The sequence below is a fragment of the Scyliorhinus canicula genome, chromosome 17 (assembly GCF_902713615.1).
Source record: "Scyliorhinus canicula chromosome 17, sScyCan1.1, whole genome shotgun sequence".
NCBI classification, from domain to species: domain Eukaryota; kingdom Metazoa; phylum Chordata; class Chondrichthyes; order Carcharhiniformes; family Scyliorhinidae; genus Scyliorhinus; species Scyliorhinus canicula.
In genome coordinates, this window is record NC_052162.1 from 103367228 (window position 1) to 103511406 (window position 144179).

General features: G+C 46.8%; 2 protein-coding genes and 2 non-coding genes across 4 annotated transcripts; all 4 read left to right on the top strand.

The window, feature by feature from the left end:
• Nucleotides 1-13613: 13613 nt before the first annotated feature.
• On the top strand, nucleotides 13614-82526 carry LOC119951493 (zinc finger protein 850-like). Its single transcript, XM_038774703.1, has 9 exons — nucleotides 13614-13747; nucleotides 18620-19616; nucleotides 51502-51558; nucleotides 56698-56988; nucleotides 57907-58069; nucleotides 63747-63958; nucleotides 74700-74882; nucleotides 79533-79626; nucleotides 81071-82526. The coding sequence occupies exons 2-9, from the start codon at nucleotides 18695-18697 to the stop codon at nucleotides 82398-82400; spliced, it is 3252 nt and encodes a 1083-aa protein (XP_038630631.1). The 5' UTR covers nucleotides 13614-13747; nucleotides 18620-18694; the 3' UTR covers nucleotides 82401-82526.
• Nucleotides 58577-62897, top strand: LOC119951424. The gene is made up of 2 exons (XM_038774598.1): nucleotides 58577-61787; nucleotides 62478-62897. Exons 1-2 carry the CDS (start codon nucleotides 58611-58613, stop codon nucleotides 62877-62879), a joined length of 3579 nt encoding a protein of 1192 aa, XP_038630526.1. The 5' UTR covers nucleotides 58577-58610; the 3' UTR covers nucleotides 62880-62897.
• A 23986-nt stretch (nucleotides 82527-106512) lies between the features above and the next one.
• Nucleotides 106513-106594, top strand: trnal-aag. Its single transcript has one exon. It is a non-coding gene; the product is annotated as a tRNA-Leu (tRNA).
• Nucleotides 106595-118629: 12035 nt separating this feature from the next.
• trnai-uau lies at nucleotides 118630-118724 on the top strand. The gene is made up of 2 exons: nucleotides 118630-118667; nucleotides 118689-118724. It is a non-coding gene; the product is annotated as a tRNA-Ile (tRNA).
• Nucleotides 118725-144179: the final 25455 nt, after the last annotated feature.

Sequence of the window (144179 nt, forward strand, 5' to 3'; positions counted from 1 at the left end):
AGCCAACAAGATGGCAGTGAGGTGAGCAGCACACCGTTTCACAGATGCAAAGTTGGAGACCCTCCTGGACGTGGTGGAGGAGAGGCTGGCGACCCTGTACCCATGCCCAGGCAGTGCACGGCCTCCTCAGGGTGGCCAGAGTGAGTCAGCTGCGCTGTGCCTGTAGCACTAAGCCTGACCCACACAGTCTGGCACGGTCTACCCCCAGCCAGAGGGCAGCCGAACCTCCACCCTGAGCCACATACCGGCAACCATACCGGCTGCCATTTTTGGGTGCCCTGGCCACTGAGTCCACCAGCTACCCACGCCCTGGGCTCCATGCTTAGGACTGTCTAACACTGTTTCTCTCCCCAGAAGTGGAGACGCAGGTCATAGGGCAGGAATCACAGCAGGCCACCTCCACTCCTGATATACCTCCTGGGGACCCATCTAAACATAGCGTTAGGGCCCATAAAGCTATACACCAGTTAAGTTGGCACAAGTGTATTGCACAGTTTAAATATAAGGGCTAGGGTACCTATAAACTTTCCATTCTCAACATCGAATTCAACAACTTCAGATGATTATCTCTACCCCACCTCGACCCATTTGTTTTCATCCCATTACATTTTAACTATCTTTTACCATATTTTACCATCTTTTATTTCTTTCTTTCTTGTCTTTCTTAATGGATATGTATATATTATATATATATATATTTCTTAATATATATTAAACCCACCCCCCCATCTTATCCACCTTTCCTTACCCGTCCTCCTCTTTGCTTACCACTTACAAATGTGAGGTTATCCATTTTGGTAGGAATAACAGCAAAAGGGATTATCATTTAAATGATATTAAAACATGCTGCTGTGCAGAGAGACCTCGGTGTGCTAGTGCACGAGTTTCAAAAAGTTGGTTTACAGGTGCAACAGGTGATTAAGAAGGCAAATGGAATTTTGTCCTTCACTGCTAGAGGGATGGCGTTTATGCTGCAATTGTGTAAGGCGTTAATGAGGCCACACCTGGAGTATTGTGTTCAATTTTGGTCTCCTTACTTGAGAAAGGACGTACTGGCACTGGAGCATGTGCCACCACCGTCACAGACTTCATCAGCAAATGTGTGGACGACTGCGTGCGAAAACCATGGCTCAACCGCGAGATTGACTCCCTACTGAAGGACAGATCTGAGGCGTTCAAGGCAGACGACCCTGTCCTATACAAGAAATCCAGGTACGACCTCCGCAAAGCCATCCGAGATGCCAAGAGAGAATATCAAACTAAGCTAGAGTCACAGACAGACTCTCAACGGTTGTGGCAAGGACTAAACAACATAACGGGCTACAAAGCAAAGCCGAGCAGTATCTCTGGCAGTAGCGCACCCCTCCCCGATGAACTTAATGCATTCTATGCTCAGTTTGAGCAGGTAACCAACAATCTGCTGTCGAGGGCCCCAGCAGCCCATAATTCACCCATACCCACCATCACAGTTTCCTAAGTCAGATCTTCCTTCCTGAAAGTGAACCCACGGAAGGCGATGGGCCCAGACTGGATCCCTGGTCGTGCACTCAGAGCCTGCGTATACCAGCTGGCAGAGGTATTCACAGACATCTTTAACCTATCCCTACTCCACTCCGAGGTCCCCACCTGCTTCAAGAAGACCACCATCATACCAAAGAAGAACCAGGCAACATGCCTCAATGACTACCGCCCGGTGGCCCTAACGTCTGTTGTAATGAAGTGCTTTGAGAGGCTAATCATGAAGCGCATCACCTCCATACTCCCGGAACGCCTTGAACCACTTCAATTCGCATACCGTCGCAACCGGTCCACATCAGACGCCATTTCCCTGGCCCTACACTCATCTCTAGAGCATCTCGAAAACAAGGACTCCTACATCAGACTCCTATTTATTGACTACAGCTCCGCCTTCAACACCATAATCCCAGCCAAGTTCATATCAAAGCTCCAAAACCTTGGCTCTCCACTCTGCAACTGGATCCTTGACTTTCTGACCAACAGACCACAGTCAATAAGAATGAACACCAACACCTCCTCCACAATAGTCCTCAATACCGGTGCCCCGCAAGGCTGCGTACTTAGCCCCCTACTCTACTCCCTGTACACACACGACTGCGTGGCAAAATTTGGTTCCAACTCCATCTACAAGTTTGCTGACGATACGACCACAGTGGGCCGGATCTCGAATAACGATGAGTCTGAATACAGGAGGGAGATAGAGAACCTAGTGGAGTGGTGTAACGACAACAATCTCTCCCTCAATGCCAGCAAAACTAAAGAGCTGGTCATCAACTTCAGGAAGCAAAGTACTGTACACACCCCTGTCAGCATCAACGGGGCCGAGGTGGAGATGGTTAGCAGTTTCAAATTCCTAGGGGTGCATATCACCAAAAATCTGGCCTGCTCCACTCACGTTGACGCTATCACCAAGAAAGCACAACAGCGCCTATACTTCCTCAGGAAACTAAGGAAATTCGGCATGTCCACATTAACCCTTACCAACTTTTACAGATGCACTATAGAAAGCATCCTATCGGGCTGCATCACAGCCTGGTATGGCAACTGCTCGGCCCAGGACCGCAAGGTACTTCAGAGAGTTGTGAATACCGCCCAGTCCATCACACGAACCTGCCTCCCATCCATTGATTCCATCTACACCTCCTGCTGCCTGGGAAAAGCGGGCAGCATAATCAAGGATCCCTCCCACCCGGCTTACTCACTTTTCCAACTTCTTCAATCGGGCAGGAGATTCAGAAGTCTGAGAACACGCACGAACAGACTCAAAAACAGCTTCTTCCCCACTGTCACCAGACTCCTAAATGACCCTCTTATTGATTGACCTCATTAATTTATGCTTCAACCGATGCCAATGCTTATGTAGTTACATTGTATATCTTGTGTTGTTTTTCTTGGATTTTGTTTAATTCCCTTTTCTTCCATGTACTGAATGATCTGTTGAGCTGCTTGCAGAAAAATACTTTCCACTGTCCCTCGGTATACGAGACAATAAACAAATTTAATCCAATCCAGAGGAGATTCACTAGGTTAATCCCAGAATTGAAGGGGTTGGATTACGGGGAGAGGTTGAGTAGACTGGGACTGTACTCGTTGAAATTTACAAGGATGAGGGGGATCTTATAGAAACATATAAAATTATGAAGGGAATAGATAAGAGAGATGCGGGCAGGTTGTTTCCACTGGCAGGTGAAAGCAGAACTAGGGGGCACAGCCTCAAAATAAGGGGAAGTAGATTTAGGACTGAGTTTAGGAGGAACTTCTTCACCCAAAGGGTTGTGAATCTATAGAATTTCTTGCCCAGTGAAGCAGTCGAGGCTCCTTCATTAAATGTTTTTAAGATAGAGATAGATCGTTTTTTGAAGAATAAAGGGATTAAGGGTTATGGTGTTCAGGCCGAAAAGCAGTTAATAACGCCAGTTGCAAGTGGTCTTCAAAATGGCCACAAACATGTTAAAAAAATGCGGCCTCACTGCGCATGCGTGTCCGATCATCAGCGCACATGCGCAAAACCATGCGCATGCGCGCCGATGATCGAGCATGCATGTGCAGTGCAGCCGCTTTTTTCTTAAACGGTTGGAGCTTTTTGTTTTACAAGCTCGGGGGGGTTTTATTCTATTTATTCATTTATTTTATTCATTTTTTTTGCAAGTTCAGGGGGTTTTATTTGATAAAATTTTACAGGAAAAAAATGTAGAACTTTGGACAGATGGAGACTCCGTACTTTCCGACACTGGAAGACTTTTCCTTCATCGAACAGGTTCCATTGGAGGAGCATGTACGAGGGCCAAAGGGACCCAAAACCATTTCCTCCATTTTTGTCAGCAGCAAACAAGGTAAGAGAAAATGGTGGGTCGCGCAGTCTGCCGGCGTAGGCCGCAAAGGTCGGCTGGCGTGGGTCACGAAGGTCATCTGTGTTGGGTCCTGAAGGTTGGCCGGTTGGCACAAATGTGTCCCGGAAAAAAAGTTTTAAAAACACTGCCCTAGTCGGTGAACCTGGAGGCGATCAGAGCATCCTGTGCACCTTAGCCCTGGAGCACACGTCATCCAGCCTTCCATGCATACCTGGGCCCCATGTCATGGCTTCCTTCGCCCTCCCCCGCATCCTCTTCATCTTACAAGGTCTGGCCTCCAGCTTGTCGCTGCTCTGCTGCGTGATGTTGTGGAGGAGACATCAGGCCTCCAGAATGGGGGCGGCCCTTTCAGCATCATATTGGAGGGCACCTCTAGAGCGGTCCAGGCACATGAACTGCATCTTCAAGAGGCCGAAGCACTGCTCGATCACACCCCTGGTCGCTGCATGGGCGTCATTGTGGCCTGTGTCGCCGTCAGTCTGTGGCCTCCGGATAGGCGTGAACAGCCTCGATCGCAGTGGATAACCTCTGTCACCCAGGAGCCAACCCCAGCTGGGGTTGGGGTGTCAGGAATCAAGGAGCATGCCAGGATGAATGCATCTTGCATACTGCCCAGTTATCGGATGCTGATATGAATGATGCGCATCTGATGGTCACATAACAACTGCACGGTCATCGAGTGGAAACCTTTTCGGTTTGTGTAGAGTGGCCTGTCATTTGCAGCTACCCGTAGGGGGACATGCATCCTGTTGATCACCCCCTGGACCCGGGACATCCTGTCATTGGTGGCAAACCCCACTGCCCAGGCATCCTGCTGGGTTAGGTCCACATTGAAATGGATGTATTGTGCTGACTGAGCATACAGGGCCTCTGTGATGGCAAGGATGCGCCTGTGCAATGAGCTTTGTGAAATTCCAGACAGGTCCCCACTCAGCGCCTGGAAGGTGCCCGTGGGGGTGAGACCCACGCAGACACGGGGAGAATGTGCAAACTCCACAGTGACCCAGGGCCGGGATCGAACCCGGGCCCTCAGTGCCGTAGCCAGCATTGCTAACCACTGGATGACTCAAATTACTTTTAAGTCATCCATACTGTAACACTAGCTCCCTTCTCTCTCCACAGATGCTGTCAGACATAGAACATAGAACATTACAGCGCAGTACGGGCCCTTCGGCCCTCGATGTTGCGCCGACCTGTGAAACCATATGAAGCCTATCTGACCTACACTATTCCATTTTCATCCATATGTCTATCCAGTGACCACTTAAATGCCCTTAAAGTTGGCGAGTCTACTACTGCTGCAGGCAGGGCGTTCCACACCCCTACTACTCTGAGTAAAGAAACTGCCTCTGACATCTGTCCTATATCTGCCACCCCTCAATTTAAAGCTATGTCCCCTCGTGTTGGTCATCACCATCCGAGGAAAGAGACTCTCACTGTCCACCCTATTCTAACCCTCTGACTATCTTATATGTCTCTATTAAGTCACCTCTCAGCCTTCTCCTCTCTAACAAAAACAACCTCAAGTCCCTGAGCCTTTCCTCGTAAGACCTTCCCTCCATACCAGGCAACATCCTAGTAAATCTCCTCTGAACCCTTTCCAAAGCTTCCACATCTTTCCTATAATGTGGTGACCAGAACTGCACGCAGTACTCCAGGAGCGGCCGCACCAGAGTTATGTACAGCTGCAGCATGACCTTGTGGCTCCGAAACTCAATCCCCCTACTGATAAAGGCTAGCACACCATACGCCTTCTTAACAGCCCTATTAACCATGGTGGCAACTTTCAGGGATGCCGAGATCTCTCTGTTCATCTACACTACCAAGAATCTTGACATTAGCCCATTCCTGTTACTCCTTCCAAAGTGAACCACCTCACACTTTTCCGCATTAAACTCCATCTGCCACCTCTCAGCCCAGCTCTGCAGCTTATCTATGTCCCTCTGTATCCTATAACATCCTTCAGCACTATCCACAACTCCACCGACCTTCGTGTCATCTGCAAATTTACTAACCCATCCTTCTACACCCTCTTCCAGGTCATTTATAAAAATGACAAACAGCAGTGGCCCCAAAACAGATCCTTGCGGTACACCACTAGTAACTGAACTCCAGGATGAATATTTGCCATCAACCACCACCCTCTGTCTTCTTTCAGCTAGCCAATTACTGATCCAAACCGCTAAATCACCTTCAATCCCATACTTCCTTATTTTCTGCAATAGCCTACCGTGGGGAACCTTATCAAACGCCTTACTGAAATCTATATACACCACATCAACCGCTTTACCCTCATCCACCTGTTTGGTCACCTTCTCAAAAAACTCAATAAGGTTTGTGAGGCATGACCTACCCTTCACAAAACCGTGTTGACTATCGCTAATCAACTTGTTCTTTTCAAGATGATTATAAACCCTATCTCTTATAACCGTTTCCAACATTTTACCCACAACCGAAGTAAGGCTCACAGGTCTATAATTACCAGGATTGTCTCTACTCCCCTTCTTGAACAAGGGGACAACATTTGCTATCCTCCAGTCTTCCGGCACTATTCCTGTCGACAAAGACGACATAAAGATCAAAGACAAAGGCTCTGCAATCTCCTCCCTGGCTTCCCAGAGAATCCTAGGATAAATCCCATCTTGCCCAGGGGACTTATCTATTTTTACATTTTCCAAAATTGCTAACACCTCCTCCTTGTGAACCTCAATTCCATCTAGCCTGGTCGTCTGAACCTGAGTATTCTCCTCGACAACATTGTCTTTCTCCAGTGTAAACACTGACGAAAAATATCCATTTAATGCTTCCCCTATCTCCTCTGATTCCACACACAACTTTCCACTACTATCCTTGATTGGCCCTAATCTTACTCTAGTCATTCTTTTGTTCCTGATATACCTATAGAAAGCCTTAGGGTTTTCCTTGATCCTATCCGCCAACGACTTTTCGTATCCTCTCCTCGCTCTTCTTAACTCTCCCTTTAGGTCCTTCCTGGCTAACTTGTAACTCTCAAGTGCCCTAACTGAGCCTTCATGTCTCATCCTAACATAAGCCTTCTTCTTCCTCTTGACAAGTGCTTCAACTTCCTTAGTAAACCACGGTTCCCTTGCTCGACAACTTCCTCCCTGCCTGACAGGTACATACTTATCAAGGACACGCAGTAGCTGTTCCTTGAAAAAGCTCCACATTTCAATTGTACCCATCCCCTGCAGTTTCCTTCCCCATTCTATACATCCTAAATCTTGCCGAATAGCATCATAATTGCCTTTCCCCGAGCTATAATTCTTGCCTTGCGGTATGTACCTATCCCTGCCCATTGCTGAAGTAAACATAACCGAATTGTGATCACTATCACCTGCTGAGATTGTCCAGTTTTTTCTATTTCTGTTCCTCATTCACACTGATTGGTTGGAGGAACAGCCACTCCCATTCGGTCCTCCAGTCCCGCGCCCTCTGACTTTGCGACAGGTTCAAAGGGTGAGAGCTGCCACAGACTCAACCTGACCGGCTGATTATTGGCAGCATTTTCTGTTTGGGAATTAGAACTAGAGATGGATGGTCAGTTCCCCTCTATCCGGAGTGGGGAGGTTCACATTATTTCCCTCGTGCACTGTTTATTACTTTTTTATGAAAAAGAACCCGCTTCAATCCCACCTGCTAACTGTGTTTTAAATTTAACCAAATTGGAAAAATTTATAGATTTAGTAAGATAGAATGATATCTGGTAAAAAAAAATATTATTTTGTTTAAAATGTTTTTATTCCCCATTTTCATATTTTCCTTCAAAATTTACACCCCTACAACAGACAGTAAATGGTAACAAATACTAAATCAATCCCCTTAACAATAACAACAATCCCATCCTCCCACCACCCAAACAACGGCCCACCTGTCAATATATACATCCAATAAAACAAACCCTCCCACGGTGAATATCAGGTAAAATTTAACACAGAAAAATATGAGATGATGCATTTAATCAGTTAATAAAGTAAAATATATTCTAAATGGTGATGGTCTACGAGTTTCAAAGGAAAAGAAGCAGAAAGAAGATTCTAGCTAATATCTTATCTTATTAATCAGCAGGTTCAAGACTCCAGTGTCAGCAACTTTAAAACTTTATGAAATATCAGCTGATCAGGGAGGATGGTTACCAGGCACTGCAATAATGTCATAAGGCAGCATCATTTGGTTCAGCTGGTCCTCTCCTTGTTCCTTTAAAACTGGGACATCCTGTCTCCAAACACAACCCACCCTGTTCACAATGAAAATCCCAGGGTGGAGAACTGGGGCATCCTGTATCAAATACATCCCACCCTGTTCACACGGAGTGTCCTAGTTTATGGGAGCTGACAATACATCCCAAGAGTAGGGTGAGAAGAGGCAGGTTGCAAATGGGGCAGTGATTGTCATGAACTTTGGAATTAAAATTGTTTTTGAGGAGTGTCAGGTTTGGAGGAGTGAGGCACAGTCCCTGAAGATTGAGAACTGTATCCGTGGACATGGAGAGTTTGTGTGGTCAGCAGTTTAGTGGGAATAGAGCCAATGGAACAGGAGGTGGGGCTCATGGGCAAGATGAACTGAGAGGGCAGGAGGAGATGGGAAAGAAACTGGATAAAGATGTGTGTTCAGAGCTCAGACCAGGGGAAACTTTACACAGTTTCACCAGGTGGGCTGATGGAGGAATGGAAACAGAAGAGGCAGCTGATCAGATCGTCTCAAACTTGACTAAGAAGCTCCATGAGCTCCTCACACTTGTTGTTGGAAGTCAGGATGGTGAAGACAATGGAGAGGGAGAGCCATTCAAAAGGAACTAACTTGTGTTTGAGACATTCAAAAGATTTGATGGTGTGCTTAACACAAACTTGATTTATTTGACCTTTATCCAGAATATTAAACCTGTAGCTGGGCTGAAGTTTATTACCATCAGCAGAAACAGACCTCAAAGAATATGGTTCAGTCCTGGATGTAATTAACAGCAAAATCCAATCACTGGAGTTACTTGTGAACTCTCTGGTGTCTCAGCAGGTTGGATAAGGTATTGAATCTCTTCCCACACTTGGTACAAGTAAATGGTCTCTCCCCACTGTGAACACGCTGGTGTACAGTGAGATTAAAGGATTGCTTGAACCCAGTGCCACAGTGAGAGCACCTGAACTTTTTCTCGTCAGTGTGAACACATTGATGGGTCCTTAGCTCCCCAGAACTTTTAAAGCACTTCCCACAATCTGGGCAGTGAAATGGTCGTTCCCCAGTATGAATTTGTTGGTGCGTCAGCAGATTGGATGACTTAGTGAAACTCTTCCCTCACAAAATACAGATGAATGGCCTCTCCCCAGTGTGAATTCGCTGATGTGCAATGAGATTAAATGATTGTTTGAACTCTGCCCCACAGCAAGAGCACCTGAATGGTCTCTCGTCAGTGTGAACACATTGATGGCACCTCAGTTCTTGGGAACTTTTGAAGCACTTCCCGCAGTCTGGACATTTAAAAAGTCTTTCATCTGTGTGAATTTGCTGGTGTGTCAGTAGAGTGGATGACCGAGTGAATCCCTTCCCGCACTGAGAGCACCTGAACGGTCTCTCATCACTGTGAACTCGCTGGTGCCTCAGCAGATGACATGATTGAGTGAACCCCTTCCCACATTGTGAGCAGTTGAACAGTCTTTCCCCAGTGTGTAATCGCTGATGCATAGTGAGTTCAGATGATCGTCTAAATCCAATCCCACAGTCAGGGCAATCGAACGGTCTGTCGTCAGTGGGTCATCAGCTCCCCGGAACTTTTAAAGCACTTCCCACAGTCTGGACATTTATAAGGTCTCTCGTCAGTGTGAACCCGCTGGTGTGTCAGCAGTTGGGATGAATGAATAAATCCCTTCCCACACAATGAGCAGATGAATGGTTTCTTCCCAGTGTGACTGTGTTTATGAGCTTCCAACTCGCTTTGATAATGGAATCCATTCTCACAGTCACCACATTTCCACAGCTTCTTACCAGTGTGACGGCGCTTGTGTCTTGACAGCCCAGTTGATTGATTGAAGCCTCGTCCACACACAGAACACGTGTACGGTTTCTTTTCAATGTGAACGATGCTTTTTTCTTCCATGTTCAAAATCCAATGATAGAACATAGAACAGTACAGCACAGAACAGGCCCTTCAGCCCTCAATGTTGTGCCGAGCCATGATCACCCTACTCAAACCCACGTATCCACCCTATACCTGTAACCCAACAATCCCCCCTTAACCTTACTTTTTCTAGTACACTACGGGCAATTTAGCATGGCCAATCCACCTAACCCGCACATCTTTGGACTGTGGGAGGAAACCGGAGCACCCGGAGGAAACCCACGCACACAGGGGGAGGACGTGCAGACTCCACACAGACAGTGACCCAGCCGGGAATCGAACCTGGGACCCTGGAGCTGTGAATCATTTATGCTAACCACCATGCTACCCTGCTGCCCCCGATATTCAGGTTATGATGAATTGGGCGACTCGTCAGATCCTGATGGTTTGGCTTCAGTTTCCCAACTGCAAATCCACCCCTACTGATACTCTGTGAAATTGATTTAAAACAGAAAAAAATGAGAGAAAACAAAAAGGCAAGTTGTGAAATTGAGCTGAATGAATCTGGTTATTTGTGGGGCCAAAGTGCCCATGAAAACTGCTGGATTGTTGTAAAAATCCCACTGGTTCACTAATGTCTTTCAGGGAGGGTATGAAGAAACATAGGCAAATAACGTGGAATTAATGCAGGAATATCAGATGAAAAGTAACTCTGAGTCAACATTCAGTAAAACATATTTTAAAAGAGTCAAAACTAGCTTGCAGAAGCTGCGAGGTCAACTCCCTTCACAACCAAGATTGATTTACTGGTAAGAAATACATTCACCTAAGCTATCGTTCTTGCTATGACATGAGCATGCACGCTGCAATACTAACTGTGATATGTAATACTGGAAAAAGATAAACAAAATACCCTGCCCCAGGTTTTATCATCTTACTGGACACAATAGTGTAACTCAGCAACACTGACAACAACTGTTATGGAAAGCCCAGTTTTCTGGAATAAATTCAAAATAACATTTCCTAAAAATTGACCAGGCACCCCCTTTATTATAGGTGGTCCTTTCAGCAAATATTGGATACTGATTCAGGTAGCCTATTATTGATCAAATAAGCACACTTCACACTACCATTAACTATACAACCCCAGGCAGCACTGTGGCACAGTGGTTAGCACTGCTGTCTCACAGTGCCACGGTCCTAGGTTCGATCCCGGCTCTGGGTCACTGTCCATGTGGAGTTTGCATATTCTCCACATGTTTGTGTGGGTTTCGCCCCCACAACACATAGATGTACAGGGTAGGTGGATTCAACACATTAAATTGCCCTTAATTGGGAAAAATAAAATTATTTTTAAAAACTATACAACCCCAAAATCATTACCTGAACCCAATCTCCAGTGTTTCGTCTTATCTGGGGAATCCATTTGATTCTCGTAGATTAACCTCAGGACTTTTCTGAACTGAGTGAATACTCGGAGATCAAGAAAATATTACTTTAATTCGAATTTAATTAGAATTCTTATATCTATAGCAAGTTTACATTTTGGATTCAGTTTTTGAAATTAGAACTAGTTGTCTTTTATTTCCTGGATTAATTTATATTTGCAAATTATACTTTTTGTATAACCACCAGATCACAAGCTTTCATATTATGAGAATTTTTAAAAATATATTCTTAAAACTTAAATTTTCACATCTAGTCTTCAGCATCAAACATTCAAGTTATTCCAAAACTTCTTCCTCTGATGATGGGGGAATATTTACTGAGGACTTTAACCCAGACATTTATAATATTCAGGAAAACTACAATCAAACTAACATATTATTAAAATTCATCAGGAGCGTAAAGCTCTTGGCTGGTCTTCTTTCTTTGGCTGGTGGGATTCACTGGACCCAATTATGTGTTGAGTCTAGTTCCCTCTGGCAAAATGCCACAAGGCAACTTCTCACCCAAACTGGGTCGACCCAAGACTCTGGACTTCATGGGAGCAGTGAGAGCGAAAGACAAAGAGAGATCTGGGGCAGCATGGTAGCACAAGTGATTAGCACTGTGGCTTCATAGCGCCAGGGTCTCAGGTTCGATTCCTTGCTGGGTCAATGTCTGTGCGGAGTCTGCACGTTCTCCCAGTGTGTGCGTGGGTTTGCTCCGGTTTCCTCCCACAGTGCAGGTTAGGTGGATTGGCCATGATAAAATGGCCCTTAGTGACCAAAAAAGGTTAGGAGTACTCAAGTTTCCCCTTCGCCATCCAATGCCCTGACATGAGCTTGGCCACTAAGGCCCTGCACAGCCTCTTCACCTTGTTCCGTTCCCCCACCTACATCTACAGTGATCGGGGCTCCTTGTTCATGAGTGATGAGCTGCGTCAGTTCCTGCTGAGCAAGGGCATCGGCCTCAAGCAGGTCTACCAGCTACAACCCCCGGGAAAACGGACAGGTGGAGAGGGAGAACGAGACGGTCTGGAAGGCCGTCCTCCTGGCCCTACGGTCCAGAAGTCTCCCAGTCTCCCGCAGGCACGAGGTCCTTCCCGATGCGCTCCACTCTATCCGGTCGCTTCCGTGTACCGCCACCAACGAGACCCCTCACGGACATATGTTTGTCTTCCCTCGGAAGTCCACCTCAGGGGTCTTGCTCCCGTCCTGGCTGACAGTCACAGGGCCTGTCCTCCTCCGGAAGCATGCGAGGAACCACAAAACCGATCCCCTGGTTGAGCGGGTTATGCTTCTCCACGCTAAGCCACAATATGCCCACGTGGCACATCAGGATGGGCAGCAGGACACAGTCTCCCTCCGGGACCTGACACCCACTGGTTCCCCATCTGACCCTTCACCGTCTATCTCCATTACCATCAACCCGCGCCTACACCGTCTCCTTTTCTGTCGACGCTTCCGGAAGAAGAGGACGACACGCTCCCGGAGTCGCAGGTCACGACACCAGTGCCTACACCACAGCCGGGACTGAGGAGATCACAGCGGACAGTTAAAGCTCCTGATAGACTTAATCTATAAGTGTGCTTCACCCCAGCTGGACGTTTTTTTAAGACAGGGGGTGAATGTGGTGAACCACTGTTATTGCAGCGCCATTGTTGTTCCACTGTTACTTACAGCGCTGTATATATTCTCTGTTACTGTTTGTTCCATTGTTACTCAGTGTTATATATTGGTATTCTTCCGTGGCTCCGCCCCTCTGGGTGTTGTATACAGGGGCTGGTTTAGCACAGGGCTAAAGAGCTGGCTTTGAAAGCAGACCAAGACAGGCCAGCAGCACGGTTCAAATCCCGTACCAGCCTCCCCGAATAGGCGCCGGAATGTGGCAACTAGGGGCTTTTCACAGTAACTTCATTTGAAGCTTACTTGTGACAATAAGCGATTTTAATTTCATTTCATTCATATAGTTGACTGATGTGTAGCCCTGTCTCCAGTCTGGGTTCAGCAGCAAGACAGGCTACATATCAGAGTATTAAAACCATTACTTGGTTTTCTACAACTTGCCTGGTGTGTAATTGATGGTGCATCGCTAATATTGGCCTACCCTTAGCAATTATATTGCCTACCCTTAACAAACTGGTCCTCCCCAATAACATCCGGAAGACAATCCTCAATCCTGAAGGACCAAATTCTGGCCAGCATTTTGGCGAATTTTACCTGCTTTCTGCCTGTCCTATTCAAACTGCGCATGCTTCACTCCCAACAAGGTCCCCGCCCCTCATTCACCCTGCTTGGAGGATCAGCCATTCCCGCTCCTCCCCTTCTCTTGGTCCCTGGTTGCCGTCAATCATTGCGAGGTGGAGCATTGTCAGTCCCCGGAGAAGGTATGGGAGCTTTGCTCGAGTCGATTGAAAATGCGGCTTTTGCTAAGAACGAGTCTGGACCAAGAGCCGAAAATAAGCCCTTGTACTGAGATAGGGTGGGGGCGGGATGAATTGGGAGGCTTCGAAAATTCACGGTATCGGCACCAAATCCTCAATCTGTAACTGTCGGACAAAGCGGGACGACGGCTGGCGCCTTATCGCCGGAAACAGGCCCGAGGTCACGTCAGCCATCATTGTAAAGGCCAATGAGCAAGAGAGCGCCTGTGCAGCCGCCATTTTAATGGGGCAATGAGTTCTGGGGAGCATGCGTGGACGCCATCTTTGCAGAGCTGCAAACCCAGTTAAAAACCCACAGGGGGAATGACGCATTTTAAAGGGAACAGTAACATACAGTATGAGAAAAGGCTGCTCATTGGCTGACCAGTCGGCTCTGAATAGTCATTGCCATGGAGAATACAGCAGGGTGCGATTGCCCCTCCCATGATTTTTTAATTCATCAAAAGTCCCCATGACTGTACATGTTCCTCTGCCTGCAGAGGACAGCTCCCTGTGGGCAAATATATGGAGTTTCTAGCAAGTGTAAATGTAAATTAGACATATTATAATCTTTGACATTTGGTATTCTCTGTCCTGATGATGAGGAGAAAAACTTGGCAGAAATTTCTTTTTTTTTAGCAATACTCTTGTGTCTTAAAGGTGGAAAGTATGATTTTTGTTTTGATTTATTCTTGTCACATGTATTAGTGTACAGTGAAAAGTATTGTTTCTTGTATGCTATACAGACAACGCATACCGTACATAGAGAAGGAAGGAGAGACTGCAAAATATAATGTTACAGTTCATAGCTAGGGTGTAGAGAAAAGATCATCTTAATGCGAGGTAGGTCCATTCAAAAGTCTGATGGCAGCCGGGAAGAAGCTGTTCTTGAGTCGTTTGGTATGTGACCTCAAACTTTTGAATCCTTTTCCTGACGGAAGAAGGTGGAAGAGAGTATGTCTGGGGTGCGTCGGGTCCTTAATTATGCTTGCTGCCTTTCCGAGGCAGCGGGAATTGTAGACATAGAACATACATAGAACAGCACAGAACAGGCCCTTCGGCCCTCGATGTTGTGCCGAGCTTTGTCCGAAACCAAGATCAAGCTATCCCACTCCCTGTCATTCTGGTGTGCTCCATGTGCCTATCCAATAACCGCTTGAAAGTTCCTAAAGTGGCCGACTCCGCTATCACAGCAGGCAGTCCATTCCACACCCTAACCACTCTCTGAGTAAAGAACCTACCTCGGACATCCCTCCTATATCTCCCACCCTGAACCTTATTGTTATGCCCCCTTATAACACTACATCCACCCGAGGAAATAGTCTCTGAACGTCCACTCTATCGATCCCCCTCATCATCTTATAAACCTCTATTAAGTCGCCTCTCATCCTCCTCCGCTCCAAAGAGAAAAGTCCTAGCTCCCTCAATCTATCCTCATAAGACCACCCTCCAAATCAGGCAGCATCCTGGTAAATCTCCTTTGCACCCTTTCCAATGCTTCCACATCCTTCCTATCGTGAGGTGACCGGAACTGCACACAATATTCCAAGTGTGGTCTCACCAGGATCATGTACAGTTGCAGCATGACCCCACGGCTCTTAAACTCAAGCTCCTGTCAATAAATGCTAACACACTATAGGCCTTCTTCATGGCTCTATCCACTTGAGTGGCAACCTTCAGAGATCTGTGGACATGATCTCTCTCTTCCTCCAAAATGAATCACCTCACACTTATCAGGATTAAACTCCATCTGCCATTTTTCGGCCCAGCTCTGCATCCTATCAATGTCTCTTTGCAGCCTACAACAGTCCTTCACCTCGTCCACTACTCCACCAATCTGGCTGTCATCAGCAAATTTACTGCCCCCTCCCCCCCCCCCCCCCTTCATCCCCCTCCTCCAAGTCATTGATAAAAATCACAAATAGCAGAGGACCCAGCACTGATCGCTGTGGTACCAATCCATGCTCATAAGTTCACCTACCTTATTCTCCATTGCAATAGTGAAAGACACCGAATTGTGGTCACTATCTCCAAAGATACAGGCGAGTAGGCTGGAGGAGGTAGATGTTCTGAGGGAGGATGTATTAGCAATTTTGAAAAACCTTAGGGTCGACAACTCCCCTGGGCCTGATGGGATATATCCCAGGATGCTTTGGGAGGCGAGGGATGAGATTGCAGAGCCTTTGGCTTTGATCTTTGTGTCCTCACTGTCTTCAGGAATAGTGCCAGAAGACTGGAGAGAAGCGAATGTTGTCCCCTTGTCCAAGAAAGGGAATAGGTATAACCCTGGGAATTATAGGCCGGTTAGTCTCACTTGGGTCATAGGTTAATTATTGGAAAGGGTCCTGAGGGATAGGACTTATGATCATTTGGAAAGATTAGCTTAATTCAGGATAGCACGGATTTGTGAGGAGTAAGTCTTGCCTCACAAGTTTGATTGTATTCTTTGAGGAGGTAACTAAGTACATAGATGAAGGTAGAGCAGTTGATTTTGTATACATGGATTTTAGTAAGGCGTTTGATAAGGTGCCCATGGTCGGCTCATGCAGAAAGTAAGGAGGCAGGGCACAGAGGGAAATTTGGCCGATTGAATCAGTAACTGGCTATCACATAGAAGACAGAGGGTGGTGGTAGATGGTAAATTTTCATCCTGGAGCCCAGTCACCAGCGGTGTACCACAGGGATCAGTGCTGGGTTCACTGCTATTTGTGATTTTTATCAATGACTTGGATGATGGAGTTGAAGGTTGGGTAAGTAAATTTGCTGATGACACCCAGATTGGTGGAGTAGTGGATAATGTGGAAGGCTGTTGTAGGCTGCAAAGAGACATTGGTAGGATGCAGAGCTGGGCTGAAAAGTTGCAGATGGAGTTTAACACTGATAATTGTAAGGTGATTCATTTTGGTAGGACAAATTATAATGTGGATTACAGGATTAACAGCAGGGTTCTGAAGAATGTGGAGGCGAAGAGAGATCTCGGAGTTCATGTCCATAGATCTCTGAAAGTTGCCACCCAAGTGGATAGAGCCATGAAGAAGGCCGATAGTGTGTTAGCATTTATTAACAGGGGCCGTGAGGTTATGCTGCAACTGTACAAGACCTTGGTTAGACTACATTTGGAGTATTGTGTGCGGTTTTGGGCACCTCATTATAGGAAGGATGTGGAAGCATTGGAAAGGGTGCAAAGGAGATTTACCAGGATGCTGCCTGGATTGGAGGGTAGGTCTTATGAGGAAAGGTTGAGGGAGCTAGGGCTTTTCTCATTGGAGCAAAGGAGGATGAGAGATGACTTAATTGAGGTGTATAAGATGATGAGAGGGATAGATAGAGTGGACATTTAGCTACTTTTTCCTCGGGTGGATGTAGCTGTTACAAGGGGGCATAACTATAAGGTTCAGGTGGAAGATATAGGAGGGATGTCAGAGGTCGGTCCTTTACTCAGAGAGTGGTTGGGGTGTGGAACACACTCCCAGCTATGGTAGTGGAGTTGGACACTTTCGGAACTTTCAAGTGGTTATTGGATAGGCATATGGAGTGCACTAGGATGATTGGGAGTAGGTTGATTTGATCTTAGTTTCAGTATAGTTTGGCACAACATTGTGGGCTGAAGGGCCTGTACTGTGCTGTACAGTGCTATGTTCTATGTAAAACCCCAGGGACCCGGGTTCAATTCTGGCCTGGGTGACTGTGTGGAGTTTGCACTTTCTCCTTGTGCCTGCCTGGGCTTCCACTGAGTGCTCCAGTTTCCTCCCACAGTCCAGAGATGTGTAGGTTAGGTGGATTGGCAACGATAAATTGCCCCTTAGTGTCCAAAAGTTTTGGTGGGGTTGCTGGATTATGGGGATAGGTTGGAGACGTGGGTTTAAGCAGGGCGCTCTTTCCAAGGGTCGATGCAAACTCAATGGACCAAGTGGCCTCCTTTTGCACTGTAGGTTCTATGAGATTGTGATCAGAGAATCACAGATTTTACAGTGCAGAAGGAGGCCATTCGGCTCATCGAGTCTGCACCAGCCCTTGGAATGAACACCCCACCCAAGCCTTCGCCTCCACCATAACCCAGTAACCCCACCTAACCTTTTTGGACACTAAGGGCAATTTTGCATGGCCAATCCATCTAACCTGCACATCTTTGGACTGTGGGAGGAAACAGGAGCACCCGGCAGAAAACCATGCAGACACTGGGATAATGTGCAGACTCCACACAGTCAGTGACTCAAGCTGTGAATCGAACCTGCGACCCTGGAGCCGTGCTAACCACTGTGCTACCGTGCCGCCCTTAATCTCAGAGTATTCTTGGGGGGGGCGGGGGAATGGAGCTGGTACCTCGTGATTGGAGAAGGGACTGAAAACTATGTCTTCAGTCTTCTCAGTATTTAATTAGAGTTATTTAATCATCAGGAAGAGAACCGGAAAACAGATTGGGTCAAGAGATTGATCTCATGTTGATTTAGAGAGGAGAGAAAGAAGGAAGGAAACCCAAGAACGTTTCCACCTTCACCGCTCATTGAATCTCCGCACAGTACATTTTGGTTAACGTCTGCTGTTCAATGTGGTCGGTCAAGGGGTTTCAGATTAATGTTTTGTCACGAGTAATGCCTGTAGTGAATGATCAAACATATTATCTCTAGTTGTACAAAATTGTTTCAAAAGATACAGAAGAAGTGTTCAAAACATTGAGTTGGATTTCAGCACAGGGAAGAGGGAGAGTGTGTGGAACGGAGATTGGCAGCTTTGAGGGAACAAGGGAGGAAAAAATATTCTGTAGAAACTACAATGGTGTGTTCTGAATTTCTATCCTGTATTGACAGTGATGGCTGTTGTAAACTCTGTTTATAGGAATTTAGAAGGGGCGGATTTACAGACGGCTTCAACTGGTCAGTCAACCTGGCGAGACACAAGGACTTCTAAGCCATGGAGAAACCGTGGAAATGTGAGGACTGTGGTAAAGCATTCAGTTACCCATCCCTGCTGGATAACCATCGGCGCAGTCATACTGGGGAAAGGCCATTTACCTGCTCCACATGTGGAAAGGGATTTGCACTGTTAACCCACCTGCTGACACATCAGCGGGTTCACACTGGGGAAAGACCATTCACCTGCACCCAGTGTGGGAAGGGATTCACTCAATTATCCCATCTGCTGACACACCAGCGAGTTCACACTGGGGAGAAGCCATTCAGTTGCTCAGAATGTGGGAAAGGATTCGCGGAGTCATCCAGCCTGTTGAGACACCAGCGGGTTCACACTGGGGAGAGGCCGTTCGCCTGCTCTGAGTGTGGGAAAGGATTCACTGAGTCATCCAACCTACTGAGACACCAGTGGGTTCACAGTGGGGACAGACCATTCACCTGCTCCCAATGTGGAAAAGGATTCACTCAGTCATCAAACCTGCTGATACACCAGCGAGTTCACACTGGAGAGAAACCATTCATCTGTCCTGTATGTGGGAAAGGATTCCCTGCATCCTCTGATGTGCAAAGTCACCAGCGAATTCACAGTGAGGATTGGCCATTCAGCTGTACTTCCTGCGGAAAGAGATTCAGGTCTTCATCCAGCCTCAGTATACACCAGCGAGTTCACACAGGAGAAAGACCGTTCAGCTGCACTTCCTGTGGAAAGAGGTTCAGGTCTTCACACAACCTCAGTGTACACCAGCGAGTTCACACTGAGGAGAGGCCATTCAGCTGTACTTCCTGTGGAAAGAGATTCAGGTCTTCACACAACCTTGGTGTACACCAGCGAGTTCACACTGGAGAGAGACCGTTCACCTGCACCAACTGTGGGAAGGGATTCACGCAGTTATTCAACCTGCGGAGACACCAGCGAATTCACAATTGACTGCAGGATCCTGCAGTTATTACTGCTGCTAATCACATCCAGGACTGAACCATGTTCATTCTGACAGTTGGGGTTTGTTCCTACTGATGTTAATGATCCCTGTAACTGGGATGGAGTTTCATATTCTGGGTCTGTAGCTGATTATGTTCTCAGAGCTGCAGTGTCCCTTTAAGAACCGCTGTCTTTGATTGCTCCCCATAATTCAGCAACTCTCATCAGAAATTAGCCTACAAGATTCTGAAGTTTTAGTTCAATGAAAATTGATCTTTGGTTAAAAAAAACTCTACAATTCAGTGTCTGAGAGGTTCTACTAATGAACATTTTCAACCAGAAACTGCTGATTTATCCTTGCTGACATTTCTTACTAACTTGAACATTACATTCAGCAGGAAGAAGGGCAATGAGAATTGGTGGAGAATCGAGAGTTCCCAAATGTTACCCCTCCTGCCAGGTACAGAAATCCCCTCGGCACGGGAATAATGGATATTTCCACATAACGGCACCCAAATAACAGACTACCAGAAATCACTGTCTAATAACTTTATAAAATCTTCAGAAATTGATGCAATATTAGAGAAATAGCTAATTCTCTCTCTCTGCCAAGGACAGGGGCGACACGGTGGCGCAGTGGTTAGCACTGCTGCTTCGCGGTGCCAAGGACCCGTGTTGGATCCCGACCTCGGGTCACTGTCCGTGTGTAATTTGCACATTCTCCCCGTGTCTGCTTACATCTCGACCCCAGAACCTAAATAGATATGCTGGACTGATCACGCTAAATTGCCCCTTAATTGGGGAAAAAAATAATTGGGTAATCTAAATTTATTTTTTTTAATTTTAAATCTCTGCCAAGGACATGTCACGAGCACTGGTCCAGAATCAAGACATCTCTAACCCTGTTAGAATTGGATCTCATGAACGATACACAAACCAATACTGGTTTCAACCCAGCACCCACACTCTTGCTCACACCATTTAACCATTCAGAGGAGACTGCCGCCACCAGCTACGGAGACCAGCTCTCACTCTGCGTCATCAGTCCGTTTGTCCTCCGGGACCATTCTCACCTGTCACGGGCCATGTCTTTTTTTGTCTATTTGGCTTCCGCATCATATTTAAACTGTTGGTTTTCAATAAACGACTTTAAAATCACTTCTGTGCTCAATCTCTTTTTGAGTAATCTGAATCCCGGACCTAACTCTTTTACAAGTGGTGTTAGGAGTGGGATCACCATGGTCGGGATCATCGGCTTGACAAGCATCAGTCTTAAGAATTTCTACATTTCCGTTTAACTAAGTGAAGCCAGGAGGATACAATGGCATTGACATATTACAGGAAACGATTAATAGATAGTCTGACAGAGAAAACAGACAGACCGGGGGTGACATACATCCTGGGGATTGAAGAAGAGGGTGACGGGAATTATGAATCGATCCTCAATAGGATTTCTAAAGATGTTCAGAAAGGATAAATTAAGTTGAAGAGGGTTCAGAATCAGTTTGAAAATACCCACAAGGTGGATGCAGGTGATCAGAGAGCTGGAGAATAGAGGATAGGGACTGAATACAATTAACAAGTTCAGCATCAGTAATTCGGAATTTAATTAAACTAAAGAGTGACAAAAAGTCAGTTTCCATCGCGGGTGTTAAAGGAAGTATGGGAGCACATTGTAGATGCCCTAACTTTAATATTTCAGAGTTCTCTAGATTCAGGAGTAGTCCCTCTGGATTGGAAGATTGCACATGTCATTTCACACTTTAAGCAGGGAGAAATTAGGGAATTACAGACCGGTTATCCTAACATCTGTGATGTGGAAATTACTGAGTCTCTAATCAGGGATGAAGTAACTAAACACCGTGAAAAATTTTGGTCGATCAGGGAGAGCCAGCATGGATTCGTGAACGGAATGTCATGCCTGACTAATCTTATTTAATTTTTCGAAGAGACTAGCACAATGGATGGGAAATGTCGATGGATGTTGTTTATGTGGACTTCCAGAATGCATTTGATGTTGTTGGTGCTTCTGCTGGCCTCAACTGACTGAATGCATTCAGAATTGAATACTCATGCCAGTTGAATTAAGACAAGTTTATTAAAGCTATGTGTTCATTAAGAGTTTCAAGACTCACGACTTGAATCAAAAATGTCCTACCTGATTAGAGAAAACATGGTCACGTTCGCTCTGAAGGATGCATGCTGGTGAGCCTTTAAATCCCGAAAGGATCGGACGATGGTTGATCCCCAGGATTATCGATGTTGAAATCTCTGTGGCACTGTATTTTATAAGGTTTCAGTTAAAGAAAATGTTCAGCTTCTAGATGTCATTCAAACCTGTTCTTCATGTTCCAAGAAAACAAGGGTGTTATCAGTGAAGTTATTGTTCTCCGGTTCCCATGCAAGGTATTCTGCAAAGAGCTGCATTTTTCTCTGTTTTGCCTGTTTAATGTTAATCATTCTCCTCTTTTCCCATCATGCATAACAGCAAAATGTTGGCAATTGTCCCACTCAGCACTGTTAACAAAGGCAGAACCACGGAGTTGAGGGCAAACATTGACATGGTTAGGAAATTGGTTGAGTGGTGGGCAACAGCTAATGGGTAATTGTTCTAATTGGCAGGATGTGATTAGTGGTGTACCACAGTCCTCTGTGTCGGGGCCTCAGCTATTTACATTATTCATTAATGACTTGGATAATGGCATAAAAAGTTATATATCCAAAGTTACAATAATAATCTATTATTGTCATAAGTAGGCTTACAGTCACACTGCAATGAAGTTACTGTGAAAATCCTCATGTCGCCATATTCCGGCGCTTGTTCGGGTACACAGAGGGAGAATTCAGAATGTCCAATTCACCTAACAAGCACGTCTTTTGGGACTTATGGGAGGAAACCGGAGCACCTGGAGGAAACCCACGCAAACACAGGGAGAACGTGCAGACTCTACACAGATAGTGGTCCAAGTGGGAATCGAACCTGGGACCCTGTGTTGTGAAGCAACAGTTTGAACCACTGTGCTACCATGCCGCCCTGATGATGCAAAGTTAGACAGCCTCGATGATAGCATAAAATTTCAAAGAGATGTTGTTACACTAGGTAAATCGTCAAAATTGTGGCAGATGGAGTTCAATGTCGGCAAGTGTGAGGTTACCCATTTTCGACCAAAAAAGGTAGAATAGAGTACTTTCTAAATGGAAAGAGGTTGTGTACAGTGGATGTCCAAAGAGACTTGGGGTTCAGGTGCATAGATCCTTAAAATTCCATGAACAAGTGCAGAGAATTATCAAAGTCTAATGGAATGCTAGCCTTTATATCTAGAAGATTGGAGTAAAAAGACTCCAGTTATGCTGCAGCTATATAAAACCCTGATTTGACACCACTTGGAGTACTGTGAGCAGTTCTGTGCACCACATCTTAGGAAGGATATTTTGGTCTTGGAAGGAGTGCAACATAGGTTTACAAAGATGATAGATTATACATATTAGGTCTTTTCACTAGGTTTAGAAGGTTAAGGGGTGATCTGACCAAAGTATTTAAGATATTAACTGAGAAAGACGGTAAAGATAAACTACTTCCACTGGTTGGAGATTCTAAAACTAGAGGCATAGTCTAAAAATTAGGGCTGGACCATCAGGAGAGATGCTAGGAAGCACTCCTTCACGCAAAGGGTGGTAGAGGTTTGGAACTCTCTCCCACAAACAGCAGTTGAAGCTAGAATAGTTGCTCATTTTAAATCGGAGATAGATTTTAGTTAAGCAAATATGTTAAGGGATATGAGCTTACGGCAGGTATATGGAGTTAGGCCACAGATCAGCCATGATCTCATTAAATGCCGGGACATGCTTGAGGGGCCAAATTGCCTACTCCTGTTCCTATGAGAGAGGAGGGCTGCGGACATTGGAGCCTGGTTAGCAGGTTTCGATGGGCCGACGAGGGGATTGATGATAGGAGATGTTTTTTTGCGAGGAAATGGGGGATTTTTGGGAGGGGTTCGATGTTAATAATGGATAGGGGCGGGTCAGGCTCATGGGGCAGGGCCCGGTGGTATGATGATGGTGGATAAGAAGGGTGGAGGTGGGGGTGGTGAGAGACCCCCAGTTAGGATAGTCAAGTGGAACGTGAGGGGGTTAGGAGGTCAAGGGTGCTTGCACATCTTAAAAGTTTCAAAGCCGATGGAGCAATGCTGCAGGAGGCTCACTTGAGGGTGAACGACCAGGTGAGACTTTAAAAAAGCCTGGGTTAGTTGGGTGTTTCACTCTGGATTTGACAGAAGGGCTCGAGGAGTAGCGGTAATGGTCAACAAAAGAGTACGCTTCCAGATGGAGAAGGTGGTGGCAGATCAGGGGGTAGATATGTGATTGTGACAGGGACGCTGGAGGGGAGGTTAGTGGCGCTGTTAAGTGTATATGATCCCATTTGGGACCATGTGGGATTTGCAAAGAAGGTGTTTGGGGCCATCCCCGACTTGGACACACAGGAAGTGGTGGGGGGGGGGAACTGGAACTTGGTGCAGGAGCCAAGGTTGGATAGGTCATGGCCGTGCTCGCTGGTCCCATCGGGGGGGGGGGGGGGGGGCGAAGACGTTGGCTGGGCTAACCTTTGAGGGGTGGACCTTTGGAGGTTTCTGCACCTGAGGGAATGGGAGTACTCGTTTTCTCAGCAGTCCATAAGGTATACTCGCTGATCGACTTTTTTGTGGTGGGGAAGACTTTGCTGGCTGGGGTTAAGGGGAAGGAATATTCGGCAATTGCTGTGTCAGATCATGCTCCGCATTGGGCATCTGTCCTATATCTATCTCCCCTCAATTTAAAGCTATGTCCCCCTCGTGCTGGACATCACCATCCGAGGATAAAGGCTCTCAATGTCCACCCTATCTAATCCTCTGATCATCTTGTATGCCTCAATTAAGTCACTTCTTAACCTTCTTCCCTCTAACAAAAACAGACTCAAGCCCTTCAGCCTTTCCTCATAAGATCTTCCCTCCATACCAGGCAACATCCTTGTAAATCTCCTCTGTACCCTTTCCAATGCTTCCACATCCTTCCTATAATGTTGCGACCAGAACTGCACGCAATACTCCAAATGTGGCCGCTCAGAGTTTTGTACTCATGACCTCATGGCTCCGAAACTCTATTCCTCTACCAATAAAAGCTAACACACCGTACGCCTTCTTAACAACCCTCTCAACCTGGGTGGAAACTTTCAGGGATCTATGGACATGGACACCGAGATCTCTCTGCTCATCCACACTACCAAGAATCTTACCATCAGCCCAGTACTCTATCTTCCTGTTATTCCTTCCAAAATGAATCACCTCACACTTTTCTACATTAAACTCCATTTGCCACCTGTCAGCCCAGCTCTGCATTATCTATGTCCCTCTGTAACTTGTAACATCCTTCTGCACTGTCCACAACTCCACCGGCTTTAGTGTCATCTGCAAATTTACTCACCCATCCTTCTACGCCTTCCTCCAGGTCATTTATAAAAATGACAAACAGCAGCGGCCCCAAAACAGATCCTTGTGATACACCACGAGTAACTGGACACCAGTCAGAACATTTCCCATCAACCACCACCCTTTGTCTTCTATCAGCTAGCCAATTTCTGATCCAAACTGCTATGGATGTTGTTTGATTGGAACAGCATTTCCCACATCTACATTATGTGTAGGCATTCAGTACTTCCTAATTTACCTCCATAAATATGCCCATGTGATATCAATAACTCTTTCAGGTCAGTCCATTTTTCCTCTGGAAGGTAACTCAACAATTTATCCCAATTTTTAAGAACATCCTCGTTTTCCAATTTAATTTGAGGTATGTCAAATTCACAGTCATCTGGATTTGGTTCATCATTTTGAGTTAGAATCATTAAGACCTCCCCCTTTTTCTCTGCTTCACTTTCAAAGTACCTTTTAAGCATATTCAAATGACACACTCGGTGAGTCATCCTTCTATCTGGTGTTTTTACCACATAATTCACCTCACTTAATTTCCTTTCAATCTGATGAGGCCCACAAACCCTAGCTTTTAACGGCTCACCTGCCACTGGTAACAATACTAAAACTTTATCTCCACAGGCAAAACTACGAACTTTGGATTTCTTGTCCACAACCCTATTTCATCACATTTTGTGCAACTTTTAAATATTGTCCAACCAATTCACCTGCTCTATTTAATCGTTCCCTAAAATTTGACACTTAATCCAATGAAGTAATTTCCAACTTCTCACTCGCCAATTTTTCCTTAATCGATTTAAGTGGTCCTCTTACCTCATAACCAAAAATTAGTTCAAAAGGACTAAATTTGGTTGACTCATTAGGTGCATCCCTAATTGCAAACAGTACGAATGGAATTTCATTACCCCAATCCTCTGGATAATCTTGACAATAAGCCCTCAGTCTTTAATGTCTGATGCCACCTTTCTAATGCTCCCTGCAATTCTGGATGGTACGTAGTTGATTTAAATTGTTTTATTCCTAAGCTATCCATAACTTCTTTGAATAAATAAATTTGACCCTTGATCCAATTGTATTTTTGTGGGTAGTCCATATCTAGTAAAGAGTTTAAGTATCTCCTTCACAATCTTTTTAGCTGTAATATTACATACTGGAATGGCCTCTGGAAACCTAGTAAACACATCCATTATAGTCAAAAAATATTGATTCCCACTTTTTGTTTTACGAAGTGGTCCTATGCAATCAATTTGGACCCTTGTAAAAGTCTCCTCAAATGGGTATTAAGGGTGCTGGTTTTATCACTGCTTGAGTTTCCCCTATCACTTGACATGTGTGACATGATTGGCAAAATTGAACTACATCTTTATGTAGTCCAAGCCAATAAAAATGTTTTTGTATTTTAGCTTGATTTTACATTATTCCCAAATGACCTCCCACTGGTACCACATGTGCAACTCGCAACACCTCCACTTTTACGGTAATAACACTCTGGGAGGGCAGCACGGTGGCGCAGTGGGTTAGCACTCACGGCGCTGAGGTCCCAGGTTCGATCCCGGCTCTGGGTCACAGTCTGTGTGAAGTTTGCACATTCTCCCTGTGTTTGCGTGGGTTTCGCCCGCACAACCCAAAAATGTGCAAGCTAGGTGGATTGGCCACGCTAAATTGCCCCTCAATTGGAAAAAATAAATTGGGTACTCTAAATTTATATTTTAAAAAAACACTCTGGTATATACTCAGATTCCTCTTCCGTTTATGCTTTCTGATACATCCGTTTTATTTCTACATCTTTCTTTTGTAACTCCACCAATTTTCCTGAACTAAAAATATCTGCCTCATCTTCCACCTGTTCTTGTTCTTTTTCAACCATCTGATCAAAAATCATTTCTGATAATTGCACTTCAATTTCATCTTCACTCTTTGATTTCTCCTCTTGTCTTAACCTGTGACTTTACGACCTTGTTACTACACAATCCGGAAAAATCCCAGGATATTCGTCCTTCAACACTTCAGTTGTCTCATTTTCCACTGGCTTATCAACCACAGTAGGCATCACTCCCACCTGCGATCCAGCTATATCATTACCCAAGATAAACTGTATTCCAGGACAAGATAGTTTCTCTATTACTCCTACTACCACTTCACCGCTCTTCACTGGACTTTCCAACCTTATCTTATCTGGAAAAAGTGAAGTTGTGTGGGGTTCAGAGTGTATTAGCTAGATGGATAAAGAACTGGCTGGGCAACAGGAAACAGAGAGTAGTGGTGGAAGGGAGTGTCTCAAAATGGAGAAAGGTGACTAGTGGTGTTCCACAGGGATCCGTGTTCGGACCACTGTTGTTTGTGATATACATAAATGATCTGGACGAAGGTATAAGTGGTCTGATGAGCAAGGTTGCAGATGATACTCAGATTGGTGGAGTTGCAGATAGCGAGGCGGACTGTCAGAGAATACAGCAAAATATAGATAGATTGGAGAGTTGGGCAGAGAAATGGCAGATGGAGTTCAATCCAGGAAAATGCGAGGTGATGCATTTTGGAAGATCTAACTCAAGAGCAGACTATATGGTCAATGGAAGAATCCAGGGGAAAATTGATGTACAGAGAGATCTGGGAGTTCAGGTCCATTGTACCCTGAAGGTGGAAACGCAGGTTGATAGAGTGGTCAAGAAGGCATTCAGTATGCTTGCCTTCATCGGACGGGGTATTGAGTACAAGAGTTGGCAGGTCATGTTACAGTTGTATCGGACTTTGGTTAGGCCACATTTGGAATACTGCGTGCAGTTCTGGTCGCCACATTACCAGAAGGATGTGGATGCTTTAGAGAGGGTGCAGAGGAGGTTCACCAGGATGTTACCTGGTATGTAGGGTGCTAGCTATGAAGAAAGGTTTAGTAGATTAGGATTGTTTTCGTTGGAAAGACGGAGGTTGAGGGGAGAGCTGATTGAGGTCTACAAAGTTATGAGAGGTATGGACGGGGTGGATAGCAACAAGCTTTTTCCAAGAGTGGGGGTGTCAATTACAAGGGGTCACGATTTCAAGGTGAGAGGGGGAAAGTTTAAGGGAGATGTGCGTGGAAAGTTTTTTACACAGAGGGTGGTGGGTGCCTGGAATGCTTTGCCAGCAGAGGTGTGGGTACGATAGCATCATTTAAGATGCATCTGGACAGATATATGAACGGGTGGGGAACAGAGAGAAGTAGACCTTGGTAAATAGGCAACAGGTTTAGATAAAGGATCTGGATGGCGCAGGCTGGGAGGGCCGAAGGGCCTGTTCCTGTGCTGTAATTTTCTTTGTTCTATATAATTGAACACTACTCCTCTCACCCTGCATTCCACATATTACCCCCTTTTCTGGCAACATTCTTACCAAACTACATAACTCCTCATTTCTTACCATTAACGATTGACTCGCTCCCGTATCTCTTAAAATTGTGACTTATTTACCTGCTCCTCCTGATACACATGAGAAAACTTTACCCACACAAGTAAATTCTTTAAAGAGATATGGCACCTTTTCAATCATCTCTTGATCAGGCTGTACAATCTTTTGCACCTCCTTCGCTTCTCTTGGGCTTTCTTTTGCCACTTTAACAACCCCCACTATCTTATCCCGTTCGGCCACATCAGCCTTCCCAGTGCTTTTCTTCAAGCACCAACACTGTGACTTTACATGGCCTAGTTTATTACAGTGAAAACATTGAAACTTTTAATTTCTTTTCCACCCTCCTGGATTTCTTTTTTAATCTGAGGTACACTCTCCTTATTATCTCCCATCAGATCACCTTTACCTTTACCACTTGAGTGTTTCTAAGCTCAGTTAAAACAATGACATTAAAGTAAAATTCTGCAGAGGCTGGAATCAAAATAGAAATGTAAAAGACGGAAATATTCAGCAGGCCAGCCTGCATTAGTGGAGTGCGAAAGAAAGTTAAGGTTAAGGCCTGAGGTTGTTGACCTGAATTGGAAGAGGGATTTAAAATAGTGCAAGGAGGGGTCTCTGCTGATGGAGATGGATTGTTTGGTACTACACAAAGCATTTCGGACAGCATCATCTGCCATTATTGTCGATATTAGCCCTGATTCTGCACCCAGACCAGGCCTGAGGTGAATCAACATCCCACACCCATGACCTGCTCTCCACCAGGAAAGCAGTACACCAACTCCGCCAGGCACGCGGGGCCCTATACGAACACGGAGACAAAGCCAGCCGCCTGTTGGCCCACCAGCTGAGAAAGCAGGCAGCCAGCAGAGAAATTGCGCAAATCAGAGATACCAGAGGCACGTTGGAAACAGAACCAGAGAGGATTAACAAAACCTTCAAGGCCTTCTACCAAGAGCTGTACACCTCAGAGCCCCCAACGGGGAAGGCTGGGATGAACCGGTTTCTTGACGGACTGAACATACCAGTTGTGGGAGAGGGCAGAAAACGGGATCTGGAAGCACCACTAGCACTGGGAGAGATCATGGAGAGCATTAGCTCCATGCAGGCGGGGAAGGCGCCGGGACCGGACGGATTCCCGGCGGACTTCTACAAAAAATTTGCGACAGCGCTGGCCCCGCACCTGCGGGAGATGTTCACAGACTCGCTAGCTAGGGGCACGTTGCCACCCACGTTAGCACAGGCCTCAATCTCGCTGATACCTAAGAAAGACAAAGACCCAACGGAATGTGGGTCATACAGACCCATATCTCTGCTGAATGCAGACGCCAAAATACTGGCCAAAATCCTAGCCAAAAGGCTAGAAGACTGTGTACCTGAGGTGGTCACAGAGGACCAGACGGGCTTTGTCAAAGGTAGACAGCTGACCGCGAACATCAGGCGCCTGCTGAACGTGATAATGACCCCCTCCGGGGAGAGAACACAAGAGGTGATCGTCTCCCTGGACGCAGAAAAGGCCTTCGACAGAGTCGAGTGGAAATACCTCATAGAGGTACTGGAGCGGTTCGGGCTTGGAACAGGGTTCACCGCTTGGGTAAAGCTCCTGTACAAAGCTCCCATGGCGAGTGTACAGACCAACAATACCAACTCCCAATACTTCCAGCTGCACAGGGGCACCAGACAAGGATGCCCACTGTCCCCACTGCTGTTCGCACTAGCAATTGAACCGCTAGCAATCGCGCTCAGGGCAGCAAAAAATTGGAGGGGGATCCGAAGGGGAGGTAGAGAGCACAGAGTCTCACTCTATGCGGATGATCTGTTCCTCTATATCTCGGACCCACAAAGCAGCATGGAGGGAATCATCGCGCTCCTGAAAGAGTTTGGAGCCTTCACGGGCTACAAACTCAACATGAGCTGTTCTGGAAAATACAGAATGTGTCATTTGAAACATAGAGGTCTGCCAATATCTGATCGGGGAGAGTGCAGGGAAAGATCCCACAAGAGGTTGGTGGCAGCTGAAGAGCACAGAAACTGTGGGCAGCAATTTCAGTCTGTCAGAATGGTTATTACAACCTGCAGCAGGAGAAAGGGAAAAGAAAAAAGTTTTTAAAAATTTCTTTGTGCTGTTGAAAAATTGTAATGGACTGCCCCTTTAAGACCCGAAGTCCGATCCTTATCGGAGGTCCCGATCTCGCGCCAGAGATCAGCCAGCGTGGGCTTCCAGGGCTCCTCCTCTCTCTCTCCCCACGAGGCAGGACACAGAGACAAAGGAACCAGCGGCAGAACGGCACGGCACCAGAAGGAAGAGGCAGCAGCAGGAACAGCAGCGAGACGGCCCAGCGGCAGGAGAGGCCCAGGAGCGAGACGGCCCAGGAGCGGAGCGGCCCAGCGGCAGGAGAGGCCCAGGAGCGAGACGGCCCAGGAGCGGAGCGGCCCAGCGGCAGGAGAGACCCAAGAGCAGACGGCCCAGGAGAAGAATGCGAGGGAGCAGCAGCCAATGAAGACAGAAGACAGAGAAAAAGAGAAAACAGCACCAGGAGAGATGACCAGGAGAATTGAAAGAGAGAGAGAGAGAGTCTGAAGGCCTCAACAACCAACCAGACAACATCCAAAAGTAAATAATGTTTATAATTTAATGAAAGAGAAAAGAGTATGTTAATAATAAAATAATTTAACCTGAAAAAGTGGTTATTAGCTTGCTTCACTTCCTTAAGAACGCAGGACCCGGGACATCGATGCTATTAAGGGGTAAGTAAGTAAAATTCTTCAGTGAAGGTATGAGTTATACCGGGGGATAACTTGAAAGGAGAGTTTGACCCGAATAGCACTCACAGAAGCCTGTACTGGAGTCAGGGAGGGAGAATCCCTGTTCACCGTTTTAGAATATTGGCCCTTTTGTTCTTTGGTATAGGGGGAATTCTAAAACAGAGAGGTGAATTTAGAAAAACATGGCGCCCAACGTGAAGGCCTAGAATATTAGAAGTCCTAGGTACACAGGGGCTAGAATATTAGAAGTTTCTAGTTCCCAAGAAAAGGCGAGAATATTAGAAGTTTCTAGTCTATGTGTGAGTCAAACTTTACCTGCCGAGTTTAGTTTGGAAAGTCAGGTGTGATTGGCTTTTGTAAGGATATTCTGTGGATCGAAGGGACAGAAGCTCAGGTTGCGTGTGAAAATCAGTAGACTGGAAGATACTGACCCTGAGAAAAGTCTGCAAGACATTTTGGTGACAGCACTAAAATCTTGCATCCATTACTGGTAAAAGAGGCCAAAGAATAAATCATCCTCAGAGTAAGGCAGATTGTGCGGAAAATTTTCTGGAAAATAGGGACGCCTAGAATCTTCAGAAACCAATAACCAATCGACCCTTAACTAAAACAGGAAGATAGTGCCTTAGTCAGCCTTGGATAGGGCCCAGAAAGGGTACTTATCCTTAATTTCAGAGTGCACCTGAAAGGGACAACCAGGAACAGAACTAAAAATCCGAAAATGGCAATTAGGGTAATTCTCATGCCCTGGGATACGGTCAAGAGAAATGTAGAAATGAAAAGGGAATGGAAGAAATTAAAAGAGCAAAAGAAATCCTGGACAAGAGATATGTATCCAGACGGAGATATCTCCCTCTTTGTTAGAGTGCCAAAAGCCCTGCAATATACAGATTCTGTCAGGGTCCTTAAAGCACTTTGTAAGTTTGCATTTGAAAAGCGAGCTGAATCACTAATCGTGTTTGGACACAGACAGAAGCATGCAGCTGCTCAAGTGGGCAAAGTGTGTTCCAAACTGATTAAAATCATTGACGGAGTAAACATGACAGAAATAATACAGATCCCTAGTAAACACAAAAGTAACTCTGAAGTGGTAGGCAAATATATAAAACAACTGCAGGAAAATGAACCATTAGAAATGGAAAGTGACGATGAATCAGGCCTAGAATCAGATAGCCGAGAGAATTCGGACCCCTGTGAAAATTTCCCAACGGGATACAATTTTCAATACCCAGATCCAAGTCTGTTTCAGGAAGAAAATTGGCCTCAGCAATCTGCCACACATAAGAAAGAAGCGTTTATCGATCATTTCTTTGAACCACAAGAAAGTGAAGAGGAACAAGGCATAGTTGGGATTATGGCGCCTCCTGTGATGGGACAGGAAGAATTATCATCCTCATCCGAGAATGAGGAAATAGTCAAACAAAAGAGAGGAATAGGGAATAGAAAAAATTCTAAACCATTAGAAATAGGGGATTATAGCGATCACTGGAAACAACAACAACCTTCCACTTATCAACCAGTAAATAAGGATGTACCGTATTATATTTATAATCCAGAAGCAGAAATGGTACACTATAGAGATCAGGAAGGATGGGAAAGAGAGGTTACAGCTAGGGGACTTAAAATAGGAGAAATATTAGGAGGAAGTCAACAAATTGATTCTACGAAATTACTAGAATTACCAAACGTTACCCCCAAAGCTAAAATTTGGCAAATGAGCAAAGGGTATGACAGTTTCGGAAGAGCCATGAGTAGGGTAAGGAACAGCACAGAAACACAAGGCCAGATAATAGCAGCATTAAGACCACAGGAAAGGATACAGAATCGTCCAAGACCCCAAAAAACTGCTCCTACTCCAATGGATAGGGCAAGTTATGCTCCACGAGATAGCCAAGTACCAAGTGCAAGGTTTGAAGAATATATAGAATCGGTGGAAGAGTTTGTACAACATAGTACCCCCTATTTTGAGGAAGAACCGGTACGACGACGGATACATTTCTCCGAATATAGGGACCCAGATAGAGGTGCCCCTTTAAGAACACCATGCCCCAGAAGTGAGAAAATAGTTCAGTCATTTACACCAGGTCCAGAGGAAGGACAGGGAGGCATGGTACCGTATAAAATAGTAGCAGCCGTAATGAAGACAGCAGGCCCAAAGAAACATGGGGAGAGTAGAATTGAGTATTCACAGAGGTTAAAACAGTTAGCGAAGAAAATGGGGGCATCAGGAGAATCCACCAAATTGATTGATTTACATACAGTGGGAGAAATAGTTACAGGCGAAGTCTCAGATTTAATAAATGAGTTAGATTTGGGAAATGAGAGAGCTAATTTAATGAAAGAGATGACAGAGGCAGCATATGCAGGGGAACACCTCACACCATATATCGACCGAATATATGAGGTTAATAAGGAAGAGGGGGTCGATGTAGTCAGATTCCTGAGGGAATTAGGACCCAAGATTCCAGGAGGAAAAAGCCTCTCAACAATACTGTTAACGACCTCTAGAAGAGAAATAAGAAGAGAACTGGTTAAATTTGATTTGGCAGGCAAAGCATTTAAGGATAAACACACAAAAGGGGAACAAAAAAGAGCAGCTGCCCAAAATAATGTTTCAACACAAAATGCTCAGATTAGACCACCAAACCGACAGATACCTGACAAATCGGAACAAAATCCAGCACAACCAGCAATGCCACAACATGGGTATAATTTGCGGTCACAAGGGCCACCTCCACCACAAAATCTAGATTATTTACCAAGGGAACAATTCCTAGCCCTCAGTCGGGAGGAAAGAGACAGATTCATTGAGGATAGGAGAAGAAGAGCAGCTGGTCAGGGGAGGATTGAGCAAGGTAGATATCAACCACCAGAAGGGTATCCGGGACGCTCGCGAGGGGGATTCCGAGGAGGAGGCAGAGGAGGCCCCGGTATATATTGACAGGATTCGGCTTCTCCCCTTAAACAGGCTATACAAAATCTAACAACAGAAACAGACAAAGGAGAATTAGTAGTAGTATACAAGGGGGAAAATGTATAGTGGACACAGGGGCTGAGATATCAATGATAAGGGAAGAAGCTGGAAATCCGACAGGAAAGAAATACATAGTAGAAGGAGCATTAGGGAATAAGGATATTAGACCAGAAGTTAGATTGGGAGAATTACTGGCAATATCAGGAACTGATAATCTGATGGCAGGGAAAGATTTAATAAAAATAGATACTGGAAAAATAAGGATATTAAAACCAATTGATAACATGGAGGAAATAAGGAAACAGAAAGAGAAAAGTATTTTAAATGACGAAGCTTGGAAGAAGATGGAAGAAGTACTGATGGGAGCAAACCTAGCGATAGGTAAGAATGACACAGGTTTGATTAGCCAGCAATTTCAACACACAATTCACGGGGGACAACACAGACCTCAAAAACAGTATCCTTTGCCTAGAGGAGCTAAGAGCGAGCTGGAGATAATAATCAAGGAATTGGAGCAGCAGGGGATTATTCAAGGGGTCACATATGCCTCAACAAATAGTCCACTTCAGGTAGTAAGAAAACCAGATGGTACATTTAGAATGGTAACAAATTACAAAGCTTTAAATAAAGTCACAAAGAAGGACAAGAGATATTTAATAAATCCACAAGCTACCTTAGAGCAAGTCGCGGGAAAAACTTACTTAACTAGTATAGATTTGGCGAATGGATTCTGGAGTGTTCCATTAGACCCAGACAGCAGGGAGAAAACAGCATTCACCTTTGGAACTAAGCATTATGTATATTGTAGACTTCCACAGGGATATGTTAATTCTCCAAATCACTTTCAGGCAATAATCAGGGAGCTGATTAAAGATGATTTGGCTTTAGTATATATCGATGATATATTAATTGGAGATGACGATCAGGACAAACATGTGGAAAGAGTGGCCAGGATCATTAAGACACTTAGTGAAGCAGGCTTTAAAATAGGGCTAAAGAAATGTCAAATTGGGAGAAGCGAAGTCAACTATTTGGGTTATTCAGTATCGAAGGAAGGTAGAGAGGCCAGTATTGAAATGAGGAAGAAGATAGCTGAAATTACTGCGCCTGTTTCGAAAAAAGGGGTTCAAAAAATAATGGGAATGTTGGGATATCTAAGGCCAGTAGTGAAGGACTTCAGTCTCTATGCTAAAGCCATTTATCAAACCTTGAAAGGGGATTTTATTTGGACCAGCGAGGCCCAGAGAGGGTTAGATCAGTTAAAGACAGCAATTGCGATATCGGGGTCATTAGTTGGGAGACAAGAAGAGGATGATTTAAGCATTAAATTAGACATATATAAAAATGGATATGGTATGGTACTTGCTAATCTTAGCAATCAGACACCTATCAAACATCTGACAGGAAACTGGTCGAGAGCTGAACAAAAGTTTTCAAACATCGAGAAATGTCTAGCAGCTATAACAAAGAGAATAGCAGAGATAGAAAACTTGTCGGGTGGTAAGAAAATTTATGTCACAACTGAGTTTTTGGAGTTAAAGGAGCTAACCAAGAGACAGATTTGCCAGCAAGGCGCGAATACAGCTCGATGGGAAAGATGGTAAACCATTCTTCTAAACCCTGACTTAATGTTTGTTCATAACATTCAAAAGGGACAGAAACTTGATGAGCCAGTTAGTAAAACGGAGTTGGTGAATGCTTGGGTATTATATACTGATGGTAGTAAAGTCAAGAAGGACGAAGAACAAGCCAGATGGGCATTCATTTTAAAAAATTCAGGAAACATAGTAGTGGAGGAACAGGGAATAATCATTGGATCAGCTCAGACAGCTGAGGTAGAGGGAGTATTGCAAGGGTTAAAGGAGTGTCACCAGCGAAAGCTGCAGGAAGTTACCGTTGTAACCGACAGCTTTTTCGTGCAGCAAGGATTGGAGAAAGATTTGGAGTTTTGGAAACTAAACGGGTGGACGAACGGTAGAAATAAACTACTGGAACAGAAAGAACAGTGGGAAGAGATAGATAAAATTTTAGCCGATATGGAGATCCAGACAATTCATCAAAAAGCACACACAAAAGGAATTGGGGAACTGTGTAAGGGGAATCAGGAAGTGGATGAATTAGCCAGACTTAGGACAATAATCTTGGGGACTCTTGGGAACTCAGCAGCCGACCATCAAATGATAATTAAGCAAGTACATGAAGCCACACGACATGGGGGTCATGTTGTAGTCGCAAGGGAGTTGAAGAAGTTGGGAATTAAAATAGCCTATTGGAGACAACATTTAACTGCAGTAAGGAGAAAATGTGAGAGATGTATGGCCTGTGGAGGACAGAGAGGAAATAAAACATATGGGAGCATAAAAACTGAGAAACCAATGCAGGAATGGTCATTAGATTATGCAGGACCACTTTTTCCCAGAAGCAGCAAAGGTAATTTGTATTTTTTAGTCAAAGCTGATAGCTGCACGGGAGAAATTGACCTTAGAGCAACCAGCAAAGCAAATGGAGCCACAACCAAAAGGGTATTGGCAGAAATGATGACCTCCAGAGGTAGACCAGAATCGATCCGAATGGACAACGCGCCACACTTTAGAAACAATACTGTTATTAACTTTTGTGCTGACAGAGGAATAACAATCAATTGGGCCGTGAAATATGCACCTGAGAGTAATGGAATGGCTGAGAGGTCTGTAAGAAAAGTAAAGGATTGGATCATAAAGAATCAGAATAATAAAGGCTGGGATAAAGACATTGAAAGAATAGTATTTGATCTTAATAGCAATCTTGGAACCTCTGTCCCCCAGGGACAAGGAGACCCAAGTGAATCTGGGAATTATCAAGTAGGAGACGAAGTTTGGGTGAAGTTACCAACTAAGACTGCGGGGAAAATCATTCGTGAGACTGTAAAATGTAAAGACAAGATTGTTCAGATTCTGGGTACACATACAATTGAATTAGAGAAGCATGGTGTCTGGAGCAAAAGAAATTGTGTCACGCTTGAAACACACGACCCAGTGAGCATCAGAGGAGTTTGAGATTCTTCGAATCTCACTCAGGGGTGCAATGACAGAAGGAGGCTTGACAGGCCTTAATGGTATGATGTACATCAAGGATATGGAATATAAACCAGTTCAAAAAGAAATGATGGCAAAAGGAATCCGGAAGTCCTGGAGAGGGCACTTCTGGGATAATCCGAATGAAAATAGAAGGTACAAATTAAAGAATAGGGCCCTCTCCACCCTTGATCTGTTCATTTGCTTTTTCAGGTGGAAAAAATTAATAACAAACCAGTTCGCAAGAAGGAAGAGAACTACACTCCAGAGAAGAATCTGTTCGACAGGATTGGGGGGAAACTAATGATATAATTGGCTACAAATTTGAGGGAATTAAATGACAGAACCCGGAGGAAAACTTTACGGGTTAGAAACAAATTAGAATATCAAATTATAACTGGACAGTGAAACCCCCGGTCAGACATCTCTAACTGGACATTAGTTGATGGATGATCTGTGGTCTCCATGGGGTATGTACTACGCGGTGGAATCATTAAGGTCTCGGCAGCAGATAGCAGCGACTGACGAGGAACCCCAATATGATAAATGATAATAGGTTAAGAATTTTAGTAGCTTGATACTACGGCGGGAAAATTGTTACCAATGCAACAAAACAATATTGCATTGAAGAGCTATAATCGTTGATAAGAAAAAAAAATTATTTTCATGTAAATTGATAGGGACTGTTGTATATATATGATAAGGGGGGTATGTGTGTCGTTAAATAACTTGATCCGCATTTCTAAACTGTGAATGTTTTAATAGAGGGTTAGTTTAGTATGTAATAATTATTGTTCCAAAAAGCCAAGAAGCGATGTTTCGATATTGATATTAAATTGTTAACAGTTGAAAATATGTAAAGTGTAACACACAGTCTATTGGTTAGGTAATGAATAAGGTGTTAAGATAAGATAAAAATTTTACTATGTATAGAACAATAGGGAGAATTTGTTTGGGAAGAAAAAAAAAGAGACGGTTCAATGTGGTTTTGTAAATGCTGAAATGAAAAATATACACGTTGTCAGAAAGATGTTCTCTCATGTAAACCAGGGGTTGGCAGACTTACATGATTCACAACAATGTTAGACATTAATGGGGAAGTTAGGAATACAAGCAGGATCAATTGAACATTTTAAATTAATAAGACAAGGGGATCAGTGGGGGGTACAAGATATCACAATTACCACATTCCAATCAGAAATGGAAAACAAGTTGGACTGGAACGGAAAACAAGACTCGTATTGACACTGGTCTGTGATATGCATACAAATGACAATGATCAGGGATGTATGTTAGTACAATTGGATGGGGGGACAATAAACCAAATTATAGTAATGTTTCAAATGTCAAGACGGGGTGTTCTGGAAAATACAGAATGTGTCATTTGAAACATAGAGGTCTGCCAATATCTGATCGGGGAGAGTGCAGGGAAAGATCCCACAAGAGGTTGGTGGCAGCTGAAGAGCACAGAAACTGTGGGCAGCAATTTCAGTCTGTCAGAATGGTTATTACAACCTGCAGCAGGAGAAAGGGAAAAGAAAAAAGTTTTTAAAAATTTCTTTGTGCTGTTGAAAAATTGTAATGGACTGCCCCTTTAAGACCCGAAGTCCGATCCTTATCGGAGGTCCCGATCTCGCGCCAGAGATCAGCCAGCGCGGGCTTCCAGGGCTCCTCCTCTCTCTCTCCCCACGAGGCAGGACACAGAGACAAAGGAACCAGCGGCAGAACGGCACGGCACCAGAAGGAAGAGGCAGCAGCAGGAACAGCAGCGAGACGGCCCAGCGGCAGGAGAGGCCCAGGAGCGAGACGGCCCAGGAGCGGAGCGGCCCAGAGGCAGGAGAGGCCCAGGAGCGAGACGGCCCAGGAGCGGAGCGGCCCAGCGGCAGGAGAGACCCAAGAGCAGACGGCCCAGGAGAAGAATGCGAGGGAGCAGCAGCCAATGAAGACAGAAGACAGAGAAAAAGAGAAAACAGCACCAGGAGAATTGAAAGAGAGAGAGAGAGAGTCTGAAGGCCTCAACAACCAACCAGACAACATCCAAAAGTAAATAATGTTTATAATTTAATGAAAGAGAAAAGAGTATGTTAATAATAAAATAATTTAACCTGAAAAAGTGGTTATTAGCTTGCTTCACTTCCTTAAGAACGCAGGACCCGGGACATCGATGCTATTAAGGGGTAAGTAAGTAAAATTCTTCAGTGAAGGTATGAGTTATACCGGGGGATAACTTGAAAGGAGAGTTTGACCCGAATAGCACTCACAGAAGCCTGTACTGGAGTCAGGGAGGGAGAATCCCTGTTCACCGTTTTAGACTATTGGCCCTTTTGTTCTTTGGTATAGGGGGAATTCTAAAACAGAGAGGTGAATTTAGAAAAACAAGCAAAAGTGAGATCTTCCCAGTACACCCGCAAGGGGGGGGGGGGGCAGCACTAAAGGGGCTGCCGTTCAAACAAGCCCGACATAAATTCCGCTACCTGGGGATCCAAATAGCCCATGACTGGAAAGGGATCCACAAATGGAACCTCACCAGCCTGACGGAGGAAGTTAAAAAGGACCTGCAAAGATGGAACACACTCCCGCTCTCCCTCGCGGGGAGAGTTCAGACGATCAAAATGAACGTACTGCCCAGGTTCCTCTTCCTGTTTAGATCCATTCCGATCTACATCCCCAAGGCCTTTTTCAAAGCGCTGGACAAACTCATCATGGCGTTCGTATGGGGGGGTAAAAATGCTAGGATCCCAAAGAAGGTCTTACAAAAAACAAAAACCAGGGGAGGGTTAGCCCTCCCGAATCTACAATTCTACCACTGGGCAGCAACAGCCGAGCGAGTAAGGGGATGGATCCAGGAGCCAGAAGCTGAGTGGGTGCGTGCGGAGGAGGCCTGCTGCATGGGAACCTCCCTCCGGGCCCTCGCCACGGCAGCACTCCCATCCCCACCCAAAAAACACTCCAGCAGCCCAGTGGTGACAGCCACCCTCCAATCCTGGAACCAACTGCGGCAGCAACTTGGCCTGACCAAAATGTCGAACAGGGCTCCCATCTGCAACAACCATAGGTTCAAACCAGCACTGACCGACGCCACCTTCAAAAGGTGGAGGCAGGACGGGGGGACACTGACAGTCAGGGACCTATACACGGACGACAGGATCGCAACACTGGACGAACTGACAGAGAAATTTCAGCTAGCTGGGGGGAACGAGCTACGGTACCTGCAGCTCAAAAGCTTCCTACGAAAGGAGACAAGGACGTACCCACAACCGCCACGACAGACACTACTGGAAGACCTACTGGACGCAAGTATCCTAGAGAAAGGGAACTGTAGTGACATGTATGACCGACTGGTAGATAGGGACGACACCGTACTGGACGCAACAAGGAGGAAATGGGAGGACGACCTGGGGATGGAGATCGGGTGGGGACTCTGGAGCGAAGCACTGCATAGGGTCAACTCCACCTCCACGTGCGCAAGGCTCAGCCTGACGCAACTAAAAGTGGTACATAGAGCCCACTTAACAAGAACCCGTATGAGTAGGTTCTTCCCGGAGGTGGAAGACAGATGTGAACGGTGCCAAAGAGGCCCGGCCAACCACGCCCACATGTTCTGGTCTTGCCCCAGACTCGTGGAGTACTGGACAGCCTTCTTCGAGGTAATGTCCAAAGTGGTGGGAGTGAGGGTGGAGCCATGCCCGATAGTGGCGGTCTTCGGGGTTTCAGAACAGCCAGATCTATTCCTGGGGAGGAGGGCGGACGCCCTTGCCTTTGCCTCCCTGATCGCCCGCCGTAGAATCCTGTTTGGCTGGCGGTCAGCAGCACCGCCCAGAGCTGCGGACTGGCTGTCCGACCTCTCGGAATCTCTCCAAATGGAGAAAATCAAATTTGCCATCCGAGGGTCGGACGACGGCTTCCACAGAACGTGGGAGCCATTCATGCAACTGTTCCGGGACCTATTTGTGGCCAATGTACAAGAGGAAGAATAGTCGGGGGAAGGTAGCGGGAGGGGGGGGGGGGGGGCTACAGGTTGGTTACGGGGGTTGGATGGCTAGCTAAGGCCCAAAACCAAACTAAATAAACATGTTGAGGGGGGGGGGGGGGAGCGCAGTTACTACTACGAAGATGCTTACCTGTAAATATGTATGTTAATTTTTGCGTGTTTGTTTTTTCTTTTTTTTTCTTTCTCCTAACAATTTGTAATTTGTTCAATATAAAATATGAAAACTGAATAAAAACATTTATAAAAAAAAAACATCCCACACCCAGAGTCACAGGAATCTGCAGCCTGCAGCTGGGAGAAGCAGCAAGAACGAGGAGATACAATATAATCCAACATTCACCGCATCTCCAACCCACATTCATTCCCGGGATAGTAAGACAGAATTTTGAATCATAAACTAACACGACTCCAGTGAAACAACGCGGAGGAAAAGGGGGAAAGCAGTGATTGTGTCTGTGCTGATATAGGCTCAGAGCTGTCACAAAGACCCCCCTCCGGGGGTACTCCACGAGTCTGGGGCAAGACCAGAACATGTGGGCGTGGTTGGCCGGGCCTCTTTGGCACCGTTCACATCTGTCTTCCACCTCCGGGAAGAACCTACTCATACGGGTTCTTGTTAAGTGGGCTCTATGTACCACTTTTAGTTGCGTCAAGCTGAGCCTTGCGCACGTGGAGGTGGAGGTGGAGTTGACCCTATGCAGTGCTTCGCTCCAGAGTCCCCACCCGATCTCCATCCCCAGTTCACCGCTCAACCTACCAGCTTGCATCTTACCATAATCCTGCCTTGCCCAGATGTGGGACAATCCAAAATGAGTGAACATAAGAACTAGGAGCAGGAATAGGCCATCTGGCCCCTCGAGCCTGCTCCGCCATTCAATGAGATCATGGCTGATCTTTTGTGGACTCAGCTCCACTTTCCGGCCCGAACACCATAACCCTTGATCCCTTTATTTTTTCTAAAATTATCTATCTTTATCTTAAAAACTTTTAATGAACTGAACTGCTGAACTGCTCCACTGGGCAAGGAATTCAATAGATTCACAACCCTTTGGGTGAAGAAGTTCCTCCTAAACTCAGTCCTAAATCTACTTCCCCTTATTTTGAGGCTATGCCCCTAGTTCTGTGCTCACCTGCCAGTGGAAACAATCTGCCTGCATCTATCCTATTTATTTCCTTCATAATTTTATACGTTTCTATAAGATCCCCCCCACCCCCCGCTTCCTTCTCAATTCCAACGAATACAGTCCCAGTCTACTCAACCTTTCCTCGTAATCCAACCCCTTCATCTCTGGGATTAACCTCGTGAATCTCCTCTGCACACCCTCCAGTGCCAGTACGTCCTTTCTCAGGTAAGGAGACCAAAACTGAACACAATACTCCAGGTGTGGCCTCACTAACACCTTATACAATTGCAGCATAACCTCCCTAGTCTTAAACTCCATCCCTCTAGGAATGAAGGACAAAATTCCATGTGCCTTCTTAATCACCTGTTGCTCCTGTAAACCAACTTTTTGCGACTCATGCACTAGCACACCCAGGTCTCTCTGCACAGCGGCATGTTTTATTATTTTATCATTTAAATAATAATCCCGTTTGCTATTATTCCTACCAAAATGGATAACCTCACATTTGTCAACATTGTATTCCAACTGCCAGACCCTAGCCTATTCACTTAACCTATCCAAATCCCTCTGCCCACTTCCGGTATCCTCTGCACTTTTTGCTTTACCACTCATCTTAGTGTCATTTGCAAACTTGGACACATTGCACTTCGTCCCCAACTCCAAATTATCTATGTAAATTGTGAACAATTGTGGGCCCAACACTGAACCCTGAGGGACACCAGTAGCTATTGATTGCCAACCAGAGAAACACCCATTAATCCCCACTCTTTGCTTTCTATTAATTAACCCATGCTCTATCCGTGCTACTACTTTACCCTGAATGCCTTGCATCTTTATCTTATGTAGCAATTTTTTGTGTGGCACGTTGTCAAAGGCTTTCTGGAAATCCAGACATACCACATCCATTGGCTCCCCGTTATCTACCGCACTGGTAATGCCCTCAAAAAATTCCACTAAATTAGTTCTGCACGACCTGCCCTTTATGAACCCATGCTGTGTCTGCCCAATGGCACAATTTCTATCCAGATGCCTCGCTATTTCTTCCTTGATGATAGATTCCAACATCTTCCCTACTACCGAAGTTAAGCTAACTGGCCTATAATTACCCGCTTTCTGCCTACCTCCTTTTTTAATCAGTGGTGTCACGTTTGCTAATTTCCAATCCGCCGGGACCATCCCAGAGTCTATTGAATTTTTTTAAATTATCACCAGTGCATTTGCAATTTCCCTAGCCATCTCTTTTAGCACTCTGGGATGCATTCCATAAGGGCCAGGAGACTTGTCTACCTTTAGCCCCGTTAGCTTGCCCATCACTACTTCCTTAGTGATAACAATCATCTCAAGGTCCTCACCTGTCATAGCCTCATTTCCATCAGTCACTGGCATGTTATTTGTGTCTTCCACTGTGAAGACCGACCCAAAAAACCTGTTCAGTTCCTCAGCCATTTCCTCATCTCCCATTATTAAATCTCCCTTCTCATCCTCTAAAGGACCAATATTTACCTTAGCCACTCTTTTTTGTTTTATATATTTGAAGAAACTTTTACTGTCTGTTTTTATATTCTGAGCAAGTTTATTCTCATAATCTATTTTACTCTTTATCGCTTTTTTAGTAGCTTTCTGTTGCACCAAAATATTTCCCAGTCCTCTACTCTCTCATTAATCTTTGCCACTTTGCATGGTTTTTCCTTCAATTTGATACTCCCCCTTATTTCCTTAGATATCCACGCTTGATTTTGCCTCTTTCTACCGTCCTTCCTCTTTGTTGGTATAAACCTTTGCTGAGCACGGTGAAAAATCGCTTGGAAGGTTCTCCACTGTTCCTCAACTGTTTCATCATGAAGTCTTTGCACAAAGTCTACATTAGCTAGTTCTTCTCTCATCCCATTGTAATCTCCTTTGTTTAAGCACAAAACACTAGTGTTTGATTTTACCTTCTCACCCTCCATCTGTATTTTAAATTCCACCATATTATGATCGCTCCTTCCGCATGCGGCCCGCCAAAGGTCTTTATGCGGCCCACCAAGTCATTTAAAAAAAAATTATTTTTTTTTAATTTTAAATTTTTTTTTTAAGGTTAATGGGGGGGGGGGGGGGGGGGGCTGTTGGGTTACTTACTGTTATAGGGTGGATACATTGACTTGAGTAGGGTGATCATTGCTCGGCACAACATCGAGGGCCGAAGGGCCTGTTCTGTGCTGTACTGTTCTATGTTCTGTATGAGGCGCCCAGAATCATAACCGGGTGAAGTAATTATTTTACTTTATATACTATGCGGCCCTTTAAAATTGTGTATTTCTGAATGTGGCCCTTGCACGGAAAAGTTTGCCCACCCCTATTCTATAAACTCCTCCTCAAGGCTGCCTTGACCGAACTGGTTAAACCAATCGACATGTAGATTAAAATCCCCAATGATAACTTGTGTACCATTTCTACATGCATCAGTTATTTCTTTGTTTTTTGCCGGCCCCACCATAATGTTACTATTTGGTGGCCTATAGACTACTCCTATCAGTGGCTTTTCCACCTTACTATTCCTGATTTCCAACAAAATGGATTTAACCTTATCCTCTACCTCTTGAAAACTTTAAAAACTCACCTGGAAGAGCGACATCACAGCAAAGCAGAGATCTGATTGGCTGGTAAGGAAAGTGCTCCAATTAGCAGCAGCTGGGAGAAATGTAATTCTTCGTGTGTTGGTAAGTATTGTGATTGGTAAGTAAAATCTTTGTTCCTTTCACTTATTAATTATTTGATAGTATAGTTTGTAGTCAGTTAAGGTAAAGGGTAAAAATGGCAGGAGATCCCAGACCCGTGTTATGCTCCTCGTGCTCAATGTGGGAGTTGAGGGACGCGGCCGATGTCCCTGACTCCTACATGTGCGCAAGCTGTGTCCAGCTGCAGCGCCTGTTAGACCGCATGATGGCTCTGGAGCTGCGGGTGGACTCACTTTGGAGCATCCGCGATGCTGAGGAGGTCGTGGATAGCACGTTCAGTGAGTTGGTCACACCGCAGATTAGGATTGGTGAGGGAGACAGGGAATGGGTGACCAAAAGGCAGAGAAAGAGCGGGAAGGCAGTGCAGGTGTCCCCTGCGGTCATCTCCCTCCAAAACAGGTATACCATTTTGTATACTGTTGGGGGAGATGACTCACCAGGGGAAGGCAGGAGTAGCCAGGTTCATGGCACCGTGGCTGGCTCTGCTGCACAGAAGGGCGGGAAAAAGACTGGCAGGGCTATAGTCATAGGGTATTCAATTGTAAGGGGAGTAGACAGGCGTTCCTGTGGTCGAAAACGAGACTCCCAAATGGTATGTTGCCTCCCGGGTGCTCGGGTCAGGGATGTCTCAGATCGGCTGCAGGACATACTAAAGGGAGAGGGTAAACAGCCAGTTGTCATGGTGCATATAGGCACCAACGATATTGGTAAAAAAAAGGATGAGGTCCTACAATCAGAATTTAGGGAGTTAGGAGATAAGTTAAAAAGTAGGACCTCAAAGGTAGTAATCTCAGGATTGCTACCAGTGCCAGGGGACAGTCAGAGTAGATAGTCAAGAATAGTCAGTATGAATACGTGGCTTGAGAGATGGTGCAGGAGGGAGGGGTTCAGATTTTTGGGACATTGGAACCGATTCTGGGGGCAGTGGGACCATTACAAACCGGATGGTCTACACCTGGGCAGGACTGGAACCAATGTCCTAGGGGGTGCTTTTGCTAACACTGTTGGGGAGGTTTTAAACTAATGTGGCAGGGGGATGGGAACCAGATTAGGAAGTTAGAGGTCAGTAAAGAAGCAGCAACTAACGCCACTAAAGTATGAGATAATAAACTCAATGTGACTAAGGGGAAGAGTCGACAGGGAAGAGATGATGAACGCAAAGGGGCAGGTGGTCTGTCGTGCATTTGTTTTAATGCGAGAAGTGTAGCAGGTAAGGCAGATGAACTGAGGGCTTGGATCAGTACCTGGGAATATGATGTTATTGGTATTACTGAGACTTGGTTGAGGGAAGGGCAGGACTGGCAACTGAATATCCCAGGGTATAGATGCTTCAGGAAGGATAGAGAGGGAAGTAGAAGGGGGGGGGAGGAGTTGCATTACTCGTCAGAGATGATATCACAGCTGTGATTAAGGAGGGCACGATGGAGGATTCGAGCACTGAGGCAATATGGGTGGAGCTAAGAAATAGGAAGGGTGCAGTAACATTGTTGGGACTTTACTACAGGCCTCCCAAAAGTGAGCATGAAGTAGAGGTACAAATATGCAGACAGATTATAGAAAAATGTAGGAGCAATAGGGTGGTTGTGATGGGAGATTTTAACTTCCCCAACATTGAATGGGATTCTTGTCGTGTTGGAGGCGTAGATGGAGCAGAGTTTGTAAGGAGCATCCAGGAGAGTTTTTTTAGAGCAGTATGTAAATAGTCCAACTGGGGAAGGGGCCATACTGGACCTGGTATTGGGGAATGATCCCGGCCAGGTGGTTGATGTTTCAGTCAGTGATTACTTTGGGAATAGCGATCACAATTCCGTAAGTTTTAGAATACTCATGGACAAGGACAAGAGTGGTCCTAAAGGAAGAGTGCTAAATTGGGGAAAGGCAGAGTATAACAAAATTCGGCAGGAGCTAGGGAATGTGGATTGGGAGCAGCTGTTTAAGGGTAAATCCACATTTGAAATGTGGGAGTCTTTTAAGGAAAGGTTGATTCGAGTGCAGGACAGACATGTTCCTGTGAAAATGAGAGATAAAAATGGCAAGATTAACGAACCATGGATGACGGGTGAAATTGTGAGACTAGCTAAGATGAAAAAGGAAGCACATGTAAGATCGAGGCGACTCAAAACAGATGAAGCTTTGGAGGAATATCGGGAAAGTAGGACGAATCTCAAACGCGCAATAAAAAGGGCTAAAAGGGGTCATGAAATATCTTTGGCTAACAGGGTTAAGGAAAATCCCAAAGCCTTTTATTCGTATGTAAGGAGCAAGAGGGTAACTAGGGAAAGGATTAGCCCACTCAAAGACAAGAGAGGGAATTTATGCGTGGAGTCAGAGGAAATGGGTGAGATTCTTAATGAGTACTTTGCATCGGTATTCACAAAGGAGAGGGACAAGATGGATGTTGAGGCTAGGGATGGATGTTTAAATACTCTAGGTCAAGTTGTCATACGGAAAGGGCAAGTTTTGGGTATTCTAAAAGACATTAAGGCGGACAAGTCCCCAGGACCGGATGGGATCTATCCCAGGTTACTGAGGGAAGCGAGGGTCGAAATAGCTGGGGGCTTCACAGATATCTTTGCAGCATCCTTGAGCACGGGTGAGGTCCCGGAGGACTGGAGAATTGCTAATGTTGTCCCTTTGTTTAAGAAGGGTAGCAGGGAAAATCCAGGGAATTACAGACCTGTGAGCTTGACGTCAGTGATAGGCAAACTGTTGGAGAAGATACTGAGGGATAGGATCTATTCACATCTGGAAGAAAGTCGACTTATCAGTGATAGGCAGCATGGTTTTGTGCAAGGAAGGTCATGTCTTACAAACCTAATAGAATTCTTTGAGGCAGTGACAATGTTAATTGATGAGGGAAGGGCTGTAGATGTCATATACATGGACTTTAGTAAGGCGTTTGATAAGGTTTCCCATGGCAGGTTGATGGCAAAAGTGAAGTTGTATGGAGTTCAGGGTGTACTAGCTAGATGGATAAAGAACTGGCTGGGCAACAGGAGACAGAGAGTAGTGGTGGAAGGAAGTGTCTCAAATTGGAGAAGGGTGACTAGTGGTGTTCCACAGGGATCCGTGCTCGGACCACTGTTGTTTGTGATCTATATAAATGACCTGGAGGAAGGTATAGGTGGTCTGATTAGCAAGTTTGCAGATGATACCAAGATTGGTGGAGTTGCAGATAGCGAGGAGGACTGTCAGAGAATATAACAAAATATAGATAGATTGGCGAGTTGGGCAGAGAAATGGCAGATGGAGTTCAATCCAGACAAATGCGAGGTGATGCATTTTGGAAGATCAAATTCAAGAGCGGACTATATGGTCAATGGAAGGGTCCTGGGGAAATTTGATGTACAGGGAGGTCTGGGAGTTCAGGTCCATTGTACCCTGAAGGTGGCAACGCAGGTTGATAAGAGTGGTCAAGAAGGCATACAGCATGCTTGCCTTCATCGTATGGGGTATTGAGTACAAGAGTAGGCAGGTCATGTTACAGTTGTAGAGGAATTTTTTTCGGCCACATTTGGAATACTGCGTGCAGTTCTGGTCGCCACATTACCAGAAGGATGTGGATGCTTTGGAGAGGGTGCAGATGAAGTTCACCAGGATGTTGCCTGGTATGGAGGGTGCTAGCTATGAAGAAAGGTTGAGTAGATTAGGATTGTTTTCGTTGGAAAGACGGAGGTTGAGGGGGGACCTAATTGAGGTTTTCAAAATTATGAGAGGTATGGACAGGGTGGATAGCAACAAGCTTTTTCCAAGAGTGGGGGTGTCAGTTACAAGGGGTCACAATTTCAAGGTGAGAGGGGGAAAGTTTAAGGGAGATGTGCGTGGAAGGTTTTTTACGCAGAGGGTGGTGGTTGCCTGGAATGCTTTACCAGCGGAGGTGGTAGAGGCGGGGACGATAGCATCATTTAAGAGGCATCTAGACAGGTATATGAACGGGCGGCAACAGAGGGAAGTAGACCTTGGAAAATAGGAGACAGATTTAGATAAAGGATCTGGATCGGCGCAGGCTGGGAGGGCCGAAGGGCCTGTTCCTGTGCTGTAATTTTCTTTGTTCTTTGTTCTATAGCACCGATGTCATCCCTTACTATTGCCTGGATGTCATCCTTAAATAACAGAGCTTCACCACCTCCTTTACCATCCACTCTGTCCTTCTGAATAGTTTGATACCCCTGGATATTTTATTCCCAGTCATGACCATCCTTTAACCATGTTTCAGTCATGGCCACTAAATCACAGTCATTCATGATGATTTACGCCATCAACTCATTTAACTTATTTCGAATGCTATGAGCATTCAGGTAAAGTATACTTATGTTGGCTTTTATACCTCTGTTTTGAATCTTAACACCTTGATCAGTAACCTCTCCCAAGTTATTTTTCCTCTTAACGTTTCTCCTAATTTTCCTTGTTGTTGAACCTATATCTTCATGTAACAACCTGTCGCTTTCCATTTATGTTTTTACCTCCTGTTTTATTCCTTGTAGTATTACTGGGCCTATTCACTGAGCTCCCCTCAGTCACTGTACCTCGTACTGTCGCCCTTTTTGATTTTTGACTATGGCTTCTCTGCCTTACACTTTCCCCCTTGCTGACTTTTGTTTCTGCCCTTGTTTCACTACCTTCCGACTTCCTGCATCGTTTCCCATCCCCCTGCCACATTAGTTTAAACACTCCTCAACAGCTTGAGCAAATAGGCCCTAGGCCATCAGTCTAGTCCTGCCCAGGTGCAACCCGTCCAGTTTGTACAGGTCCCACCTCCCCCAGATCCGGTCCCAATGCCCCAGGAATCTGAAACCCCCCCTGACACCATCCTTTCAGCCATGTATTCATTCTATATATCCTGTCATTTCTACTCTGACTAGCACGTGGCACCGGTAGTAATCCTGAGATCACTACCTTCGAGGTCCAATTTCTTAACTTCCTTCCTAGCTCCCTGTATTCTGCTTTTAGGACCTCATCCTTTTTTACCTCTGTCGTTTGTACCGATGTGTACCACAACCATATAGAACAGTACAGCACAGAACAGGCCCTTCGGCCCTCGATGTTGTGCCGAGCAATGATCACCCTACTCAAACCCACGTATCCACCCTATACCCGTAACCCAACAAACCCCCCCCCCCCCCCCTTAACCTTACTTTCTTAGGACACTACGGGCAATTTAGCATGGCCAATCCACCTAACCCGCACATCTTTGGACTGTGGGAGGAAACCGGAGCACCCAGAGGAAACCCACGCACACACGGGGAGGACGTGCAGACTCCACACAGATAGTGACCCAGCCGGGAATCGAACCTGGGACCATGGAGCTGTGAAGCATTTATGCTAACCACCATGCTACCGTGCTGCCCCAGAAAATATATGTGAAACTCCATATGTGAAAAATATATGTGAAACCACTGGCTGTTCACCCTCCCCCTCCAGAATGTCCTGTACCTGCTCCGAGACATCCTTGACCCTAGCACCAGGGAGGCAGCATACCATCCTGGAGTCTCGTTTGCGGCCACAGAAACGCCTGTTTATTCCCCTTACAATTGAATCCCCTATAACTATTGCACTTTCACACTTATTCCCCCTCCCCTCTGCATCAGAACCAACCGTGGTACCACAAGTTTGGCTGTTGCTGATTTCCCCTGAGAGGCCATTACCCTCAACAGTATCCAAAGCGGTATATCTGTTCTGCAGGGGAATGGCCATACTACCTGCCTCACTCTCTTTCTCTGTCTGGTGGTCACCCATTCCCTTCCTGCCTGCAGAGTCTGAGCCTGCGGTATGACCACCTCTCTCTATGTGCTATCCACGATGCCCTCCGACTCGCGGATGCTCCACAGTGTCTCCCGCCGCCTCTCCGACTCTGAAACTCGAGCTTCCAGGAGCTGTAACTGGAGACACTTCCTGCACACATGCTGACCCTGGGGACTGGAACTGTCCCCAGTCTGCCACATAGAGCAAGAGGAGCAGACCACACCTTGGAGCTGTCCTACCATTAATTTTTCCTTTAATGTAACCTTTAAAATTAAACTTAAGATGTTTTTGTGTCAGATTAAATCCAATCCCCGTGTACTATTTAATTAGCTTTATCCCTGAGTATTCATCTTGCTTGATTTTACAACAAATTAAATAGTTATTTAATTGATATTTAAAAAGTTATTTAATTAAAAAATGTTAAATTATTTAAATCAACTTAAAAATAGTAATTTAAATCAACTCAAAATATTTATTTAAGTGAGATTTAAAATTTAAGAAATAGTAATTCAAATCAACTTTAAAATAGTAATCTAAGTCAAATTTTTAAAAATTGTAATTCAAATCAACTTAAAAATAGTAACTCCACAAATATTCAAATTTAGCCTAGTCTGCCTTTCAGCCAATCAGGTCACAGTCTCCTGTGACATCACTTTACTGGGTTTTTTCAATTTTCCAGCTGTCCTACCTGCAGCACAGTGTCCCCCACAGGCCCGCTCCTCTCTGCTGTCGGAAGGTAAGTGAAGGCCTCGAGTGGTTTGTGTAACCTGATGAATGGGCGAGGAGTGATCTCTTGCCCTGTGCTGTTCCCCAAATTGTTCCTTCCTCCCCTCCCCCAAGGCCCCCTCTGCATGCAGACGGCTGATGGACATTGGAGAGTCTCGCTGACCTGTACAGGTGCATTACCCTGTACCCGACACTCGATTCGCTGTGTGAACAAGTTGATTTTAATTTTTTTTTTAAATCTTTTATTATTGTCACAAGTAGGTTTACATTAACAATGAAGTGGAGATGCCGGCGTTGGACTGGGGTGAGCACAGTAAGAAGTCTTACAACACCAGGTTAAAGTCCAACAGGTTTGTTTCAAACTTCATAAACAATGAAGTTACTGTGAAAATCCACCAGTCGTCACACTACAGTCCCTGTTCGGTACATGTGGTAAACCACTGTTACGCCTGTATTAGGTGATGTAAGGTAGGACCTGTATTATAGGTTCGTCGGTAGCCCTTGTCTGCTGGCTCCGCCCAGGAAGAGGAGTATAAATATGTGTGTCCTCTATTTAGCTGCCATTTCACCAGCTGCTGTAGGAGGCCACGCATCTTACTGCAATAAAGCCACAGTTGTACCCAATCTGAGTCTTTGTACAATTCATCGTGCATCAGTACACGGAGGGAGAATTCAGAATGCCCAATTCACCTAACAAGCACATCTTTTGCGACATGTGGGAGGAAACCGGAGCACCCGGAGGAAACCCATGCAAACATGGGGAGAACATGCAGACTCCGCACAGACTGTGACCAAGCAGGAATCGAATCCGGGACCCAGGCGTTGTGAAACAACAGTGCCGCTGCTGTGCTAACTCCTGTGCTACCGTGCCACCTTCCCTGCAGATCTGCCACCCTTCACTTAACCTAGTTTTATTAATACCAGCAATGAATTGCAGAGCTACAGGGCTTTTGCGTGGCACCAGGGGCCAGCATATTCATGGCTGACCTAAGAACCTTTATTTGTGTTGTAACCATTCTGAGATTCTCTGATGTTTCTTTATCCTGCTGCTCCCTTCCCAGTGATTCCCAGCTTCTGCTATTGTCCCGGATCTCTGCTTAACCAAATAATCCCTTCCCTTTCCCCTGCGCACCCTGTGCAGTGTGAGTCAGACTTCCTCTGGACACCTCTCCCACCCCCACGCCGGTCCGTTTAACCATCTGCAGCTTTCTGCTTGTCTCGGTTTAGTTCAGATTTACAGGATTGTGAAATTAAGCTCCAAACCCGGCAGCCATACTGTAAATGTGTGTCGTGCTCACCAGGAAAACTTATCTTGATTAATGTCTGAACCAAAATAAATAAGCTTCTCATTTTAATCCACACTAAACTTGCATATAAAACAGTGAATATAAAGCCGCTCCCCCCCCCGCCCCCGCAGTCAGACTTACGGATGTTAAGGTGACAGATCTGTGACCTTTCATCTGAACGGGAATAAATAGAAATGTAATAGTTTATGAAAAGGGAATGCTTTACAGCCTCCAGGAATCAAAATTAAGTTCAACAATTTTTTATCATAATCTTTGCCCTATTTACGTTTGTGTTTCTTTATCTCTTTCTTTTCCTCTCTCTTATTTGCTGTTCTTTACATTCAGACGGTTACTATGGCATCATTCACTCCTCATCTAGACACATCCTTTGTATCTTTACTTGTCCCATTCCTTTGATCTTGCACCATGAGACATTTTGTCAGTGAATCTCACCCTTTCACAGACATTTTCTCCGGTCTTCTTCCCAACCCCTTTAACCGGAAACATTAATTCTGTTTCTCGAGGCGTTGCGGTGGCTCAGTGGTTAGCACTGCTGACTCACAGCACTGAGGATCTGTGTTCGATCCCGGCTCTGGGTCACTGTACGTATGGAGTTTGCATATTCTCCCCGTGTTTGCGTGGGTTTCACCTCCCACAACCCAAAGATGTGCTGGTTAGGTGGATTGGCCACGCTAAATTGCCCCTTTATTGGAAAAAAAGAATTGGGTTTTCGAAAAAAAATTTAAAATTCTGTTTCTCTCTCCACAGATTCTTCCAGAGCTGCTGAGTGTTTTCACCTTTTGCTGTTTTATTTCAGTTTTGAATATTCCTGATATTTTTATTTTCTGCAATCCCGACACACTACCTGTTTCTTAACAACTTACTTCAGATATTCATTTGTTATCTGTAGTTTCCGTTTTGAACTGTGATTACTTATCGAGTTACTGATCACTTATGACTTTTTAAATACAGTTACAATGTTATCACGTCCCTCGTTTCCCTCACACTTCCTGGCACTGATATTAAATCCTTACTCACCTTAAATGTAAGGATCAGCCCAGCTCCGACAGACCAGTCAATTTAATCGGAGTGTGTTGAAGCATTTGGAAGCAGGTTTTAGGAAAAAAGTAGACCCTATCTATCTCTGTCTTTTTTTAAAAAATAATTTTTATTGGAATTTTTTGAAAAATATATATCAACAAAACAATAATAACAATAATAATAATAAACACCCCCCCGGCACCCGTAACAACGCATTTAACAAACCCCCCCAACCCCAATAAACAACAGAATAAATTAACAATAAGCAAATTAACTTAAACACTATCCCACTAAACCCTTTCCCCCCCGGGTTGCTGCTGCTGCTGACCTAGTACCTTATCGTTGAGCCAGAAAGTCGAGGAAAGGCTGCCCCCTCCTAAAGAACCCTTGTACCTACCCCCTCAGGACGAACTTAACCCTCTCCAACTTAATGAATCCCGCCTTGTGTAAGGGAATTTGTACTGGATATTGTATGAGTTAGGTATGAAGTTCAGAATCATAGGTTTTAGTGAAATGACAAAGTAGATTTAGGTGAGAATGTAACCTAGGGTAACCTCGTGTGACCTAATGTAATCAAGTATAGTTAATATACCTCGTGTGACCTAATGTAATCAAGTATAGTTAATATGATTAAAGCAGAAGACCCAGAAAAGTAGTATAGCATTTACTAATTAACAAAGACAAATAATAGTCACTTGGGAGAACAATGAATACGGCTCAGTGGCTCAACTTAATGGTTGACCATAAATAATGGCCATAAAAAGACAAGAATAGAGTGAGCATGTTTTTCTGTACATTCGGCCTAAGTCAGCAAAACCACGATTGTTTCACAAGCAGGGAAGTTTACACAGGAACAAGATAAGGACAAGAGTTATAACCACCATGGTTTAAGAAGCAAAGAGAGGAAATAGGGAGCGACCAATCTCGAATGGGACAGATAAAGGGCCAACTAAAAACAATGGTGGCCAAAGCAAGGGCAGATTGGAAAGCAAGATAAGAGGGCTGTAAAGTAAGATAAGAGTTTGAGATATGGAGTTGAAATGTACATAAAAGACAGTAAGCCCTGAGGCTCGTCGGATTGTTCCGGACATCCCAGCTTTGTTTTTCTTGTGCTAGGAAAAATAAAGTTCACTGCTTGAAAGATCGCTTCTCAGACTCTCGGTGTTTTAATCGGTACGAACAAATTGTCGTCCTGGGGAACCACGACAAAATTGGCGCTGCGGAGCAGGGTTGGTGAGAGATCGCCCAGAAAAGCATCTGGAAGGAGTGGCGGAGGCGAAGGTCCGACCGGGGCTGGACATCCCAAAGCCGGCATTCTGACAACAAGGTAAGCAGATTTGTATTGCATGTAAATCCTTGTTGTCGGAAAAGGGATCTCGAGGCCCGGCGCACCCGGCTCTTTGCTGGTCCTGGATCTCCCCAACCACAAAGATATCCTGCATAACTAAAACCAAATTGTGTAAAATAGTATTGAGAGACTGAGTCTGATCTGAAGAGTAGAGTTTTGCATGCAAAGCGCACTGTAATACTGTATTGTCTGTGAGTGGGTAAAAAGTGAGACGGGAAAAAGGCCGAACGCTAAGGTAATGCAATTAGGTTAAGTCAACCGGTTTGGAGCGGGTTTTTCCAGGTTACGACTTGCCCAGAAGAGAGTAAGTGTGGGAAAATCTGCCAGTCCAAACCTACCCAGGACCTCGGGTAAGGGACGTCAACCGAGAGGGAGAGAGATCAGTGAGAGATCGCTCTCTGACCTAATACGGTAGTCAAAAGCACAGGAGGGGAATCTAACCCCGGAGAGGGGGATTAACAGCTAGAATAGAGAAAGTAAAAGACCAATTTGAACAAACTGGTCTGAGGCAGCAGCGTGGAGGACAGAAATAAGAAGGAGAGTCGGAACACAGGTAGGGTAATAACTAACAACTTGGAAAGGTCACACTGACAAAACCGCCTAGCGGCGAGATTGGTACAATCGGTTGGGAAGGAATATTAGTCAGAGGGTTAAGAAAGGATAATAACAGAAACGGAAGCAACACTGGATTGGGGAAAAATTACACATATAACTAACTTAGAAGAGGTAGAGAACGAGTGGCCGTATGTAAAATGGGAAAGAATAGCCGATAGGAATTGGATAGACGAAATAAACTTGGAAACTCTAGAGAAATTAATAAAGGAATCTGATCGATATAGGGTTTCTATACACATAGACGAGCAAGTAAAAACCTACTACCCTCTAGCCCGGGAAAGGAAGATAGTGCCGGGACAGGGGACTACGGGGAAGTGGATATCGGGACCCCGGTTAGAGTTACGGATATTGGCAAGGGAAACCCAAGGTAAAGGTAAACAGGGGACTGAGCACGGAAAAACAACACAGCAAGTAATAATCACTGTGATACCTAACTCTGACGGATTAAGGGATAAAAATTGTGACAGTAATCCAAAAAGACGAGTAATGGCACACAAGGGTAAAACACCAGTGGAAACATTAGGGGATAAGTTCCCAGCCCTCAGGGGAGATATAGAACACGTCTCTGAAAAATGGGCCAAAAGAACAAGCAAAACTAATACACAGTGGCCGGAGGAAGGCACATGGTGCGTAGAGAGGTGTGAGGACCAGAAGGGAATAATAAAGAACTATAAAATAAAAGATAAATCTAAGAAAAGAAAGGAGAAGCGAGAAAAAGAACTAGAGATACTGGCATTGTTTGAAAAGGAAGGGAGAGAAAGGAGAAGGGCATGGAGGGAAGTATGGATGCAAATGCCAGTGCAACTTCAGGAAAAAGCAAAATTGGAAGATCCAAATGTAGCCCCGCCCCCATACTCAGAGGAACAGGGTTCCACGGGACTGTACCCAGTTATATCAGGCACGATGAATTTTGAGGGAGTATTTGACACAGAAACGGGGACGAAGGCGGAATGGGCACAAAGGGAGTTAGAAAAGAAACAAGGTGTAGAGGAAGAGGCTAAGAAAACAGAAGAGGAGTTGAATGAGTTAAACCAAAGGAGAAAGCAGTTGGAGGAAGAAGTAAATGTAATAGACATTTTGGAATGGGTAAAGACGGTAATGAAAAAGGAAAAGGAACGAGACGAGGAAGAAAAGAATGGTAGAAGAAAATGTGAGTGGAAAACAAGTCATGATCCTTGCGAGGGTGAAAGTAAGGCGTCACAGGGAAAAATAAAAGAAAAGAGAGTCGAAGTCAGCAGAGAGGAAAGAGAAAGAAAAAGAAGCATAAAGGAAACATGTTGGCAAGGGCACAAAGAGGCAGACAGACGAGAAGTGGGGAAAGCATGGAGGTGGAAGTACCCAGAGAGAATCGAGGGAGAGATGGAAGGAGAGACAGAAGAAAGTAGTGACGACGAAGGGGGACAATCAGTGTTAGGGGAACAAAGAAAATCGACACGGGTAAGACACCAAACTGTAAAGTTTCCAGATAGGGAGAAAAGAGGGAATAAGATGTTCCCGGTGATTCTGAAGGGTGGCAGACCGCAGTATATCCCTTGGTCAGGTCAGGATTTGCCTAATCTAATTAATGAATTACCCAATATTTTGGAAGGAGCTGGAAGGTGGATTGGACAGTTGGAGGCAGGAATGGTGGGAAAAAGGATGGCACTGGGTGACATCAAAGCTCTCCTGACAAAGGTGCTAGGAATGGACCAAATGGCAGAAGTAATGAGACGTGCCGGCATCCCGACCGCAGCTTATGACCCAGAGGTAGATGGGACACTAATGGACCCGTACCGACAAGACATCTGGCAGGCACTGAGGAATATGTACCCCAATCGAATGGATGTAAAAACCCTAAGGGGAGAGCCATTGGGTGAGGAGGAGAATGCAGCTGTGTATGTGGAAAATCAATTAAAAAGGTGGAGAAGGGACACGGAGAGGGACATTCTAACAGACCCGCTGACCAACTCCATGTTCCGGGCTGCAATTCTAGAGGGCCTGCCAGTCTCAGCTAAGACAAGACTGGAGGATGTGGTGGGCTTGGACTCAAAAAGCTACCAGGAGTTTGTGGATTATGTTGCCCATGCAGTAGAAAGACATCGCAAAGATGAAAAGAATGCAGACAAACAGCTGAAGGAGATACAACGTAAACTCCTTCAGGCACAATTGGAGGAGATCAAAAACAAGGATAAGCTAAAGGCAAAAGAAGATCTCACACCCAGAAAAATAGCACCGATGGTGGTGGAGCAAAAGTCAGGGGAAATACCTGCACTAACAATAGGGGGGAGCGGAGATGGAGGCCAGCCCATCATAACCTATAACATTTCTGCCTTCCCACTGTCCATAAACCCACAAGCCCATGGCCTAAATTATCAAAATCCGTACGCCCTGCAAAATCAGACTGACTGGAATAAAAATGGGAAAGGACAGGGAGGGGGTAGGCCACCCTTTCAGAATCAGAGAGGGCAGGGACAGGCTAATTATCAGACTCCGAGACAGGGACCACTGCCTGGCCCTCCAGGTGTGTGTTGGGGGTGCGGGGAGACAGGGCACATAAAAAGGAATTGCCCACGGAGTTCCACCAGACAGGGAGAAAACCAGCAACAGGCAGGCCAACAGCTGATCCAAGGGTCGCCGAACAGCATCCCGATGTTTCAAGGGCCGGTGAACCATCAGAGTTTCGCATAGAGAGGCCCAGAGAACCCCGAAATGGTAGGACAGTACGTACAAATAACAGAAACCGCAGAGCAGGAACCTATAGTTAATGTTAGAGTAGGCGGGATCGAGGTCCCCATGATGATAGACACCGGCGCCACGTGTACGTGCATACAAACGAAATATGCGGATCACCTACCATTGTCAAACCGGTTTGTAAAAACTGTGGGGTTCTCGGGGAAAATAACACTAGCTCGAATGACGACGCCGGTGCCTGTTACCATTGGAAACAAAACTACCCATGTACCTGTTTTAGTATGTGATAAAACTCCTTTAAACCTATTGGGAAGGGATGCAATCCTAGGTCTAGGACTGAAATTAGAATGCACCGAACAAGGAATTGATTTGATGGGAATGTATTCACTTGAGATACCAGGAAAGGAAGGGGTTAATGTATATTGGCTGGGAGATATAGAGGAACAAATTAAAAAACAGATATGGGAAGTTTGGGGAAAACTTATAAACACTTGGGTTCCACAAGCCAAATGGCCGAGAACAGAATTACACAGTACAATGATATTTGATGAAGGGCAGGAACCTGAAATACAGGAGAAATGGGAAAGGGAGGCGGGACGAGAACAGGAAATAAAGTCAGGAAGTATTTTAATTGGACTAGAGGGAGTGGCCCTCGCAATCGTTAGGAATGAATGGATTGACAAATGGTTCTCTGTACCTGGGGCGGAGCCACATGTCACATTGAAAGTAAATCCGGGATATAGATCAAAGGACCTAGGACCAATGGTGTTGAGAGCACAAGACTTAGAATTTGTCCAGACAGACAATGTAGATATTTGGACGTCCAGCGATGGACAAATGACGAAAATAATTTTGGATGTTAAGATGCTTGGGAAACCAAAGCAGATAACAATAGGAGTGCAAAGTGAGAAACAGGAACTGGAATGGAGAGAGAGCTTAGAGCAGGATTTGAACTCCCTCCCACAGGAGTTGTGGTCCAGACAGGACACGGATGTAGGGAGGGTTAAGAACACTAATCCAGTTGAAGTCAGATTAAAGACAGGACGCCAGGGGCCCTATAGGCCACAATACCCAATCAAGACAGAAGCAATTGAAGGAATTAGAGAAACGATTAAGGGATTGATAGAAGCAGGGGTATTAAAGGAAACCCGGAGCAGGTGTAATACACCGCTCCTACCAGTAAAAAAGGCGGACGGAGAAAAATGGAGATTGGTGCATGACCTAAGGGCAATTAATGAGGTAGTGGAAGATATGCCAGTAGAGGTTCCAAACCCTTACACCTTGTTGACAAATATACCACCTGAAAGTAGATGGTTTACTGTAATCGACCTATGTTCGGCATTTTTTAGTGTGCCACTAGCTCAAGAAAGTCAGTATCTCTTTGCATTTACGTACGAGGGGAAACAATACACATACAATAGAATGCCCCAAGGATTTAAACATTCCCCACATGTATTCAATCAGGTGTTGAGAGCAGATTTAGAAGGAATACAGTTGGAAGGAACACTGATACAATATGTGGATGATTTACTATTATGCACAGAAACACAAGAACAATGCAGGAAGGATAGTTTAAAACTTTTGAAAAGACTAGCAGAAGGGGGTCATAAAGTTTCCTGGAAGAAGCTGCAGCTATGCCAGAGAAAGGTAGAATACTTGGGGAGAGAAATATCAGCAGGGCAGAAGGGGATAGCTTCACAGCAAATAGACGCAGTACTAAAAATTCCGAAACCACAGACAGTGGGACAAATGATGACATTTTTGGGAATGACAGGATTCAGTTCAGAATGGGTGGAAAGCTATGCAGAAAAAACGCAGGCACTACGAAAGATAATGAAGGAAGCAGGGTGTGAAGAATTAAAAGCCAAACTAACATGGGATAAAGATGCGTTAGACGCATTTGAGAATATAAAGAGAGAAATGGCACAGGCACCAGCATTGGCTTTACCGACCTATGACAAACCCTTTGACTTATTTGTGAGTAACAGAGAAGCCGGATTTGCTACAGCAGTGTTAACACAGGAAAATTGCAAGGGGAGGCGAAGGCAGACTGTAGCATATTATAGTACCAAGCTAGATGACGTAGCAATGGGATACCCTCCGTGCTATCAAGGCCTGGCAGCAGCTTGGTGGGCGTACGAAAAGGCAGCTACGGTCACAATGGGATATCCGATAAACATACATGTACACCATAAAGTAGCTGAATTGATTGAAAAAGGGAAGTTTGTTCTGACGCCGGCTAGAATTCACCATTTTCAAATGCTGACCACATTCCCGGACATTACGATAGTGAAGTGCAATAGGGCCAACCCAGCTGAATATATGCCATTGCCACATGAGGGAGAGGAGCATGAGTGTGTAAGAGAGACAAAAGTGTTTATGAAACTGAGGAAAGATCTGAAGGCAGATAGGTTAAACACAGAAGAAAAGAGAACGTTGTATGTTGATGGCTCGTGTCATAGGGATTATAGGGGAAATCATGCTGGCTATGCAGTAGTTGAACAGAAAGGGAAAACATTTGAGGTACTGGAGGCAAAAGAATGTGAGCAGCCATGCTCAGCCCAGTTAGCGGAGCTTGCAGCACTGACCAGAGCATGTGAGTTAGCAAACGGGGAAGCAGTGGAAATTTATACTGATTCGGCCTATGCCCACGGGGTTTGCCACCTGTTTGGGGCAATATGGAAGCAAAGGGGATTTATGAAAAGCGGAGGAGGACCAATTCAACACGAAGGTCAAATTAGGGCTTTAATAAGGGCTATGATGGGTCCAAGGGAATTAGCCATAATTAAGTGTCAAGCGCATAAAAAGGGAACGGATAGCATCACACAGGGAAATACCAAAGCCGACAAGGCGGCTAAAGAAGCGTCAGGATACATTGAGGCTACGATAGCCCCAGTAGAAATAGCAAGGCCGCACCCAGGGCCAGGTGTGGGGAATATCGAACCTCAAATCACATTAGAAGATGTGGCACAGTTACAGGAAGAAGCCCCTGTAGCTGAAAAAACAATGTGGAAAGATAGAGGAGCACTACAGGGACAACATGACAAAATATGGCGAAATGGGGAGGGGTTGGTCATAGCACCCACATCATTACTAACCGTACTAATTAGTGAAGCACATGGAGTGGATCACTGTGCAAGAGGAGAAGTGGCTAGGAAGATTAAGAAGGAAGGATTCTGGTCACCATACCTGCAAAACTCAATTGACTATATACTAGGTCTGTGTGAGGTGTGTGCTCAGAATAATATCAGGAAGGGCATTACTGCCCCAATAGGGCATATACCCATTCCCGAAGGGCCGTTTAAACATCTATGCATGGACTATGTGGATATGGGAAAGGTGGTGAGGGGGAAAAGATACATGCTAGTGATTATTGATAGATTCAGCAGATGGATAGAAGCAACGCCATCCAAAGATCAAGGATCTGGAACGGTAATTAACTTCCTGTCAAAAGAAATTATCCCAAGATTTGGCATACCCATGCAATTAAGTTCAGACAATGGATCTGCTTTTATAGGGAGGGCACTGAGAGAGACACTCTCAGCACTCCGAATAAAGCAGAAGTTTGGATGTGTGTATCATCCTCAATCCCAAGGAATGGTGGAGAGAGCAAACGGAACCCTCAAGGCTAAAATAAGCAAGATTTGCAGCGAGACAGGAAAAAACTGGATAGATGCTCTGCCATTGGCTCTAATGCAATACAGGAGTCAGGAAAACAGAATCACACATTTAAGCCCACATGAGATGATGACAGGAAGAGTAATGCCGGTGCCAAAGATCGGGGGAGCAGGGGGCCCCGCGTTGGAGTGTTTAGATCAGGACACAAGAGAGTATGTACGACAATTAACTTTTATACATAGAACTATTTTTGAACAGGAAAAGGCCAAGGAGGAGGAGAGCCCTGCAACGGAACACCAGATCAAACCGGGAGATCAAGTATACATCAGAAAGTTCCGGAGACATTGGCATGAACCCAGACGAGAAGGGCCGTTTGACGTCACCAAAGTATCTCCCACGGCGTTGCAAGTAGAAGGCAGTACACTGTGGTATCACTTGAACCATTGTACCAGAACGGTACCCGGGGTAGGGGAGAGAAGGGAGACTGAAGATAGTGGCAGGGCGGATAGAAGTAGCAGCGAGGAAGAGATAGCACTACACGAGGAGAATCGTGAGGAGGAGGAGCAGAGCCAAAGTAGAACAGAAATAGTAGCGGATGATGAGAGTGGTTCTGTGCATGAGCTGGCTGATGATACACATGCCCAGCTTGAGCCTGTTAGTCAAGGTGCCGAGGGAGGTGAGAACAGGGAAGGGGCCTCGTTCCCCACCTGGGACTTGGAAACTATTTCCCTTGGGGACTTCCTTAACTCATAAAAAAGGAATGTGGGATGCAGAGGACACAGGGGTGCAGAATCAGGAAGGTAGAGTATTAAGACTAACAAGACGTAGACGATTAGTGAGTACGAATACTGTTTGGGAGAAAGCAACAAGAAACAAATGGTGGAAATGGGCTGAGTATACAGGTCAGAAAAACAGTGAGGGGAAAGATTGTGTGGTATGTGCATCAGAGAGACCTAACACCCAAGTAATTGATGTACCATGGGGATCAGGAGAATGTAGAACCATGCGGCAAATCTGGAAACAGAAAAATTGCCGTGCACACACCACATATACACAGACATATAAGACAGGGACTAGGACGCTCACGTATGAGACGATAAACTGTTCAGGATCCGCATGTATTGACCTTTGTAAAGGGCAGCCGCCGATATGTCCCTACGTGTGTGTCCTGCTTGCTGGGGTAAAAAAGGGCATGTACAATAAAGCCCACAATTGTCCAAATTGGCCAAGAGCGGCAATGGACGCGGCCCCAAAGGAATGGAGGGTGCAGCCTGACTTACGAATCCAAGATTGTTATTGGAGGGGGAGCAGCACGGGGAGTAGTTTGGGACACTACACAGGAGAGTGTGAAAGAATTTGGAATATAACTGACGCCCGTAGTTTGATCATCCCAGTTGATGGGGGATCGCCACCCCCTCCTTATGTATTAGACTATCAAGTAAACCAACTGGCCGATCTCTGGTGGCTTTGTGGCCCGGAAAAAGGGCTGCTGGCACACTTACCACTGAATTGGACGGGACTGTGTGCCCGAGTTATGTTGGCCCAGAGCACTGTAATACTGCCGGTGGAAAAAGTAATTAAATCACGAAAAGTTAAGAGGGCATATACCCCTGACCCTAGGATACAACTAGACGCAATCGGACAGCCCCGAGGCATTCCGAATGAGTTCAAAGCTAGGAACGAAATAGCTGCAGGGTTTGAATCCATCTTTGTTTGGATCACACCCAGCAAAAACACTGAGTGGATCAATTACATCTATTATAATCAGCAGAGGTTTATTAATTATTCGAATGATGCCCTGGAAGCATTGGGAGAGCAGTTGGATGCGACCAGTAAAATGGCATGGCAAAATCGACAGGCATTAGATTGGCTCCTGGCAGAGAAAGGAGGGGTCTGTGTTATGTTTGGAGACCAGTGTTGCACATTTATCCCTAACAACACTGATCCAGAGGGGTCATTTACACAAGCCATGAATAAGTTGAAGAATCTTAGGACAGAAGTGAAAGAAAATGCTGGGTTTGGGCATGAGGCATGGAGTTGGTTGGATAGAATGTTAGGAAGATGGGGGGCATGGTTTGCCAAAGCTGGAGCTGTAGCAATCACAATCATAACCGTTCTAGGATTCATATTTTGTTGTTTTCTACCCGCCCTGAGATCCTTCCTTACCAGAGTTGCAGCACGGCAGATGATGGTGACAAGCAGCTCACGCTCACGAGGAAAAACAGAGGAACGGGAAAACCTTGAGCTGCCTCCGATGAGTGGATTCACCATGACCTTGGTCGAGATTGAAACTCATCACTCTGTGAAAGGACTATAATAATGGAAGATCGCTTTGTAACAACACTAGCACCTGGCTGAAATCCGCACGAGACTAGGAGAACTTAGTCTGTACACAGGAATCAGTCTTTTTCCCTTCCCTTGGCAAAGGTGAGAAGGTTTTTGGCTGATGACTGTCAGGAGCAGGCAATCTGGGGGAGCAACCCAAGAATCTGAACCTGGATAGATCGATTATGATAAAGATGGAATAGGGACATTGATCCCTGACCAAATTATTCGGCTCCTCCACATTGCCTGCAAAAAGTGATTAAAATAAAATGTAAATGGGATCAAGCAAGGGGATTATTTGAGCTTGGTAATTGGTATGAGGCTAGGGAATAGCCTCAAAGGGGGGACATGTAAGGGAATTTGTACTGGATATTGTATGAGTTAGGTATGAAGTTCAGAATCATAGGTTTTAGTGAAATGACAAAGTAGATTTAGGTGAGAATGTAACCTAGGGTAACCTCGTGTGACCTAATGTAATCAAGTATAGTTAATATACCTCGTGTGACCTAATGTAATCAAGTATAGTTAATATGATTAAAGCAGAAGACCCAGAAAAGTAGTATAGCATTTACTAATTAACAAAGACAAATAATAGTCACTTGGGAGAACAATGAATACGGCTCAGTGGCTCAACTTAATGGTTGACCATAAATAATGGCCATAAAAAGACAAGAATAGAGTGAGCATGTTTTTCTGTACATTCGGCCTAAGTCAGCAAAACCACGATTGTTTCACAAGCAGGGAAGTTTACACAGGAACAAGATAAGGACAAGAGTTATAACCACCATGGTTTAAGAAGCAAAGAGAGGAAATAGGGAGCGACCAATCTCGAATGGGACAGATAAAGGGCCAACTAAAAACAATGGTGGCCAAAGCAAGGGCAGATTGGAAAGCAAGATAAGAGGGCTGTAAAGTAAGATAAGAGTTTGAGATATGGAGTTGAAATGTACATAAAAGACAGTAAGCCCTGAGGCTCGTCGGATTGTTCCGGACATCCCAGCTTTGTTTTTCTTGTGCGAGGAAAAATAAAGTTCACTGCTTGAAAGATCGCTTCTCAGACTCTCGGTGTTTTAATCGGTACGAACAAATTGTCGTCCTGGGGAACCACGACACTTGTCATTAATCCAGGTCTCCACACTCGGAGGTCTCGCATCTTTCCACTGCAGCAAGATCCTCCGCCGGGCTACTAGGGACGCAAAGGCCAAGACATCGGCCTCTTTCACCTCCTGCACTCCCGGCTCCACCCGAACCCCAAATATCGCGAGTCCCCAGCCTGGCTTGACCCTGGACCCTACCACCCTCGACACCGTCCTCGCCACCCCCTGCCAGAATTCCCCCAGTGCCGGGCATGCCTAAAACATATGGGCATGGTTCGCTGGGCTCCCCGAACACCTGACGCACCTGTCTTCGCCCCCAAAGAACCTACTCATCCTAGATCCGGACATGTGGGCCCGGTGCAGCACCTTGAACTGGATGAGACTAAGCCTCGCACATGAAGAGGAGGAGTTCACCCTCTCCAGGGCGTCCGTCCATGTCCCCTCCTCAATCTGCTCCCCCAATTCCACCTCCCACTCAGCCTTCAGCTCCTCTACCGACGCCTCCCCCACCTCCTGCATTACCTGGTAGATGTCAGACACCTTCCCATCCCCGTCCCACATCCCCGAAAGCACCCTATCCCTTACCCCGCGTGGGGGCAGCAAAGGGAACCCCTCCACCTGTCGCCTAGCAAACGCCTTGACCTGAAGGTACCTGAACACATTCCCCGGGGGGAGCTCAAACTTCTCCTCCAGTTCACCAAGGCTCGCGAACCTCCCGTCAATAAACAGGTCTCCCAACTTCCTGATGCCCGCCCTGTGCCACCCCAGGAACCCGGCATCCATGTTCCCTGGGACAAACCGGTGGTTCCCCCGCAGCGGGGCCTCCACCGAGCCCCCCACTTCCCCCCCTGTGTCGCTTCCACTGCCCCCAAATTTTGAGGGTGGCCGCCACCACCGGGCTCATGGTGTACCTCGTTGGAGGGAGTGGCAACGGAGCCGTTACCAGTGCCTTCAGGCTCGTGCCTCCACAGGACGCCATCTCCATCCTTTTCCATGCTGCCCCCTCCCCCCTCCATTACCCACTTGCGTACCATAGAGACATTAGCCGCCCAATAGTACCCAGAGAGGTTGGGCAGCGCCAGCCCCCCTCTATCCCTGTCCCGCTCCAAAAAGACCCTCCTTACCCTCGGAGTCCCATGCGCCCAAACAAATCCCAGAATGCTGCCTAAAAAAGGCCCTTGGAACAAAAATGGGGAGGCACTGAAACAAAAACAAAAACCTCGGGAGCACCGTCATTTTAACGGACTGCACTCTACCCGCCAACGACAACGGCAGCATGTCCCACCTTTTAAATTCCTCCTCCATCTGCTCCACCAACCTAGTAAAATTGAGCTTGTGCAGAGTCCCCCAGCTCCTAGCCACCTGAACCCCAGGTACCTAAAACTCCTCACTGCCCTCTTTAGCGGGAGCCTGCCAATCCCCTCCTCCTGATCGCCCGGGCGTACGACAAACAGCTCACTGTTGCCCAGGTTCAGTTTATATCCCGAGAAACGCCCGAACTCAGCAAGAATCTCCATCACCTCCGGCATTCCCCCCACCGGGTCTGCTACATACAACAGCAAGTCGTCCGCATACAGCGACACTCGGTGCTCCTCCCCACCTCGCACCAAACCCCTCCACCCCCTCGACTCCCTGAGAGCCATGGCAAGATGCTCTATTGCCAGCGCAAAAAGCAAGGGGGACAGGGAGCACCCCGCCTCGTCCCACGGTGGAGCCTGAAGTACTCGGACCTCCTCCCATTTGTCGCTACACTCGCCATCGGGGCCTCGTACAGCATCCTCACCCATTTAATAAACCCCACCCCAAACCCGAACCTCTCCAACACCTCCCACAAGTACCCCCACTCAACCCTGTCAAAGGCCTTCTCCGCATCCAATGCCACCACAATCTCTGCCTCTCCTTCTGCTGCCGGCATCATTATCACATTTAGTAGCCTTCGCACGTTAGTGTTCAGCTGCCTCCCCTTCACAAAACCCGTCTGATCTTCATGTATCACCCCCGGCACACAGTCCTCTATTCTAGTGGCCAAGATCTTCGCCAGCAACTTGGCGTCTACATTCAGCAGTGAAATCGCCCTGTATGAACCGCACTGCAAGGGGTCCTTATCACACTTCAGGATCAGGGAGATTAGTGCCTGAGACATCGTCGTGGGCAGAACACCCCCTTCCCATGCCTCGTTAAAGGTCCTGACCAACAGGGGGCCCAGCAGGTCCGCATATTTCTTATAAAATTCAACCGGGAACCCATCCGGTCCCGGCGCCTTCCCCGGCTGCATGTGGCCAATCCCACTGACCAGCTCCTCCAACTCGATCGGCGCCCCCAGTCCCTCCACCTGGTCCTCCTGCACCCTTGGAAATTGGAGCCTGTCCAAAACATTCTCCATTCCCCCTCCCACCGCCGGCGGCTCCGACCGGTACAGTTCCCTATAGAAGTCCCTAAAGACCTCATTGACCTCTGCCCCCTGCCGCACCACATTCCCATCTCTATCCTTCACTCCATCAATCTCTCTAGCCGCGTCCCGCTTACGCAGCTGGTGCACCAGCATCCTGCTCGCCTTCTCTCCATACTCATAGACCGCTTCCTGCGCCTTCCTCCACTGTGTCTCCGCCTTTCTGGTGGTCAGTAAATCAAACTTGACCTGCAAGCTACGCCGTTCCCCCAGCAATCCCTCCTCTGGGGCCTCCACGTACCTCCTATCCACACTCAACAGCTCCTCCACCAGATTGTTGGGTTACGGGTTACGTGGGTTTGAGTAGGGTGATCATTGCTCGGCACAACATCGAGGGCTGAAGGGCCTGTTCTGTGCTGTACTGTTCTGTGTTCTGTGTTCCTCTCCCCCCTCTCCCTATGGGCTCGGATGGAGATCAGCTACCCCCTAATCACTGCCTTCAGAGCCTCCCACACCATCCCCACCCAGACCTCCCCAGTATCATTGACCTCGAGTTACCTCTCGATGCATCCCCGAACCCTCCTACACACCTCCTCATCAGCCAACAACCCCACGTCCAGACGCCAAAGCGGGCGCTGGTCCCGCGCCTCCCCCATCTCCAGATCCACCCAATGCGGAGCATGGTCCGAAATCGCAATAGCCGAATATTCGGCCTCCTCCACCCTCAGGACCAGTCCCCTGCTCAAAACAAAGAAATCAATGCGGGAATAAACCCTGTGCACATGGGAGAAAAAGGAGTACTCCCGAGCCCTCGGTCTCCCAAACCTCCAGGGGTCCACTCCTCCCATCTGGTCCATAAACCCCCTCAATACCTTGGCCGCCGCTGGCCTCCTGCCTGTCCTTGAACTAGAACGATCCAGTAGGGGATCCAGCACCGTATTGAAGTCCCCCCCCCCCCCCCCCCCCATGATCAAGCCCCCCACCTCCAGGCCAGGAATGCTGCCCAACATACGCCTCATGAAACCAGCATCATCCCAATTTGGGGCGTACACATTAACCAACACCACCCTCTCCCCCTGCAGCTTACCGCTCACCATCACATATCTGCCGCCACTATAAGCCACAACCTCAGACGCCTCAATCGCCACCCTCTTCCCCACCAGGACCGCCACCCCCCGGTTCTTCGAGTCGAACCCTGAGTGGAAAACCTGCACCACCCACCCCTTCCTCAGACGGACCTGGTCCGCCACCTTCAGGTGGGTCTCCTGGAGCATGGCCACGTCCGCCTTCAGCCCCTTCAGATGCGAAAACACCCGGGCCCGCTTAACCGGCCCATTCAACCCCCTCACTTTCCACGTAATCAGCTGGATCGGGGGCACCCCACCCCCCTCCCCTGTCGACTAGCCATAACCCATCAACTGCTCGCCCCTGGCCATCACCACTTCGGCCCGTTTCCCACGGCGATAGAACCTCACCCCGACCCCCCCGAACTCCTCCCTGGTCAATCCCGCAGCAACCCCGTACCCCCCCCCCCCCCCCCCCCCCCCCAAGGCTAGGACCCCTCCTAGCCGCGACTCTCCCTCCACTGTACTCCCGTGAGCCAGCTGACTTCTGCTGACCCCGGCAGTTCCCGCTCTAACTCCGACCCCTCCCGATATGAGGTCTCCCCTGCATCAGCTCCTGGGCACCGCTTTGGCGCGGGAAACCCGGTCTCGTAACCCCGCCCCTCACCACCAGCTCCACCCCCTCATCCCGCAGCACAGGAAACCAGAGAAAAGCCCGCACTTTCACACTGCCCCACCCCACCAATGCTTTCACACTGCCCCACCCCAAACCGCAGTCCCAACCCAACCACCAACTCCGTACAAACAAAGACACAGATCAACCACAAACCCCAGTACCCCCCTTAGAACACAGAACCGTAACCCACATCGTCCGAAAGCGAGAGAAAAAACAAAAACAAACAGAATAACCCGCTACAGCATAAACAATGATACATGAATAGAATAGAAAAACTCCCACAGCCCCCAATCTCTAGTTCGAGTCCAGCTTTTCAGCCTGCACAAAGGCCCACGCTTCCTCCAGGGACTCAAAGTAGTGATGCCGGTCCTTGTAGGTGACCCACAGGCGCGCAGACGGCAACATGCCGAACTTCACCTGCTTTCCATGGAGCACCGCCTTCGTCCGGTTAAACCCGGCTCTCCGCTTGGCCACCTCCGCACTCCAGTCCTGGTAGATACGCACTACCGAATTCTCCCACTTACTACTCCTCACCTTCTTGGCCCATCGGAGAACACACTCCCGGTCACTGAACCGATGGAACCGCACCAGCACCGCCCGCGGGGGTTCATTCGCCTTAGGCCGCCTGGCCAGCACTCTATGGGCCCCCTCCAGCTCCAGGGGCAGATGGAAGGATCCTGCCCCCACCAGCGAGTTCCACATCACGGCCACATAGGCCGGCAGGTCCGGCCCCTCCAGCCCCTCCTCGAGGCCCAGGATCCGCAGGTTCTTCCTCCGTGACCGAAGCTCCATCTCCTCGAACCGATCTTGCCACTTTTTATGAAGTGCCTCGTGTATCTCCACCTTCCCCACGAGGGCCGAAACCTCCTCGTGCTCAGAGGCCTGCTGCTGCAACTCGAGTATCGCTGCACCCTGGGTTGTCTGGGTCTCCAGCAGCTTACTCGTCGTCACCTTCAGGGATTCCAACAACTCCCCTTTCAGCTCCGTGAAATAGCGCAGAAGGGCCGCCTGCTGCTCCTCAGCCCACTGCCTCCACTCCTCAGGGGCTCCACCGGCCGCCATTTTGTCCACCTTCCCCCGCTTTTCCAGGGGAGCTGCTGCCGTTTTTTTCCTCACCCCACTTCGAGTCCGAACCATAAATAGAACATAGAACATAGAACAGTACAGCACAGAACAGGCCCTTCGGCCCTCGATGTTGTGCCGAGCAATGATCACCCTACTCAAACCCACGTATCCACCCTACACCCGTAACCCAACAACCCCCCCCCCCTCTTTAACCTTACTTTTTAGGACACTACGGGCAATTTAGCTTGGCCAATCCACCTAACCCGCACATCTTTGGACTGTGGGAGGAAACCGGAGCACCCGGAGGAAACCCAAGCAAAATCCCGGGGGGTTTTGCTCCAGACCCCTTTATCCACTGGGAATCGTCGAATCAGCACCGTTTGGGGCCCTTAAAAGAGCCCACAAGTCCTTTTAAAGCGGGAGCTGCCGAACGTGCGGCTTAGCCACAACCGGAAGTCATCTATCTCTGTCTTAAAGACACTCAGTGATTTGGCCTCCACAGCCTTCTGCGGCATGGAGTTCCACAGATTCACCAACCTCTGGCTAAAGAAATTCCTCATCTGTTTTAAAGGATTGTCCCTTTAGTCTGAGATTGTGTCCTCTGCTTCTAGTTTTTCCTACAAGTGGAAACATTCTCTCCACATCCACTGGATCCAGGCCACGCAGTATCTTGTAAGTTTCAATAAGATCCACCCTCATTCTTCTAAACTCCAACGAGTACAGACCCAGAGTCCTCAACCATTCCTCACACGACAAGCTCTTCATTCCAGGGATCATTCTTGTGAACCTCCTCTGGACCCTTTCCAACCAGCACATCCTTCCTTAGATACAGGTCCCAAAACTGCTCACAGTACTCCCAATGGGGTCTGACCAGAGCCTTCTACAGCCTCAGAAGTACATCCCTGGTCCTGTATTCTCGCCCTCTTGACTTTAATGCTAACATTGCATTTGCCTTCCTAAACCTGTTGGGGCAGCAGGGTAGCATGGTGGTTAGTATAAATGTTTCACAGCTCCAGGGTCCCAGGTTCGATTCCCGGCTGGGTCACTGTCTGTGTGGAGTCTGCACGTCCTCCCCCTGTGTGCGTGGGTTTCCTCCAGGTGCTCCGGTTTCCTCCCACAGTCCAAAGATGTGCGGGTTAGGTGGATTGGCCATGCTAAATTGCCCGTAGTGTCCTAATAAGAGTAAGGTTAAGGGGGGGGTTGTTGGGTTACGGGTATAGGGTGGATATGTGGGTTTGAGTAGGGTGATCATGGCTCGGCACAACATTGAGGGCCGAAGGGCCTGTTCTGTGCTGTACTGTTCTATGTTCTAACTGCCAACTGAACCTGCACGTTAACCTTGAGAGAATCGTGAATAAGGACTCTCAAGTCCCTTTGTGCTTCTGATTTCCTAAGCATCTCCCCATTTAGAAAATAGTCAATGCCTCCATTTCTCCTTCCAAAGTGCATATCCTGACACTTTTCTACATTGTGTTCCATCTGCCACTTCTTTGCGCAGTCGCACCGTTGGGTCCTGTGAAGACTTAATTACCTGCAAAGACTTGCATTCAAAGTATCATCTTGCATCATTGGCTTTGTCCAAATATGCTGTGTTTGTGTAACCTATCTCTTCACTCACCTGATGAAGGATCTGTGCTCCGAAAGCTCATGATTCCAAATAAACCTGTTGGACTTTAGCCTGGTGTTGTAAGACTTCTTACTGAATAAAATAAGGAAGATCAGCTCGGATTTCAGAAGGGAAATTTGCTTTTAACAAACTTGCAGGAGTTTTTGATTCCAGGGATGGTGGGACTGTCGTATGGGGCGAGATTGACTAGGTTAGGATTGTTCTTGCTGTAGTTCAGAAGAATGAGGGGGGATCTCATAGAGACTTATAAAATTCTAACAGGACTAGATAGGGTATATGTAGGGAAGATGTTACCAATGATGAGTGTGTCCAGAATCAGGGGTCACAGTCTGAGGATTCAGGGTAAACCATTTTGGACAGAGATAAGGAGACATTTCTTCACCTAATGAGTGGTGAGCCTGCGGAATGCATTACCACAGGAAGTAGTTGATGCTAAAACATTAAATATATTCAAGAGGGGGCTAGATATAGCATTTGGGGCGAATGGGATCAAAGGCCATGGGGAGAAAGCAGGATTAGGCTATTGAGTTGGATGATCAGCCATGATTGTGTTAAATAGCAGAGCAGGCTCGAAGGGCAAATTGGCCTCCTGCTGTTTAGGAGGAACTTCTTCACCCAAAGGGTTGTGAATCTATGGAATTCCTTGCCCAGTGAAGCGTTGAGGCTCCTTCATTAAATGTTTCTAAGGTAAAGATAGATAGTTTTTTGAAGAATAAAGGGATTAAGGGTTATGGTGTTCAGGCCGGAAAGTGGAGCTGAGTCCACAAAAGATCAGCCATGATCTCATTGAATGGTGGAGCAGGCTCGAGGGGCCAGATGGCCTACTCCTCCTAGTTCTTATGTTCCTATCTTTGATCTATATGTAACAAAGAAAGTTGATGAGACCAGTATTATTGATGAGCAAATGAACTTCTAAAAGGCATTTGATAAAATGGCATGTAACACAATCATCTCAGCAAAGTTAAAGGCCACGGGTCAGAAGCAGCATGGATACGAATTTGATTGAGTGACAGAAACAAAACATTGCACCCGAATCCATGCCTTATCCCCTTATAATAGTGGAAAATTCATGTTGTGATACGGATCAAGTAAATCAGCTTTGTTTCAAACACAGTGTGTCCTGTCCTTGATTTCTGTAAAAATGTCCACAGTGTGTTCCCCACAGCATTTCTTCCACCTTCGATGTCAGAATGGAGCACCACATCTAGAAACCTGGTACAAATTTAAATTTGAATTGTAGCCATCTGGGATGGCTACTTCCAACTAGGTACAGAGAAACACGCAAAGCCTGGCAGGTAAAATGGACAAGCCAAACCTCAGGCAGGCTCAGAGCCTCAAATGCATATTCGTAAGCAAGAAACAGAGACGGTATCGAAACTCCATCCAATTAGCATGTTAATGGGGCCGATTAGCATTTGATGGCCCATCTTCACCAAAACAAAGGACTGATACTCCAGCAACCGGGACAGTACCAGACATTTCGGCGCCACTCCCTGTTCAAGGGAAACGCAAACAACGGGGTCAGTGACTGCTTGGGACATGCCCAGCCATCCAGATCCCCGCCCACTTATTGGTTAAGGAATCGAACGGAGTGATCAGGGATCACCCAATTAGTAAGGCCCAAATCGAAGGACCACCCAAAAGAGCGCGAAAACCCCCTGGGTATAAGAAGAAAAGTTCACCATATGTTCGCTCTCTCTTGGTCTTGGTACCCCAGTCACGGCCATCGCCAATTGCAGCAACACCACAAGCAAGTACAAGTTCAACGCTCGCTACCAGATGGATGAGCCCAGCTGAGCAGCAGTTACTCCTTTGAACCTGAGAGATCCAGAATTGAACAGTGGCCACAGTTTTCTGACCTAAGCCAGGTGCCCAAAGTTAAGTACAGGTTGTCTTAGTCGATAGGTGTAGTTAACTACTAGTGTTTATGTTGCATGACTAATTGTGTTTAAATAAAGTACCTTTGACCTTGAACTAACTAACTGGTGTTTGGATTTTTGATCGATAGCTGGTGGAAACTTGTGGTGGTATCATTTGATACCTGGTGACTCTAAGCATTCGGACATAGGAAACATAGAAAGAAGGGCAAAGTCACCGATTGCAATAATTGGAACAGAGCCACAGAAAAGACAAAGTAAAAGAAACTCACAACAGAACCCATTGTCAAACACATTGAACAAAATGTGAACATGTAAACAGATCACATCAAATAATTAGCAAAAACCTTTGCGGGGATACAAGGGAACTACTTTCACTCAAGTGAGTTATGATCTGGAATATACTGTCCAAAAGATTCAATAGTGACTGTCTAAAGTCAATTGTCTCTCCAGTTAAACGGAAAGGTTTCCAGCATTCTGCGGAGAAGGGCAGGGGAGATGGACTGACTGACACATCTTTCGAAGGTGACACTAGCTCTACAATGCAACTCTATATTGCGAGGAGACCATCTGATGTCCAATTCATTGAAAATGAAGAAACATTCCAACACTCTGGATTTTTTCAAATCCTGACAGGTATGTTCCTTCTTTTGAAATTCCACTTCCATGTTCCGTGGGCGCAGATGGTGCTGGACAGAGAGAGCAGCAAACCGGTTTCAGAGAAGGTTTGTTCAAGGCTTTTCCTTAATATGGGCTTCCTGCTGAGCATATTCTAGGACCCCAGTGTGCTTTCACAGTGCTGGAGAATTTCTGATTGTGTCACAGGACCATTAAGAACATGAAGAAGTCGTTCAGCCCATCAAAGCTGTTCTATCATTCATTCGATCAGGGCTGATCAGTATCTGAATTCCACTTACTAGCCTTCAATAAATACCCCTTGAAGCACTTAGTGACCAAACTCTCTCCACCTCAGACTTCAATGCTCCAAATTCTGTGATTAAAATGACCCTCAGCATCCATAACCTTTTGGGGGAGAGAGTCCGCATTTTAACTCAATTTGGTGTGAAGATGCTCTGCATGATTGTATTTTTAAACTGCTATGCTCTAAATTTAAGATGATGTCCCCTTATTATCGATTTCCCCACCAGAGGAAATAATTTCTCTGTATGTTCCCAATTGGCACATCAAGCAGATTTGTGTGATTCTCTTTAATCCAGACATGGGTGCAAATTTCATGATTCGGAACATGGGGATGTCCTTGATGTACAATGAGCACCCAATTGCAAAGACCCAGTGAAGAGTCTGGAAAAAAATACCGAGATTGCCCACGTGAAAGTGACATCAAGTGTAAAGGATGGAGGGAGGAGAGGGATAAGGTGCATGTTCCCTTATTCATTTCCCTGCCCCATTTGTTTTCTCTCTTTCCACACATAGATTAGAACATAGAACGAAGAACATCGCAGTACAGGTCCTTCGGCCCTCAATGTTGCGCCGACCTGTGAAACCACTCTAAAGCCCATCTACACTATTCCCTTATCGTCCATATGTCTATCCAATGACCATTTGAATGTCCTTAGTGTTGGCGAGTCCACTACTGTTGCAGGCAGGGCATTCCACGCCCTTACTACTCTCTAGTGAAGAACCTACCTCTGACATCTGGCCTGTATCTATCTTCCCGTAATTTAAAGCTATGTCCCCTTGTGCTAGACATCACCATCCAAGGAAAAAGGCTCTCACTGTCCACCCTATCTAATCCTCTGATCATCTTGTATGCCTCAATTAAGTCACCTCTCAACCTTCTTCTCTCTAACGAAAACAGCCTCAAGTCCCTCAGCCTTCCCTCATAAGATCTTCCCTCTATACCAGGAAACATTCTGGTACATCTCCTCTGCACCCTTTCCAATGCTTCCACATCCTTCCTATAATACGGCGACCAGAATTGCACGCAATACTCAAAATGCGGCCGCACCAGAGTTTTGTACAGCTGCAACATGACCTCATTGCTCCGAAATTCAATCCCTCTACCAATAAAAGGTAACACACCGTACGCCTTCTTAACAACCCTCTCAACCTGGGTGGCAACTTTCAGAGATCTATGTACATGGACATTAAGATCTCTCTGCTCATCCACACTAACAAGAATCTTACCTTCAGCCCAGTACTCTGTATTCCTGTTATTCCTTCCAAAATGAATCACCTCACAGTTTTCTGCATTAAAATCCATTTGCCAACTCTCAGCCCAGCTCTGCAACTTATCTATGTCCCTCTGTAACTTGTAACATCCTTCCACACTGTCCACAACTCCACCGACTTTAGTGTCATCTGCAAATTTACTCACCCATCCTTCTACACTCTCCTCCAGGTCATTTATAAAAATGACAAACAGCAGTGGCCCCAAAACAGATCCTTGTGGTGCACTACTAGTAACTGGACTCCAGTCAGAACATTTCCCATCAACCACCACCCTTTGTCTTCTTCCAGCTAGCCAATTTCTGATCCAAACTGCTAAATCACCCTGAATCCCATGCCTCCGTATTTTCTGCAATAGCCTACCGTAGGGAATCTTATCAAACGCTTTACTGAAATCCATATACACCACATCAACTGCTTTACCCTCATCCATCTGTTTGGTCACCTTCTCAAAGAAATCAATAAGGTTTGTGAGGCACGACCTACCCTTCACAAAACCGTGTTGACTATCTCTAATCAAATTATTCCTTTCTAGATGATTATACATCCTATCTCTTATAAACCTTTCCAAGACTTTGCCCACAACAGAAGTAAGGCTCGCTGGTCTATAGTTACCAGGGTTGTCTCTATTCCCCTTCTTGAACAACGGGGCAACATTTGCTATCCTCCAGTCTTCTTGCACTATTCCTGTAGACAAAGATGACTTAAAGATCAAAGCCAAAGGCTCAGCAATCTCCTCCCTAGCTCCCAGAGAATCCTAGGATAACTCCCATCTGGCCCAGAGAACTTATCTATTTTCACTCCTTCCAGAATTGCTAACACCTCCTCCTCGTGAACCTCAAGCCCTTCTAGTCTAGTAGCCTGTATCTCAGTATTCTCCTCGACAACATTGTCTTTTTCCTATGTGAATACTGACAAAAAGTATTCATTTAGCACCTCTCCTATCTCTTCGGACTCCACGCACAACTTCCCACTACTGTCCTTGACTGGACCTACTCTTACCTTAGTCATTCTTTTATTCCTGACATATCTATAGAAAGCTTTCAGGTTATCCTTGATCCTACCTGCCAAAGACTTCTCATGTCCCCTCCTGACTCTTCTTAGCTCTCTCTTTAGGTCCTTCCTAGCTAACTTGTAACTCTCGAGCGCCCTAACAGAACCTTCATGTCTCATCTTTACATCAGCCTCCTTCTTCCTCTTGACAAGTGTTTCAACTACTTTAGTAAACCATGGTTCCCTCACTCGACCACTTCCTCCCTGCCTAACAGGTACATACTTATCAAGGACACGCAGTAGCTGTTCCTTGAACAAGCTCCACATTTCCATTGTGCCCATCTCCTGCAATTCCCCCCCCCCCCCCCCCCCCCCATCCGATGCACCCTAAGTCTTGCCTCATCGCATCATAATTGCCTTTCCCCCAGATATAACTCTTGCCCTGCGGTATTTCCCTATCCCTTTCCATCACTAAAGTAAACGTAATCGAATTGTGGTCACTATCACCAAAGTGCTCACCGACCTCCAAATCTAACATCTGTCCTGATTCATTCCCCAGTACCAAATCCAATATGGCCTCGCCTCTCATTGACCTATCTACATACTGTGTCAGGAAACCCTCCTGCACAAATTGGACAAAAATGGACCCATCTAAAGTACTCGAACTATAGCGTTTCCAGTCAATATTTGGAAAGTTAAAATCCCCCATAACTACCCCGTTACTTTCACTCCTATCCAGAACATCTTTGCAATCCTTTCCTCTACATCTCTGGAACTTTTCGGAGGCCTATAGAAAATCTCTAACAGGGTGACCTCTCCTTTTCTGTTTCTAACCTCAGCCCAAACTACCTCAGTAGACCAGTCCTCATCAAACGTCCTTTCTGCCAACGTAATACTGTCCTTGACTAACAATGCCACCCCTCCCCCTCCCCCTCTTTTACCACCTTTCCTGAGCTTACTGAAATATCTAAATCCCAGCACCTGCAACAACCATGGGAGATTCATCAGAGACCACAACTGAAGTACATTCCTTATTTAATGGAAGATTCAAATGTTTTAGAAGCAGTTAAGAGAAGGTTTACGAGTGTAATACCAGGAATGGGTGGATTGTTTTATAAGAAATCTCTGGGCAGGTTGGGGTTGTATCCTCTGGCGCTCAGAAGAATAAGAGGTGACTTCATTGAAACATTTGAGACCCTGAAAGGTCTTGACAAGTGGAGAGGTTGTTTCCTCTTTGGGATAATCTAGAAATAGGATTCATTGTTTAAAAGTGAGGTGTCGCCTACTTAAGACAGAGATGAGAACATGTTTTCTCTCAGAGTCAGGAATCTTTGAAACTCCCTTCCTCAAAACAGTGAAGCAGAATCTTTGAATATTTTAAAGGCAGAGCTGGATTGATTTTTGATAAGCAAGAACGTGAAAGGGTTACTGGAATAGGCAGGAATGTGAAGTTGAAATTCTAATCAGATCAGCCATGGTCTTATTGAATGACAAAACAGGATTGAGGGGATGTGGCCTACTCTGGTTCCTTCATAGAATTTACAGTACAGAAGGAGGCCATTCAGCCAATCGAGTCTGCACCGGCTCCTGGAAAGAGCACCCTACACAAGGTTAACACCTCCACCCTATCCCCATAACCCAGTAACCCCACCCAACACTATGAAATGAAAATGAAAATCGCTTATTGTCACGAGTAGGCTTCAATGAAGTTACTGTGAAAAGCCCCTAGTCGCCACATTCCGGCGCCTGTCCGGGGAGGCTGGTACGGGAATCGAACCGTGCTGCTGGCCTGCTTGGTCTGCTTTATAAGCCAGCGATTTAGCCTTGTGAGCTAAACCAGCCCCTAAGGGCAATTTTGGACACTGAGGGCAATTTATCATGGCCAATCCACCTAACCTGCACATCTTTGGACTGTGGGAGGAAACCGGAGCACCCGGAGGAACCCCACGCACACACGGGGAGGATGTGCAGACTCCACACAGACCGCATTTAAATGGTCTCTCCCTGCACTGATCTGATTAGAACTTCCTAATTCGTAACTTTGTATAGCTTTCCCTCTACATTATTTCTGCCTAAATTGACAACATAATTTGATATATTTAGCTGTAATCGGAACCGAACGACAGAATATGATCTTTAATTCAACATTATTGTCTTCCAATGAGCTCCAGAATATGCTCTACCCTCGCTGCAATAGGTAATAGGTATGCGCAGTGCCAGGCCGTGATTGGAGCATGCGCAGTTGGGGCACTAATTGGAGCATGCGCAATTCGAATGCTGGAACGATAGACGCGGTGGTGCTGTATCAGCTTGGAGAGCAGAAGAGGAACTGAGGCAGCGGGTGGGTGAGGGAGAATAAAACCAGAAGGTGAACGCGAAGTTTTCATGATCATTTTCTGTCAGCAGGAAAATACGAATATGAAGGTTCCGTTGCACATTTGTACCGATTTGGTGGCCGCGGCCTTTTCCCCGATGACACACCAGGATTAACTGGCGCCATCTTTGTGTGAGGCAATGTGCAACAGTGCGCATGTGCAGCCGCCATCTTTATGGGGGCCATTGTGCAGCAGTTTAAGCAAATGTGGGGAAAAAATAATTGGGAATTGTTCAGGAATCCGGAATTAGAGGAAGTGAAGATATCTCGGAGGATTGTGATGTTAAAGGAGGTTACAGAGATAGGAGCAGGACCATGGAGGGATTTGAGAGTATGAGAAATTTAAACATTTAGTATTTCTTAATCTGGGGCCGCTGTAGGTCGGTGAACACGACTGATGGGTGAACAAGACTTGGTGCGAGTTAACACACGGGCAGCAGAGTTTTGGATAACCTCAAGATTACAGGGAGGTTGAACGTGGGAGGCTGGTCAGGAGTCCGCTAGGTAATTAAGTCCAGAGGTACCAAAAGAGTTTCAGCAACAGATGAGCTGAGATTTTGGTAGAGTGGGGTGGAAATCGACGATATTGGTGATGATATGGATATGCGGTTGGCAGACCATGTAGGGTGAAATATTTCCACATGATTGTGAGCAGTCTGGTTCAAAGTCAGTCAGCTATCAGGGCGAGGGATTGATTGGCGTCTAAGGAATGGAGTTTGCATCAGGGACTGAAGACAATGACTTGAATCTTCAAAATATTTAAAAGGAGGAAATTTCTGTCTATCCCGTCCTGGATACCAGACAAGTCAGGTCAGTGTGTGACTTGTGAGGGAACTTGGAGGTGACTGTGTTCACATACACCTGCTAAACTGGTCCTTGTAGTTGGTGAATTTTGAGATATTTAAAAAGTGGTCAAGCTGAAGGTAGATAAAATCCCTCTAATTCTCCACCTCTCCCTGCTATTAGTGGGGACAGGATCTTGTCTAGGCCCAGACTGGGTGGCAGGTTCCCTTCCCTGAAGAACATTATGTAAACCAGTTGAGTTTTTACAGCAATCCAGCACCTTTCATGGTCTCTTTTTCCTCGAACTGGCCCCAATGAAATTTCCAGATTCATTCAACTCAATTTCCCAACCTGTTTTTGTGGGTTCTCTCTCACATCCTTTTTTCTTTTTTAAATCAACTTCACAGGGTATTAGAAGGTAAAGATTTGCAGTCAGGAAACTGACACCAGTGATCACATCAAGATCTGACAGTCGCTGAATTTAATGGGAACTTGAAAATCATCGGATTTTGAACATGGAAGGAAAAAGCACCGTTCGCAGTTGGGAGAAACGATATTCGTGTTCTTTGTGTGGACGGGGCTTCAGCCATTCATCTGGCCTGTCGAAACACAAGCGCAGCCACTCTGGGGAGAAACCGTGGGAATGTGGGGACTGTGGGAAGGGGTTCAGTTACCCGTCTGAACTGGAAACCCATCGACGCCGTCACACTGGGGAATGGCCACTCACCTGCTTCACGTGTGGGAAAGGATTTACTGATTCCTCAAACCTTCTGAAACACCAACGAGTTCACACTGGGGAGCGACCATTCACCTGCTCTGTGTGTACGAAAAGGTTTACACAACTATCCCACCTATTGACTCACCAACGAGTTCACACTGGGGAGAGGCCGTTCACCTGCTCAGAGTGTGGGAAGGGATTCAGTGATTCATCCACACTGCTCAAACACCAGCGAATTCACAGCGGGGAGAGACCATTTAAATGCCCAGAATGTGGGAAGTGCTTTAAAAGCTCTTGGGAACTGATGTCCCATCAACGTGTTCACACTGACGAGAAACCTTTCAGATGCTCTCACTGTGAGACTGGGTTCAAACGATTGTCTCAACTCACTGAACACCAGAGAGTTCACACTGGGGAGAATCCATTCACCTGCTCCCATTGTGAGAAGGGATTCGCTCGGTCATCCCACCTGCTGAGACATCAGCAAATTCACACAGGGGAGAGGCCATTCATCTGCTCCGAGTGTGGGAAGGGGTTCACTGATTCCTCGAATCTCCTGAAACACCAGCGAGTTCACACTGGGGAGAGACCATTCACTTGTTCTGCGTGTACAAAAAGATTTAAACAACTATCCCACCTGCTGACGCACCAGCGAGTTCACACTGGGGAGAGGCCGTTCACCTGCTCTGAGTGTGGGTTGAGATTTGCTGATTCATCCACACTGTTCAAACACCAACAAATTCACAGTGGGGAGAGACCTTTTAAATGCCCAGAATGTGGGAAGTGCCATAAAAGTACCAGGGAGCTGATGTCCCATCAACGTGTTCACACTGATGAGAGACCGTTCAGATGCTCTCACTGTGGCACTGGGTTCAGGTGGTCATCTCAACTCACTGCACACCAGCGACTTCACACTGGGGAGAATCCTTTCACCTGCTCCGAGTGTGGGAAGGGCTTCACTCAATCATCTCACCTGCTGAGACACCAGCGAGTTCACACTGGGGAGAGGCCATTCACCTGCTCCGAGTGTGGGAAGAGTTTCACTACCTCCTCCAATCTGCGGACACATCAGCGAGTTCACAAGAAACTACAGTGATTGGGTTTTGCTGTTAATCGTATCGTGGAATCAACCATGTCAATTTTACCTGCTTCTGTGATGTTAATAAAATTCAGCAGGTTTTAATATTATAGATAAAGTCGAATAAATCAGCTTTCTCTTAAAGCAGTGTTTATTTTTAACATCTCTAACACATGTTAGCTTCTTTGTCACTAAGATTGGGACAATCTGATCAGCTGCCTCTGCTGGACCCCTCTCTTTTATTAGCCCCCCTCTCTTTTATTAGCCAACCAGGATATACTGTCTCCAAAGTTTCCTTTGTCTGAACCCTGAACCTGCATCTTTCTCCAGTTTAACTCCCATCTCCCCATATGTTCTCTCCGTGCTTGTTGATAAGACCCACCTCCTGTTCCATTGACCCTGTTTCCACTAAATTATTCCTTCCAAAATGAATCACCTCACAGTTTTCTGCATTAAACTCCATTTGCCACCTCTCAGCCCAGCTCTGCAGCTTATCTTCACCCAACGTCTCCATGTTCATTGACATTGTTATTGGTTCTCGCTCTTCAGGGTCCTGTCCCTGTCCTTCAAATCATCACCACTTCCTTTAAACAATCACTTGACTCTACCATCTGTGCAACCTGTTGCCCTATCTCCAACCTTAATTTCCTCTCCACACCTCTTGTGTTGCCACCTCCCAAATCTGTGCCCATCTTTCCCAGAACTCCATGTGTGAATCCCTCCAGTCAGGTTTCTGCCCTTCCACAATATTGAAATAGCTCTTATAAAGAACAATCCCAGCCTATCCAATCTTTACTCATTGCCAAAATTCTCCAGTCCTGACAACATCCACATAAATCTCTTCTGCACTTTGTGGAGCAGTCACATCCTTCCTGTAATGTGCTGACTGGAACTGTACTCAATTCTCTAGCTGTGCTCTAACTAGTTTTTTATAGTTCTAGAAAAATCGCGCTCTCACCTCCCATTGACTTCAATGTGATAGAAACTGTCAGCATTTAAAAGATATTTACAAATGATTGGAGAGTTTCTTACAGTTGGGAGATTTCTCTGTGTCCACCCGAGGTTAGACAACAGACTTTAAGAATATAAGAACGAGGAGCAGGAGTAGGCCATCTGGCCCCTCGAGCCTACTCCACCATTCAATGAGATCATGGCTGATCTTTTGTGGACTCAGCTCCACTTTGCGGCCGGAACACCATAACCCTTAATCCCTTTATTCTTCAAAAAAGTATCTCTTCACCTTAAAAACATTTAATGAAGGAGCCTCAACTACTTCACTAGGCAAGGAATTCCATAGATTCACAACCCTTTGGGTGAAGAAGTTCCTCCTAAACTCAGTCCTAAATCTACTTCCCCTTATTTTGAGGCTATGCCCTCTAGTTCTGCTTTTACCCGCCAGTGGAAACAACCTGCCAGCATCTATCCTATCTATTCCCTTCATAATTTTATATGTTTCTATAAGATCCCCCCTCATCCTTCTAAATTCCAACGAATACATTCCCAGTCTACTCAACCTCTCCTTCTAATCCAACCACTTCAGCTCTGGAATTAACCTAGTGAATCTCCTCTGCAAACCCCCCAGTGCCAGTACGTCCTTTCTCAAGTAAGGAGACAAAAACTGAACACTCCAGGTGTGGCCTCACTAACAACTTATACAATTGCAGCCTAGTCTTAAACTCCATCCCTCTAGCAATTAAAGACAAAATTCAATTCGCCGCCTTAATCACCTGTAAACCAACTTTCTGTGACTCATGCACTAGCACACGCAGGTCTCTCTGCACAGCAGCATGCTTTAATATTTTATCATTTAAATAATAATCCCGTTTGCTGTTATTCCTACCAAAATGGATAACCTCACATTTGTCAACATTGTATTTCATCTGCCAGACCCTAGCCCATTCACTTAACCTATCCAAATCCCTCTGCAGACTTCCAGTATCCTCTGCACTTTTCGCTTTACCACTCATCTTAGTGTCATCTGCAAACTTGGACACATTGTCCTTGGTCCCCAATTCCAAATCATCTGTGTAAATTGTGAACAACTGTGGGCCCAACACGGATCCCTGAGGGACAGCACTAGCTACTGATTGCCAACCAGAGAAACACACATTAATCCCCACTCTTTGCTTTCTATTAATTAACCAATCCTCTATCCACTACTTTACCCTTAATGCCATGCATCTTCATCTTATGCAGCAAACTTTTGTTTGGCACCTTGTCAAAGGCTTTCTGGAAATGCAGATATACCACATCCATTGGCTCCCCGTTATCTACTGCACTGGTAATGTCCTAAAAAAATTCCACTAAATTAGTTAGGCATGACCTGCCTTTTACGAACCCATGCTGCGTCTGCCCAATGGGACAATTTCTATCCAGATGCCTCGCTATTTCTTCCTTGATGATAGATTCCAGCATCTTCCCTACTACTGAAGTTAAGCTCACTGGCCTATAATTACCCGCTCTCTGCCTACCTCCTTTTTTAAACAGTGGTGTCACGTTTGCTAATTTCCAATCCACCGGGACCACCCCAGAGTCTAGTGAATTTTGGTAAATTATCACCAGTGCATTTGCAATTTCCCTAGCCATCTCTTTTAGCACTCTGGGATGCATTCCATCAGGGCCAGGAGACTTGTTACCTTTAGCCCCATTAGCTTGCCCATCACTACCTCCTTAGTGATAACAATCTTCTCAAGGTCCTCACCTGTTATAGCCTCATTTCTATCATTCACTGGCATGTTATTTGTGTCTTCCACTGTGAAGACTGACCCAAAAAACCTGTTCAGTTCCTCAGCCATTTCCTCATCTCCCATTATTAAAACTCTCTTCTCATCGTCTAAAGGACCAATATTTACCTTAGCCACTCTTTTTTGTTTTATATATTTGTAGAAACTTTTATCGTCTGTTTTTATATTCTGAGCAAGTTTACTCTCATAATCTATCTTCCTCTTTATAGCTTTTTTAGTAGCTTTCTGTTGCCCCCTAAAGATTTCCCAGTCCTCTAATCTCCCACCAATCTTTGCCACTTTATATGCTTTTTCCTTCAATTTGATACTCTCCCTTATTTCCTTCGATGTCCACGGTCGATTTTCTCTCTTTCTACCATCCTTCCTTTTTGTTGGTATAAACCTTTGCTGAGCACTGTGAAAAATCACTTGGAAGTTTCTCCACTGTTCCACAACTGTTCCACCATAAGTCTTTGCTCCCAGTCTACCTTAGCTAGTTCTTCTCTCATCCCATTGTAATCTTTGTTTAAGCACAAAACACTAGTATTTGATTTTACCTTCTCACCCTCCATCTGTATTTTAAGTTCCACCATATTGTGATCGCTCCTTCCGAGAGGATCCCGAACTACGAGATCATGAATCAATCCTGTATCATTACACAGGACAAGATCTAGGACCGCTTGTTCCCTCGTAGGTTCCATTACATACTGTTCTAGGAAACTATCACGGATACATTCTATAAACTCCTCCTCAAGGCTGCCTTGACCGACCTGGTTAAACCAATCGACATGTAGATTAAAATCCCCCATGATAACTGCTGTACAATTTCTACATGCATCAGTTATTTCTTTGTTTATTACCTGCCCCACCATAACGTTACTATTTGGTTGCCTATAGACTACTCCTATCAGTAACTTTTTTGCCTTACTATTCCTGATTTCCACCCAAATGGATTCAATCTTATCCTCCATAGCACCGATGTCATCCCTTACTATTGCCCGGATGTGATCCTTAAATAACAGAACTACACCACCTCCCTTACCATCCACTCTGTCCTTCCGAATAGTTTGATACCCTCGGATATGTAACTCCCAGTCGTGACCATCCTTTAACCATGTTTCAGTAATGGCCACTAAATCATAGTCATTCACGATGATTTACTTTATTCCAAATACGACGAGCATTCAGGTTGTGTTGGTTTTTTTTACCTGTTTTGAATCTTAACATCTCCAGTTTTATTCCTTTTAGTATTACTGGGCATATTCACTGAGCTCACCTCAGTCACTGTACTTTGTACAGTCGCCCTTTTTGATTTTTGACTATGGCTTCTCTGCCTTAAACTTTCCCCCTTCCTTTTGCTTCTGTTCCTATTTTACTACCTTCCAACGTCCTGCATCGGTTCCTCTCCCCCTCCCACATTAGTTTAAACCCTCCCCAACAGCTCTAGCAAACACTACCCCTAGGACATCGGTTCCAGTCCTGCCCAGGTGCAGACCGTGAGGTTTGTACTGGTCCCACCTCCCCCAGAACCGGTCCCGATGACCCAGGAATTTGAATCCCTCCCTCTTGCACCATCTCTCGAGCCACACATTCATCCTATAGAACATAGAACGATACAGCGCAGTACAGGCCCTTCGGCCCACGATGTTGCACCAACATGGGAAGTCACAAACTAAAGGCCATCTAACCTACACTATGCCATTATCATCCATATGCTTATCCAATAAACTTTTAAATGCCCTCAATGTTGGCGAGTTCACTACTGTTGCAGGTAGGGCATTCCACGGCCTCACCACTCTTTGCGTAAAAAACCTACCTCTGACGTCTGTCCTATATCTATTACCCCTCAATTTAAGGCTATGTCCCCTCGTGCTAGCCACCTCCATCCGCGGGAGAAGGCTCTCACTGTCCACCCTATCTAACCCTCTGATCATTTTGTATGCCTCTATTAAGTCACCTCTTAACCTTCTCTCTAACGAAAACAACCTCAAGTCCATCAGCCTTTCCTCATAAGATTTTCCCTCCATACCAGGCAACATCCTGGTAAATCTCCTCTGCACCCCTTCCAAAGCTTCCACGTCCTTCCTATAATGAGGCAACCAGAACTGTACGCAATACTCCAAATGTGGCCGTACCAGAGTTTTGTACAGCTGCAACATGACCTCATGGCTCCGGAACTCAATCCCTCTACCAATAAAGGCCAACACACCATAGGCCTTCTTCACAACCCTATCAACCTGGGTGGCAACTTTCAGGGATCTATGTACATGGACACCGAGATCCCTCTGCTCATCCACACTGCTAAGAATTTTACCATTAGCCAAATATTCCGCATTCCTTTTATTCTTTCCAAAGTGAATCACCTCACACTTCTCTACATTAAACTCCATTTGCCACCTCTCAGCCCAGCTCTGCAGCTTATCTATGTCCCTCTGTAACCTGCAACATCCTTCCACACTGTCTACAACTCCACCGACTTTAGTGTCGTCTGCAAATTTACTCACCCAACCTTCTGTGCCCTCCTCTAGGTCATTTATAAAAATGACAAACAGCAACGGCCCCAGAACAGATCCTTGTGGTACGCCACTCATAACTGAACTCCATTCTGAACATTTGCCATCAACCACCACCCTCTGTCTTCTTTCAACTAGCCAATTTCTGATCTACATCTCTATATCACCCTCAATCCCCAGCCTCCGTATTTTCTGCAATAGACGACCGTGGGGAACTTTATCAAACGCTTTACTGAAATCCATACACACCACATCAACTGCTCTACCCTCGTCTACCTGTTCAGTCACCTTCTCAAAGAACTCGATAAGGTTTGTGAGGCATGACCTACCCTTCACAAAACCATGCTGACTATCCCTAATATTATTCCTATCTAGATGATTATAAATCGTATCTTTTATAATCCTCTCCAAGACTTTACCCACAACAGACGTGAGGCTCACCGGCCTATAGTTACCGGGGTTATCTCTACTCCCCCTTCTTGAACAAAGGGACCACATTTGCTATCCTCCAGTCATCTGGCACTATTCCTGTAGCCAATGATGACATAAAAATCAAAGCCAAAGGCTCAGCAATCTCTTCCCTGGCTTCCCAGAGAATCCTAGGATAAATCCCATCAGGCCCCGGTGACTTATCTATTTTCACCTTGTCCAGAATTGCCAACACTTCTTCCCAACGCACCTCAATGCCATCTATTCTAATAGCCTGGGTCTCAGCATTCTCCTCCACAACATTATCTTTTTCCTGAGTGAATACTGACGAAAAGTATTCATTTAGTATCTCGCTTATCTCCTCAGCCTCCACACACAACTTCCCACCACTGTCCTTGACTGGCCCTACTCTTACCCTAGTCATTCTTTTATTCCTGACATACCTATAGAAAGCTTTTGGGTTTTCCTTGATCCTACCTGCCAAAGCCTTCTCATGTCCCCTCCTTGCTCGTCTTAGCTATCTCTTTAGATCCTTCCTCGCTTCCTTGTAACTATCAAGCGCCCCAACTGAAACTTCACGCCTCATCTTCACATAGGCCTCCTTCTTCCTCTTAACAAGAGATTCCACTTCTTTGGTAAACCATGGTTCCCTCGCTCGACCCCTTCCTCCATGCCTGACTGGTACGTACTTATCAAGAACATGCAATAGCTGTTCCTTGAACAAGCTCCACATATCCAGTGTGCCCAACCCTTGCAGCCTACTTCTCCAACCTACACATCCTAAGTCATGTCTAATGGCATCATAATTGCCCTTCCCCCAGCTATAACTCTTGCCCTGCGGGGTATACTTATCCCTTTCCATCACTAACGTAAAGGTCACCGAATTGTGGTCACTGTTTCCAAAGTGCTCACCTACCTCCAGATCTAACACCTGGCCTGGTTCATTACCCAAAACCAAATCCAATGTGGCCTCGCCTCTTGTTGGCCTGTCAACATATTGTGTCAGGAAACCCTCCTGCACACATTGTACAAAGAATGACCCATCTAATGTACTCGAACTATATCTTTTCCAGTCAATATTTGGAAAGTTAAAGTCTCCCATAACAACTACCCTGTTACTTTCGCTCTTTTCCAGAATCATCTTCGCCATCCTTTCCTCTACATCCCTAGCACTATTAGGTGGCCTATAGAAAACTCCCAACAGGGTGACCTCTCCTTTCCTGTTTCTAACCTCAGCCCATACTACCTCGGAAGAAGAGTCCCCATCTAGCATCCTTTCCGCCACCGTAATACTGTCCTTGACTAGCAACGCCACACCTCCCCCTCTTTTGCCCCCTTCTCTGAGCTTACTAAAACACCTAAACCCCGGAACCTGCAACAACCATTCCTGTCCCTGCTCTATCCATGTCTCTGAAATGGCCACAACATCGAAGTCCCAGGTACCAACCCATGCTGCCAGTTCCCCTACCTTATTTCGTATACTCCTGGCATTGAAGTAGACACACTTCAAACCACCTACCTGAACACTGGCACCCTCCTGCAAAGTCAAATCTGTGCTCCTGACCTCTACTCTCAATCTCCCGTACCCCAAAACTACAATCCAGGTTCCCATGCCCCTGCTGAATTAGTTTAAACCCCCCCAAAGAGCACTAACAAATCTCCCCCCCAGGATATTGGTGCCCCTCAGGTTCAGATGTAGACCATCCTGTCTATAGAGGTCCCACCTTCCCCAGAAAGAGCCCCAGTTATCCAGAAATCTGAATCCCTCCCGCCTGCACCATCCCTGTAGCCACGTGTTTAATCGCTCTCTCTCCCTATTCCTCATCTCACTATCACGTGACACGGGCAACAACCCAGAGATAACAACTCTGTTTGTTCTCGCTCTGAGCTTCCATCCTAGCTCCCTAAAGGCCTGCCTGACATCCTTGTCCCCTTTCCTACCTATGTCGTTAGTGCCAATGTGGACTACGACTTGGGGCTGCTCCCCCTCCCCCTTAAGGACCAGGAAAACACGATCCGAGACATCACGTACCCTTGCACCTGGGAGGCAACATACCAAACGTGAGTCTCTCTCGCTCCCACAAAATCTCCTATCTGTGCCCCTGACTATTGAGTCCCCAATTACTAATGTTCTACTCCTTTCCCCCCTTCCCTTCTGAGCAACAGGGACAGACTCCGTGCCAGAGGCCCGTACCCCATAGCTTACCCCTGGTAAGTCGTCCCCCCCCCCCCACAAGTATCCAAAACGGTATACTTGTTACTCAGGGGAACGACCGCAGGGGGTTCCTGCACTGACTGCTTCTTCCCAGTCCCTCTTACAGTTACCCATCTATCTCCAGTCTTTGGTGTAACTACTTCCCTGAAGCTCCTATCTATGACCCCCTTTGCCTCCCGAATGATCCGAAGTTCATCCAGCTCAAGCTCCAGGTCCCTAACACGGTTTTTGAGGAGCTGGAGTTGGGTGCACTTCCCACAGATGAAATCAGCAGGGACACTGACGGTGTCCCTCACCTCAAACATTAGAACATAGAACAGTACAGCACAGAACAGGCCCTTCGGCCCTCAATGTTGTGCCGAGCCATGATCACCCCATTTAAACCCACGTAACCCACATACCCGTAACCCAACAATCCCCCCATTAACCTTACACTACGGGCAATTTAGCATGGCCAATCCACCTAACCCGCACATCTTTGGACTGTGGGAGGAAACCGGAGCACCCGGAGGAAACCCACGCACACACGGGGAGGACGTGCAGACTCCACACAGACAGTGACCCAGCCGGGAATCGAACCTGGGACCCTGGAGCTGTGAAGCATTGATGCTAACCACCATGCTACCGTGAGGCAGGAGGAGCATTGTACTGCCTTCCCTGACATCACCACTATCTATCCTGACATTCCTACTCTGACTAGCTCGTGGCACTGGTAGCAATCCTGAGATTACTACCTTTGAGGTCCTACTTTTTAGTTTAACTCCTAACTCCCTGAATTCAGCTTGTAGGACCTCATCCCGTTTTTTACCTATATCGTTGGTGCCTATGTGCACCACGACAGCTGGCTGTTCACCCCCCCCCCCCCCCCCCCCCCAACCAGAATGTCCTGCAGCCGCTCCGAGATGTCCTTGCCCCTTGCACCGGGGAGGCAACATAAGATCCTGGAGTCTCGATTGCGTCCGCAGAACCGCCTGGCTATTCCCCCTATGATCGAGTCCCCTATCACTATAGCCCTGCCATTTTTCTTCCTGCCCTGCTGCGCAGCAGAGCCAGCAACGGTGCCATGAACCTGGCTGCTGCTGCCTTCCTGAGGTGAGCCATCTCCCTCAACAGTATCCAAAGCTGTAGATATGTTTTGCAGGGAGATGACCGCAGGGGACACCTGCACTGCCTTCCTACTCTTGCTCTGTCTTTTGGTCACCCATTTTTTATCTCCCTCAGTAACTTTCACCTGCGGTGTGACCGACTCGCTAAACATGCTATCCACGACCTCCTCAGCATCGCGGATGCTCCAAAGTGAGTCCATCCGCAGCTCCAGAGCCGTCAAGTGTTCTAACAGGAGCTGCAACTGAACACACTTCTTGCATGTGAAGGAGCCAGGGACAGTGGATGTGTCACTGAGCTCCCACATCGCACACGAGGAGCATGACACGGGTCTGGGATCTCCCGCCATGTCTTAAGCCTTAGGTAAACTTATACAACTACAATTTCAAAAAACGAAAGAAAAATAAATAAATTAGACAATGAAAAGAAAAACTACTTATCAGTCACTTACCTGGGTTAAAAGCACCTCCTCCCGACCCAGCTTCGAATTCCCACCTAACTTTCTCCTGTGAATATCGAGCTGGAGTATTGGACCGGGATATGTTTACTTGTTCATCTTGTTTTTGAATCTTGTGGTTTCAAACACCAGATAATTAACCTCACAACAACAAAGGACGCGATTCTCCAGAAATATTTCTAAGTGCTCTAGCGAGCCGGAATAACCGTGAGCTTTCCGCCGCTTGGCCCAATGAGGCTGGCAACTCTATTCAACGTTAATTGGTCCACTTAACGAGGCCTCACGGTCTTCTCGCTGCAAACAAAGGTTCACCAGCTGATTCGCCGGCGCCGTGATCGCCAGACCCATGCTAACAAGGTTAAGCAGCACCTGCTCAGCCAGCTCGCAACAATGGCTCTAAGATTTGTGGACGCTGACCTGGGGAGGCTGCTGGACGCTGTGGAGGCCAGGAGGGATGTCCTGTTACCCCGAGGGTCCAGGACGGTTAGCACAGGGTAGCCAGTGCTGCCTGTGATGAGGTGGCAACGGCTGTGAGCGCCGGGAGTGTGACCAGGAGGACTGACCTCCAGTGCAGGAAGAAGGTCAATGACTAGAACCGGGCAGCGCGAGTTAGTAGACACCATAGCAGTGACCATCCCGAACCCCCAAGACCTTTCCGCCCTCGCGGGAGCGTCAACCTCCTCTCCTTTCAACCCCCTAAACTTTCCTCCCCACCCCCCCCACTCCTTCAACCCCTCCTTCACAATGACCTCTCCCCCACCACCACCACCACTGTGAACCAGGCATGTGGCTAATGATGTCCTCTCTGTGTCTCCTCAAGGAAAGCTCTTCCACAATCGCCGGGAGAGTGCCCAGACTGACGGTGGAGTGCCAGACATAAGAATTCTCACTACCTTCGAGGAGCGTGACCAATGTGGCTGAAGACAGAGGTTACCAACATGGAAGCTGGCAGACGTCACCGAGGTGAGGACCCACTGGGCTCCACCCGAACGACCTGTCAAAAGTGAGTTGTTATTGCTTTACTGACTGACCCTTACCTCCCACTGACCACATGTCCAATCTCCTGTGGTTCCTCCAGCCGACGGCTCCGGCCCATCCGGGGCGGCAACCTCTCCAACCTCCCAGTTGATCACCTTGGAGGAGAGCTCCGAGGATGCCACCATAATAGTCACGGCACAGCTGTCATCCCCACCCTCTACCAACGGAGGTATACACACGTCAGTGGGAAATGTTAGTGGTCAGGCTTCTGGGGCACAGTCTGGTGAGCACCACACTGCTGCTGATGTACATCAAGTGGAGGGAGGAAACTCCAGGTGAGACAGCAATCTAAGGGTTGCTGGATCCCAGGAACCAACTGGGTCCCAGTCTGATGCTGAGCTTGTGAAACAGGGTTACCCAGAGCTGATGGAGACGTTAAGGAGCGCCCGTGAAATTCAGAGGGAGATGCAAGTGACACTCCAGCAGGTCCATAACCGATTGGAGGAGTCCCAGACGCAACGGGACAAGTGATGTCGCTGGCAATTAGTGGCACCAAGGCCAACACTGGCGACCACAATGAGAACCTGGTGCATGACATCGGCACCATGTGTGAAGGTGTCCAAGGCGTCGCGCAGTCGGTGACGGCTATGGCCAATGGTCTCGACAAATTGTCTGCTTGATCATCGAACAGAGAAAATACAGCACAGAACAGGCCCTTCGGACCACGATGTTGTGCCGAACTTTTGTCCTAGATTAAGAACAAATCAGTCCACACCCCAATATTCAGTAATCGATGTCCCTATCCAATAGCTGCTTGAAGGTCCCTAATGTTTCAGAGAACATAGAACATTACAGCGCAGTACAGGCCCTTCGGCCCACAATGTTTCGCCGACTGAAACCCCACTAAAGCCCATCTACACTATTCCCTTATCGTCCATATGTCTATCCAAAGACCATTTGAATGCGTTTAGTGTTGGCGAGTCCACTACTGTTGCAGGCAGGGCATTCCGCGCCCTTTCTAATCTCTGAGTAAAGAATCTCCCTCTGGCATCTGTCCTATATCTATCTCCCCTCAATTTAAAGCTATGTCCCCTCGTGCTAGACATCACCATCCAAGGAAAAAGGCTGTACTGTCCACCCTATCTAATCCTCTGATCATCTTGTATGCCTCAATTAAGTCACCTCTTAACCTTCTTGTCTCTAACAAAAAAAGCCTCAAGTCCCTCAGCCTTTCCTCATAAGTTCTTCCCTCCATACCAGGCAACATCTTGGTAACTCTCCTCTGCACCCTTTCCAATGCTTCCACATCCTTCCTACAATGCGGCGACCAGAACTGCACGCAATACTCCAAATGCGGCCGCACAACTGCAACATGACCTCATTGCTCCGAAACTCTATTTCTCTACCATTAAAAGCTAACACACCATACCCCTTCTTAACAACCCTCTCAACCTGGGTGGCAACTTTCAGGGATCTATGTACATGGACACCGAGATCTTTCTGGCTCATCCACACTACCAAGAATCTTACCATTAGCCCAGTACTCTGTTTTCCTGTTATTCCTTCCAAAATGAATCACCTCACACTTTTCTGCATTAAATTCCATTTGCCACCTCTCAGCCCAGCTCTGCAGCTTATCTATGTCCCTCTGTAACTTGTAACATCCTTCTGCACTATCCACAACTCCACCGACTTCAGTGTTATCTGCAAATTTACTCACCCATCCTTCTACACCCTCCTCTAGGTCATTAATAAAATGACAAACAGCAGTGGCCCCAAAACAGATCCTTGTGGTACACCACTAGTAACTGGACTCCAGTCTGAACATTTCCCATCAACCACCACTCTTTGTCTTCTTCCAGCTAGCCAATTTCTGATCCAAACTGCTAAATCACCCTGAATCCCTTGCGTCTGTATTTTCTGCAATAGCCTACCGTGGGGAACCTTATCAAACGCTTTACTGAAATCCATATACACCACATCAACTGCTTTACCCTCATCCACCTGTTTGGTCACCTTCTCAAAGAACTTAATAAGGTTTGTGAGGCACGACCTACCCTTCACAAAACCACGTTGACTATCTCTGATCAAATTATTCCTTTCCAGATGATTATACATCCGATCTCTTCTAAACCTTTCCAAGACTTTGCTCACAACAGAAGTAAGGCTCACTGGTCTATAGTTACCGGGATTGTCTCTACTCCCCTTCTTGAACAAGGGGACAACATTTGCTATCCTCCAGTCTTTTGGCACTATTCCTGCAGACAAAGATGACTTAAAGATGAAAGCCAAAGGCTCGCAATCTCCTCCCTAGCTTCCCAGAGAATCCTAGGATAAATCCCAGCCGGCCCAGGGGACCTATCTATTTTATTTTATTTTTTAAGAACGTTTAAGAAATGGAGTTTTAACAGGTGGGCAAACTGAGGAAATCGCATTGCTCATGTGAAGTATTTGAATTGTCTCTCCCCGGTGTGATTGCTTTGCTGTATCAGTAAATTGGATAACAGCAAATCCCTTTGTATTTTCAGCTGGCGAATGGTATTTTCAGGGTAGGATTTACTTTTGGCTTTTCTGGCTGGGATTTTAGGTCCTTCTGACAATATGTTCCACATTTTCAAAATTTGCCAGGTAAACAAAAACAAATGCCGTATATTTGAAAATAAAACCGCCTCAGTCTAACCTTTCTGTTCTCAATCTTCTGCTTTGTTCCATTAAAGCTCATTTGAAATTCATTGACCAGCACCTCAGCTGTTGATTAGGCGTTTTACAATCTCAACATTAATTTAAACAATTCCAGATCATAATCACTGGCCCCATTTAGTTCATACAATAGGCGCTGGTAACGATTCTGTTGTTACCATTTATCCCTAACATGGACCTATTTTTTTTTTTTTTTCTCTCATTATCGCACAATTTTGCCTTGTGTCATAATCCCTTTGTCATTGATTTTTAAAAAATTAATTTAATAAAAGAATGACGAGGGTAAGAGTAGGGCCAGTCAAGGACAGTGGTGGGAAGTTGTGTGTGGAGGCTGAGGAGATAAGCGAGATACTAAATGAATACTTTTCGTCAGTATTCACTCAGGAAAAAGATAATGTTGTGGAGGAGAATGCTGAAACCCAGGCTATTAGAATAGATGGCATTGAGGTGCGTTGGGAAGAAGTGTTGGCAATTCTGGACAAGGTGAAAATAGATAAGTCACCGGGGCCTGATGGGATTTATCCTAGGATTCTCTGGGAAGCCAGGGAAGAGATTGCTGAGCCTTTGGCTTTGATTTTTATGTCATCATTGGCTACAGGAATAGTGCCAGAGGACTGGAGGATAGCAAATGTGGTCCCTTTGTTCAAGAAGGGGAGTAGAGATAACCCCGGTAACTATAGGCCGGTGAGCCTCACGTCTGTTGTGGGTAAAGTCTTGGAGAGGATTATAAGAGATACGATTTATAATCATCTAGATAGGAATAATATGATTGGGGATAGTCAGCATGGTTTTGTGAAGGGTAGGTCATGCCTCACAAACCTTATCGAGTTCTTTGAGAAGGTGACTGAACAGGTAGACGAGGGTAGAGCAGTTGATGTGGTGTATATGGATTTCAGTAAAGCGTTTGATAAGGTTCCCCATGGTCGGCTATTGCAGAAAATACGGAGGCTGGGGATTGAGGGTGATTTAGAGATGTGGATCAGAAATTGGCTAGTTGAAAGAAGACAGAGGGTGGTGGTTGATGGCAAATGTTCAGAATGGAGTTCAGTTACGAGTGGCGTACCACAAGGATCTGTTCTGGGGCCGTTGCTGTTTGTCATTTTTATAAATGTCCTGGAGGAGGGCGCAGAAGGTTGGGTGAGTAAATTTGCAGACGACACTAAAGTCGGTGGAGTTGTAGACAGTGCGGAAGGATGTTGCAGGTTACAGAGGGACATAGATAAGCTGCAGAGCTGGGCTGAGAGGTGGCAAATGGAGTTTAATGTGGAGAAGTGTGAGGTGATTCACTTTGAAAAGAATAACAGGAATGCGGAATATTTGGCTAATGGTAAAATTCTTGGTAGTGTGGATGAGCAGAGAGATCTTAGTGTCCATGTACATAGATCCCTGAAAGTTGCCACCCAGGTTGATAGGGTTGTGAAGAAGGCCTATGGTGTGTTGGCCTTTATTGGTAGAGGGATTGAGTTCCGGAGCCATGAGGTCATGTTGCAGCTGTACAAAACTCTGGTACGGCCGCATTTGGAGTATTGCGTACAGTTCTGGTCGCCTCATTATAGGAAGGACGTGGAAGCTTTGGAACGGGTGCAGAGGAGATTTACCAGGATGTTGCCTGGTATGGAGGGAAAATCTTATGAGGAAAGGCTGATGGACTTGAGGTTGTTTTCGTTAGAGAGAAGAAGGTTAAGAGGTGACTTAATAGAGGCATACAAAATGATCAGAGGGTTAGATAGGGTGGACAGTGAGAACCTTCTCCCGCGGATGGAGGTGGCTAGCACGAGGGGACATAGCCTTAAATTGAGGGGTAATAGATATAGGACAGAGGTCAGAGGTAGGTTTTTTACGCAAAGAGTGGTGAGGCCGTGGAATGCCCTATCTGCAACAGTAGTGAACTCACCAACATTGAGGGCATTTAAAAGTTTATTGGATAAGCATATGGATGATAATGGCATAGTGTAGGTTTGATGGCCTTTAGTTTTTGACTTCCCATGTCGGTGCAACATCGTGGGCCGAAGGGCCTGTACTGCGCTGTATCGTTCTATGTTCTATAATTTACGGGATGTAGGCAACGCTGGGCCAGAATTTATTGCCCATCCCTGACAACCAGGGCATTTGAGAGTCAACCACATAGCTATAGATCTGAATTCACATGTATGTCATGATATGCAAACATACAGACATGATATACAGACAGGCAGCTAATGAACACAGAGAACAGGACATGACCAATGAGCAGACAGGACACTCGGGTGGTATCTCACTATAAAAGGCACGAGGCACTCACACTCCATCTCTTTCCACTGATGAACATCTACAGAGTGTGTCAGGGTGTATGTACAGTATCATACCTCCAGCACATGGCGAAGAGCTAGCCTGGTCCAGTCAGACAGAGTAACCACACTTAGGTTAGCAGAGAGTGGAACCCATAGAGAACTGTGCTAACTGCTACTGGTTCAATAAATCAGTTTGAACTAACTTCAAGGTCTGGAATATCTTTTGGTCAAAGCTGCATCCAGTTGCAGCCTGTGTTATCCCAGAGTACATAACACATCAATATACTCCAGTCCAGACAAGGTGAGAACGGCAGATTATCTTCCTTAAAGAGCATTACTGGACCAGATGGGTTGTTGAGACATATTTACTTTTGGTGTGAGTATGTAAGTAGCAGAGGATGGTTTTAATCCATCGACCTCTGGGTTATGGGCACACCACGCTATCGCTGCGCCACTCTGCTCTTTCCAAGATTGGATTTGGATTGGATGTTGTTTATTGTCATGTATTGTCATGAGGTACAGGGAAAAGTATTTTTCTGCGAGGTGCTCAACAGATCATTAAGTGCATGAAAATAAAATAAAGTACATAATAGGGCACCGTAAGGTACACAATGTAAGTACATAACACTGGCATTGGGTGAATCATACAAGACTGTAGTGTTAATAGGGTAGCACGGTGGCCCAGTGAGTAGCACTGCAGCCTCATGGCGTCGAGGTCCCAGGCTGAGTCACTGTCTGTGTGGAGTTTGCACATTCTCCCCTTGTTTGCGTGGGTTTCGCTACCACAACCCAAAAATGTGCAGGGTAGGTGCATTGGCCACACTAAATTGCCCTTAATTGCAAAAATGAATTGGGTACTCTTAATTTAAAAGAAAGGAGTGTAGTGTTAACAGTGGGGAAGATGCTAATTTTGAGTCTGTTCATGCGTGTTCTCAGACTTTTGTATGTCCTGTCTGATGGAAGAAGTTGGAATAGTTGAATAAGCCAGGTGGGAAGGGGCTTTGATTATGCTGCCCGCTTTCCCCAGGCAGCGGGAAGTGTAGATGGAGTCATTGGATGGGAGGCAGGTTTGTGTGATGGACTGGGCGGTGTTCATAACTCTCTGAAGTTTCTTGTGGTCTTGGGCCAAGCAGTACCATATCAGGCTGTGATGCAGCCAGATAGGATGCTTTCTATGGTGCATCTGTAAAAGCTGGTAAGAGTTAACGTGGACATGCCGAATTTCCTTAGTTTCCTGAGGAAGTATAAGCGCTGTTGTGCTTTCTTGGTGGTCGCGTCGACGTGGGTGGACCAGAAAAGATTTTTGGAGCTGTGTACCCCTAGGACTTTGAAACCCTTAACCATCTCCACCTCGGCCCCAGTGATGCTGACAGGGGTGTGTACAGTACTTTGCTTCCTGAAGTCAATGACCAGCTCTTTAGTTTTGTTGGCACTGAGGGATAGATCGTTGTCGCTGCACCACTCCACTAGGTTCTCTATCTCCCTCCTGATGGGTTGTTAACAATAATCAGCAATGGTTTCCTGGTCATCACTTGATTTTAATTCCAGATTATTATTGACTTCAAATGTTACCATCTTGTCCTGGGTCTCGGGATTACTACTCCATTGACAATGTCACTATCTTTCCTCCTCTTCCCCTCTCTTTTTTCTGACTCTGTTCTTGTTTATAAACTATTAAATCTCTAAATTCTTACAGTTGGATAAAAGATTTCCCTCTCCATAGAATCTGTTTGACCTGCTGAATGTTCCAATCATTTTCTGTATTGAGGTGGGATTTGCAGCATCTGCAGTATCTTGTTTTTGGGTCACAGTGGATCAGATTTCTTTGACTGAAGTGGCACGGTAGCACAGTGGTTAGTACTGTTGCTTTACAGTGCCAGGGTCCCAGGTTCAATTCCTGGCTTGAGTCACTATGTGGAGTCGACACTTTCTCCCTGTGTCTGCGTGGGTTTCCTCCGGGTGCTCTGGTTTCCTCCCACAAGTCCCGAAAGATGTACTGTTAACTACTTTGGTATTTTGAATTCTCCCCTGTGGACCCGAACATGTGGCGACTCGGGGCTTTTCACAGTAGCTTCATTGCAGTGTTAATGTAAGCCTGCTTATGCAATAAAAATTATAATATAATATTTATAAAGATTATAATACCTGTTTAAATAGATAAAGGGCAGAACTTTTAATTAATGTGATACCAGAATATGTCACCCTGTTTGGCCAGAAATGAAACAAAATGTTAATTAGTTATTTTAAAGAAATATTATGCAATTTTATACAATGTGGGTTTCGCAGTCATGGCAGCATTTGTTGGCAATCCCTATTTTCCCTTGAACTGAACAGCCTGCAAGGTCATTTAAGAGGGCAGTTAAGAATTAACCACATTGCTTTAGGTTTGATGTCTCATGTAGGCCAGATGAGGAAAGAATGACAGATCTTGCACCATTATCTCTCTGCAACCTATCACTGTCCTTCTCTTCCTGTCTCTGTATTTGTTCTCCACCTGTTGCACATGTTACATTTTCAGCTCTTCTGCAAAACCCCGACTCTCATTGCACTCAGGAAGTAATTCAGGTTTGTTTTAAAAGTTTGCACAAGCACAATAAATCTTCATTCCCTGAGCAGGAATCAAGCCCTGGGCACTGCAATAAGATGGCCAGATTCTAACCGCTAGACCACCAAAGAAGCTGTATGCCAGCTTTTCAACCTGGCTCATCCAAGATGCCTTTGCCTTTTTCTCTCATTTCAGACTACAGTGGCCAGTATCAAAATGTCAAATTTGTAATTTAAGGGGGCATAACTATAAGATTCAGGGTGGGAGATATAGGAGGGATATCCGAGGTAGGTTCTTTACTCTGAGAGTGGTTAGGATGTGGAATGCTGTGATAGTGGAGGACACTTTAGGAACTTTCAAGCGGTTATTGGATAGGTACATGGAGCACACCAGAATGACAGGGAGTGGGATAGCTTGATCTTGGTTTTGGACAATGCTTGGCACAACATCGAGGGCCGAAGGGCCTGTTCTGTGCTGTACTGTTCTATGTTCTATGTAATGTTCCTGTTGGATGGCCTGATTTGTATTACAAGGACACTTGTAACTAAACGATTTATTAATATTAACTGTGGATCATCTATATACAAAATAACAGATGAATAACAGTATTAACATGCACAAGCAACTTCTTTTTTCCTGCTCTCCAGTCAGTCTGAGGTCACCTGACTCTAAACTCCTCGTGGTCAGTCGGTGAATTACAATACAGTCATGATACCACCACAACATTTCAATGGGACATGCGTATCTCCTTCAACTCGAACATAAAATCGACAGTGAGGTGAAATATTCCCACAAGCTGCTCTTGTGTAACTTTCAAATTCCAAAACCCACCGAACTAATAACTGGCTCCTGTGATTTTGTACGCAGACTAGTGCCGTCCTTCCCACGTCTCCCGCCGAAGGGGAGGCAGGACAGGGTAGTTTCTATGGGAGAGGTGGGTAGAGATTTAGACGTCTACAAGGAGCTAATGAGAGCTGAGGATACGCAGACCGAGGGCCTGAAGCTTAAGTGGGAGGAGGAGCTCGGGGGGGGCGGAGCTGGAGGACGGTATTTGGGCAGAAGCCCTCAGCAGAGTAAACACGACCGCAACATGCGCCAGGCTCAGCCTGATCCAGTTTAAGGTTGTGCACAGGGCCCACATGACGGTGACCCGGATGAGCAGATTCTTCGGGCTGGAGGACAAGTGTGCTAGATGCGCCGGAGGGCTGGCTAACCATGTACACATGTTCTGGTCGTGCCCTAAACTCGGGGTATTGGCAGGGATTCACAGATGTCATGTCCCAGGTATTGAAAACTGGGGTGGTAATGAGCCCAGAGGTGGCAATCTTTGGGGTTTCAGAGGACCCGGGAGTCCAGTAAGAGAGAGAGCCCAACGCTCTGGCTTTTGCTTCCCTGGTAGCCCGGTGACAAATACTGTTAGCATGGAGGGACTCAAAGCCCCCGAGGGCTGAGGTATGGCTATCGGACATGGCGAGCTTTCTTGGCCTAGAGAAAGTCAAGTTCGCCTTGAGAGGTTCGCTACTAGGGTTCGGCCAAAGGTGGCAGACATTTATTGACTTCTTCGCAGAGGAGTAAGCGTCAGCATCAGGTGGGGGGGGCAAGGGTAGAGTAGAGTAGAGTAGGGTGATATTGAGGCAGGTCCGTGCGTGAACAGAGCTGTGGTTTGCACTATGTTTATTTTGTAATTTGTGTCTTGACTTCTTTGGATTTGTACTGTACAATGTCTCTAATAATGGGGCTATGTCCCCATGCCTGCGTGAAAACCAGCGCCAATGACTCTGGCATCAATGGCCCCCGAAAGTGAGGAATTCTCCCCTTCCTAGGGGGCTAGGTTGGCGCCAGAGTGGTCGCCGCTGCTCCAACTGGCGCGGAACGGCCTGCGTGCGTTCGCACATGCGCGGAACGGCCGACGTATTTCTGCGCATGCGCGCAATGGCTGGCATATTTCCGCGCATGCGTGGGGGTTCCCTTCTCCGAGCCAGCCCCTGGGCAATATGGCGGAGCCCTACAGGGGCCCGGTGAGGAGTAAAGTAGGCCCCCATGGAACGCGCCCACCCGCTGATCGGTAACCCCCGATCGCGGGCCAGGTCACCGTGGGCTCCACCCCCCACGGCATCAGATTCCCCCGCCTCCCCCTCCAGGACAGCCCCCGCACACTCACTTTCCAGATCCTGCCGTGTGGGACCTGAGTAACCCAAGCCGACGGGACTCGGCCAAACTCCTTGGCCACTTGGCCCATCGGGGACCGGAGAATCAGCGGGGTTGGGGGGTGGGTGCTGTCAACAGCCCCTGACCGGCATGGTGGCGATTCCGCGGGCGCCCAAAACGTGCGCCGAAGAATGGGGAAGCTGGCGCCGGGTCAGCGATTCCTGGCCTATGTGTTTGCACCACACGCTAAAGTCCCAGTTTGAAATATGGCAAAAACATTAATAAAACCCTCTCAGTGTGAGGAAAAGTTGCCTCATTACTGGTTGTTGTGAAATAATAACAAGTTAGATTATTTCACAGCCGTGTGACATTTACACTTCCCCAGGTTTTGAATGAGATATGGAGAAAGATACAAAAGTTGGGACGAATGTCATTTTATGATTCTAATGGTAGATCAACTTCTCTGCTGCATGGCTAAGGTTTTCAGCTGAATTGTACTTCCACAAAACAAGGCTGTGAAGTGCAATCGCACATCTGGCCGTCCGGACACTAGCCACCAGCGCCCTGTACATCAGCCGAACCCAATCGACAAAGCCCTGCCTAACCCGAACTGGCCCATCTCCTCCAATAAATACACCCATTCAACCAGATCAAAAGCCTTCTCTGTGTCCGTAGCCACCACCACTTCTGCCTCCTGCACCTCCAAGGGCATCATAATAACATTGATACATAGAACAGTACAGCACAGAACAGGCCCCTCGGCCCTCAATGTTGTGCCGAGCCATGATCACCCTACTCTAACCCACGCATCCACCCTATACCCGTAACCCAACAACCCCCCCCTTAACCTTACTTTTTATTAGGACACTACGGGCAATTTAGCATGGCCAATCCACCTAACCCGCACATCTTTGGACTGTGGGAGGAAACCGGAGCACCCGGAGGAAACCCACGCACACAGGGGGAGGACGTGCAGACTTCACACAGACAGTGACCCAGCCGGGAATCGAACCTGGGACCCTGGAGCTGTGAAGCATTTATGCTAACCACCATGCTACCCTGCTGCCCCCATACGGCAAGGCACAGGTGGTGAAATTGTGATTTTGCATTGCCTTGATGTGAGGCTTACTCCGGGGTAGGTACAAATTGGGATTTGGGACTTCTGGCAGACAAGGCAGTTTGTGAAGGTGAGAGTGGGGATTAGGAATTATATGGAGTTTAATTTATTGTGCTTATGAAAACTTTTAAAACAAACCGGAATTACTTCCTGAGTGCAATGAGAGTCGGGGTTTTGCAGAAAAGCTGAAAATGTAACATGCGCAACAGGTGGAGAACAAATACAGAGGCAGAAAGAGAAGGACAGTGATAGGTTGCAGAGAGATAATGGTGCAAGATAAGGTTTGAGTGGTCATGGCGCAGTTCTTATCTTCTGTCGACCCTTTTTCAAAATCTGCCAGTCTTCCTCGTCTGGCCTACATGAGACATCAATCCTAAAGCAATGTGGTTGACTCTTAACTGCCCTCTTAAATGACCTAGCAGGCTGTTTATTTCAAGAGCAAGGGAAATAGGGATTGTCAACAAATGCTGCCATGATTGCGAGACCCACATTGCATAAAATTGCATAATATCTCTTAAAAATGACTAATTAACATTTTGTTTCATTTCTAAACTGGAGGAAATCGTTTTTAATAAGATCAGATATGATTTGGCCAGAGTGGACTGGGAGCAGACACTTTAGATAAATCTGTAACAGAACAATGGGACACATTCAAGAAGTAAATAAGGAGAGTACCGGGCCAACATATTCCAATCAAGAAAAAGGGTGGGACCAACAAATCCAGTGAACCCTGGATATCGAGGGATATACAGCATTGGATCAGGAGAAAAATTGAGACTTATGGCAGATATAGAGGGCTCAAAACAGCAGAAGCCCGAGAGGCATATAGAATGTGCAAGAGTGCAATCCGTCAAAATGACGGTTCTCCCGAGGTTCTTGTTCCTCTTCCAGTGTTTGCCCATCTTTATCCCTAGGGCCTTTTTGAGAAGGGTGACCAGCAGCATCATGAGCTTTGTTTGGGCGCATGGGACCCCGAGGGTGAAGAGGGTCTTCTTGGAGCGGGGTAGACAATAGGAGACAAGTTTAGATAAAGGATGTGGATCGGCGCAGGCTGGGAGGGCCGAAGGGCCTGTTCCTGTGCTGCAATTTTCTTTGTTCTTTGTTCTATGGTATATTTGCTTTTATTAGCCAAGGCGTAGCGTTTAAAAGCACGGAGGTTATGCTGGAACAGTATAAAACATTTTTAGGCCACTGCTACAGCATTATGTGCAGTTCAGGAATCCACATTATAGGAGGGATGTGATAGCACAGGAAAGGGTACAGAGGGGATTTACAAGGATTTTGCCTGGGCTGGACAGTTTTACTTATCAAGAGAGATTGGATTGTTTTCCTTGGAGCAAAGGAGACTGAGGGGTGACATAGTTGAGATGTATAAAATTATGAGGGGCTAAAATAGAGTGGACAGGAAAAAACGTTTTCCCTTGGTGGAGGGATCAAGGACCAAGGTATTGATTTAAGGTAAGGAAGGGGCTGGATTCTCCGCAGCCCCACACCGAACTCACGTTTTGCGTGGGGGCAGAGAATCGACTTTTACGCACGAACCGAGCCTGGCGCCACTCCCACGATTCTCCATCCCCGGAGAATCACTCGCCGCAAATCATGACACGCAGCTGGGGGGCCATTGCCAGACATCCTCCCAGCAATACTCTGATCCCGAATGGCCGAGTTCCCTGCGACATAGTTCGAGTCCGCCATCACGTTCGGTGCGGCTGCCGCCGTGCGCATGCGCGGAGTCGGAACCGGAAGTGCAGGGGCCCATAGTCACAGCCAAAGCTGTGTGAAGCTCCCCGGGTACCTTCAGGCTCTTTCATATTTTTCAAGTAAGTCTGGGAGTGAAACACCAGAGTTTTTACGCCACCGTGGGGAAATAGCCCCATTTTTTTTATAAATTTAGATTACCCAATTATTTTTTCTAATTAAGGGGCAATTTAGCATGGCCAATCCACCTACTCTGCACATTTGTGGGGGTGAAACCCTGGCAGACACAGGAGAATGTGCAAACTCCACACAGACAGTGACCCAGAGCCGGGATCGAACCTAGGACTTCAGCGCCGTGAGGCAGCTGTGCTAACCACTAGGCCACCATGCTGCCCATGCAGCCCCATTTTTGAAGAATTCAGTCCCTGGTTTAGAGGGGGTGTGGGGAAAAACGTTTTTACGTCAAGGGTGCTGGGAGTTTGGAACTCTGCCTGAAAGGGAACTGGAGGCAGAAACATTTATAAAGTATTCAGATGTGCACTTGCGATCCCAAAGTTATAGGCCAAGTGTTGGAAAATAGGGTTGGAACAATGGTTGTTTGAACCCGGCACAGACGTGATGGTCCGAAAGGCCTTTTCAGTGCTGTCGGATTCTATTACTCTGTGATTCCACTCCCCCTCTCTTTTCCCTGGTCCTGTGCTTGTTTGTAAACTATTACATTTCTAAATTCTTCCTGTTTGGACAAAAGACCAGTGACCTGAAACATTCACTGTTTCCCTCTCCAAAGAAGCTATTTGACCCACTGAGTGTTTCCAACATGTTGTGCAGTCAGATTTGTGTTTCCGGCTCTCTGCATCAACACTGCGTCAACATTTACTGCTCTCGTCCAAACCATGAATACGAATATCAAATATTTCTCGGGTGAACACAGAAATCTCAGTCTCGCCTTGTGCCCTGCCTTTCTGAAGAAGTTCAACAGGAAGTTTTCTTGTAATTTCTGGCAGGAGATTGGGAACCGGACAAGGTTAAGGGCAGTTTGAATGGTGCCGCCCCTTCACTGTAGCTCATTGTGTTTCTGACTGGAGATGATTCCTGTTTGCTACACAGTTCAGTGTGGTCTGATACACTGACTGTGCAGGATCGAGCTTTGCAATGATCTGTTCGAACGCCAGCGATTCCGATCTATTCATTAACAATAACAGTAAAGGACTTGAGGAGCGTTGTGTTCAGCGTGGTAGCGTGGCCGAGCGGTCTAAGGCGCTGGATTAAGGCTCCAGTCTCTTCGGGGGCGTGGGTTCGAATCCCACCGCTGCCAGATAAGCTTTATATTTTGGAGACAGCTCAAATTCAAAACTGAGGGTGTCCGCGGTGTCTGACAAACATTAAGGAGGCGATAAAATAAAAATGTTGAGGGGACTGTGTGCGGCAGTTGTGTTGCTCCCTCCATTTTGCTCCCATTCACACGAGAAAAACGTTCATGGGCAGCAAGTTTCCACAAGTTGTATCAGCGGAGGTTTCCCGGCTCAAAGGAAGTTTCACTCCCTCGGGGATTGTGTCAGTACTGCTCGGAGGTTCAGTGAGCGGGATATCATCTACCTGCGTGTTTCTGAAGCTGTGCTCGGTGTATTGGGAGGTTTGCTCCTGGTTGGACTCCCGGGATGGGCAGTAACCGCTGTTGAAGCTGCTTTCTGCTGGCAGCGGGTTAATGGAGAGTTCGGGTAAAATCCTGCTGCTTGTCCCTCTCTTACGCACTGCGGAGACGGGGAAGAAAGAATCATGGAGGGGTTTGTTTCCCGTCTGAAATGTGGCTTCTGTTAATGTTAATAACAGCGACAGTTATTAACAGAGGTGGCGCTGCAGGAACCTTTACGCAAATCAACAGCAATCAGCCGGAATGGGCAGCTTTGAGAGAAGCTTTCTGAAGCGCCTGGTAACGGGTTCTGTCGGGTTTGAGTGTGTGAACTGTGGAGGGGGAAGGGCTACGTAACATGGTGAAACTACTGTATCCTGTTTATATTCAAGAGTAAAGGTTGATATTAGATTTTTGATATTTTCCTCTTTCTGAGATTAAAATGTGTGCAAATTGACGAGTAACCAAAGGACTCAGATTGAAGATAATTAAAGGACAGACTTGCAATTATATATCGCTTTTCCTGACCAGCGGCCGTTACAAATCAGCTTCTCGCCGATCAAGTGAAGTGTCATGGTTACAGTGTACAAGACGCGACTTCAAATTGGGCAGCGGGACCTGAACCGGGAACTTCTTTCCCTGAAGCTTCACCACTGAGCGATATCCACCGAGCTCCCAAATCAGCCTGACACCATCAAACCCGAGCTATTTAATCACTACGGCCTTCCATCGTCTCACAAGGCAGCTTGTTCTTTCCTCCTCTTCCTTGCTTGTTTCCCTGACTCTGTACTTATTTGTAAACTATTAAATCTCTAAATTCTTCCAGTTTAAATAAAAGGTCACTGACCTGAAACATTCACTCTGTTCCCCTCGCCATAGAAGCTGTTTGCCCTAAGTGTTTCCACCATGATGTACAGTCAGATTTGCAGCATCCTCAATATCTTGTTTCCGGCTCAAGGTGGATCATTTTTCTCATTTGATCGCTCCTGACTTCCACCCTATCTGTGCCCTTTCCTGTTTTGTTTTTCCGCTCCTGAATTTCACTTGTCTGAAGCTTCCCACATTTTTAACCGTTCCCCGTTTTAATGCAAGGTGGTGGAGGTGCAAAATGAACTTTGTTTCCACGTGCACACATGCTGTCTGACTTCCTGAGTGTTTTCACCATTTTCGCCTTTTCTGATCGGCTTTCAATGGCAATGAAATAATCTTGAGTTGAATAACTACTTTAATAGTGGCTTCTTGGTCAAGGGGTGTGATTCTCACTTTAGGTGTGTCAATTCGAAAGTTTATGAGATCCCGGATTCAAATCCCAGACGAGAGGAAGGCTTCTACCAAACATTGAAAACTTCTCCTGTATCTGTCATCTTGATCTTTTTCCCTGTTACATTTTAACGTACAGCCATTTGTGATTGTAAAAATGTGATCGCTCCCTCGGTGCCCTGAACCACATTGACACACACAGGAACAAACAGTTTTTCTGACTGGAAGGTTGTGACTAGTGGTGTTCCACAGGGATCTGTGCTGGGGCCTCTGTTGTTTGTAGTATACATAAACAATTTGGAGGAAAATGTAGCTGGTCTGATTAGTAAGTTTGCGGATGACACCAAGGTTGGTGGAGTGGCAGATAGGAGTACAGCAGGACAAAGATAAAACTTGGGCAGAGAAATGGCAAATGGAGTTTAATCTGGACAAATGTGAGGTGATGCAGTTTGGTAGGTCTAACATAGAGGGGAAATATACCGGAAATGGCAAAACTCTTAGGAATATAGAAAGTCAAAGGATCTGGGTGTGCAGGTCCACAGATCTTTGAAGGTGGCAACACAAGTGGACAAGGTAGTCAAGAAAGCATACGGAATGCTTGCCTTCATTGAACAGGGCATCAAGTATAAAAACTGGCAAGTCATGGTACAGTTGCATAGAACCTTGGTAAGGCCACACTTGGAATATTGCGCACAATTCTGGTCGTCACACTACCAGAAGGATGTGGAGTCTTTGGAGAGGGTGCAGAAGAGGTTTACCAGGATGTTGCCTGATCTGGAGGGTGTTAGCTATGCAGAGGGGCTGAATAGACTTGGACTGTTTTCATTAGAAAGAGAAAGTTGAAGGGTGACCTGATAGAGAGGTCTTATGAGGGGTATGGATAGAGTGGAAGGGCAGGCACTCTTTCCCAGGGAGGAGGGTCAGTCACCAGGGGGCATAGGTTTAAGGTCCATGGGGCAAAGTTTAGGGGAGATGTGCGAGGCAGGTTTTTCTACACAGAGGATAGTGAGTGCCTGGATCGCATTGCCTGGGGAGGTTGTGGAAGCAGATACATTAACGGCGTTCAAAAGGCATCTCGACGAACACATAGATAGAATGGGTATAGAGGGATACAGCACAAAGAAGTGCTGAGGGTTATGGCCAAGGTTGGTATCATGACTGGTACAGGCTTGGAAGGCTGAAGGGCCTGTTCCTGTGCTGTATTGTTCTTTGTTCTAGTTCGGGAAACCGAGAATGAAAGAGGACAAAGGTTCTAAGGAGAGTCAGGCACCCAGAAAGAGAGCCTGGCACCAACTTCTCTCCCTTTTAGTTCCATTTCCGACTACAAGTTCAGTGAATGTCTGTGAATGAACAGAAATAGGAAAACTCCTGAGTGTTTGGATGGATTGGATTGAAATTTATGGATCATTCACTGTGTGGACACATAGTTAAAACCAGTTGTAATGAGAATCGAGAACCCCAATGAATTTGGTCTCCATCACCTTAACCAGTTGGCCATGATGACCAGCTCTATGCAAAGTGCAATGTTGTTGGTATTAAATTAGAGATGGCGACAGAAGAAGAGGACTTTTGGCCCACCATGTCCATGGGAGCTCTTTGGAAGATCAACTCAATGAATGCCACTGCTCTGTATTCACCTCACAGAAATTGTCTCTCCCAGTTTTCCCTCTCAAAATAGAACTAGCTGCAAAACCAGCACTGGCACTGATTTTACACAATCACATAAGCAAATAAATGAATAAAACCTGCAACTTGGCCAATAGGAAACAGTAGCATTGAACACAAATGTCTTCTTCAGCAAATGACAACACCGATTGCTGGTCGCTGGAACATGAAATCAACAGTGAGGTGAAATAGTCCCACAGCTGCTCATGTGTAACTTTCAATTTAAAAAAACCCACCAACCTAATCACTGCGGCTCCTGTGAAACTTACAATACAACACACAACAGACATTCATCACTGAAAACAACTGACACATATCAAATTCTAAACATTTTATTGTTTTATATTTTCCTGTAGCGCAGTGTTTATCGCATTCAACTGACACTCAAAAGGTCCCCTGTTTGAATCAGGGCAGAAACTTTAATAAAACTTACACATTTGCAGTGTGCGGAAAAATTGCCTCATTCCTATTTGTTGCTAAATATTAACATATTACATTATCTCACAGCCATGTGACATTTACACTGCCCCAAGTTTTGAATGAGATTCTGCAAAATGCACAATTATGGAGAAAGAGACAAAAATTCGCCAAATGTTATTTTATGATTCTAATGTTAGATCGTATTCTCTGACGAGAGGTTAAGGTTTTCAGCCGAATTGTACTTCCACAAAACAAGATTCTGAAGTGCATTAAGACTGCACAGTTTGATGTCCGATGTTGGAGGATTTGGTTGTGTGCTGAGACTTTGTAGCATGTTGCTTATCAGGGTCACTTCACATGCTCAAAACAGGGAGGCTCCATTATCAACACTCACTGTTCTAAACTTCCATCATTCAAGTTTGTTGAAAATTACCTGAATATTTTATTAATCAAAATATTGAATCAGGTACTGGAGCGGTTCGGGCTTGGAACAGGGATCAGCTCTTAGGTAAAGCTCCTATACAACGCTCCCATGGCGAGCGTATGGACCAACAATACCAACTCCCGATACTTCCAACTGCACAGGGGCACCAGCCAAGGATGCCCACACCAATGGTGTTCTTCACCATTTCTTTTTTTTAATAAATGTTTTTTATTGGGTTTTTGAACAAGGTATATTTACCGTTATGTACGCAGGATAAGAAACATATATATATATTTATATACACATATAGAAGAGAAGGGCACACCCAAATATACCAAAGAAAAGAAAATAGTACATAGTAAAAAAAAATACAATAAAAAATAAAATAGACTATCTGGTAGGGTATTGTGCACCAGCTCAACAGCAGCAACTCTGTACACCTGGCAAAATTATTTACAACACATAAGTAGGCAACTGTTTGCGGAGGTGGGGGGGGGGGGGGGGGGGGGGGTGATTGGGGAGGTAAATATACATTTGGGTGCCGGAGAGATAATTACAGTGGGCGATACTCGGCTGTGTTTCGTGTTGTTGTCGCTTGCTTCTCCCGGACGGATCTTGCTGCCGTCTCGCGCTCGCCTCCGCTTCTGCCGTTCCTCCCATCTTCCGTCTTTATTCTCCTCGTTCCCTGCTCCTGGAGATGCCATGCTCGTTTTTGTATCCCTTGCCTTCCTCCCTGCCTCCCCCCACCTCCCTGGTTCAGCTCTCCAGTTCCCTATCTCTGAGAGAGCCTTGCGCACGTGGTGGTGGATTTGACCCTATGCTGTGCCTCGCTCCAGAGTCTCCACCCTATCTCAATCCCCAGGTCTTCCTCCCATTTCTTTCTTTATGTGTCCAGTACGGTGTCGGCCCTTTCTATCAGTCGGTCCTACATGTCACTACAGTTTCCTTTGTCTTGTATGCTTGCGTCCAGTAGTTCTTCCAGAAGTGTCTGTCGTGGCGGTTGTGGGTACGTCCTTGTCTCCTTTCGTAGGAAGTTTTTAAGCTGTAAATATCTTAGCTTGTTCCCCTGGCTAGCTGGAATTTCTCTGTCAGTTCGTCCAGTGTTGCGATCCTGCCATCCGTGTATAGGTCCCTGACTGTCAGTGTCCCTCCGTCCTGCCCCCACCTTTTGAAGGTGGCGTCAGTCAGTGCTGGTGTGAACCTATGGTTGTTGCAGATGGGAGCTTTGTCCGACATTTTGGTCAGGCCAAATTGTTGCCGTAGTTGGTTCCAGGATTGGAGAGTGGCTATCACCACCGGGCTACTGGAGTGTTTTTTGGGTGGGGCTGGGAGTGCTGCCGTGGCGAAGGCCCGGAGGGAGGTCCCCATGCAGGAGGCCTCCTCCGCGCGCACCCACTTGGCCTCTGGCTCCTGGATCCATCCCCTTACACGCTCGGCTGTTGCCGCCCAGTGGTCGCATTGTAGGTTTGGGAGGGCTAGCCCCCCCCCCCCCCCCCCCGGATTTTGTTTTTTGTTGGACCTTCTTTGGGATCCTAGCATTTTTCCCCCCCCATACGAACTCCATGATTAGTTTGTCCAGCGCTTTGAAAAAGGCCTTGGGGATGTAGATCAGAATGGATCTAAACAGGAAGAGGAACCTGGGCAGTACGTTCACTTTGATCGTCTGGACTCTCCCTGTGAGGGAGAGTGGGAGTGTGTTCCATCTTTGCAGGTCCTTTTTTACTTCCTCCGTCAGACTGGTGAGGTTCCATTTGTGGATCCCTTTCCAGTCATGGGCTATTTGGATCCACAGGTAGCGAAATTTATGTCGGGCTTGTTTAAACGGCAGCCCCTTTAGTGCTGCCCCCCCCCCCCCCCTCCCCCCCCCCCCCCCCCTACTTGCGGGTGTACTGGGAAGATCTCGCTTTTGCTCATGTTGAGTTTGTAGCCCGAGAAGGCTCCAAACTCTTTCAGGAGCGCAATGATTCCGTCCATGCTGCTCTGTGGATCCGAAATGTAGAGGAGCAGGCCATCAGCATAGAGTGAGACTCTGTGCTCTCTGCCTCCCCTTCGGACCCCCCTCCAGCTTTTTGCTGTTCTGAGCGTGATTGCTAGTGGTTCGATCGCTAGGGCGAACAGCAGTGGGGACAGTGGGAATCCTTGTCTGGTGCCCCTGTGCAATTGGAAGTATTGGGAGTTGGTATTGTTGGTCCGTACGCTCGCCATGGGAGTGTTGTATCGGAGCTTTACCCAAGCGGTGAACCCTGTTCCAAGCCCGAACCGCTCCAGTACCTCTATGAGGTATTTCCACTCGACTCTGTCGAAGGCCTTTTCTGTGTCTAGGGAGACGATCACCTCTTGTGTTCTCTCCCCGGAGGGGGTCATTATTACATTCAGCAGACACCTGATGTTCGAGGTAAGCTGTCTACCTTTGACGAAGCCCGTCTGGTCCTCTGTGACCACCTCAGGTACAAATCCTTTTGGCTAGGATTTTGGCCAGTATTTTGGCGTCTGCATTCAACAGTGAGATGGGTCTGTATGACCCATATTCCGTTGGGTCTTTGTCTTTCTTAGGTATCAGCAAGATTGAGGCCTGTGCTAACGTGGGTGGCAGTGTGCCCCTAGCTAGCGAGTCTGTGAACATCCCCCGCAGGTGCGGGGCCAGTGCTGTCGCAAATTTTTTGTAGAAGTCTGCCGGGAATCCATCTGGTCCCGGCGCCTTCCCCGTCTGCATGGAGCTTATGCTGTCCATGATCTCTCCCAGTGCTAGTGGTGCTTCCAAGCCCCGTTTTCTGCCCTCCCCTACGACTGGAATGTCCAGTCCATCAAGGAACCGGTTCATCCCAGACTCCGTCCTTGGGGGCTCTGAGGTGTACAGCCCTTGGCAGAAGGCCTTGAAGGTTTTGTTAATCTTTTCTGGTTCTGTTTCTAACGTGCCTCTGGTATCCCTGATTTGTGCAATTTCTCTGGTGGCTCTCTGCTTTCTCAGCTGGTGTGCCAACAGGCGGCTGGCTTTGTCTCCGTGTTCGTACAGGGTCCCACATGCCTGGCGGAGTTGGTGCACTGCTTTCGTGGTGGAGAGCAGGTCAAAGTTCCTTTGTAGCTCTCCGCCAGGAGCTCTACGGTCGGGGCCTCAGAGTATTTCCGGTCGACCTCCAGTATGGAGTCGACCAGCTGCTGCCCTAGCCACCCTTTCCTCCCTATCTCTTCGCGCTTTGAAAGCAATAATTTACCCTCTTAGTACGGCCTTTAGCGCTTCCCAGAACGTGGAGGGTGAGACCTCCCTGTTCTCGTTGTTCTCTGTGTACTCTGCTATGGCCCACGCTATCCTTTCGTTGAAGGCCTTGCCAGCTAGTAAGGCACCGTCCAACCTCCATGTGGGGCGTTGGGCCCTGCCCGTCTCTAGCCGCACGTCCATGTAATGTGGAGCGTGGTCTGATATCACAATTGCGGAGTATTACACTTTGTCTATCCCTGGAAGCACCGTTTTCCCCACCACAAAGAAGCCAATTCTGGTGTATTCGTTGTGTACTGGGGAGAAGAAGGAGAATTCCTTCTCCCCCGGGTGGGCGAACCTCCAGGGGTCCACCGCTCCCATCTGCTCCATAAAGTGACTGAGTTCCCTTGCCATGCTTGAGGTTTTCCTCGTTTTGGGGTTTGATCTGTCTGTCTTTGGATCCTGTACACAGTTGAAGTCCCCCCCACCATAATTAGTCGGTGCGTCGCTATGTCTGGAATTTCTGCCATGGTCTTTTTGATGAAGCTCGTGTCATCTCAGTTGGGTACGTACATGTTAACTAGTACTACCGGTGCCCCATCCAGGGCCCCGCTGACCATGACGTACCGTCCCCCCCGGGTCCGTAACCGTCTTTGTCGCCCTGAACATCATCCATTTGCCGACCAGTATTGCCACCCCTCTGGCCCTTGTCCCATAGCAGGAATGGTAGGTCTGTCCCACTCAGCTCTTTCTTACCCGCAGTCGGTCCTGCTCTCTCAGGTGTGTCTCTTGGAGGAAGACTATGTAGGCCCTCATATTTCTTAGGTGGGTGAGGACTCTGGATCTCTTCACTGGGCCGTTAAGTCCTCTTAGGTTCCAGGTGACTATCCCGGTGGGGGGCTTCTGCCCCCTCGCTCCTGTGGGATTAGCCATACTTATCTGGTGGACACACCCCTGCCCTCCGGGGTTTCCCTTTGTTAGGGGGCCATCCAGGATGGCCGCTGTCACTGCTCTCTCCATGCAGTCGGGTCCCTGCGCTCCGGGGTTTCCCTTTTTCCCGGGGGCACCCGACATGGCCGCCCACTGTGCATCCGGCATGCGGGTAGTCCCCGGCACTCTGGGGTCTCCCTTCGCCCAGAGACTGTACTGGGCATGTGCTTGCAGCAGTTCCTTGTTTCGAGCCCTTGGTTGTGGCACTTTGTAGCCCTAATCCTTTTCTAGCCTTGTTTGTCCCTCCTTCCCTGCATCCCCCCTCCCCGGTCTCTCCCTTTTCCCCCCTCTCCCGTATACCCTTCCTTTGTCCCTCTTTCCCCTGTTCCAGTCCCCGTTTGCTCTCCCGACTCTGTTGGGTGGTCCCTGCCTGGTGCCTTCCCCCCCGTTGGGGGCGCGCTGCATCCCAGCTTTGTTGCATGCCCCCGGCGCTAGCTTTCCTGCTAGTACGGTGGCCCCCCTCTCGGGAGTTACTGTCTCGCTTCTCCCCTTCCTGGCCTCTGCGGTTTTCTGCCTGCTCTTCCCCATCCTACCCAGCACCCCTCTCGCTTGCTCTCCCTTCTCCACTACTCTCGTTCCCTCGTACTGGGGCCTGGCCTCCCACCTGGAGCGGTCCCTCGGGCAGTGGTTTGCTCTTTGTTCAGGGTGCTCTCGCCGTGGCGGGGGGGGGGGGGGGCTGGCATTGCCTCAGCCCTCCTCACCCCCCCCCCGGCGGCGTGTTGTTGCCCCTTGCCAGGGACCCCTAATTTCTACCTTTGCTGGTGGTTTTCCAGCCCGTGTTCCTCGACAAACTTTTTTGCTTCAGCGGGGGCTGTAAAGAAGTATTCTCTTTCTTGGTATGTGACCCAGAGTTTCGCTGGGTACAGCATACCAAAATGCACATTGCTCTTGTGAAGAACTGCTTTTGCTCTATTGAACTCTGCCCGTCTCCTGGCTAGATCTGCCCCAATGCCCTCGTAAATTCTAATGGCGTGTCCTTCCCATTTGTAGGCTCTATTTTTCCTGGCCCAACGTAGGATTGTTTCCCTGTCTTGGTACCAGTGCAGTTTAGCTATAACTGCTCTCGGGTGGTCTCCTGCCTTGGGCTTCGGGCGCAGTGACCGGTGTGCTCTGTCCATTTCTGGTGGGTTGGGAAAGGTTTTCCTCCCTACTAAGTTGCCCAGCATCTCGACCACGTATTTCGTGGCGTTTCTACCCTCGATCCCCTCTTGCAAGCCCACGATCGTGACATTTTGCCTTCTCGAGCGGTTTTCCTGATCATCCACTCTGCCCTTCAGGCTCCCCTGTGTTGTGACCAGTCTCGTCACCTCCCTCTCCAGGGCCGTGATCCGGTCGCTCATGGCAGTCGCTGCTTTCTCCAGCTCCTTAATGATCGCCTCATGGGCTTCCAGTTTCTCCCCTTGGGCGTCCAATTTCTCCTCTGCTCTGACCAGGGCCTGCTGCACCTCCGTCAGGCCTTGGCCATTGCTGCCTGCACTGCTGCCTCTATGTCTGCCCTCGCCTCTGCCTTGTTACCTGCTGATGCTCCCTCAGAGCCTCGGCAAAGGCTGCCTTCCAGTTCCAGCTCCCCCCTGGCCCCGTGGGAGCATGCACCTGTCTGTCCAGCTCTTTTTGATGCAGCAATACTTCCATTCTGCCGCATCGTGCGCTGATTAGCTCGTCTGAACTGGCTCGCTCATTGCCCCATCTGCCTTTGGTGCCCCTTCTCCCTCTGCTTTGGCTCCCTTCTGGCATTTTTTCTCCCCCTTCCCTTTCTTCTTTGCTTTTCCCCTTGTTTTTCTTTTTCCCCCTTTTTCCGCCCCCTATTTTTTTTTGTTTCTTCCCTTTTTCTTCTGTCCTCCCTTCTTTCCTTTGCCACTTTATTTTTCCTCTTTTATAAAACTCTCCTCAGGTGAACTTGTTTTGGGTGAGAGAAAAAAAGTTCAAAAAGAAAAAAAAATTCCCCCCCCCCCTCTCTTTAAAAGTTTTCTTTTCAGAGTTTTGTTTTTGCAAAAGTTCTTTTTTCCTTCCTTTTCCCTCACTCACCCAGCGTCGAGAGAGAGAGAGGCCTCTTTGTTCTTGCCTCGTGGTGGTCACTGCCTGCTGGTTGGGGGGGGGCGGGGTGGGGGGTCGGCCCCCTCTGCTGTCCCCGCTGCTCTGTCCCCGCTGCATCTCGTCGCACCCTGCGCTCTCCTGCTGGGGGGAGGTCATTGGTCGCTCCATCGGTCCTTCCTCTCTGCAGGTTTGGGCCGCTGCTCCGATCCTGCCCTGCGCTCTGGTGCCGTCGGGGGGGGGGGGGTTTGTTGCCGCTGCTGCTGCCGCCGGATCGCTCTGCTCCCGAGGGCCCAGTTCCCCTGCCACCGATTTCGCGGGACTTTGAATATTTTATTTCCCTCGCCCCGTTGCGGAGACCCCCTGAAAAAAGCCCCAACTTCGTTGACCTGCGGGAGCCCCTTTTTTTGTGACCGCTCCGCTCCCTTCACCATTTCATAAAATGCCACCTGCAACCCCTCCAGTTTCCCACTGACCATAATGTACCGACCTCCCACATCCAAACTATTCTACCCGCCTCAAACACCACCCGCTTATTGATCAGGATCGCGACCCCTCTAGTCTTTGAATCCAGTCACGAGTGAAAGACCTGTCTGACCCAGCCTTTTCTCAATCTAATCTGCTCAGTTAGTCTAAGATGTGTCTCCTGCAACATTACCACGTCCGCCTTCAGTCCCCTAAGATGCGCGAATATACGTGTCTTCTTGACTGGCCCGAAAATGCCATTCCCGAACGGGAGCCCTCCATTGCGCGGATGCCTCCCACCCACCGTCACTGGAAATCTCCCTCCCCGCTGTTTTAAACGATCCTCCATTCAATCTGAGCTGTGCGCTCAGGTTCTAGTTTCCCCTGCTAGTGGAAACATCCTCTCTACCAGGCCTCTGTTTCAATGAGATCCTCCCATCCTTCTAAAGTCCATCGAGTACAGACCCAGAATCCTCAACATGGGTTTTTTTCCATACCGTGGGAGCCTAATGTCAACAAGAGAAAATATTGATGATGAGGATCAACATCACCTTCAGTGTACCAGTGCAGCCTTCAGGTACCTGAGGTAGAGAGTATTTGAAGACCAGGACCACAGACTTGGCTCCAACTCATGTTCTACATAGCAATAGTGATATCCGCCCTTCCATATGACTCAGAGACAAGGACAATATACAGCAGTCTCCTCAAAAGCCCGGAGACGTGGCACCAGTTCTGCCTCTGCAAGATCCTCCAAACCTCTTGTAGATTTCGACCTTGTGTGACTGCCTGTGTGGAAGTTTGTATGTTCTCCCCGTGTCTGCGTGGGTTTCCTCCGGGTGCTCTAGCTTCCTCCTGCAGTCCAAAGATGTACAGTTTTGGTTATGGGGTTACGGGAATGGGGCACGGGTGGGGTGCTTATTTGAAGGCTTGTTGCTGACTAGATGGGCTGAATGGCCCCCTTCTGAACTGTAGTAATTCTATGATTCTAAGGAAACAACCTTAGCCGAACCAGATACTTTTCATAGCTGAAACGCTCTAACCCAGGAAACATCCTCTGAACCCTCTGGAGTGCAATCACTTCATTCCAATAATGTGGGGACCAGAAATGAACACATTACTCCAGCTGTGGTCCAACCAGCATTTTGTTTAAGGGCGGAGGTCGCTTGGTGGGCAGAATCTGAATTGGCATTCTGGGAGGATCTCTGAGTCTGTCACCAAATAAACCACAAGTAGTGAGGGTGAACTGTAATTAAATAAAATGAACTGTCTGCTCCAGTGGCGCAATCGGTTAGCGCGCGGTACTTATACAGCAGTGCAGACGGCGAGCTATGCCGAGGTTGTGAGTTCGATCCTCACCTGGAGCAGGAATTTTACTGCATATGGCAATTCCTCAATAACATACGGGTAATGGACCCGTTTGCAGCGAATAAAATTGCAATTGAAATGCATGACAGACATCAATCGCCCATGTTCTGGTTTATTGTACTCAGGGATGTACTAAGCAGGGAGACCAACAGTGACTCGGTTAATGGCTCTCCCATTGACTGGAACTTGCTTACGCTGACGATAGACGATAACTTGGTGATGGGACACCCCAAAACTGCTGTACTGCAAAACACCCCATTAAATATCACCAGGGTCGAAGTAATTCACAAGTTATGCTGCGCAGGTTCCAAGGGGCTAGACTTACTTAATGCAGATTTGTGAAAACCTTGGGGAAAGCAATTACCAACTGACTCATAAAAGACACACGGAATAAACATCAATCTGACTCTGAGGACCAAGCTGATTGTTTACAGGACCTGTGCTCCACTTGCAGCTCTCAGAAAAGCAGCTCAATCATTCCCAGCTTGGTTGTGTGTGGGGTGCATTATGGGTACCACTGAGTGGACACATAGAGGAATTAGGCAATCCTCTCAAAAGCACAGCTTCCAAGTCTGTGAGACTCGCCAACCAGAGGCAGCTTCCTCTGATCCGTCCATGGGATGGGAGATTGTCACGTTCCCAATGAGTTTCTGTACGGTGAGCTGGCTGGAGCTAAGCAACCAGTGGGACGTCCAAAGCTCTGCCTCAATGCGAGAGAGACCTAATGTCCTGAATATGGATTTCCACACCGGAATGTTTCTTACTGCACCCAGAGGAACATGGCGACATCTCTTGTGGGCTATCGTGCATCCCCATGGTTACAGTGACTTCACAATAGACATCAATGAGGAAACATCAACCCACAGCCACAGCTGGGAGCTTCATTCTGCCTCTGACCTTGTGGCAGAATCGGCCTCTCAGGATTGTCCTCCCTCAGCCATCAGCAAAGCTCCGCCATATGGAGACCCTCCATCGGACATTGAGCCATTAGTCACGAATCTCTCATCTTGTAAACAGAAGGAAATCGGTCATCCTTAGATTTAGACTCAGATTTAGATTTATTGTCACGTGTACCAAAGGTACAGTGTAATGTTTGTTCTGTGTACAATCCAGGCAGACCGTTCCATGAAAAACATAGGATATACGATAGATGCACAATGGGAATAAAAGGCAAAGGTCTCATTAATAAGGCAGTTTCACGGTAGCATAGTGGTTAGCACTGTTCCAGCACAGCGCCAGGGTCCCAGGTTCGATTCCCAGCTTGCAGTCTGGCTGTGCAGTCACCTCACAATTCCCGGCTGATTGACGGTAGCCATGGACCAATAGTGCACAATAGTGGAGGCGGGTCTGGAGGACGGTGCTGGTGCTGATGGTCCTCCAACCGCTGGTCCTCCGACCAATTGCATTGAATGAGGGGCGGACACTGCTGGGAGTGGAGCAAGGGCTGTGAGAATAATAGTGATGGATAGGTGCGGCATTATTTGATTCACCTGAGGATCCGAAAGCTAGTGTTTGAAACAAACCTGTTGGACTTTAACCTGGTGTTGTAAGACTTCTTACTGTGCTCACCCCAGTCCAACGCCGGCATCACCACATCATTATTTGATGTACAGTCGATAAGTGGTGGAAATGGCTGGTCGGAGCCAGTGACGGATCCGCGGCCGCCATGTTTGTTGGGGGTTAACAAGGGTTCAGTTCAGTCTGGATGGGCCGAATGGCCGCCTCCTGCATTGTCGAGATTCTATGGTATGTCCAAGTCAGTGACAATAATTTGCATTTATATTGTAGCTTTCACATAACAAAACTTTCCAAAACTGTGACAAAGTAACATTTGACACTGAGTCACAAAAGGATATGTTAGGGAAGGTGACTAAAATCTTGGTCAAAGAGGGAGAGTTTAAGGACAACTTTAAAAGAGGGAAGTGGATTAATGTGGATAATCCAGATTGTGGCCCTGGCAAATTAATGAGCGTTCACCGTTTGGAACGTTAAAGGGGCTGGAATTAGATGAGCATAAAGATCTAGGAGGATGTGTGACTGGAGCTGATTACAGACAGGGATGGTCACAATATGCAGGAAAACAAAGATGAGAATTTTACTATTTTTGTGTTTATTAACCTTTGTAGGTCAGTGAGCACAGGGGTGATGGGTGAACAAGACGTGGTGTGAGTAAGCACACTTGCAGCAGAGTTTTGGATGACCTCAAGATTACAGGGAGATTGAATGCCAAAGTGTGAATGGATAGTTAAGTCCAGACGTTATAAAGGAATGGATGAGTATCAGTAGCAGATTGGGTGGACTCGGGTGAGGTTGGGCGATGTTACTGAGGTGTAAATAGGTGCTCTTGGTGATGATGTGAATATGTTGTTGGAAGCTCACCGTGGGTTCAACACCATGGGTTCAATTCGGGGCTGGTTTAGCACACTGGGCTAAATCGTTGGTTTTAAAGCAGACCAAGGCAGGCCAGCAGCACAGTTCAATACCTGTATCAGCCTCCCCGGAACAGGCGCCGGAATGTGGCGATTAGGGGCTTTTCACAGTAACATCATTGAAGCCTACTCGTGACAATAAGCAATTTTCATTTCATTTTGTGACACCAAAATTGTGAACAGTCTGGTTGCAGATCAGACGTGTCCCAGGGAGAGATGGAGTCAGGGTCTAGAGTTGTGGAGTTTATGTCGGACACTTCTCAATATCCTTCTCAATGTTTAAATGGAGGATGTTTCTCTTCATCCAGTACTGGATGTCATCAGACAAGTCAGGATGGTGTGTGACTTGGAAGGAATTGAAGGTGATAGTGTTCACATCTCGGTGGTGGACATCAATGGGCTTGGAAGATTATGTAAAAAAATTGATTTATTTGTAAATACATTAAATCTGTCTCTTTCACCCCTCTCACACCCACCTCTCACTATTGATGCATGTCTTTCTATCTCTTTGTTTCTCTTGTTCTTGCTCATTTCTGTCTTTGTGTGGGTCCAGACTGGGTTCCCTGAAGAACATTAATGAACCAATTGGGGTTTTCCAACAATCCAACAGCATTCCTAGTCACTTTTTCCTGGTGCTGGGCCCACAAATTCCCAGGTTTATTCAGTTTCCTTTCACATCCTGCCTTTGCGTTTTTGTGGGTTCTCCATCACTCCCATTTTTCTGTTGTAAAGCAGTTTCACAGGGGATTAGAAAGAGAGGATTTGCAGTCAGGAGAATGAAACCAAACATCACATCAGGAATGGTAGAGCCAACCAATTTATTGTAGCCTGAATATCATCGGATTTTGAACATGGTTGGAAAAAACACCGTTCACAGTGGGGAGAAAACATGCACATGTTCTGTGTGTGGAGAAGTCTTCTGCCAAGCACCTGGCCTGTCAGAACACAAATTCAGTCACAACCAGGAGAAACCTCGGAAATGTAGGGATTATGGGATCAGATTCAGATTTCTGTCTCAGTTAAAAATTCATCAACACAGTCACTCACGGGAGAGGCCGTTCACCTGCTCTGAGTTTCGGAAGCGATTTGTTCCGTCCTACTTACTGAGATACCAGTGAGTTTGGACTGGGGCAAGGCCATTCATCTGCTCCCAGTGTGGGATAGACCATAAGAACTTAAGACAGAATTAGGCCACTCGGCCCATCGAGTCTGCTCCACCATTCAATCATGGCTGATATTTTCTCATCTCCATTCTCCTGCCTTCTCCCATAACCCCTGATCCCCTTATTGATCAAGAACCTATCGAAATGAAAATGAAAATGAAATGAAAATCGCTTATTGTCACAAGTAGGCTTCGAATCTTCGGATCTAGGACAGTATGTAATGGAACCTACGAGGGAACAAGCGGTCCTAGATCTTGTCCTGTGTAATGAGACAGGATTGATTCATGATCTCATAGTTAGGGATCCTCTCGGAAGGAGCAATCACAATATGGTGGAATTTAAAATACAGATGGAGGGTGAGAAAGTAAAATCAAATACTAGTGTTTTGTGTTTAAACAAAGGAGATTACAAGGGGATGAGAGAAGAATTAGCTAAGGTAGACTGGGAGCTAAGACTTTATGGTGGAACAGTTGAGCAACAGTGGAGAACCTTCCAAGCGATTTTTCACAGTGCTCAGCAAAGGTTTATACCAACAAAAAGGAAGGACGGAAGAAAGAGGGAAAATCGACCGTGGATATCTAAGGAAATAAGGGAGAGTATCAAATTGAAGGAAAAAGCATATAAAGTGGCAAAGATTGCTGGGAGATTAGAGGACTGGGAAATCTTTAGGGGGCAACAGAAAGCTACTAAAAAAGCTATAAAGAAGAGTAAGATAGAGTATGAGAGTAAACTTGCTCAGAATTTAAAAACAGACAGTAAAAGTTTTTACAAATATATAAGACAAAAAAGAGTGGCTAAGGTAAATATTGGTCCTTTAGAGGATGAGAAGGGAGTTTTAATAATGGGAAATGAGGAAATGGCTGAGGAACTGAACAGGTTTTTTGGGTCGGTCTTCACAGTGGAAGACACAAATAACATGCCAGCGACTGATAGAAATGAGGCTATGACAGGTGAGGACCTTGAGAGGATTGTTATCACTAAGGAGGGAGTGATGGGCAAGCTAATGGGGCTAAAGGTAGACAAGTCTCCTGGCCCTGATGGAATGCATCCCAGAGTGCTAAAAGAGATGGCTAGGGAAATTGCAGATGCACTAGTGATAATTTACCGAAATTCACTAGACTCTGGGGTGGTCCCGGTGGATTGGAAATTAGCAAACGTGACGCCACTGTTTAAAAAAGGAGGTAGGCAGAAAGCAGGAAATTATAGGCCAGTGAGTTTAACTTCGGTAATAGGGAAGATGCTGGAATCTATCATCAAGGAAGAAATTGCGAGGCATCTGGATAGAAATTGTCCCATTGGGCAGACGCAGCATGGGTTCGTTAAAGGCAGGTCATGCCTAACTAATTTAGTGGAATTTTTTGAGGACATTACCAGTGCAGTAGATAACGGGGAGCCGATGGATGTGGTATATCTGGATTTCCAGAAAGCCTTTGACAAGGTGCCACACAAAAGGTTGCTGCATAAGATAAAGATGCATGGCATTAAGGGTAAAGTAGTAGCATGGATAGAGGATTGGTTAATTAATAGAAAGCAAAGAGTTGGGATAAATGGGTGTTTCTCTGGTTGGCAATCAGTAGCTAGTGGTGTCCCTCAGGGATCCGTGTTGGGCCCACAATTGTTCACAATTTACATTGATGATTTGGAGTTGGGGACCAAGGGCAATGTGTCCAAGTTTGCAGATGACACTAAGATGAGTGGTAAAGCGAAAAGTGCAGAGGATACTGGAAGTCTGCAGAGGGATTTGGATAGGTTAAGTGAATGGGCTCGGGTCTGGCAGATGGAATACAATGTTGACAAATGTGAGGTTATCCATTTTGGTAGGAATAACAGCAAACGGGATTATTATTTAAACAATAAAATATTAAAGCATGCCGCTGTTCAGAGAGACTTGGGTGTGCTAGTGCATGAGTCACAGAAGGTTGGTTTACAAGTGCAACAGGTGATTAAGAAGGCAAATGGAATTTTGTCCTTCATTGCTAGAGGGATGGAGTTTAAGACTAGGGAGGTTATGTTGCAACTGTATAAGGTGTTAGTGCGGCCACACCTGGAGTATTGTGTTCAGTTTTGGTCTCCTTACTTGAGAAAGGACGTACTGGCACTGGAGGGTGTGCAGAGGAGATTCACTAGGTTAATCCCAGAGCTGAAGGGGTTGGATTATGAGGAGAGGTTGAGTAGACTGGGACTGTACTCGTTGGAATTTAGAAGGATGAGGGGGGATCTTATAGAAACATTTAAAATTATGAAGGGAATAGATAGGATAGATGCGGGCAGGTTGTTTCCACTGGCGGGTGACAGCAGAACTAGGGGGCATAGCCTCAAAATAAGGGGAAGTAGATTTAGGACTGAGTTTAGGAGGAACTTCTTCACCCAAAGGGTTGTGAATCTATGGAATTCCTTGCCCAGTGAAGCAGTTGAGGCTCCTTCATTACATGTTTTTAAGGTAAAGATAGATAGTTTTTTGAAGAATAAAGGGATTAAGGGTTATGGTGTTCGGGCCGGAAAGTGGAGCTGAGTCCACAAAAGATCAGCCATGATCTAATTGAATGGCGGAGCAGGCTCGAGGGGCCAGATGGCCTACTCCTGCTCCTAGTTCTTATGTTCTTATGAATGAAGTTACTGTGAAAAGCCCCTAGTCGTCACATTCCGGCGCCTGTTCGGGGAGGCTGTTACGGGAATTGAACCATGCTGCTGGCCTGCCTTGGTCTGCTTTCAAAGCCAACGATTTAGCCCTGTGCTAAACAGCACCTCTGTGCTATCTCTGTCTTAAAGATACTCAGTAATTTGGCCTCCACAGCCTTCTGTGACAAAAAGTACCACAGATTCACCACCGTCTGGCTGAAAAAATTCCTCCTCCTCTCTGTTTTAAAGGATCATCCCTTTATTCTGGGATGGTATCCTCTGGTTCTAGTTTTTCCAACAAGTAAAAACATTCTCTCCACGTCCACTCTATCCAGGCCTCACAGTATCTTGCAGGTTTCAATAAGATCCCCCCTCATCCTTCTAAACTCCAACGAGTACAGATCCAGAGTCCTCAACAAAAAGGATTCATTCAGTCATCCCACCTGCTGACACACCAGCAAATTCACACTGACAAGAGACCTTTTAAATGTCCAGAATCAGGGAAATGCTGTATATGTTCCAGGGAGCTGATATCCCACCAACTTGTTCACACCGATGAGAGAACGTTCAAGTGCACTCACTGTGGGATTGGGCTCAAGTAATTATCGGATCTCACTGTGCACTAGCAAGTTCACACTGGAGAAAGACCATCTCCAAGTGTGGGAAAAGATTTACTCGGTCATCAAACCTGCTGAGACACCAGCGAGTTCACATGTAACTGCAGGGTTTGTATTCTGTGGTTTCTGCTGCTTTTAATCACAACCAGAACTGAACATTTGAGTTAATCCTGAGGTGTGTAAGAAATGTGTCCCCACCCCTCTGTTCCATGGTTCAGAGAACAGAAGCCTCTTTAAGACTGTATTCAGCATCAGAAAGAAGAATAATGAGGGCTGTAAATGTGCTTTCAAAACTGAGATTGGTGTCAAACTATTCTTGACTGAAAGTGAAACAACAGGTTTAAGTTTCCAATCTGAGAACAACTGTGGTGTTGATGGTGCGAGGATTTACAATGTTTGTGTGACATTCCCGATTCTACCAATGTAAGCCAGGAACAACAGTAACTTTCATTTTTATGGCACAGGTGATCAATAACTTGGTCAAAGAGGTAGATTTGATGAAGTATCTTAAAAGGGGGGGGGGGGGGGGGGGGGTGGCAGGGGAGAAATGTTTAGGGAGGGAATTCCAGAGCTGGGAATTCTCAGCAGCTGAAAACACTGCCTCCAATGGTGGAGTGATGTGGGCGAGGAAGGGTCGGATTGGAAGGAATGCAGGGAGATGGAGGGTCAACCGCCTGGAAGAGGCTGCAGAGACTTTCAGTCATGGATAGAGTGGCTGCTTTCATGGAGCTTCAAGCACGGCTCTGAAATGTGTCTGAGCTAGTCATGACCAGGGTCATGCAGGGATGTCTGCTACCCTAAACACGATGACAGATACTGTATCTGTGATTTTGCAACATGACACTGATCTCCACCAAGCTGGCCTGCAGCAGACTCATAGAATCAGAGAATTTACGGTGCAGAAGGAGGCCATTCGGCCCATCGAGTTTGCACCGGCCCTTGGAAAGGCAACCCCATTTAAGCCCGCACTTCCAACCTATTCCCGTAACCAGTAATCCCACCTAACCTTTTTGAACTCTGAGGGCAATTTAACATGGCCAGTCCTCCTAACCTGCACATCTTTGGACTGTGGGAGGAAACCCACACAGACACAGGGAGAACGTGCAGACTCTGCACAGACAGTGACCCAAGCCGAGAATCGAACCTGGGACCCTGGAGCTGTGAAGCAACTGTGCTAACCACTGTGTTAACATGCTGCCCGAGACTGGGAGGAATGATGTGACGCTGGTCCAGGTGAAGGATGATTGAGCAAGGAGACATAGAAGTGGGAACTCCAAAGGGCTGTGCTTCTCACCCGTTAACTGCCAAAACCCCAGCAGAAATCAAGATACCCTGTCTCTAAAAACACTGCTCCAGCCTCCGATGTGCCACCCTGTTCCCTGCCATCCTGCCTCATCTCCCAGCAGCTCAGTCTGCCTTTGCGCAGGTAGAGGTGGATAAGTCTTTGCCTAGACCCTCAGGGGCTCTGTAACCCAGAAGGTGGATACCAAATGTCTCTCGGCAGTGCGAGCAGGGTTGCGAGCAGCCTGTCTCTACCTTTGCTGAGACCACACACGGTGCCCCATGTTGAAGACACAGAAATTGTAATTCCCCCAGTGTGTGCACATGGGGTTATAGCAAAATAATAGATTTCCTTTTTTAAATTAAAATGTATGGATTGAAACCTGTTACAGCTCTTGTCCATTCTTACATCCCCAAGGGCAGCTCACCCTCTCCCTCAATTCAGGCTGTTAGATTATTAGCAAGATCATGTTAGCTCCTAATTGTCAAGTTAAATGTTAACATCCAAATTCATTACTCCCCTTTGTAGTATAGTGGAGTGGAAAAACTGAGGAAATAGGACAGAGTGCAGAAAAGATAGCAAGAAAGAGGGATCCTTGGTGTTTATCTCAAGTTTTGAAAATTTTACTGCAGTGAACAGATTAAAAACCCTTAAAGTTTCTTGTGAAAAGATGAAGGAACATCCACAAAATAACTTCCAACGGGATGGAGCAGCCTTGCGATAAGAGGAACAGGGAACAACAATAAATATGTCAAACATCACGGGGTTAAGTGAAGCTAGCATTGCCCACACAAACTGTGACTGGACACAGGGAAGGGTTAATCGGATAACAACAAAGCATGAAATAAACCCTTCCAACAAAAGACAATGTGGCAGAGAGGAACCAGAATGAGATGATAAGGACCTAGTGACAGAGAGGGAAAGATCTAGAAAAGGTCATGCTGTGAAAGCAGTGGGAACCCTTCATGCTCTCCACCATCCAGTTGTAGACACGGGTAATATAACTGGCAGGAAACTGCAGTGAAGCACTGTCCACATTTTTCGCTGTGGTTTGCTTAAAACTTGAAAACGTGTACTGGCTTTGTTGTTGTAAAGTCTGTTCCTGGCTAAAATGGGTAACAAATCCCCCAAATCAATCCAGGCTGGGAGCCATTGGGTGGATGTGCAATGGGTGGGCGAGTGGGCGGAGGAATATCCAGTCCACAGGAGCAGGAAGGAGGGTCCATGCTGCAAAGTTTTCATTCTGAAGGAATCTCACCTCAAACAGTGCCCATTCATTTGTCAGTTTCTAATGCTGATAAACCCCATGCTTGTTCTTTCCAATTGTCAGTGTTTATATATATTTTTCTTTTGGCTAAAACATATTCTTGATCCAATATTGAAATCCAGAGGATTGTAACCCTGTTACAAGTCAATCTCTCTCGTACACAGGAGGACTGAACTGCTCCTAACTATTTCTGGTATCAGTAAACAAAGATTTACAAGATGCTTATCTGGGGAATTGTTTATCTAAAAGACAAGTGATGGCCAAACTTTGTCCCAAAGTTCGGATTTGAGCCTTTAGCCTGGGCTATGAGGCCCACACACATGGATGTTCTTCATTCCCGATTTGAATCACACCAACATTGGTGGCCGTGCCTTCAACTGCTTGGAGTCTAAGCTCTGGAATATTCTCCCTAAACCTCTCCACCTTTCCACTTCATTTTAAAGGAGAGGGCTTGGAACCGACCTTATGCTCTTGTGAAACTCCTTAGGACATTTTATTATATTAAAAGCTTGATATAAACATAAGTCGTTGTAGTTCATGCTATATTTCAGTAAGATCTGATCACTTTCTGAGTGAGAGAGTTTGTATAAACATCACTTAGATAGGCATAGCTCATGTCATAGTTCAGTGAGATCTGATCACTTACCGAGTGAGTGAGTCCGTATAAATGTTAGGACTCAGGTAACTACAAAGACATGAGGGAGTAGCTGGCCAGAATTGATTGAAAAGGGAGCCTAGCAGGAAAGATAGTGGAACACTAATGGCAGAAGTTTTGGGGAGTTATTCGGGAGATACAACAGAAAGGAGGAGGAAACATGCTAGGGGGAGGATGAGGCATCCATCGCGGACGAGGAAGTCAAGGACAGCATAAAAGCAAAAGAAAAAGCAGACAAAGTGGTAATGATTAGTGGAAAGCCAGAGGATTGAGAAATCTTTAAAAGTGAGCAGAGGACAACTAAAAAAGCAACAAGGGGGTGGGGGGCGGGGGGGGGGGGGGGGGGGGGGGGGGGGAGAAGATGAAATATGAGTGTAAGCTAGCTAGTAATATTAAAGAAAATAAGAAGAGTTTTTTTCCCAATATATAAAAGGTAAGAGAGAGGTAAAAATAGACATTGGACCACTGCAAAATAAGGCTGGAGAAGTAATAATAGGAAACAAAGAGGTAGCAAAACCCAGCAAGAAAAAATGGGGAGTAGTGAAAAAGTGGGGGGGGGGGGGGGGACAAATCTGTTAGAGTTCTTTGAGGAGGTAACAAGGAAGTTAGACAAAAGAGAGACCGTGGACACGAGTTATTTAGATTTCCAGAAGGCCTTTGACAAGTTGCCACAGAGGAGGCTGTTAAATAAGTTAAGAGACCATGGTGTTAAGGGTAAGCTCCTGGCATGGATAGAGGATTGGCTGACTGGCAGAAGGCAGAGAGTGGGGATAAAGGGGTCTTTTTCAGGATGGCAGCCGGTGACCGGTGGTGTGCCTCAGCAGTCGGTGCTGGGATCTCAAATTTTCACAATCCACATGAACGATCTGGAAGAAGGAATTGAAGGCACTGTTGCTAAGCTAAGTTTGCAGATGATACAAAGATATGTAGAGGGACAGGTAGTATTGAGTAAGCACGGGGGCTGCAGAAGGACTTGGATAGGCAAGGAGAGTGGGCAAGGAAGTGGCAGATGGAATACAATGTGGAAAAGTTTGAGGTTATGCACTTTGGAAGGAGGAATGGAGGCATAGACTAGTTTCTAAATGGGGAAATGCTTAGGAAATCAGAAGTACAAAGGGACTTCGGAGTCCTTGTTCATGATTTTCTTAAGGTTAACAAGCAGGTTCAGTCGTCAGTTAGGAAGGCAAATGCAATGTTAGCATTCATGTCAAGAGGACTAGAATACAAGAGTAGGGATGCACGTTTGAGGCTGTATAAGGCTCTGGTCAGACCCCATTTGGAGTATTGTGAGCAGTTTTGAGCCCCGTATCTAAGGAAGCATGTGCTGGCCTTGGAATGGGTCCAGAGGAGGTTCACAAGAATGATCCCTGGAATAAAGAGCTTGTGTATGAGGAACAGTTGAGGACTCTGGGTCGGTCCTTATTGGAGTTTGGAAGGATGAGGGAGGATCTTATTGAAACTTGCAGAATACTGCGAGGCCTGCCTAGTGGACATGGAGAGGATGTTTCAACTAGAAGAAAAAACTAGATCCAGAGGGTACAATATCAGACTAAAGGGACGATCTTTAAAACAGAGATGAGGAGGAATTTCTTCAGCCAGTGGGTGGTGAATGTGGAACTTTTTGCCCCAGAGGCTGTGGAGGCCAAATCACTGAGTGTCTTTAAGACAGAGATAGGTAAGGATTGATAAATAAGGGGATCTTGATTAATAAGGGGATCTGGGATTATGGGGAGAAGGGAGGAGAACAGGGATGAGAAAAATAAATCAGCCATGATTGAATGGTGGAGCAGACCCGATGGGCTGAATGGCCTAATTCTGCTCTGATGTCTTACGGTCTTTATTAGGACGGACCTGTGGAGAAAGAAGCTCTGAACAAACCACTGCATTTCTGTTCTCCACAATTGGGAAAAAGTGATTCTTTCCAAGCATTCACAATGGCTAATAAGGTTATTAAAGATGATTTGTTATTGTGATGTGAATTATTGGGTAGAATGAGAATGAAGAAGTGGAATTGACCACAACCTGAGTCACCACTTTAAGGACAGGAATAGAGAAAATCTGGAGAGGAGAAATGAATTAGTAGGAGACCGGACTCTGAATCTGGAAAAATGAGCAGAGAGAGGGAAGGAATGTGTGGGGTGGGGATTTATGGATTTGGGAAATAAAAGAAGAAAAAAATGTTCCATCAAAACTAGAGTTATCTGTTCTGAATTTCTATCCTGTACTGACAGTGATTACTTTTATAAACTCACTGTGTAAGGGATTAGAGGGAGATGATTTGCAATAGTAAACACAAACCAAAAATCTCAACAAGATCGTAGAGAATCAATTAATTTGTATATGATCAGTCGTTGATTATGGTTCTGTTTTGTCCATGGAGAAATATTTGGATCATCAATGTGACTGAAAAATCACAGATACAAACACACGTGCACACACACACACACAAAGTCAGAATCTCCTGTCAAGTACATGTGGAGTTTGCACATTCTGTGTGGGTCTCACCCATACAACCCAAAAAGATGTGCATGGCAGATGAGTTTGCCACGTTTAATTGGAAAAAAGAATTGGGGACTCTAAATTTTTCAAAAAAGGATCTCCTGTCATAGAAGTCTACAGTGCAGAGAAGGCCCTTTGACCAATCATGTCTGCGCCGGTCAAAAACAACCACCTAATTATTCTAATCCCATTTTCCAGCACTTGGCCTTGTTTGTCTTAAGCATTACAAGTGCACATCTAAAATCTTCTTAAATGTCATGAGGTTCTCTGCCTCCACCACAGTGAATTCCAGACTCCACCATGCTCTGGGTGAAAGTAGTTTTCCTCACATCCCCATTAAACATCCTGCCTCTTACCTTAAATCTGCTCTCTGATCATTCATCCTTCTACCGAGGGGAAAGGTTTATTCCTGTATATTCTATCTACATCCCTCATAATTTTACGTCTCTCATTCATGTCCCAGCTCAGCCTCCTCCTCTCCAAGGAAAACAACTCCGGTATATCCAATCTCTCTTCAGAGCAAGAAACTCTCCAGCCCAGACAACATAAGAACACAAGAACATAAGAACTAGGAGCAGGAGTAGGCCATTTGGCCCCTCGAGCCTGCTCCGCCATTCAATGAGATCATGGCTGATCTTTTGTGGACTCAGCTCCACTTTCAAATGTTATCACATCCCTCCTATCATTTGGATTCCAGAACGACACACAATGCTCGAGTTGCGGCCTCGCCAACTTTTTGTAGTTCCAGCATAACCTCCCTGCTTTTGAACTCTTATGCCTCGACTAATAAACGCATGTATACCATATGCCTTAGTTTTTAAAAAATAAATTTACAGTAGCCAATTATTTTCCTTTTTCCAATTAAGGGGCAAATTAGCATGGTCAATCCACCTAACCAGCACATCTTTGGGTCGTGGGGATGGAACCCATGCAGACATGGGGAGAATGTGCAAACTCCACATGGACAGTGACAGAGGGCCGGGATTCGAACCCGGGTCCTCAGTGCCAGAGTCCCAGTGCTAATCACTGCACCACACGTCGCCCACCATATGCCTTACTAACCACTATATCTACCTGCTCTGCTACCTTAAGGGACCAGCATACATGCACACCAAGATCCCTCTGATCCTCAGTGTTTCCCAGGGTCCTGCCATTTATCACGCACTCCCTCACCGTGCTTGACCTGCCCAAGTGCATCACTTTACTCTTGCGAAAATCGAATTCCAGTTGCCACTGATCAGCCCATCTTTTTTTCCCAATTAAGGGGCAATTTAGTGTGGCCAATCCACCTACCCTGCACATCCTTTCTTTAGGTTATGGGGGTGAGCCCCGTGCAGACACAGGGAGAATGATCACCCCACCTGACCAGCCCATCCATATCCTCCTGTAACCTAAGGCCACACCAATTTTGTTATCAGTGAACTTGCTGACCAACCCTAGTACATTCATGTCTAAATCATTTATATAAACCCCAACACTCATCCCACTGTGCACATTTCCAGTCAGAGTAACATCCCTGAATCATAACCCTCTGCTTCCTGCCAATTTTGGATCGAATTTGCCAAATTTCCCTGGATCCCATGGAGTCTTACCTTATCAAAAGCCTTGAAGTCCAAGTAGACTACATCAACTGCATTTCCTTCATCTAAACACCTAGTCACCACAACGAAAACTTCTATCAAGTTGGTCAGACATAACCGGCACAGTAGTGGTTAGCACTGTTGCTTCACAGCGCCAGGCACATTGGTTCAATTCCGGCCGTGGGTGACTGTGTGGAGTTTACACTTTCTCCCCATGTCTATGTGTTTCCTCCGGTGCTCCGGTTTACTCGGCACAGTTCAAAGATGTGCATGTTAGGTGGAGTGGCCATCATAAAATTGCCGCTTAGTGTCCAGGAACATACAGGTTACATGGGGTTTTTAATGAAAATTGGAAAAATATGACATTTGAAACATGAAAGTAACACTGAGAATGCCTGAGACTTTTAATGAAAGGGAGAAGCCCCACAAGGGGTTATCAGCAGTAGCCTGTTTGAAAAATAGACAGCTTCACAGACAGTGAGCGCGAGGAGAGCGGCGGGGACACAGTGAAAGAGCGTGAGGAGAGCGGCGGGGACACAGTGAAAGAGCGTGAGGAGTGCGAGGAGAGCAGCAGGGACACAGTGAAAGAGTGCGAGGAGAGCGGTAAGGACACAGTGAGAGCGAGGAGAGCAGCGGGGACACAGTGAGCGCGAGGAGAGCGGCGGGGACACAGTGAAAGAGCACGAGGAGAGCGGCGGGGACACAGTGAGTGCGAGGAGAGCAGCGGGGACACAGTGAAAGAGTGCGAGGAGAGCGGCGGGGACACAGTGAAAGAGCGCGAGGAGAGCGGCGGGGACACAGTGAAAGAGCGTGAGGAGAGCGGCGGGGACACAGTGAAAGAGCGCGAGGAGAGCGGCGGGGACACAGTGAAAGAGCGTGAGGAGAGCGGCGGGGACACAGTGAAAGAGCGTGAGGAGAGCGGCGGGGACAGTGAAAGAGCGCGAGGAGAGCGGCGGGGACACAGTGAAAGAGCGCGAGGAGAGCGGTAAGGACACAGTGAGAGCGAGGAGAGCAGCGGGGACACAGTGAGCGCGAGGAGAGCGGCGGGGACACAGTGAAAGAGCGCGAGGAGAGCGGCGGGGACACAGTGAAAGAGCGCGAGGAGAGCGGCGGGGACACAGTGAAAGAGCGCGAGGAGAGCGGCGGGGACACAGTGAAAGAGCGCGAGGAGAGCGGCGGGGACACAGTGAAAGAGCGCGAGGAGAGCGGCGGGGACACAGTGAAAGAGCGCAAGGAGAGCGGCGGAGACACAGTGAAAGAGCGCGAGGAGAGTGGCGGGGACACAGTGAAAGAGCGCGAGGAGAGCGGCGGGGACACAGTGAAAGAGCGCGAGGAGAGCGGCGGGGACACAGTGAAAGAGCGCGAGGAGAGCGGCGGGGACACAGTGAAAGAGCGCGAGGAGAGCGGCGGGGACACAGTGAAAGAGCGCGAGGAGAGCGGTGGGGACACAGGATAAATGAGCATGAGGAGAGCGGCAGGGACACAGTGAGAGCGAGCAGAGCGGCGGGGACACAGCATAAAAGCGCGAGGAGAGCGGTGGGGACACAGTGAAAGAGCGGGAGGAGAGCGGCGGGGACACAGCATAAAAGCGCGAGGAGAGTGGCGGGGACACTGTGAAAGAGCGCGAGGAGAGCGGCGGGGACACAGTGAAAGAGCGCGAGGAGAGCAGCGGGGACACAGCATAAAAGCGCGAGGAGAGTGGCGGGGACACAGTGAAAGAGCGCAAGGAGAGCGGTAGGGACTCAGTGAGAGCGAGGAGAGCAGCGGGGACACAGTGAAAGAGTGTGAGGACAGCGGCGGGGACACAGCTGCCGGAGAGATTTTCGGCGGGAGCAGTGGCCAGGGGTCTGTCGGGAAGATAAGTTTATAACTTTAAAAACTTACCTTGAAGAGTGACATCACAGCAAAGCAGTGACCTGATTGGCTGGTAAAGAAAGTGCTCCAATTAGCAGTAGCTGGGAGAAATTCAACTCTTTGTGTGTTGGTAAGTATTGTGATTGGTAAGTAAAATCTTTATTCCTTTCACTTATTCATTATTTGATATTACATTTGTAATCAGTTAAGGTAAAGTGTAAGAATGGCAGGAGATCCCAGACCCGTGTTATGCTCCTCCTGCTCAATGTATGAGTTCAGGGACGCGGCCGATGCCCCTGACTCCTTCATGTGCTGTGTGTGTCCAGCTGCAGCTCCTGTGAGACCGCATGGCGGCTCTGGAGCTGCGGATGGACTCATTTTGGAGCATCCGCGATGCTCAGGAGGTCGTGGATAGCATGTTCAGCGAGTTGGTCACACCGGAGATTAGGATTGGTGAGGGAGACAGGGAATAGGTGACCAAAAGGCAGAGAAAAAGCAAGAAGGCAGTGCAGGTGCCCCCTCTGGTCATCGCCCTCCCAAACAGGTGTACCGTTTTGGATACTGTTGGGAGAGATGACTCACCAGGGGAAGGCAGTAGTAACCAGGCTCATGGCACCGTGGCTGGCTCTGCTGCACAGGAGGGCGGGAAAAAGACTGGCAGGGCTATAGTCATAGGGGATTCAATTGTAAGGGGAGTAGACAGGCGTTTCTGTGGTCGAAAACGAGACTCCCGAATGGTATGTTACCTCCCGGGTGCACGGGTCAGGGATGTCTCAGATAGGCTGCAGGACATACTGAAGGGGGAGGGTGAACAGCCAGTTGGCGTGGTGCATATAGGCACCAACGATATAGGTAAAAAACGGCATGAGGTCCGACAATCAGATTTTAGGGAGTTAGGAGATAGCATAAATAGTGGTTAGCATAAATGCTTCACAGCTCCAGGGTCCCAGGTTCGATTCCCGGCTGGGTCACTGTCTGTGTGGAGTCTGCACGTCCTCCCTGTGTGTGCGTGGGTTTTCTCCGGGTGCTCCGGTTTCCTCCCACAGTCCAAAGATGTGCGGGTTAGGTGGATTGGCCATGCTAAAATTGCCCGTAGTGTCCTAAAATGTAAGGTTAAGGGGGGGTTATTGGGTTACGGGTATAGGGTGGATACGTGGGTTTGAGTGGGGTGATCATGGCTCGGTACAACATTGAGGGCCGAAGGGCCTGTTCTGTGCTGTACTGTTCTATATATTCTATAAGTTAAAAAGTAGGACCTCAAAGGTAGTAATCTCAAGATTGCTACCAGTGCCACGAGACAGTCAGAGTAAAAATTCAAGAATAGTCAGAATGAATACTAAAGCCAGTAAGGTACTAGATAATAAACTCAATGTGACTAAGGGGAAGAGTAGACAGGGAAGAGATGAACGCAAATGGACAGGTGGTCTGAGGTGCATTTGTTTTAATGCGAGAAGTGTAGCAGGTAAGGCAGATGAACTTAGGGCTTGGATTTGTACCTGGGAATATGATGTTATTGGTATTACTGTGACTTGGTTGAGGGAAGGGCAAGACTGGCAACTAAATATCCCAGGGTATAGATGCTTCAGGAGGGATTGAGAGGGAGGTAAAAGGGGTGGAGTTGCATTACTGGTCAGAGATGACATCACAGCTGTGATTAAGGAGGGCATGATGGAGGATTCAAGCACTGAGACAATATGGGTAGAGCTAAGAAATAGGAAGTAACATTGTTGGGACTTTACTACAGGCCTCCCAAAAGTGAGCATGAAGTAGAGGTACAAATATGTCAACAGATTATAGAAAAATGTAGGAGCAATTTATGTATATCACATGTATATCCTTTATGTATATCCTTTAAAGGATCTGGATCGCCGCAGGCTGGGAGGGCCGAAGGGCCTGTTCCTGTGCTGTAATTTTCTTTGTTCTTTGTTTAATAGGGTGGTTATGATGGGAGATTTGAACTTCCCCAACATTGAATGGGACTCATGTAGTGTTGGAGGCGTAGATGAAGCAGAATTTGTAAGGAGCATCCAGGAGAGTTTTTTTAGAGCAGTATGTAAATAGTCCAACTCGGGCAGAGGCCAACTGGACCTGGTATTGGGGAATGATCCCGGCCAGGTGGTTGAAGTTTCAGTCGGTGATTACTTTGGGAATAGCAATCACAATTCCGTAAGTTTTAGAATACTCATGGACAAAGACGAGAGTGGTCCTAAAGGAAGAGTGCTAAATTGGGGATAGGCAAAGTATAACAAAATTCGACATGAGCTAGGGAATGTGGATTGGGAGCAGCTGTTTAAGGGTAAATCTACATTTGAAATGTGGGAGTCTTTTAAGGAAAGGTTGATTAGAGTGCAGGACAGACATGTTCCTGTGAAAATGAGAGATAGAAATGGCAAGATTAGAGAACCACGGATGACGGGTGGAATTGTGAAACTAGCTAAGATGAAAAAGGAAGCATACACAAGATCGAGGTGACTTAAAACTGATGAAGCTTTGGAGGAATATCTGGAAAGTAGGACAAATCTCAAACCGCGCAATAAAGAGGGCTAAAAGGGGTCATGAAATATCTTTGGCGAACAGGGTTAAGGAAAATCCCAAAGCCTTTTATTCGTATGTAAGGAACAAGAGGGTAACTAGAGCAAGGATTGGCCCACTCAAAGACAAAAGAGGGAATTTATGCGTGGCGTCAGAGGAAATGTGTGAGATTTTTTTTTTGGAAATTTTTTTAATTCAGTTTTCATATTTTATATCCAACAAATTACAAATTATTAGAAAAAAAACCACGCAAAAATTAACATGTATATTTACAGGTAAGCATCTTCATAATAACAACTGTGGCCGCCCCCTTTAACCGGCATACATATTTTACATTCCCCAATATGGCCGAGGCACATGTTTGTAGGCATTTGTTTATAATTTGGTCTTGGGCCTTAACTTGCCATCAGACTGTCACTTGCAGCTTTGTCCTTCCTTTTTTTTTGGAATAATTTTTATTCAAGTTTCCAACAACAAATTTTTATCACAACAGAGAAAAACAGTAACCCCTCCCCTCCAATACAAAAACAATAAATTAACAAGAAAAAGAAATAAGCGTAAAACCATGCGGACAAACCCCCATAACGAACCCGTAGCCCCCCCAGCTACCTTCCCCCGATTCCCGTCCATTTTCCCCTGATTCTTGGCCACCCGACTATTCTTTCTCTTGTTTGCTGGCCCGGAACAATTTCATGAATGGCTCCCATGTTCTGTGGGAAGCCGTCGTCTGACCCTCGGATGGCGAATTTGATTTTCTCCATTTGGAAAGATTCTGAGAGGTCGGACAGCCAGTCTGCAGCTCTGGGCGGTGCTGCTGACCGCCAGCCAAACAGGATTCTACGGCGGGCGATCAGGGAGGCAAAGGCAAGGGCGTCCGCCCTCCTCCCCAGGAATAGATCTGGCTGGTCTGAAACCCCGAAGACCGCCACTATCGGGCATGGCTCCACCCTCACCCCCACCACTTTGGACAAAGCCTCGAAGAAGGCTGTCCAGTACTCCACAAGTCTGGGGCAAGACCAGAACATGTGGGCGTGGTTGGCCAGGCCTCTTTGGCACCGTTCACATCTGTCCTCCACCTCCGGGAAGAACGGTTTCTTGTTAAGTGGGCTCTATGTACCACTTTTAGTTGCATCAGGCTGAGCCTTGCGCACGTGGAGGTGGAGTTGACCCTAGGCAGTGCTTCGCTCCAGAGTCCCCACCCTATCTCAATCCCCTGGTCATCCTCCCATTTCTTTCTTGTTGTGTCCAGTACGGTGTCGTCCCTTTCTACCAGTCGGTCACACCAGTTGCTGCAGTTCCCTTTCTCTAGGATACTTGCATCCAGTAGGTCTTTCAGTAGTGTCTGTCGTGGCGGTTGTGGGTACGTCCTTGTCTCCTTTCGTAGGACGTTTTTGAGCTGCAGGTACCGTAGCTCGTTCCCCCCGGCTAGCCGAAATTTCTCTGTCAGTTCGTCCAGTGTTGCGATCCTGTCGTCCGTGTATAGGTCCCTGACTGTCACTGTCCCCCCCCCTGTCCTGCCTCCACCTTTTGAAGGTGGCGTCAGTCAGTGCTGGTGTGAACCTATGGTTGTTGCAGATGGGAGCCTTGTCCGACATTTTGGTCAGGCCAAATTACTGCCGCAGTTGGTTCCAGGATTGGAGGGTGGCTGTCACCACTGGGCTGCTGGAGTGTTTTTTGGGTGGGGATGGGAGTGCTGCCGTGGCGAGGGCCCGGAGGGAGGTCCCCATGCAGGAGGCCTCCTCCGCACGCACCCACTCGGCTTCTGGCTCATGGATCCATCCCCTTACTCGCTCGGCTGTTGCCGCCCAGTGGTAGAATTGTAGGTTCGTGAGGGCTAGCCCCTCCCTGGATTTTGTTTTTTGTAGGGCTTTCTTTGGGATCCTAGCATTTTTACCCCCCCCCCCCCCCCCCATACGAACGGCATGATAAGTTTGTCCAGCGCTTTGAAAAAGGCCTTGGGGATGTAGATCGGAATGGATCTAAACAGGAAGAGGAACCTGTGCAGTACGTTCATTTTGATCGTCTGAACTCTCCCCGCGAGGGAGAGTGGGAGTGTGTTCCATCTTTGCAGGTCCTTCTTTACTTCCTCCGTCAGGCTGGTGAGGTTCCATTTGTGGATCCCTTTCCAGTCATGGGCTATTTGGATCCCCAGGTAGCGGAATTTGTGTCGGGCTTGTTTGAACGGCAGCCCCTTTAGTGCTGCCCCCCCCCCCCCCCCTACTTGCGGGTGTACTGGGAAGATCTCGCTTTTGCTCAAGTTGAGTTTGTAGCCCAAGAAGGCTCCAAACTCTTTCAGGAGGGGGTCATTACCACGTTCAGCAGGCGCCTGATGTTCGAGGTAAGCTGTCTACCTTTGACGAAGCCCGTCTGGTCCTCTGTGACCACCTCAGGTACACAGTCTTCTAGCCTTTTGGCTAGGATTTTGGCCAGTATTTTGGCGTCTGCGTTCAGCAGAGATATGGGTCTGTATGACCCACATTCCGTTGGGTCTTTGTCTTTCTTAGGTTTCAGCGAGATTGAGGCCTGTGCTAACGTGGGTGGCAGTGTGCCCCTAGCTAGCGAGTCTGTGAACATCTCCCGTAGGTGCGGGGCCAGCGCTGTCGCAAATTTTTTGTCGAAGTCCGCCGGGAATCCGCCCAGTCCCGGCGCCTTCCCCGTCTGCATGGAGCTAATGCTGTCCATGATCTCTCCCAGTGCTAGTGGTGCTTCCAGGTCCCGTTTTCTGCCCTCTCCCACGACTGGTATGTCCAGTCCATCAAGGAACCGGTTCATCCCAGCCTTCCCCGTTGGGGGCGCTGTGGTGTACAGCTCTTGGTAGTAGGCCTTGAAGGTTTTGTTAATCCTCTCTGGTTCTGTTTCCAACGTGCCTCCGGTACCCCTGATTTGCGCAATTTCTCTGGTGGCTGCCTGCTTTCTCAGCTGGTGTGCCAACAGGCGGCTGGCTTTGTCTCTGTGTTCGTACAGGGTCCCGCGCGCCTGCGGAGTTGGTGCACTACTTTCCTGGTGGAGAGCCGGTCAAAGTTCCTTTATAGTTCTTTCCTCTCCACCAGGAGCTCTACGGTCGGGGCCTCAGAGTATTTACGGTCTACCTCCAGTATGGAGTCGACCAGCTTCTGCCTAGCCACCCTTTCCTCCCTATTATCCTGGTGGGGGGGGGCGTCTGCCCCCTCGTTCCTGTGTGATTAACCATATTTATCTGGTGGACGCGCCCCTGCCCTCCGGGGTTTCCCTTTGTTAGGGGCTGTCCAGGATGGCATGTGTGAGATTCTTAATGAGTACTTTGCATCGGTATTCACCAAGGAGAGGGACATGATGGATGTTGAGGCTAGGGATGGATGTTTAAATACTCTAGGTCAAGTCGGCATAAGGAAGGGGGAATTTTTGGGTATTCTAAAAGGCATTAAGGTGGGCAAGTCCCCAGGTCCGGATGGAATCTATCCCAGGTTACTGAGGGAAGCGAGGGACGAAATAGCCAGGGCCTTAACAGATACCTTTGCAGCATCCTTGAGCACGGCTGAGGTACCGGAGGACTGGAGAATTGCTAATGTTGTCCCTTTGTTTAAGAAGGGTAGCAGGGATAATCCAGGGAATTATAGACCTGTGAGCTTGACTTCAGTGGTAGGCAAACTGTTGGAGAAGATACCGAGGGATAGGTTCTATTCACATTTGGAAGAAAATAGACTTATCAGTGATAGGCAGCATGGTTTTGTGCAGGGAAGGTCATGTCTTACAAACCTTTTTTTAAAAAGATTTCAAACATTTTTTTTTTAAATTTTAGAATACCCAATTATTTTTTCCAATTAAGGGGCAATTTAGCGTGGCCGATTCACCTAACCTGCACATCTTTGGGTTGTGGGGGCGGTACCCAAGCAGACACGGGGAGAATGTGCAAACTCCACATGGACAGTGACCCAGGGCCGGGTTTCGAACCCGGGTCCTCAGCGCCGTAGGCAGCAATGCTAAGCACTGCGCCACCGTGCTGCCCATGTCTTACAAACCTAATAGAATTCTTTGAGGAAGTGACAAATTTAATTGATGAGGAAAGGGCTGTAGATATCTCATTCCAGGTTAAGCGGCGTTTCACTTGCATCTCTTCCAATTTGGTCTACTGCATTCGCTGCTCCCAATGTGGTCTCTATATAAGAGAGACCAAACGCAGACTGGGTGATTGCTTTGCTGAGCATCTTCGGTCTGTGCACATTCAGGACCCTGACCTTCCTGTTGCTTGCCATTTTAACAAAAGACCCTGTCTGTTCTTGGCCTGCTGCAATGTTCCAGTGAAGCGCAACGCAAACTGGAGGAACAACATCTCATCTTCCGGTTAGGACTTCATAAAGGTGTTTGATAAAGTTTCTCATGGCAGGTTGATGGAAAAAGTGAAGTCGTATGGGGTTTAGGGTGTACTAGCTAGATGGATAAAGAACTGGCTGGGCAACAGGAGACAGAGAGTAGTGGTGGAAGGGAGTGTCTCAAAATGTAGAAAGGTGACTAGTGGTGTTCCACAGGGATCCGTGCTCGGACCACTGTTGTTTGTGATCTACATAAATGACCTGGAGGAAGGTATATGGTCTGATTAGCAAGTTTGCAGATGATACCAAGATTGGTGGAGTTGCAGATAGCGAGGAGGACTGTCAGAGAATATAACAAAATATAGATAGATTGGCGAGTTGGGCAGAGAAATGGCAGATGGAGTTCAATCCAGGCAAATGCGAGGTGATGCATTTTGTAAGATCAAATTCAAGAGCGGACTATATGGTCAATGGAAGGGTCCTGGGGAAATTTGATGTACAGGGAGATCTGGGAGTTCAGGTCCATTGTACCCTGAAGGTGGCAACGCAGGTTGATAAGAGTGGTCAAGAAGGCATACAGCATGCTTGCCTTCATCGTACGGGGTATTGAGTACAAGAGTAGGCAGGTCATGTTACATTTGTAGAGGAATTTTTTTTGGCCATGCTAAATTGCCCGTAGTGTCCTAAAAAGTAAGGTTGGGGGGGTGGGGGGGGGGGGGGGGTTGTTGGGTTACGGGTATAGGGTGGATACGTGGGTTTGAGTAGGGTGATCATGGCTCGGCACAACATCGAGGGCCGAAGGACCTGTTCTGTGCTGTACTGTTCTATGTTCTATAAAATTGGCTGAGTGGCAGGAAGCAGAAGGCGATGGTCAAGGGATGTTTTTCTGACTGAAGGCTGTATCCATTGGGGTCCTGCAGGGATCAGTGTTGGGACCCTTGCTGTTTGTGGTTTATACAAACGATTTAGATATGCGTTTCGGAGAGTTGATCAGTAAGATTGTGGATGATACGAAAATTGGTGGTATGGTAAAGAGTGAGGTGGACGGCAGCAAGGTGGCCTAGTGGTTAGCACAACCGCCTCACGGCGCTGAGGTCCCAGGTTCGATCCCGGCTCTGGGTCACTGTCTGTGTGGAGTTTGCACATTCTCCCCGTGTCTGCGTGGGTTTCGCCCCCACAACCCAAAAATGTGCAGAGTAGGTGGATTGGCCACGCTAAATTGCCCCTTATTGGAAAAAATAATTGGGTAATCTAAATTTATAAAAAAAAAAGAGCGAGGTGGATAGCCTTTGATTATAGGAGGATCTAGACGGGCTGGTCAGATGGGCTGATCAGTGGCAAATGGAATTCAATCCAGATAAGTGTGAGGTGATGCACTTGGACAGGACAAACAAGACAAGGGAATACATGATAAATGGCAGGATCCTGAGAAGCACCGAGGATCAGAGGGACTTTAGTATGCAAGCATATCGGTCCCTTAAGGTAAGAGAGCAGGTGGATATAGTGGTTAAGAACGCCTATGGCAGGTTGATGGAAAAAGTGAAGTTGTATGGGGTTCAGGGTGTACTAGCTAGATGGATAAAGAACTGGCTGGGCAACAGGAGACAGAGAGTAGTGGTGGAAGGGAGTGTCTCAAAATGGAGAAGGGAGACTAGTGGTGTTCCACAGGGATCCGTGCTCGGACCACTGCTGTTTGTGATCTACATAAATGGCCTGGACGACGGTATAGATGGTCTGATTAGCAAGTTTGCAGATGATACTAAGATTGGTGGAGTTGCAGATAGCGAGAAGGACTGTCAGAGAATACAGCAAAATATAGATAGATTGGAGAGTTGGGCAGAGAAATGGCAGATGAAGTTCAATCCAGGCAAATGCGAGGTGATGCATTTTGGAAGATTTAATTCAAGAGCGGACTATACGGTCAATGGAAGAGTCCTGGGGAAAATTGATGTACAGAGAGATCTGGGAGTTCAGGTCCATTGTACCCTGAAGGTGGCAACGCAGGTCGATAGAGTGGTCAAGAAGGCATACAGCATGCTTGCCTTCATTGGACAGGGTATTGAGTACAAGAGTCGGCAGGTCATGTTACAGTTGTAGAGGACTTTGGTTAGGCCACATTTGGAATACTGTGTGCAATTCTGGTCGCCACATTATCAGAAGGATGTGGATGCTTTAGAAAGGGTGCAGAGGAGGTTCACCAGGATGTTGCCTGGTATGGAGGGTGCTAGCAATGAAGAAAGGTTGAGTAGATTAGGATTGTTTTCGTTGGAAAGACGAAGGTTGAAGGGGGACCTTATTGAGGTCTACAAAATTTTGAGAGGTATGGACAGGGTGGATAGAACAAGCTTTTTCCAAGAGTGGGGGTGTCAATTACAAAGGGTCACGATTTCAAGGTGAGAGGGGGAAAGTTTAAGGGAGATGTGCGTGGAAAGTTTTTTACGCAGAGGGTGGTGGGTGCCTGGAACGCTTTGCCAGCGGAGGTGGTAGAGGCGGGCACGATAGCATCGTGCATTTAAGATGCATCTAGAACAAATCTGTCTAGATTCTGGACAGATATATGAACGTGCGGGGAACAGAGGGAAGTAGATACTTGGAACATAGGCAACAGGTTTAGATAAAGGACTTGGATTGGTGCAGGCTGGGAGGGCCTGTTCCTGTGTTGTAATTT

Excerpts from the sequence above, each read along its gene's own strand:
- LOC119951493 (XM_038774703.1), top strand. The coding sequence starts at position 18,695 with ATGGAGAAACCGTGGAAATGTGAGGACTGTGGTAAAGCATTCAGTTAC. Across the intron at positions 19,617-51,501 it reads GAGACACCAGCGAATTCACA|CTGTCCTACCTGCAGCACAG; the intron begins ATTGACTGCAGG and ends TCAATTTTCCAG. Across the intron at positions 58,070-63,746 it reads CCGATGGTGGTGGAGCAAAA|GATACAACTAGACGCAATCG; the intron begins GTCAGGGGAAAT and ends CCCTGACCCTAG.
- LOC119951424 (XM_038774598.1), top strand. The coding sequence starts at position 58,611 with ATGATGATAGACACCGGCGCCACGTGTACGTGCATACAAACGAAATAT. Across the intron at positions 61,788-62,477 it reads TTACTGCCCCAATAGGGCAT|GAACCCAGACGAGAAGGGCC; the intron begins ATACCCATTCCC and ends AGACATTGGCAT.